Raw genomic sequence first — 130,678 nt, 5'->3', positions numbered from 1 at the left:
AACTGGTTAGGCTCATGCTGCGAAGTCACTACTCGACATCGACCACGCTAAGCAGACACCAGGCAAGCAAAAGGCGTGTCTCACTAGTCGGTGCTTAGGGAACATGGATATGACTATGCGACGCGAACCAAGGTCTATTTCAACCAGAGGTATCTACCTTAATACCTCTTGAGCTTCTCCTTGATCTGCTCGAATTGCTAAACTACTGTTGAGCTTCAAGGGGGGCCTTCTTATGTAAATGATCCATTCATCCTTCACACTTCCCTTTATCAATTCTCCATCCACTCTCATCTCAACAGTCAACTTTAACAATCACAATGTCCTCCACCAAAATCCCAACCATCAGTGCCGACGGCGTAGAAGTCTTCTACCGCCATGCCGGCCCCCGAAGCTCACCTGTCCTCCTCCTCCGCGGCTTCCACTCGTCCTCCCACATGTTCCGCAACCTGATCCACCTTCTCGCCACAGAATACCACGTGATCTCACCCGACCTCCCTGGCTTCGGCTTCACCGTCGTCCCTCCTCCCGTAACTACAAATACACACTCGCCTTCACCACCACAACCATAATCTCTTTCCTCGACGCGCTCTTCATCGAAAAGTTCGCCGTCTACATCTTGGACTACGACTCACCGATCGCTTTCCGCCCTACTCTCGAACGACCAGATGCAATCACGGCTGTCATCACGCGGAATGGGAATGCCTATGTTGAAGGAATGGGAAAGGACTTCCGGGCTCCAATTTAAGCCTACTAGGCTTCCGACGCCAGCTCAGATCGAGAAGCAATCCGCACCGCAGCACTAAATTTAGACACTACGAATGGCAGTACACGTTCGGCGCTCCGCATCCTGACTCCATCCCGCCTGAATCTTACCACTTGGATGCAGCGTTACTGGAGAGCCGGGGAGTCAAGATGTGCAGTTGGATATTCTCTATGATTACCGCAGGAACGTGGAATTGTATCCGCGCTTTCAAGCGTGGCTGTGAGAGAGTGAGGTGAAGGTTTTGGCGGTTTGGGGAAAGAATGATCAGATTTTTGTTAAGGAGGGGGCGGAGGCGTTCAGAAGGGATGTGTCAGAGGAGAGGTTGAGGGGTGGAGTGGTTGGATGCGGGGCATTTTGCGTTGGAGACGAACGAATCTGAAAGTTGCAGGTTTGATTGGGGAGTTTTTGGGGAAGTTTGGAATTTGAGATAGCTCTTGGGTTAATTAATTAAAAAGGGAATGGGAGGATATATTTGGGACCATATTTCTTGTCATATTAATTTTTGGATGAGTTTGTGTCTACGATCCTGAAGTTGTCGGGGTGAACTTCACTAGGCGCCATATGTCCCTCTCATTTCCCATTGCGGATTGATTCAATGTCAAAACTACTTTGGCATATTAGTCTTTGCCTGAACTTCTATTAGGTGAATATTCAAGCAATCTTCAGTTCTGAGAGTGACTGTGAGTTGACACATTTCGTTACACTTCTAAGACCGCTCTTTTCCTTAGAATCCGTAAAGCCATGCTAACGTCTCTTTCACTTCTCATCTGAACTTTGGACTTGTGTTATTGCAGATCTTGCAATTCTATAGGACTTTATAGAGTCGCACTCGTGGCTATTCGTTTTTATCCAAAGTCGAAACGACAACATGAAACCTAAAAATCTCTTGTCCAAACATATAAGCCCAAGACAGGAAGATAAAGAAATGGAGAGATATGCAACAAAACGCGTCATGGGAATTCACTCTCAGACTGCAAATCTAGGCAAGTCACAGAGGCTTTATGAAGTCTAAGGATATTCGGTGCTGCAACTCTTTACTGTAAGTAACAAGTTTGCCTGTACCTAAACGATTACTTGACTTCAATATACATTACAAGACTCTCTATCTTTCTTAACCCTAGTTCAAAGATCATTTCTGGAATTAAGATCCCGGAACTGAGAACCTGGAACTAGGAAACTAGACCCGATCTCCTTTCTTATTTAAGGGTTTGGGCGCTCTGGGGATTGGAATAGAAAGTACTACTAGACTATAGACAATATAAATACAAGGGAAAAGGGTCTATTCAAAACACACAAAACAAAGAAAATACAAAATCGGACTCTCCAGAGAGGTCCAAAATATAAGACAAAGTAACGTGACACGTCTATTTCATTTTCACATGTGGTCGTGTAACCTGAAATAAGGCAGATGACCTCCCCGAGTCAATCTGTTTTTTCCTGTGCCCTCCCCGCCTTCGTGAACTTTTAAGTGCTCAAGCCTCCAGAACAGACAGTGCATTCCCAAGGCGCCAATTGAATTATGGAGAGTTGTAACCAAATTCGCCTTCTAATCCCGATGCCCTCACTATCACCACCATGAGAAAGCACGCAGAACACAAACGGATGTCGCACGAGACCACAGCCGGGCGGCGCCAAGTACGGGGAGCCAAATGAAGTGTCGATCCGTCACGCCAAGAAAAGAATCGGCTTGGGTGGCGTTCAATGAAAATGTTTTCATTGGCTGAAAATCCAGGCCCCTGACTACTACGTCACGTGTGGTGGGTACCAGGATGGAAGGGAAGGAAACGGGACTTAGTTTATTGCAGTGCCGAGCTTGGGAACACAGCAGCTGACCGAGACCGAGAGTATTGAGGCACAAGAGGCACGCTTCTCTTCTCTTCTTCCTTCAATCCACCCAATCTTCACCGAGAACCGTGAGTCTTCTCAATGCCCTGCTTGAGCTCGCAGGCAACATTTCCAAACTGAGGCTGACTTGACCTGCCGCAGCAACTGAACTTCCTTTTTCGGCAGCGGATAATCATGAGATAAGGCAACAACCTCACGACAGCTATATTGCTCGAGCACCGGCCTCTCACCATGTCGACTCCAGGGAAGGGGGAGTCCTCTTCAAGGCCTCTGCCAGTGCCAATGTCTTCCTCACCCGGATCGTTTCGCGGGCGCACAGCTGGCAGTCCTGTACCCAGAGCAGCTTCAATTGCCCGATTAGCTTCTCCAGTCCCCTCGCACAACACAGTTGGCACGCCCCCAGTACGCCAAATACCGACTCCGAATCAAGTGGGAATGAGTGCACATCCAACAGGAAGTCTGACTCCTCTTGCTGGTCCCCCACCCCACTCTTCGATACCCGGGCCAGGAGTCTCTGCACTCGCCGCCGCGTTGTCAAATTCTTTCGGACAACCACCCCCAGCATTTGGCACCCCTCCTCTTCGCCCATTGTCTCCGAGCACCGCAGGTCACCATATACAAACTTCGGGCCCTCAGAGCAACTATGGCTCGTTTGATGCGAGATCTCGGTCAGTTCAAGGTGCTCCGGGTTGGGCGGGTCCAAGTACATTTGAAGACCCAGAGATTGTGAAGCGACATCTGGTGCAACCTTCCGAGACTTCGCAGGTAACTGATGGGGCACTCGATGGTGGTATTTTTGGGCAATCTATGTCATTCCGAGCAGGATCTCTTGTAGGCAAGGCAAAGCAAGCTATCGAGGATGTCGCTCCGGGGCTAGATGATGACGAATTTTCGAGCTTACGACTGCAGGGAGGAGACATAACGAGGCCTATATATAGGTGGACGGAGGAAGCACAACGCTCTCAGGGCCGGGGTCGAGGAAGGAGCCAGAGTTTTCATATTTCTCGACCGCAGCCGGAGAATGAAGTCCTCGATATTGGGTCGATAAAGGTGCCTGGTGGATTCCGACGAAACTTCCTTCGACGGGCTGCAGCGAGTCCGTCTCCAGGAGCTAGAGATACGGAGTTTGGTGCGGAATACAGACAGCCGAAGATGCTTACAAACAACTTTATCGAATTCTTAACGATCTATGGACATTTTGCTGGTGAAGAGCTAGAAGAAGATGACGAGGTGCTGGAGCCTGACGAGTACTTTTCTGAATTTGCAGCTGAGGATGAGGGAAGTGAAGGCGAGAGAGAACCCATGGAGGACAGCGCGTTGCTCACACCTGGCCGGCGGAAACGAAAGCGCAAGGATCGCCATGTTAAGGGCAACAATGGCTCTATAGGAGCTGCCCTTTTGCTGTTGAAGTCTTTTGTCGGTACCGGAGTTTTATTTTTGCCCAAGGCGTACCTCAATGGAGGTATGATGTTCAGCAATCTCGTCTTGCTGTTCGTTGCGGCCTTGAGTTATTATTGTTTCGTATTGCTTGTCAATACCAGACTAAGGGTCGATGGGTCCTTCGGTGATATTGGTGGGATTTTGTACGGGAACTGGATGAGGACAACTATTTTGTTCTCGATCGTCATCAGTCAGATTGGTTTTGTGGCGGCCTACATCGTCTTTACATCCGAGAACTTGCAAGCTTTCATCCTAGCCGTGTCTCACTGCAGCACTAAGATCGAAGTCCCGTATTTGATTTTGATGCAGATGGTAATATTCTTACCGTTCTCGTTGATGCGAGATATCAGCAAACTCGGGTTTACAGCTCTTATTGCTGACGCTTTTATCCTTATCGGATTGGCCTACCTTTACTACTACGACATTCTCACGCTTGTACGGCAGCATGGGGTCGCAGACATCATCAATTTTAATCAGAAAGATTGGACGCTGTTTATTGGGACAGCCATTTTTACATTCGAAGGCATCGGCTTGATTATCCCCATCCAAGAATCTATGAAGAACCCAAAGAAGTTCCCTCGAGTCATGGGCGGAGTTATGATTATCATCACCGTTGTGTTCATCTCCATGGGAGCGTTGTCATATGCAGCTTACGGTTCCAAGACCGAGACAGTTGTCATTCTCAACCTCCCCCAAGACGACAAGCTTGTCAACGGCGTACAATTCCTTTACTCGCTTGCCATCCTCCTCTCAACACCGCTGCAGATCTTCCCAGCGATCAGAATCACGGAGAACGAGCTTTTCACTCGAAGCGGGAAATACAACCCCTATATCAAGTGGCAAAAGAACGTCTTCCGCTTTTTCGTCGTCATGCTTTGCGCTTCGATCGCCTGGTTTGGAGCAAATGATCTAGACAAGTTCGTTGCATTGGTAGGCAGTTTTGCCTGCGTGCCCCTTGTGTATATCTATCCTGTACGTTCCTCTGAATTCCTAATTGAACAAAGCTAACAAGTCACAGCCGATGCTCCATTTCAAAGGTGTTGCAAAGACGCGAGTCCGTAAAACCGCTGATGTTCTCCTCTGTATCTTTGGCCTGACAGTCATGGTTTACACCACAGCCCTGACCGTTATGAGCTGGGCGAAGGGTGGGGGAGAACCGGGGTTGCCGAGTTATTGTGATAAGAAGAAACTGGGGCTTATCCCTTAGGTACCCCGTAGATGAGCAGAATGAAGGACAAGGATACCGTAGATTTGGGGGGTTTTTGTTTTTGTTTTTGTTCAATTTGCCGTTATGCATAGCGATGCGATGCTTTTGCGGGTCACCCCCCCAGGATTTTCTTGGCAAGGATGTAGTTTTTTAGAAGAAAGATTTGTTTTTCCTTCGATTGGAGTGCAAACAAATTGAGATGAGATGAGGAAGATGAGTTAGGATACGGTGGGCTTGGTCCTTGTGCCTTTATATCATTTTGGAGACTGTAGATCAATTATTCTCATGACCTGTTGTTTTTTGCTGTTTCCATTCCGATTGTTTATACCCAAGCCCATGTAAAATAATGTCCAAATGAAGCTGTTTCCCCTACACCCCTCATCTTCCCTTCCCTATCCTCACTCCTTCCTTCCACGCCTTCCCTCCAATACCCGCCCTGTCAGCAAAATTCCCAATCCTTCACATCTCATATCCCGCAAACAAACACCCCCCAAATACCCACCCCGGCAAAAAACAAAATCTGAGTCAGCGGATCGAACGTACTGGAGCCAGCTCCGCTGACTACGTTCGAAGGCGTGGATGAGGATTGGGATGAGGTGGTGGTTGGTTTTGATGGGGTGCTGGGTGGGGTGTCAGCTTGAGATTTATGGGCAGATGGATGGATGAGGCGAGGTGAGTGGTGGGAGGGAGGGAGGAAGGAAGGAAGGAAGGAAGGAGTGGTCTCAGACTCGCAGGTATGGGGAAGTGGGAGAAGTACTATGTAGCATTTTGGGTGACAGTTGCGACGGAGATGGCTGTTCCTGCTGCGAGGGCGGTTGTGGTGAAGAATGTGAGTGAGAGAGCGAGAGCAAGGAGGGTGGTGAGGTTTGTGAGGAGCCGGGATCGCGCCATTGTGGGGTTTGACGGGGAGTTGGTCAGGAAGTGGAAGATGCGAGGCCCCTTGAACAGAGACGTTCAGTGCAGTTTGATTGTGGGAAATTTTTTAAACCGAGTGCAGATCAAGACGAGAAAATGAGGGGTAACGAGCGTTTTAGCTTTCTCGAACCTTTCTTCAAGTAGAAGAAAAGAGGAAGCTGATGAAGATATGGGAGGTCACAGATATAGGAAATTAAGTTGGGTGGCTTGGTGGGACAGGAATGTAGAGAGGGTTGCACGATCATCAAACGATGCGGGTTCCCATGGATTTTGGTGGACGGTTATGTTTGTTGATTGTAGTTGGGCATTCCTAAGTGTGGCTGAGAGGTTGAAAATTGTGCATTCCGGATGGGGGCTGAAATGTATGAGGCTATTCTTAGGGGATAGAAAGTGGAAAAGGGGGAGGGCTCGCTGTCACGGGCATTTTGACAGGGATTCGCAGGCTTCTTCGTGCTATCGAAACAACCTTCATGCTGGTATCGCATATGTATCTCCACTTCCATCATTACCAACACTGAAGACTGCCTAGCCGGTCTCTTCATCGTCATGCCGTCTTATGTTTTACCCTCTGCCAAACGGTATGCGTTTCCAGCCCTCAAGTATTCGGACATCATGACTTATCTCCTTCGAAGTGCTAGCGACGGCCTCATCAATCCCTTCATCTAGCCAACAGCGGGATCTTTTCTCCCTGGCGCGCTCTGACAAGTGTTAGATTGTGCTGTCACAAGAGATTCAAGGGTGTCCTACAGGACCAATGCACTCTCGCGGCGCGTCTAAGGCTTGGTGAGGATCTATGCCGCATACTTCCATACTGAGCAGCAATTGCGCGTGGCCTTGAGGTTGCAGCCTATCACTTATGTTAGTATCTCTCCTTGGTGGCGCAGTTGAGATGTAAAGATTACATTCCGCCCATGAGCTCAAACACCGAGTGAAGTTGTCGCTTCACCTTCTCCGTGGGTAATCATCCCCGGGATAATAGTACGATATGGCCACTTCTCTCCCTCGTAAGTGTTGGGATGGTCTTCTTGCCCAAGATTGAATTCGAACCGCAGTTCTGTACCGTGAAGCCACACCCAGCGGGTATCATGCAGGATCCAAAGTCGGTAAAGTTGGAGTTGATGAAGCTCACTCCATTCGACTCCTTGTCTATCACGGCAAAGTAGACCGTATCACCGTGGGTTTGGGCTGGGCTGGGACTTGGCAGTCCTTTGGCGTGATCGGCTGCCCGAGACGGGTTGAAGAGCGCTACCCGTGAGGCCAGATACGGACGAGAGACGAGTTCAGAGGTTGATATGGGCTGTGGTTAGGGCCCATGACCTACCAATTCGCGTCTGCAAATGAAATTCGGAAAGCTTCGATGATGGCGTTTAAGTATTATACGCTATTCTTATCCTGCGGGCCAAAAGTCGGTATTTCATCCGTCAGTTCAAGTTCTTCGAGTACGCCCAAGGCTATCAAGGCCACAATATCTTGTCCATTCGGTGGATGCTCCCAGAACTCGACGAAATGGTCAACAGAATTACTGCTCGTTCTGAACTTCTGCTCCCGAAATTTCAGTGACATAGCGTCTGAAAACATGTGCGTCTACCTTCTTTCAGTGTTCCAGACTGGAGGTAACGCTCGAGCACTATTTGCCCATCGCCAGCATGGTGCCCGTTTAGCAGGCATCCTGTATATCGTTTGGGGGCATGTGCGATGGTCCTCTTGTAGACCTCCCAGGCGTCATGGTCGATAACGTAGCGGAAATAGAGATCGATCCAAGTGAAGATGTGATTTAGAATTTGGACCACGCCTGGTGTCACCCTGGACATCATGGACTATACTTATAATTTATTGCTATTTTATTGCCTATGCTTCAAAAACAATACGATTTCAAGCGAACATACAATGTGTTGCGTTACGTGCCGAGGATAACTTGTTACATTTCAAATATTTGCCACGCAATTGAAGGCCTAGAAAGCACCCTTCATGTCTGCTTCAGGCTTGGATGCAAGGCAGAATCGGAGCCAAGCTGCAAGTTCTCCCAGGATATTATAATCATTGGTACAATGAAGAGCTCAAAATATCACATCTTGGCTTTCCTCGCAACCAACCGTCTAACCAGCTCGGTTACTTTCCCAGCTGAGATTGAAGAGATCACTGCTCCTGCACTGCGAGCGATGAGCAATTGATACTGTTCGATGAAATCTGGAGATGACCAGCCTCGCTGACCCCGGACTTGACCAAGCTAGACCTCCGGGGTCGCCAGGCAAATTTCTCGCGAGAACGACCGCATCGACAAGCGACTTTGCGGCTCTCAAGCCAATGATGCCATAGCCCAAAACACACACAAGCGTCATTGTACTGAATCTGCTCTGGACTTGTCACTGAACAAGAGGAAGGGAAAGCGGAAGGTGGGATGAAATGAGCTCAAGGCCAATGTGACGGTATTTGCGCTATGTCAGAGACAGAGGATATGCGATATATATCCATGAAAGGCTGCGGTTTAAAAAATGTACCATATCTACCATATCATTCGGTTCCTCGGATGATATCACCTTACTCATGGTTTCGGCCCGGACTCGCCGCCGACGGGAATGGGGAAGGTGGGCCAGACCTTCTGAATGAGTGTTAACATTCTGGTCATTGTGAAGAGCACGCTTGAGATGTAATTCTCAAGAACAATGATTGCGGATTTGAGACGAAAGAGAGGGGTTTTGATGAAAAGAGTCAAAAAGGGGGTGGCTTTCCGGTCACGTGCAGCCAACAAGGGGTTGAGCGTGTAAATTGAACGCGAGAAAACGCGTCCGCCGCACTCCCCACAAACAGCATCAACACCAACTCCACCGCAGAACGTGAAGATGGCTATCCCACAACAGGAGGGCAGTCTGTTACGTGCGCCAACGTAAGCTTCTCACCGTATGCTCTTGTCCTAGAATTAACAACAATAGAGATCAAAAGTACGCCACCCTCGAACGCCAACCCTCGTCGTACAAGCCCCTCGAAACATTCGCGCTGGAGAAGGAAAAACACTACCAGCAGCAATATGGCGATATGTACTTCTTGCGGCTGACGAAGTTGAAGCCTGCCGTCGAGAAGATCGCAGAAGAGGCTTGGGATGGATTCCAAATTGCGGGCGAGACGGTGCGGAAGGTGGACAGAGTGCTGGATGTCAGACAGGGAGAATTATGTTGGGTTGCCGGGACGATTTATATGGAGATGCCGTTGAAACCCAATATTTTGGACGATATTTCTAAGGATCATTGGATCTCTGCTCCGCCGCCAAGACAGAAGTATCTGTCGCCTACTGGCGAGGATCTCACCATGCTTGAGGATGAATCCGGGAGATTGAGGTTGGTGGGCACACCGCTGGCAAACGAGATGCTTGTCACAGGATGCATCATTGCTGTGATGGGTACGGAGAATTCGAATGGCGATTTCGAGGTTGTCGATATTAAGGTCCCCGATTTGCCTCCGCAAACAGAACGATGGCACACTTCGAGTCCGCCCACCAATGGAACGCCTAGGAAGAAGATAAAGTTGGATGATGATGACGATGAAGACATGGATAAACCTGCTCCAGCTGGAAAGAAAATTGCAATTGTCTCAGGGCTTGGGTTCTCAGGCACTTATTCAGAGCATTCGCTAGAGATCAACCTTCTTATGGAGTACCTCCTGGGAGAAGCTCTGGATTCGGCTACTCAAGAGAGCGTGTCACAAATTAGTCGACTGATAATTGCTGGCAATTCCATTGCTCTGAACAACGAAGCGGTGTCTCACGACACCATTGGTAACACGCGGAAAGCCCACAAGAAATATGGTTATGACAGCAGCGCGTACAATCCGGCTCCAACAGCGCACCTGGACAATTTCCTTGCGGCACTACTTCCATCTATGCCAATAACTTTAATACCAGGCTATACAGACCCAGCAAATGTCAGTCTTCCGCAACAACCAATTCATTCAGCAATGTTTCCACAAGCGCGAACATTCGGCCCAATGCCGCCTACGGATGGTCAGCCCAAACAAACTGGCTGGTTTGACACCGTCACGAATCCTTTTGATGGTGAAATTGAAGGCTGGAAAGTGCTTGGGACGGGTGGGCAAAATGTCGACGACGTTTTCAAGTATGTGGAGAGTGAGGATAGGCTTGGAATGCTAGAGGCAATGTGTAGATGGAGGTGCTGTGCCCCCACGGCACCGGACACACTATGTACGTTCTGAAAACGGTCTTCTCTTAAAATACCTGCAGCCCGGCATGTCCACTTGTACAATCCTGCTAATAAATACTAGGGAGCTATCCCTTCCAGGATGATGATCCATTCGTCATCAATTCCTGCCCACACTTGTTTTTCGTCGGCTCGCAACCCAAATTTGATACCGCCTCAATCGAAGGTCCTGATGGGCAAGTGGTTCGATTAATCGCTGTTCCTCGTTTCTCAGAGACGGGTGAAATAGTCCTAGTAGATTCCGAGACATTAGAGGCATCTGTGGTGCGAATCTCCGTATCATGAGGCATAACAAATGAAACGCTTCCATTGGCGGACTCCGCCATGAAAGTGGTGTATTTACGCTTGCAACTTTTTGCCCAAAATATCGATAAGAGGACACTCCATTTGCAGCTTCTTCTTCGTTCTAAGTCTTCTTCCGTGATGTCTTTCGATTGTGTACTGATATAAGACATCAACTCAAGGTTAGTGCTTGAGGGAACGATTGATGGTATGAACAAATTTGCCTGGCCGGCTTGTTTTATAGTGTGCTGTTTAAATGTGCATGAGGAATGTCAAGCTACAGAGCTCTCACGTCAGGAAAGTCAGCAGCATGAGCAAAGCAGCCTAAATTCAAGTGAATTTCTCTGCCTCCGATCTGAAAAATTGGAAGGAGGAACGATTCAACTGTCGATGCATTGCGATTCACGCGATTGAGAACTGGTTGTGAGGAGTATAAGTCTCTGCAGATTCGAACTACTGGTCTGTCAAACAACTGATGTGCCCTCGTATTTTTTTTCTTCAGAAGGACCATATTATATATCTCTGACTCTCAATCCTTATGGTTCATATTTTCAAGGTCATTTGACCAAGTACTGTACCTTCGCTCGAAGCGTCCCGTCCCGTGTGTTGTCATGGTTCGGCCCCATATGCCATGCCAGTCCTGTCATGATTTGGATACAGTTTCCGTCCGAATTTCAATATCTTCCACGGTAACCAATTACAATCTGGACTGCCACCATGAAATTTTCCATTGCGAATACGACTGCTCCCAGAATACTTAATGGAGAGAAATAACTCCTACCTCTTCATTGCAAAACTCACTAGTCACATTTCTAAACTATCTCATTCTTCACAACACACCACCTCACCTTCGAGCGGTCAATCCCCGATCACACCTCGTACATTTGAATATCTTACATTCACTTCCTTGACCGCACCCACGTTCGGCAACTGCCTCGCACCAACCTCAATCATTATGCATAATTACAACGCAAAATACCGAGCGAGTTTGCTCGCAGGTTACCTCCAAGAGTACACGCGATGCAACATAGATGAGGATTTCAACGACCGTATTCGTGGAGGTGTTGAGCAGTTCGATCATTTCCAGGTCGTAAAAGAGCTTCGTCTCAACATACCAGATATAATTGACCAGCGTGTCATTCCACTTTTCGACAAACGTTATGAAGGTTCTATTTTATTAAAGCAACTCCGCCTGCTCTTAACAGAGGTCCTTGATCGGGCTCAGCGACCCGCCTTCACCACTCACATCGACGTTCCTTCCAACACACTCAAAGGCGAAAGATGCTGCATTTGTCTGGAAGACCTCGAAGACAACATTGCGGACAAAGACTGGAACGACCATCATTCTCAAGTCATCACGAGCTGTGGTCACATCTTCGGAGGAAATTGTCTATCGACATGGCTTTCTAATGCCAAGACCCGCTCTTGTCCTTATTGCCGTAAGGATTTCAATCAAATCACCAAAGTTTGCGATCTCATGTGGAAGACTTGGGGAGACATGTGGCGATGGTATGTGGAACGGAAGCATTCCTTGCATTGTAAAAAGGGGTGTGGCATCTCCTCAGGAAGATATCTCTGGGACAATTGTGGCCTTGGCGACGTTCAAGCTCAGTTCTACACTCAGGAAATTATCCCTATTCATCCACAGCATTGGCCATACATCATCCTGGATATAAATATATTCTTGAGGGCCGCCGATTACTTGAGCACGAGGAACCTCAGGAAATATATGAAGCGTACGAGCATGGTTCTGGATGGATTGTGTGGTCATATTCCCGAGAAGGAGGCTCACGCGATGAAGAGTCAGCTTCGAGGACTTTTGCCGATTGGATGTTTGGACAAAAAGGAACTCGGAGAATGGACTGCGGAGAAGAAACACGAGATCTGCGCCGGACTGCTCAACATTCTCCATGGTGCCGTGAACCTCTTTGAGAAGCACACAAAACTCACACAATCTAAAATATTGAAATTCAACGAAACAATGGGCGAAGTCGGCATGATCACTCTTGACTGCATCCAGGCAAATTGTGGGATTCACAACGATTATTACAACTCTGTCACAACTCAGACAATCTGGGAATTTATATGCCGGCTTGACAAGGAGACCGAAACGGGACGAGCGCCGTATGGTCAATGCTTCGGATTTTTACGACGTGAGCAGCGTGCCGTTCTTGAAGCAGTCAGCAAATTCTCGCGGCGAACAAGTAACCACATTGAGGCACGCTCGATGAGAGCTTATTTGATAAGACGAATAGGTGTCATCTGGCACTTCTGCCGAATGTTTTCAGAAGAGATATGTATTGGGATTGGGCGGGCTTGGTCCGAGCTGGTAGAAGGCGATCGGGAGATCTACAAGGCTCTGGAAGAATTGGGGAGCGGGAGAAGAAGGAGAGAGAGTATGCCCAGGTCAGAAGACGGGCGGAGGTGATAGAGAAGAGATTGGCAAGAGCATAGAAACTTATCGAGATCGTTGGTTACTCAAATAGACTTTCTTAATAAAATATTGCACCACCGAATGGACATTTTTTGTACAGAATCTCACATGCACTTCCCTCTTTGAAAATTCCGCCAATTCAGAAGCACAATTCATGATGAATGGAGTCTTGTTGAGTAAGGAGCAAAAGATGTGAAGCGATATGGTGGGATCAGGGGTGGGTCGAACGTCTCTACAAAGGAAGTGTAGAAGAACAACCTTATGACGTTCTACAATGGACACGTATATTTACAGAATAGAGTGAGACTTGTCCTAAGGAAAACTTGTAATCTTACAATTGAGATTTTGCAACGAAGATTGTTCTACCAAGAACTGGTGCATTTTTAGCTAAAAACGATACTCTCGAGAAGTCTATACACGTTATTGTTCACAAAAGCTAGAGTACAATTAAAAGCACGACGGTCAAAATGCACAGCCACTGCAGGGGTCGATAAGAGCGGGCGTCAGTCCCAAGTATTGCACAGAATTTCCACTCACCCTTCCCTTCCGCCCTCTCCAGTTAATACCCTACCACCCAGTGGCTACTATTTCGCATTCTATTCGTCATCTCCTCCCTCTGCCTCGGTCTTTTCTTCTTCCTGATCCGCGGGTTCTTCCTCCTTCCCAGCTTCCTCCTCCTCTAGTCCGTCTTCCTGCTTAGCTTCTTCTTCAGTACCTCCCACACCAGCTGCCTGCTCGCCACCCTCAGCTTGGTCATCACCTGCAGCCTGCTCAGCAGGCAGAGTCGCCAAATCCACCCCTATGTCACTCCAAACAGTATCCTGGTGATTGAACCCATGCGTCCACACCTTCGCCGTACCCGCCCCCGCAATTCCACCAGAACTGTCTGTCTTAATACCTTCATTCAGCTCCCCGCTCCCTTTCATCCCCGCCTCCTTCCCATTAGACTCGAAATCACTAACATTATACGCCTTAACTATATATCTGTACTCCCATTCCCACTGACCCACAATCCTTTCCCGCGTCTTATTCCACAACGTAATCAAAAACTTCTCTTCAACTTCCAAGCTCTCGATTAAACGATCAACTCCTTCAGGATCAGCAGGATGTTTGGCGGTCGCCGGCGCCAACGCTTCTGGACCGTCTGTCAGATAGAAGGTAACCGCGTCCTCCCCAGGTGCCGGGAGGTTTCTCGGCCCACACCGCTCGTCGTACCACGGCACGGTGTTCTCCTTTCCATCAAGGCACGGCAGATCCGCATCTGGAACGACGTACATCTTTCCGCCTCCCTCATAAGTAGCAACCCGCTTACTCGCCACGAGCGTCTGAACGAGACCGATTTCGTCTCCTGCTTTGCCGAGCTCGCCGTCAGAGGATGCAGTATTCTGCGCCTCGGTTGTGACGCTGATTTCGAGAATTTGGTTCTGGTTTGGGTAGACGTGCCAGTCTGGATACTTGTTGGCATCGCAGTTGGAGGTGTTGATTTCGCCCAGGGCGGTGTTTTCTTCGACTTTTATGAGGATGGAGAGGAAGCCGGTGGAGCTGGAGCCGCCGTCGTCGTGGGAGACCGTCCCTGGGACTACCTCCTCCGAGTCGTCGTAGAAACCGTGCTCGTCCCTGCGTACTACCATCTTCGCGAGGGGATAGAGGGAAGTGACTTGGTGATGAGGCTGTGATCTGGTGTGAAAAGGGAAAGGATTGTTTCGCTTCTAGGTAGGATGAGAATATATTTCATACCTCAAAGACGAGTTAAGGAACTGCGCTTGAGATTTGGTTTTCGCTCTGAGAAAAATGGGGTGAGAATGACAACGAGGAAGGGAGAATTGAAAGTACGAATTTTACTACGTATTTATACTTCATACACCTCCGTTGAAGTCATTGCCAAGCTGCCCCCGGGTAAAGTGGTGAGGCTGAGCCGTTTCCTTTGAACCGCCCCTGACAGTTCCTGCAGTTCGCTTGCCACAACAGTATTTCATTTGCCGCATTCGTGAAGTCTCCCGAGGACGGGATCACCCGCTAAGGCTGAGACATTCAGCTTGTCTTGGCTTTCGACAAGAAACTTGCCTGAAGAAATGCGAACGAAAAGGACTCAGCTCTGCACCACCTAGGCGAGCTTTTTAAGAGACACCAAGAGCAGAAAAACTATCCAAGGAAGCAGAGCGGGACCTACAAGATTAATGTAATCGATTGTGACTTTGGTACCAGGTTTGAACAGATACCGAAAAGCGCTGCAAGAGAACCAGAATGGTCCATATGCCGAGAGACTCTTTGCGATCACGAGGGCGTCTGCAAAGCCATCGTCGATTCCCAGATCCCAAATACCCGAGAAGGTGCGGAACACTCTGGTTCCCTCTCCCCCAAATGTCCCACGAGATCCTGAACACTCGAGTACCCAAACCTTTTTGGATCTCGAACCAGGGACCAGGGACCTGTATGCCGACCTTGAATTAGCTGATAACCAAGTCCCGTCACGGCTTGGCCTGAAAACCGGACCGCAAGATCTTCCCCAGCAAGGGCCTGGCCGAAGTACCAATGCCAAGCGGTCATTCTACCAGGAAAGGAGGAACATTCGGTTTCAGACCGGAGGCTAGGTGGAATTTCCTCAATCAAGTTTCACAAGATGGGCGATCCTTTGCAAAAGATCTGTCGAAGTCTTACTACACCCTAAGGAAGTGCTCGAGGAGCCGAGATATGTCCAAGCAGTGAAACTTCGGTGCGGTCACACGACCGGTTTCGACTGTCTTGAAAAATAGCTCCTAACGGTGAGAGTTGGATTTCGTATGTGGACCTGTCCATCCTGTCGAGCTAGACTGAAGGGGTCTGCGCCTCGTGTGTGGAAGGTATCTGAAACAATCAATGGAATTTCATCGGAGTGGTAGAAAATTGTATTTGCTTGCTGTAAATTTAGCGCGGTAATTTGGGAATTTGAGATCTGATTAAGTGCTGGGAATTAGAGAAATTGAATTAGAGAAATCTTCAAAACATCGCAAATATGTCAGATTTGAAGAAAACGAAGAATGTGTGAGGGAAATCAGCCACCACCTTGATCCTGAGGAGCTTGCAGTTCATCGCCGAGGTGGTAAGAGTCGCTAGAACCCAGGGCTAAGTCTCCGACCTCTCTCCGAATACACCAGCGCAACCCCATTCCCATTCGATATAATGAATCTCAGATCATAATTCTGCTGAATTCCCCTGGTAGTGTAATGAGATTAGTTAGACCTCGGCCCCTTTTGCTTCTCCTCGAACTCTCGATGCCCAGTTCCAGGCCAGGAGGAGATCAAAAGATCCGGTTGGGTTCCGCCGTGCTCTCCCTGTCGCTAGAAAGTGTCCTAGATTCGCGGTGAGCACGATGCCCCTCTCCCCGCCCTGAAGTGGACGAGCCACTTCTACCAAATACACTAGCTGTCCCCTCTCCATCCTCAAGTAAAAGACACCTTCCGTCCTGGAGGGCCCCTTCGTGATCTTCAAAGATCTCCTCAAATCTATTCTTCAATCCCAATAGCTCCTCATCAACTATTGTTGCCTTTGCTTGTGCCAGCCGAATTGTCTCAGTATTCGCCAGCGGCGTCTCCTCCAAGCCGGCTTGATAATACGTCATATCAATTGACATTAAAAGCCTCTTACCGCTCTTCTTCACAACCACTTGCAGCTTCTTGGGACCGAGGTGTCGTATCGCAGTCATGAGAGCGCCATCGTACCAGAGGAAATCGGCATAAGCGACAGGATTGAGTTCCATACCGAGAGCCGTAGTAGTTATTCCAACTCGCCGCGGAACCAGAACTAATGTTAACGATTGTATAAACTTGGCTGCGGCCAGCTTTTGCAAACCAGCAGTCACCTTCTCATACCACTCAAGATTCCAACAATGGACTGAGCAATCGATGGTGATGTTTCGGAAGAGGGAGTGATACTTGGGGTGGAGCTCGACAGGGTCTTCGCAGCGTCGGAATATGGTAGTTGGGTTGCGTAGGACTGCCTTAAAGGCGTTGGATTTATAGACAAATGGAGAAGCCTCTTCGGCAAATTGCTTACAGGTTTGGATAATTGCGTGTGATTGAAAGGGGTTGCGTTCAACTGTTATCCAATCTTCTTTGACGATTATACGTCTTTCGTAGACGAGTAAGTAACTGTAGATTTTCTCTCGAATTTCCAAGGGGATTCGGAGGATCGGGCAGCGGTTAGGACAATTCGGAGGTCCACGCTTTGGTCGCATATCCTCCATTATTTGGAGGTATCTCTCCTCCTCAGGAGTCTTCTTTGTGATGCGAGACCTCGTCTTCCTCTTTCGGGAGGCTTGGATGGGTTCGGACTTCGGGATTCCCCAGCTATATACACTTTCACCTTGTAGCTTTTGGGCCAGGTTCGTGATCGACTCGATATTATCGACGTCCTGGTAGATTGAGGCGCGGGACAGTTTGAATCGCTTACGGTTGCGGGCGGCTTGAGTCGTGATATTGCGATCATATTCGGGGATATCGTCGGGTGTGAGATACCGCTTCTTGGAGGGCTTGGCTGGTGTATTGCGTTTCGTGGATTTCCCGGCAGCGGAGCCTTGCTTGGCCTTCTTGGGGGGCATCTTGGACCTGATGGTGGATTAGTATGGTTGCGGAGGTGAGGGGGGGGATTAAGAGAAGCGGTTGGATGATTCTGGAAGAATGCTGGTGCTGACCTGTAGAAAGGAGAGGCGGGGTGTTGATGGAGGAAGGATGAAAGACAGATAGTGAAAGAGGATTGGGCAAGATGATTAGTTATTGGGGAGATGGTTCGGAGACCGAAGAAGGAGTATAATCTGCCGGTGATGGAAGCGAGAGGGGTGATGATAGGATGCGAAGATGTTTGACTGACCAGAGTTTAGAGAAGGATTGGCAGGAAGGCAAAGGTGGGAAATGGAAGCTAAAGTTGAAAGTTTGCGGACTTCGTGGATAATGAGCGCTGATGAGGTGAAGGGAGAGGAGGTTGAAGCGCCGAGGAATGGTGGGTGATGGAGTAACGGCCGACGCCAAAAGAACGAGAATAATGAGGTGAGGGTAGAGCTTAGGAGCTGTGAAATGGAGGCAATGGAGTGGAGTGTTGATCGAATGGTGAGTAGTGAAGTTGAGCAGAAAGGTTTCGTGGATATCTGCCAAGATACCACTGGTGGGACCTGGGGTGGTGGGTTGCATGGACTGCTGAGGTAAGAAGGGGAAGGAGCGTCCGCCGAAGAGATAATTGCTTGGAGAATTTAGGTGATCGTTTCGCACTTCCCCTTGTGCAAGATGCACAGATGGCCAGGTAACGGGCGCGATCTTATGGAGAATGAAACAGACACAGGATGCATTTGCGAGGCCCTCACGACTCGAGGTATCGATGCGACGTGACTGGCGGAAATCATGGAGCACCCAACTGATCTAGCTTTTAGAAAAGCAAATAGGCACAAATTGTAGTCCGATAGGACTCAAGCAACGATACAAGTCAGCTTTAACTCCCCAAAATATTAAACCAAATAGAACAAGGTGTAGAAATCCTCGGCCTTGGTGTGGTCAATACTGCATTGAGGCCACTCACGTGATGGCTAAAAAGCTCTCGTCGGGTCTTATATAGTCTAATATGAGGTTTTGCCGTCGCCAAAAGGCGGTAGTGGTGAACCACATACTCAGGTCAAATTGGCGAGGACATGGATATGGGCGAAACTAACGCCAATCCCGATACGAGCGAGGTACGACAACAAAACTCTCTAATAGCATTTGATGAACTACTAGGTTTGTCATTCTGGTCACTTGGAGCAGTGGGGATCGAGGCGTATACGATTTCGAACGAACCGACGGCCGAAAACCCACCTCAATATACGACTTCGAGGGTGGAGCGACTTCAAAAATCCTGCCCGGGGGGTTTTCTAAGGGACTCCCCGAGGGTCCTAGAGTTTTGCCATTTTTTCCCCTTAAAAGGAGTGTCCAAGCAAGGACCTTTTTCCTTTTTTGTGCAGCTTGATATTGGAATCATTCTTTATCTACTAATAAATTTTGGCAATTTTTTTTGGCACCTTTTTGGAGGAAGTTTCGCTAAGTGGTGCGGAGAACGAAACGAGCAGGCGCAAGGCACATGCATTAAATAGTGGTACTTAACAGAAGCGGCAGGAAGGGACTCTTCTTCCTCTTTTAGATTGGGATGCGACAACGCGAAAATGGCAGAAAGATGCAAAATATGATCAAAATATGGTGGATGCAAGGCCAGCTTGAACAATGATCACGAGAGCTGCACCTAGTACGTCCCGTTTGGATCTGCAAGCGTAGGGTAATGGCCCAGGAATCTCAATAGGATAAGGTATCGCTGTAGGCTTCTGGGCCGAAGCAAGAAAGACGAGGTTGCTCGAGAAGTGGCAAGAATTACGGATTTCATGTCACAAACCCTAGCCTTCCTTTCAAGCTTATCATCCCTCGCACTTCAGTCCAGATCTGAATGTCCGAACAATGAACAATCTTCACCAAGATCAAAGGGAATTGCTTGCCGAGGCAGCGCCTGATGAATTCGTTTCATTGAAGTAATGCATGTCCCTAGATTTCTTGAGCAAAGCCAGTATTCCAAAGTCCGAGGGCAAGGGCAGGTCTTACGAATATGGTCTATATATATTAATATTGTATATGGAATTATAGCTGAGGTTTCCGAGATTAGACGAAGGATGAAGGGGGCCTTTTCGCGATTTGCAAGAGAGGCATGGTGGTGCCAATTCGGGCTGAAAATTGATTGCCAGCGACTCGATTCTCACTTGCGAGTCTAATCCTTCAAGAACCCGGGAAGCTTGTTATCAATTTCCAGAATTTGGGCGCTTGCTGAAAGACTGATGATGTCGTTTTAAGCAGCTGCATGATTATCTAAGGGCCCCACCTTGAACCGTTTCACTTCAGCCCCAATTTTTCTCTTCTCGGCTCCCTTTCTTCCTCCGACATCCAAAACAACGAATGCACGGCCCGCCCAGAACAATGTTGATCAACCAGAAAACAGGTAAATGAACCGCTTCTCATCCTCGATCGGGTTGAAACTTTTTAATCTGACGATATCCTAGCGATCTCCACCTCCTCAATCCTCCTCGTCCCGTATGAACCCCACCACGTGACAACATATCACGAATGGATGAAAGATCCCGTACCTCTCCCCTCTTCCCCCACATCCCTCCAAATATTCCTAACCGAACCCAGGAAATCCAAGAAACAACCGCATCCGAGCCGCTCCCACTAGACGAAGAATACGCCATGCAACGATCCTGGAGGACGGATCACGACAAGCTGACCTTCATCGCCTGCCAGCCCCTCCCCGGGGATCAAGAAGCCATGCAGCGATCCGCGGTGGCGGGTAAAGGCGACGCTCCAGACCGCATGCTCGGCGACGTAAACCTCTTCCTCGCCCCCGCCGACGAAGACGAAGAAGGCTGTGTCGGCGAACTGGAACTCATGATCGCGTCCACCTCCCACCGAAGGCGGGGGTACGGACGAGCCGCAATCCTCGCCTTCCTTTGCTATATCGAGACCCGCCTCCAGGGAATCTTAGAAGAGTATAGAATTGGATGTGGAGGGAAAGATGGGGGGAGGATGAATTTGTTGATGTTGAGAGTCAAGATTGGAGGCAAGAATGAGAAGAGTATTGGGCTTTTTGAGGGAATTGGGTTTGTGAAGACGGGCGAGGGGGAGAATTATTTTGGGGAGGTGGAGATGGTTTTTGAGGGGGCGATTGGTGGGGGGAGAGTTGGGAAGCTGTTGGAGAGGTTTGGGATTGAGGCGTACAGGGAGATGGAGTATGCGGAGGGGGAGCCATGATGAAGGAATGGAGTTGATGCATCATCGATGTGATTTGAATCAACGAAGTTTGGAGAGCCCACTAATGACTGCAGTCAATATCTGGGGCTGGCGAGGGTACCGCATGGGCTGTCACGAGTCGCGGCTAAACACCAGCTGGTTGGATTGCCGTCTCTGAAGGGCTTTTTATACCTCACGGCCAGGAGTGATGGTGGATGGAAGGGGAGAAGGCACTCGAGCCGAGATGCGGGCGTCAACGGGCGTACCATATTCAGAAAACGCCCTTGACTGCCCAAAGACTTGTGCGAAATCACATAAATCATTGAAATCTAAATCTAACTCTTTTAAACGTTCAAACCTCAACCACCTTGCCAAACTCATGAACCTGTTTGTCAACCTCAACTTTTTCCATCATCCCAATAGCTGGCTTCTTCGGAAGCTTCGTCTCATCACAAGGTGGTTCATCCTCCAATTCGACATGCTGAACCCGATCATGCAAAACAAAGGGCACCCCCGAGTGTTTCCTCGCCTTCATCGGCATCTTCTCCCTCGTGCCCAACCTCCTCGAATGAAACTTCGTAACCACCCTCTCATCCCTCCCATACTTCTCCTTATACCCCTCCAAAACCTTAAGCGTAACATTCGAGCCGCCACAAACCACAATAACAACATTAATATCCGCAAACTCCTCATCCGACAGCTCCGGATAGAGGAGTGTGTGCAACGTATCGTTATATGCCGGCGCAATGCTCACCCCACACGCGCTCTCGACAACAATCCTCTCATCATCGGCAAACTTCACACAAGCCATCGCAGCCTCCGCATCACTAAAAACACAACTCTGCACCTCCGGTCTCTGTCCCCACTCATAGGCCTTCCTCGCAACCTGCGCCGCCCCAAGACTCGTCGCAATACTCGTAATAGCGTCCAACCTCCTCAACTCTCCCTCCCTCAAACTAAAATTCAAAGAATCCGCGCCCTCCGTCTCCATAACCAGCACCCTCACCTCCCCCCTCTTCCCACCCCTCAGCCGTCCATGTCTTTCCAGGCCCTGCATAACCCCAGCAAACAGCCCGCCTCCACCAACACTGCACACGATACCATCATACTCCTTCCCCAGCCCACGCATCTGCACCTCGACCTCATCAACCAGACTCGAGTGGCCCTCCCACAAATCCCCATGATCGAACGGCGGCACGTAGACCCCGCCCTCATCTCGCGCCAACAAGTGCTCGCGCAGGAAGGCATCGGCTTCGCTCCAATGCATGCCATGCTGCACCACGTCCGCGCCGAGCGCCTTCAGCTTCTGCACCATGAGCGCCGACGTGCTCATCGGGACCACGATCGTGGCCGGCCGGTGCAACGCCGTGGCGGCCGTGACGCACGCCAGGCCCGCGTTCCCGCCGGAACTGCAGTAGAAGTGGACGGGCTTGGAGGCGGGGTGCGAGAGCAGGGCTTTGGACATCAGGTTGCCGATGCCGCGGGACTTGAAGGAGCCCGATGGTTGTAGGGTTTCGAGCTTGAGGTAGATGTTGCTGGCGTGCTGTTAGTAGGCACTTGTGTGGCGGTGGGGAGGGAATGGAGATACCAGCCTGCTTCGAGAGAGAGCGCTGCGGAGCGGATGAGTGGTGTTTGGACCCATGGTTTCGGGGGTTGTTCGCCGTTGGAACCCATTCTTTCTCTCTTTAATTAATTAATCAATCAATTGACAATCGTTTTCGCAGACAAAGAAAAGAAAGGGAAGGGGATCTTGGGGCTGGCTAGAAAGGAAGACAAGGAAAAGTATTTGTTGAGCTGTGGAAGATGGATCAGGAAGGTCATGTCGAAAAATGACAAAGTACCCCACTAAACGAGACACAGAAGGGCGTCACCACATGCGGGGCTTATCGGCGCCCGATAAGAAATTCTTCGACGATCCCCCCTCCACCAACCTTCCAAATGGGCAGCTAGGCGAGCCGATGGAAGCCGTACTTCCACATTCCATTTAGGGGCCCGCTATTTGGCTGCAGCTGCAGCGATCAGGAGGCGTATTCATTACCCTATAGCTCGAATTCAGCAGCACGTTGTTCACTCCCAAAAGCCCGAAGAAGAGAATCTGTTACCCCATCGCAGAGCACCTTTTCGAGGGGAATCGGCATTCTCTTACCCCATCGCAAGAAACTTCAGGATGTAAAGTCTTAAATAGGAGATTTTTGTTACCCTATAGCATCGTTCTTGAGCGGTGTGGAGACGTCAGCAGATGGCCGATTGATTACCCTAGAAGATACACCTCGTTTAGCGGGTACAAATGATCAGGAGGAGTCAAGGAGCAGCGAGACCGGAGCTTGAGATTGGAACTCGAAGTCGTTCGATATCAAATGGGAATGGGAAATGGTTCGAATTCTCGGATCGCAAAGGAGCAGGTTTGACTCGATAAGCGCTGCACTGCACTGCACCTTTAGCTCACTCACAAGAGGAGGACTCTGTATCTAGAGAAGTGAAGGCAAATATTGCATGGTTTAGGGAGAGAGCGGCGAATGGTTTGGACTCTCGTGAACGCTGGGATTAATGAGGAATGTTTTTACAGAGCAGCCAGCATGCTCTCCTTGAGCTGCTACCGGTCTATCTCCAAGCACACAGGATGAGAAGCTAAAATATCATGTGAGAAGTCACCCCCATGATTATAACTCGGGGTCATGGCGCAACACAGAAATGTAATCACCAAGTCACTCATCAATAAACCAAAAATCTTGGTCATCAAGTATGTGTTCATTCACATCATCTCATAACGATCGTAACGGTCTCCAAAGACCAAAGTGGTTGGCCAGATCAGTTTCCATCAATCCGATCAATATCTATCCCAAAGACCCATGCCCTAAAGCCAGCCAATAATCTACAAAAGAAGTTTTTGATGAATGTGCTCAAAAGCCATGCCATCTTTTTGGTCTTAGAATACAAATGCTCCTCCCAGCATATAAAGGGTTGTCACCAAACCTCGTCCCCGGCAATGTGTGTGAAATGGCTTTTGCGCCAACAGCGTAGCTGTAAGAAGTGAAATGCAAGAAGGTAGGATGGAGGTCTTTGCCTCCCATCTTTTGGTCAAAAGGGGCCCAAGAGGTGCCTCGGGGAGGACTTAGGAAAAGAGGTGGTTGAGGTGGCGGTGCATGTGTCGGAGTGATCTCTTGGCTGTTGTTGAGTTACTGGTGTAAACGCTCAATGCCATTCCTCCACCGCAAGTCTCGGTGGCGTCGCCTTCGCAAGGCATATCGCATTCCGACTCGGCGATCTTGCTGGAACCAACCAGTTCATTACCGCAAAAGCATTGGCCACCATACTCGGTGCCGGTCATGGAGAATCCTTTGGAACCGCAATAAGCCACACACTTGGTGTTGGTGACTTGGTGGTTGCCGATGTTGGCAAGCTTGATGCCGCTGAGGACACGAGCGCGAGTGTCTTGGTAGCAACCATAGTACTTCCAGCCATCGACATCGGGCTTGGCTGCGTCGGTTGGCGCAGTGCCGGGAACGGTCACAGTAGTGTAGACCATGGTGGTCTCGGAGACATATGAGGTGACGAGAGTGTTGCCACCTGCTCCTTTGGTAGTGGCTGGGACAGCAACCTTTCCGGGTTCAGAAGTCAAGGTAGGCCCCGACTTCACACCAGTAACGACACCAGCAGGAGAAGTGGTTGGCTTTCCGTTACCGGGAGCTGCGCTCGAGGCTGGTTGTGTTCCAGCACTGGCGGGGTACGTCGCAACAGGAGCAGAGGCAGCAGGAGCAGAGACAGAGGCAGCAGGAGCGCCACCAACGGGGACACCCCAAGCGCCGATCGGGTTGTTACCCGGGAGCTTGGACATCGTACCACTGATAACCTCATTGACAGGGCTGACGAGATTGCAAGAAGTTGATGGGTCATTGAGTCCACCGATGAGACCGGGGCACTTGTCCATTCCTGCGTCTCCGGCATCGCAGTTGTTGATGATTTGGGTCAAGGTTGCGGTATCCCAGCCAGCGAGGAAATCGCCGTGGATCCCATAGCCGGTGGGGTCACCGTGGGAAAGAACAAATGGCTGCTTGCCTTGGCCTTGAGTCCATCTGCTGGCGAACAAGGGGGTATTCCAGTAGACTTCGTAGAAGAGGTGAGGGAGATGAGTGAAGCCGGGAGGGCAGTTGCCATTGATAGGCCAGGCCATGTTGTTCTTGTAGTCGTCGATGTTTTTCGAGTTGTCGAGGCACGAAGGGAAGTGAATATCGGCACGGAGAGGTGAGGCGTAACCATCGCAGTTCTTGTCAGAGAATCCAACACCTGCACCCTGATTGTTTGGGTCTCCAATACCAACACCGTGAAGGCCATCCGAGTTGGCGGGATACAGCGGGGTGTTGGTGTTTGATCGCGGGCAGACCCATTGCACAGGTTGAATAGGTCCATCCGATTGGTCCGTGATGCTCTCACCACCAGTGGCAGGAGGAGATCGGAGACTGGGGTTGCCCACGACCATGCGAAGTCCGGGTGGGAAAGGCTCAATAACATCAGTGGTAGCCTCAAAGCTGGAAAGAATGTTAGCGTAGATCGAGAGCAGAGAAAGATTTACCCACAAATAGTAGACGTTCATGTAAAACATCTCAACGTCCTCGAGGAGACCGGTCGTTGGGTCTTGGAAGTACAGGGAAGGAGTCCAGTAGTTGCTCTTATCGTTCTTCACGAGGGACGAGGTACAGGTGGAGGTCAGAGCCTGGGTATCGGTCATGGTCATGCCGAACGCGTTTCCTCCTTGAATGGCGTGGACGTGACCTGAGGGACCACCTGGGCTGATGATGGGATCCACACGGCCCATCATCAAAGGACCGTTGCCATAGAAATGGTTGACCGCGAAGGTACGTTGGTTCGCACTATAGGCGGAGGCGGAGGCGGCGAAAGTCGCCAGGAAAACGGTTGACGAACGCATGGTGTCGACCTTGGGATATGTGTGAAGAGTAGATGTTGGTTTGAAGGGTAGAGTATCGCCAGGAGTACTTGAGTTCGCTTTTGCTGATGTGAATGGGGATTGAAGCTGTCGAAGCTGTGTGTTTTTGTAGGGAATGACTGGAAATGCAACGAGTAACTTGACTCAATTGCAGTGTGGGTCGAAAAGGAATGTATGATCTGTATCAACAGATGTGGAAGGAAGTAAGGAATGAATCGCAAAGCGCATACGAAGGAGTGTGAGGGGACTCGCGAAAGAGCAGACGTCAGTGGAGGAGAGGTGAGGGGAGGAAGGAAAAGGTGTGGGAGGGCTGCAAGCGTGACCTTATACCTTTGGCAATAATCGACTGGGCGCGAATTCACTCCTTGCGGTCTGGAAGGCGTCAAAAGCCATCTGCAACTGGATCAGGATTCTGGGCGGGACCATTCACCGACCGCCTTCACGGCTAGCATGCAGGGGCAGCAGCTTTCTCTCAAGCCCCGGTGTTGGTGATAGAAATACTCTCCGTATGGCGTGTCGCTGGGATCTCTGCCCTGCTCGACAAGGGGCGCACAGCGAATTCACAATAAGTAAGTACAGTCAGTACAGTCAGTACTACTCAGCAGCTAACTTTGGACGGGGCGGGGGGGTTGGGTGGGAGTGCGGATCTGGAGGAGTGCGGGGGATGCGGGAAAGGGGACTCGGGGGCAGTTGCAACTTGCAGGTGAAGGGGAGCGGGAGGGAGGGAGGCTGAGAGAGAGCAGCGGCAAGCGAGTCTGTCAAGGGGGAAGGGGAAAACGCAGAGATGGGATGAACAAAGGCGAGAAATACTTCGATCGGCCGGGATGCCCCTGGGCTGCCATCGCACGTGATTGGCTCCCAGACTCACACCAACGCGTACCTGCAGATGTGCAGGGCGGGAGGATCTGTGCAAAGCTCCGATTCAAGGTTCATTGGCCACCACTACTGCAAGCCACACTCGGGGCGATGTTGTGCCACAAGTTAACAACAGGTTGCAACGCCTCGGAAGGGGCTGCCAATGTCCACTCCACTGCAGCAGGTCGAACTGCTTGTTTCGAAACGCAGACGAGCCACTCACAACCAGGTGGAAATGTCTGCGTGGGCAGCCTCGCTCCTGCGGCGTTCTCTGATATTGCCTTCGTTTCGGATCGCGCGTCTACCTCCGTATGATCTATGATCTATCTTATCGCTGCCGCTCGCTTGGCCAGGGCCAGGCTGCCAGAGAAACATTTTTGGCGGGCTGCCGTGACATCCAGCCAGCGAGGCCCACGACGTCCAGGACAGGCCGGCCAGCCAGCCCGCCGTGAAACAATTCTAATCAGACCTCACCTCCCCCTCGCCTCCTCGCCTCGCCTCCTCCCCTCGCCTCCCCTCGCCTCCCCTCGACTGCCGGCTCAAATTGGCAAACAAACTGTATTCAACACCCTGCGAAGAGACCTGTCGCCCGCTGCCAACAGATTTGGACCACGAAGCAGTGCGCACACTTCTTTGAGCTGCACTGAGAGCGGGGTGCAGACGCACAGGGAGACGCACATGTCAGGAGTCAGGTCAGTAATAGTATCTGATTGCGAGGGGATAACCCCTCCATCCGCCGAGTCCCACCTCCCACTGCAACGCTGCAGTGTCCTGCAGGTACCAACGTAACCTGTGTCCAGGCTGATCTGGCTCTCCAATCGCTGCGAGCCAGTCCCGAAAAAGGCCTCGCTGCAAGAAGACCAACTTTCTTGACTGCACTGCAGGCGTTTAAGCGAGAAGGAATAAATCTCGCTGGCAAGTATTCTCGCACTCCCCCCTCTCGCGCAGAAAATGGCGTCGCGGCAGCAATTGATTGGCAGCATCGCAGGAGCAGCATCCCAACTCAATCAATTTCCACAGCCAACGTCACGAGTCACGACTTCTTTTGTTCTGTCGCTTTTCGGGCTTTGGCTGACTTTGGGCCCTGAGCACGAAAAAATTGTATTTCCGATGTCATCGCCGTGCTACGTGAGTGCTCCCTTCTTGAAACGAGCTAAAAGATTAAGCTCACAGAATGGATCTGGACCCCTGGGCAGGCAAATCAGATCTTTTGCGGCGTCGGCCGTTCCTGCAATTACACCGTGCCCTCCGTTCTGGACAAAGAACTCGACAGAAGCGTCCTCGCCTCCGGGGAAGACGTGCGCCCCACACGCGCTCCTGGCCATTTCGAGCTTTTCCCAAAGAGACCCCCTGCATCCTGCTGCTTCTTTCGAGTCTCGACCCCCCAGGATTTCCTGGCCATACAGAGATGCGGATTCAGCCCACCTGCTAACAGCTGGCAACGAGCACAAAAAAGCAGGTTGAGTTGTTTCCTCCGACCTACGGACCGTACATACTACATAGTATGGGCAGAATAACAAAAATGGGCCTGGAAGAAGCGGCACAGAGTCTGCATAGAGCCTGCACAAGTCCCCTCCGTATCTGCATTAAACCATCGTTACACCGTTGAGGCAATTCTCCTAAAGGAGGGTTACATCCTCTCAGCATTGGTCAACCTCCAGAATCGTTCTCTATTTACTGTAGATCTTGCTCGATGAGACTCAACGATTTAGTACGATCTCGTCGTTGTCAATCGGACGCAAGTCGGGTGGTTGAATCTCGTGAGTCATGATGGGATGGAATTTTGCTCCTTGTTGTTGGGGGGGTCCCTGGGCACAGCCAAACTGTTCTGGATCAGGGGATTTGCGCTCAAGCTTATTCTCTCTTCCCCCACTTCCCAACGCCGTCCAAGTTCCAACGCCGAGAGACACGGCGTCTCAACGCGAGACACTAGGACGCGCACATCCGTTCACGGCAGCGCGTCTCCTATCCATCCGTCCCGATCGTACTGCAGTCACAGTCACATGAATCCTCCCAGACTCGACGTCGAGGACAAGCGTAACCTAACACCCGACTGCCGTGCCCGGCCGTTGAAACAGGACGGCTACACGCCTTGATTCGCTGTCACGAATAGATGTTTCCCAGATACCCGCGATCTGACAGCTGATCGGACTGTCCAACGACGTTGCGCGCATCGCAGTGTTCAGCGACACGCTTCGACTTTCAACGGTGGGAGAGAGGAAACGGGGGGTTGGTTGGCTGGGAGGGTTTCCCGAGCGGGAAGCCCCTGAATTTCTTCCCGTGGTTTAACCGCCTATGGTTAGGCGGCGCTTGAGGAGCGCTCCACACTGCGGGAGATCATGTGATGGAGGCGGATTGAAGTGTAATATTGATTTTTGACGCCGAGGAAAGCGTCTCGCTTTTGGAAGCGCGTCCGAGGAGCATGTTGATGTTTCCCATGACGTCGTGAAGGAGGGGTTTGCATGCTGGGAGCTGCACATTGAGCTGATGTGAATGTTCTAGAGCCAGCAGTAGGTGAGTGATGGATCTGAGGATCCCAAAGTTGGTTTGAGCACTTCGAGAAACCCCGAAGTGAAGGTTCCAAACGTGCTTGAGTGCCTTCAAGGAATCTTGAAAGCCAATGTTCCAAAGCTCTCTGAAAATTGAGTCCAAGGAACAAGCCCGATCGGGAAAGCGGGGAAGATCTTTTCGCCGCGCCTTGCTTTTCTTATCGCTCCCCGATAAGGAAAAAACCTCAATTCAACATCAACATCCCCAAACCTCTCCACTCCAACCACAACCCATTGTCCCGCCCCTCTTCTTTTCTCCTCTCCCTTCCCCTACTCCAAAATGCCCCCCATACCCATAACAATCCTAACCGGCTTCCTCGGCTCCGGGAAGACCACCCTCCTCCTTAACCTCCTCCCACAACTCCTCTCCCAAAACCCCACCTACAAGCTCGCCCTCCTCAAAAACGAGTTCGGCGACCTGGCAGTTGATAGCCAGCTTGCGAGCGCGAGTAGTATTGGCGGCGTGAGGGAGCTGCTTAATGGGTGTATTTGCTGCAATCTTGTCGGGCAGCTTGACGAGGCGCTCAAGGAGTTAGCTGCAAGTCCAGTTTTTTTCCTGGCGAACGAAGGGAGACGGCTGATCGATTTGCGCAGGAGACGGTAAACCCAGACCGAATCGTTGTCGAGACGAGCGGGAGCGCATTCCCTGCTACGCTGGCTATGGAAGTAAATCGTCTCTCCCGGTATTTCCCGCATCCACTCTCCTCCCCTCCACCGTCAAGCCCTCTTCTAACAATCGTAAAAGCGAAACAAACGGAGCTTACACCCTCGACGGCGTGATCCACGTAATCGACGTTGAGAACTGGGCCGGCTACTCGGACACCTCCTACACGGCCAAAATCCAAGCGAGATATACAGATTTGATTGTGTTTAATAAGTGGGAGGTGGCGGGCGAGCAGAGGATGGAGGTGTGTTTAGACCGAGTGGGTGATTTGGAGGAGAGTATTGCGTGGGTGAAGAGTGATCGGGGACGGGTGCCGGTGAGCATTATTCTCATATACTTTTGCTGCTTTTTTCTATGAGCGCTCAGAGCGAGGAAAGCTTCACCGAGGCCGACGTTATGCAGTTGTTGTGGGCCAATGCTTGGTTCCTTAACTCTTGGGTTCTCTCTTGGAGTTCTGCGAAGACCCATATTGATTTGATACTAGGTCGATGTGGTGTTTGGTGTTGATGGGGGGTTGGCTAGGACCTTGGGCGAAGAGCCAAGTCCTCAAGTTAATGGCCATGGCCACGACCATTCTCGTGGTGAGAATGGAGCTGGTGGCCATGGACGTGGGCATGAAAATGGGAAAGGCCATCAAAGTGAAGTCGAAGTCCTCTCCATAACTCTCTCCTCGTCATCCCCGACTTCGGTAATCGACGCGTCGAAATTGGAAAAACTCCTCAAATCCGCGCCAAAAGACGAGGTGTACCGCATCAAAGCCGTGCTCGCTGCTTCTTCGCATATCTCGTCCTCCGACTCCGAATCCTCCCCGGCCTCCTCATCCGAAGATAACACAGCAGGAGTCAGATATATCCTCAACTGGGCTTTCGGACGCTGGACTTGCACGCTGGTGGGTAAAGCGGGGGAAGAGCATGAGAGTAGTAGCGGGGTTGTCCTCCGGATGACGATGATCCTGGCGAGGTTCGAGAGTAAGAAGTGGAAGAAGAGGATTGAGACGCAGGGTTTCGTTGAGTTATTTGGCGATGGTGGAGAAAAAGGGACTTTGACGGTTGACAAGATTGCATGAGTTTCTCGAGCGAGAAATAATGATAATGAATTGGCATGGGAGACGGAGTTGGGATTAGATTGGCGGGCGTTTCCGGTCTAGAGAATATGGAGTCATATTCCTGCGCAGGAGGATAGAGAGAATAGAAGAGTTTCCATGTTTGCGATGACGACTCTATCGCAGCGAATTTAACAAAAGTTGAAGAAGAGGCAGGTAGGTACCTCTAATCTCTTTTATATGCAAAAGCCATCGCGAAGAATGTGGAGCCGCAAGCGAAGCCCCCTATTGTCCGACACTGGCTCCATACATTCCGCAGTCATGCTACCTATAGAACGCGATCTAGACTTCCTCCCTTTTCCTAACAGTACTTCTCGGTCTAGACCCTGACTCTCCAGGATCTCATCTCATCTCATCTTCAACTTTTTATTTATTTACCTCGTCCTCCGAATTCGATATACCATTCTCCAATCACTCACTCATTTACCATCTGCTCGCACCCTCGTCATACAAATAGCTCCATCAACGTAAGTTCCCTCTCCTCTCCTCGTGTTCCTCTCCTCGGCTCTCTCATTCTCAAAAATAATAAAAATGAATAGTTCTACATCCTTTACGGCAACACTCACCACCCTCCCTGCCTCGACCCTCACCTCAATCCTGACATCCACCAAAACCCTTACTCTCCCCTCCAACAATACAGTTCCACTTTCACGTTCACTTTCCAACACCACGTCTACGTCTACGTCTACGACTCCACCTACTATTGTCGAGGATACGGTGCAGTCTGACAGCAGGAGTAAGAATCAGCGCACCACACGCACTCGCGACCCTCCCAGCCAAGTTTCAACTTCAGGAGCAGAAGAAGGCGCTCATCATCGTCGGTGAGTTCTAAGTTCCGCTTTCGTTAGGATTTGCATCATAGTTTTAAAATTGTAGATATAAATTCAAAGGCAAGACTCTATATAAAGAAAATCTCAGAAGTACAGAGGATTATAAAATTACTTATTAGCCAGCTCTAGCAGAACGAGTTAGTTGTGTTGTATTATATAGATCTACAGCTTATTCTCGATATAACCTTGAAAAGTAGAATAGAATTCTCATCTCGCCGTAAATTAATTGAGTTTTTTTTTTTGGAATCTGAGTGAGATTGAATGGCTGCGTAGTTGCCTTTCGAACCCGGTGAAGATAAATAATGATGTGTGATGAGTTTTGGATTATGGTGAGCTCGGGATGCGAGAGAAATGTGGGGACTGGGATTACTGCTATCCAATACTTTTTTACCGAGTGAGGAAACAACTCGAAGCTACAGTGTGAATAGTATAGCTGTGAAGATTTTGAGTTAACTTACAGGGCAGCAACTGCGTTTTCATGGGTGGGCTGTGGTAGGTGTTTGAAAGAGGAGGAAGGGGCTGGTCCGGCGGAGAAGTGGGAGAGATATCCAACAACTCAGCTCAGGAAAGCGTTGGAAATAAGTCCTAAGCATGTTAAAACCAAGCGTAATTCAAGCCCCACCACATATCAGAGCACGAGCGATCAGACATACCGGACTTTGGGAGTAAGGTGGGGGGGGGGGGATGGTGATTGGCAGCTTTCATCGGGATGTGTATTGCAGTTTTGGGAATTGGGTTATAGGTTTTTGGAAGGGAAGACGGGGAGGAGATTGCACCAGGCAGCTTCCATCCGTTGAAATTTTATCCTCGACTTTTCTTTCCTAGCTCAAGTCCGCTCGGACACACACTTGGTGCGCTCTTCTTCTTTTCAATGAGAAGCTGAGAAGTTGAGGATACCATTATTTCAAACCCCTTCTCCTTTCCAAAGCCAAGTTTTCCACCGTTCGCCTCTCTCTTCTTCTTCTCACCACAGTTGCAAGATCATGTATGATTTTTTAATCTCTTGATAAAATAGCAGGTTGGAGAAGGTGAATAGGATTATAATAAAAATGGCTGTCTCTATCTCTACTCCCCTTGGTGCCGGCGACAGTGCTGTCAAAAACATGGCGTACGAGCCAGATGGTACCAGTGCTGCTGGGAAGTTCACATTGCTAATGTTGATACTTTGTTAGCCCCTTTCCTGGAAGCGAGAAAGGGTATTGTTTACTGGGAAGGAAAATGGAAAATGAGGAAGTCTTCTTATTATGCTAAGGGTTTGTAAGGGAGGCGTGGCGGTAATTTTGGGACTGGCGCTAGCGTGCGCAAGCTGGCTTCTAACTTTCTATAGGAAATCCATGCTTTTAAGGATAAATTGAAGAACTGGGTTGATTGGAGAATGTGCAAAAACTGTAGAATGGCATGGTCATAATTATGTCGAGTTGAGCTAGCTACCAGTAGTGTGATTAGCTTGTGCCGGAAGCATTTTGTACAGTACTTAGAATTGACACAATTCCCAGGCAGCGAGGTTGTCAGTGGCGGGTCGCTCCCGAATCGTTCTCTTAGCCTTCGAATAAAACTGATCCCTTAGAAGCTGTTGCAGAGGGTTGTTTATAGATATTGTAGGCTTTCTTTGTAGCATATGCCTTTTGCCAGCTTTTTATATCTTATCTCATGTCAAGTCTCCCTCCACACCCTCTTCACCAACTTATGTCTGTCATCCTTACACTTTATGCCAAGATCCCAGCACCCACGACATAGGTCATAATCATCCCCGGCACAAATCTGACAGTGCTCGTACGTCTCTCCATCCTCAAGTACATTCCCGCACGAATCGCAGTAGCGCGTGCCGTACCAAGAATAATCCGTATAACATGGCTGAAGTATCTTCTTCATATGATGCTCACTCGCAGGACAGTGTTTCCCAGATGTATAGCAAGGTTTACATGCAAGATAAAGCCCGTCCTCACAAATTTCACAGTGAAAGGTGTATCGGCCTTGAATTTCATTTTCACAGCAGTTGCAGACGAAGTAGGCTTTCCTTCGGTGAGGAAGGTGCTTGAAGTCGAGGCAAGTGATGCCCGAATCATGACACTTTTCACACACAGCGTACTTTCCATCTTGACAAGCTGTGTCGTAGCAACGGTAAAAGAAGTCAGTGATTGGGATTGGAGTCTCGCATCGGCTGCAGCTCCAACCCTGTGCCGGTGCTGGTGGGGGTTCGGATTCGGGTTCGGGTTCTCCTCGAAGCCTGCGGAGAGTAGCTGATCGATCTTCGTCGGGGCTTTGTGCGGGTGACCGATCAAGATCTGTTGAGGTAGCGTTCCAAGACTTGACCCTTCGAATGTTCGAAGGATGGATCTGGTTCTTGCGGGGGAAGAAGCCTTCGAGCTCCTTGAAGGGATATGGCCAAGCGGAAGCTGGTTTCCACTGCCTCGTCTCGGTGGCGAGTATATCATCTCTTATTAAATTGTCGACCAAGCGTAGCTGTTGGAGCAGGTACTGCACAACAGGTGCGTTTTGTGAGAGCTCGGGTAGTTCTAGGATGCGTTCCGTAGACTCTTTCCTCAACATCTCTAGGGCTACTTCATTTTCATCCAAGCCCCATAGCGCAGTTGCCATGATCACTCTAGCCATAGCCAAGTTAAGACATAGTGCGATGCGATCTGGATTATCGTGAGATTGTCTCGTTTGGATTGGGACGATTCTCTCGAGCATTTCGAGGCCTTCCTTTGCTCGACCCTGCCCTATGACAGCAAACGAAACTCGGGTCTCCACAGCCAAAGTCTCAGGGAACTCCTCTCCGAATCTCTTACGATAAGCTTTATACACCTGTCGATGAAACGACTCAGCCTTGTCCCATTCCTTGACCATCTCGTAATACTTCGCCAATCGAGAGGCGGCTTCAACGGCCGTGTCGTTCTCCTTCCCATACAGCTTCAGTTGCATGTCATATGCCTCAATCATGAGGGACACCCCTTCTTGAGTAAGCTTCTTCGCAGCAGGCGAGGCCAAGCTCCTGTTCTGAGACCAAAGAGTGTATCCGAGCGAGCTTTTCAGCTCAAGGACACCACGATTTTGCAGTCCCCGTTGTTGTTGTAAATTCTGGAGGTGCTTGCGGAGCAGCGCTACCTTTAAACTGTAGTCGGTAGAGCCCCTACTGATATCATACACCAGAATAAGAGCACACTCGGTCTTATAGAGGTCGGGATGATGTTCCCCTAGGAGCTTTAGCTGGCGTTCACCAGCATCCTTGAGTAAGATGAGTGCCTCCTCCGCGTGAAACGAAGAAAGCATAGTCCTCCCCAAAAGAGATTGGGCTCCAAGAGTCCAGGGATTGTCGTTCCCGAGCTCTTTCTTCCGATTCTACATATGGGTGGCATATCAGTCTCCTTGGCTTTACACATGGCTCGGCTCGGGAATGGGAGGACACGAAACTAACCTCGAATAGCTCTCGACAATATGTCTCGGCTTCTTTCTGTTTACTTGCAGAACCTAAGCGAATCTGGCGCCAAACCAAAGCATCCTCATATTGCCGAGTTCTCGTAGCACTCGGGCCCCAAAGCTCCCGCGATTGTTGAACAGCAATGCGCATAAGTCTCTCGCCCTCGTCGTTGTCCGGATGATTGACCGCTACCAGTTTGAGAGCAGTTAAAGTTATTTTCGAATTGTCTCCGTAAAATTGCTGGTATCCTTTCCAAACTCTTTGAAACGCTTCGAAGCCGGCTACTGCGTTGCCCTCGTCGAGATATTGACAGCCGAGGCGAAGGACTGCACTACACAGAGGACGCCTGGTTAGTTTCTATTCGAGAGAGGTCTAGAGACGAAACACAATGATTGTGCTGTCCTATTCTACAACCAGACATTTGTAGCTGTTATCGAATATAATAGCTGTACACTGGATGTAGTGAGAAGTATTGAGGGAATAGAACTGCGTACCGGAGGGTGTAAGGGTGATCAGGCCCGTAGATCTCTTCAGCGAGAGCAATAGCCTTACGGATCAACTCGCCTCCTCTTTCTGTGCGATACCTGAACAGCACGTCAGAAGAATTTTTGTTTGTACTGAGAAATAGGCCTTACAGGCAACGCTCGGCTTCGGCCAAACCCTCCATGCAGCGAATAACACAATCATTATGATCGCCATAACTTGGTAAGAGAACGGCGAGTGCGGCTTGATAAGCCTCAGCACATTCCTTCCATCGCTCTTGCCCTGCATAAGCCACTGCTAAAGACAACAGGACAAAGATAGTTGCAGGATCGCGTTTTCCTCTTGCCCTTTCAAGAGCTTCATGTGCCCCTCGCAACTGGGCCTCCGCTGCTTGATTGTTGCCCTGAGCCATGAGCGACATGGCGATGAGATCTTTGGCTCGAATCAGATCACTGTTATCAGGTGGCAATTCTTTCCGCTCATCAAGAGCCTTCTGGGCTCTATCCAGGGCGACCTTGTCGTTGCCTTCGTTCAGGAACATTCTCGTTATGTGGTCCTCGATAACCGAGATTGAAATGTCAGACTGACCGCGGTCCGAGAATTCTCGAAAAGAACGAGCCAAACTCTCAGCGAGTTCTCGGGAGTGCCGATATTGACCCAGTACACTCAAATATAAAGACACTCGGAATTTGATTTGAGTCGAAGATAAGGAAGATTCGTCTCGAATGCCTAAAGCATCGACAATTGCTTGGGCGTGAGGAAGTAGCTGGCGGCATCTCTGTCGCTGTTCCACAGATACCCTACTGATATCAAGAAGAGGAAAGACTCGGACGATCAGCTTCTCCGCAACCTGCTCAAATTCAAGCGTTTGATCCCAAGACTTAATGGCGATGTGAATAAGTCGATGCATGCTGAAAGTCTTTGAGTCGGATGATTTTTTGACCAGGCTGAAAGCAATTAAGGGGTTCACTGCATCCAGGAAGTCATCTTCGTCTTCCAAATCATCTTGCTGCAAAAGAAATTGCGGGATATCCTGCCAATGAAGAGTAGCCATGAGTTTGAGAAGCCTCGCACCCTCCGGCGAATCTCTTTCTATTTGCTCAAAACTGATTCGCCAGGTGGTGAGAACCGTATTGCTTTGTCCTTCGTCTCTCGCAAGATCCTCGTATGTGTGAGTGAGCAGCTTAGTGCGTTTCTTGTCACTGTCATTGAACATCCAAAGATAACGTGCTGGAGTTATATCCATCTCTCGGATGTAGCTTGCTGCATGGCTGACTGCCAGTGGAAGGTATTCTAGAGCTTTCACCAAGTCGAGGCAATCTTGCGCAGTCGTGGTTGAATCATCGTCTTTCAACCTCACTCGTAGAAGTTCTTGCGCCTCATTTGCGTCCATAGACGGGATCTCAATTACTGACCCATTTCCTGTCAGACGAAGAGCCGCAGTTTTGCTTCGGGTCGTGAAAAGGAGTTTCCCATGGGAGCATTGGGGCAAATACTTAAGGAGGTCGAATCCGGACTCGTCCGCCTCAATGCTGTTGGCTGCTTGGCCTTTCAAGCTTTTGATATCATCGACATTATCAACAATCATTAACCACTTGGAGGAACAGTCTCCTCGGAGCCAAGTTTTCACTAGGTCAAGAGTATCCTTGTTGGGATCATCACTTCCTGGGATCTGTAAAGCCGAGGAAATGTCTCCTGTCATCGAATCAGCAAATACATTAGAAGGAGTTGGACAATCTACTTACTATAACTTTGCATGAAAGTTGTTCGGCTCACGGCTGAAACCCAATAGCATGAAATATCTGGAGAAACGCTTTGCATGCGATAAGCGACTTCTAAAGCCACTTGAGACTTCCTGAACAGCCGTCAGCAAGGGCATGCCGTGACTGCCACAAGTCCGCCAGCGCAATGAGCGTCCATTCTAGAACATAATTTGATAAGCCCGAAAGAGAAGGGGGTTCTTTGCTCACCCAACGCCGCCAAGGCCATATACGGCACAACGATTATTTGAGCCTGGGAGCTCGAGTTGATTCTCGATTTTATCGATAATTACTTTCCTTCCAACAAAGTCCCCATTTCTCACAAAAGGAAGCAAAGTTCGGCCGGCCTCTGGTGACGGTTTAAACGTCGGTCTGTCGCTTGTCGAGTTCTGTTGAACTATATCATGTAAAGTGACTTCAATTGAGCCGACAGCAGCGCCAATATTATCCAAACGCCAATATGCTCCCTCTTGAAAGCCATTCTGGGAAGTTTGCAGCGTTTCAACCCCATGGGTAATCGCATCTAGTTGCTTCTTGATTTTGAAACGAAAAATGCCTTGTGCCCAGATCGAGGCCGCAACTACCGCATTAGTAGCCACACCTAAATCGCTGCAAAAGATTAGCAGAGAGAATGCCTATTCGCTGAAGTTCTCACCTTCTCATCACACCTAACAAGGCGTCAATCTGGTCAACATAACGCATAATATTCGTCGTTAAATCATCCAGACTTGGCTTGTCGACTGCAATGATGATCTTTTTCCAGCTTTTCCCTAATCTAGAGCCATTGCTCTTGGGATTGTGGTGATCAATACGAGAAGTCCATAATTCAAGATCCTTTTGACAGTGGTGAAGAATGAGATTCAGCCTAGATTGTCAGAAACTTACGGTTGAAAACGAGATGAAATCTTACCTGGATCTTGTTAGCATTGTAGTAACCCTGGTGACCGAGGAGTCGCTCAGAAGCCGGGTCGCCTCTCTAAGTAGATCTTGCAATGTTTGCAATGAGGAAGACACTCGCCCAAGGTTGTCGCTGGCGGTGGCGTAGTCTTGACATAATGCACGCAATGTGGCTGTAGTTTGCAGAATAAGAGCTGCCAGGCCAACCAAGCCGGCTGCAGCTGAGGCAAGGTCCATTGAAAGCCTGGCGACAAAGAAGGAGGTAGGATTTGGAGGCCAGAAAGCCGTGCCGCAGAGGGATCACCAGAGGCTCTGCAACCTTATCCCTCGGCTTCTTCCATAACTGTTTCAGAGAGACCCAGAAAGCGGATGGGTGCAGCAGGCTGAGCTACCTCGAGGCAGATGGCGATAGAGTAAACCTGTTCTTGGGTGAGAGATGCAGAGGGGAAGTTCGAGCTCAGTGGCAGAAGCAGGGGTACGTGTTTGCGCTAAGCCTTTTGTGGCCAGCTTCACCCCCCCAGCAACTGGCAGGCTTTATTCTGGACATGCCCTCGTGGGAGAATATAAAACAAGGGAACACAATTTTAAGTCTTCAATATGGAAAGCATTCATAGCTTCCGAGTTTATTTCACCCGTAGCCATATTCGCATTGTTTCCCGAAATGGCAACAATTGGTGGTGCTTCATCCCACAGCGTAGTTGGACGAGGAGTCTAATTTCTCGACGCGAGTAATAAGGGAGGAAGGATTGCGAGATTTGTCAACTGTGTATACGCTTGTCATTTCCGAGACGGTTAGGGTTGAAACTGCTGGTACTTTGGTAAAGAGTTCTTCAGGGTGTGTTGGTTTCTCCTCATTCTCGGCCCCCAATATTGAACACCACTCTTTCCCCCTTTTCTTGCTTCCGCTTCGTAGGATTCGCTCGATCCTTTCGTGATTGTCCGGCTGCAGTGCTTCCAGCGTTCGTATTTTCCAGGTGATATGTCAAGAGTTGTCACATTGCATTTGTGCAACCATACAAGTAGAGAAGAGTTGGTTAGCCTAGCCAATGCTGTTCATAGAGGGACATGCTGAACTTTGCTGAATGCAACGAAAGGAGGAAAGCAGGCTTTCATATTGGCCTTTAGTAAACAGAAGAGTGATTCCACGGTGAAATATATAACATTGATGTCCCCGGAAGACCCAGGATTTAGAACGCCGGCTTGCAAGAGATTCTGACCGAATGATCAGTCAAAATTACTAAGTCTTTCAAAACACAATTCAGCTCCCTTGAAGCTTCAACATCATGCGTCTTATGCTGTACTTGCATGTGCTCTCACCAGCTTTACTGCGTCCACGCTACCTGCTAGCATTCAATGCTGCTTCGTGAGTCCCTGAGTCTCAACAATAGAAATCACATGTGAATAGCTGACACTTGAATTCAATGGGAGGTCGTGCGCAGGTAACACTCAACTTCCTGTGGTTTTGTTATTCATTGCCCCTTTCAGAGCAACAATTCGGCTAATTTGGACTGGAACTAGCCTGCCAATGCTGCGGCGAAGTTCGAAGTTGTGGTAGCATTTATTGCAGCGTTCCCCAAGTAATTTCAACCACCCCTAAGATCAGGAATATTGAGATGGCTGAGGTTGAATCTAGTGCATTATAAGAGAGTTCGCTGCTGATTGTGGTCCTGTGTGTACGGGTATTTCTAGATTATCAGGTCAAATCAGCTACACTTGCCCACACCCCCACTTGGAAGGTTGGAGAAACTTCTTAGGTGCGGGGTTGTCAATATCAAACTTAACGGGAGGATAGGTCCTTTTGCTAGATGTTCCGCTCCGTGTTTATTCTCAATCTTTTGAAAAGTAGGAGAATGGAGGAAAGAGTGGCAATATATCTTCTAAACCCAAATGCTCTCGAAACTTTTCGAATTTGATTCTTCCACAAATACCTCGTACATTAAATATTGTACTATTCACCTATTGTTCATCCAAAAATTGGATGTTTCATGATAGTAGATTGAACTCCAGGGAACACACTAGAGATCCTTGCGGTGGACGTCCTCTCACGTCCCGCTAATGCGAGCGCCCCACCCCGGCTTTTTGCCTGGCAAAGATCGACAACTTTCCTTTTCAACTGCCTTATAGTCATCCACTATTTAGGTGAAGTCATGTTTATATGAACAAGCTCTGCATAGGGTGTCTCACGGTAGACAAAAAATCCTAGCACTCATTTTCAAAGTCCAAGTCAACTTGAAATTTTCAAATACGTCCATGTCTGTCTGAATATTCCCTCAAACTTATGGTGCATCCAAGGAACCCCCCCCCTCTCAAAGGTACCGCAAATTCTAGAACATTAAAGTCTTTACTCTTCGATTCCAGGTAAAGCTGGACATCTATTGGAAAATGATCGATATATTGATGGAAAATCGATATATTGGAGGTTGACAATCTGCAAAATGACTAGATACAGGAGAGTGAGTTCTGGAAACAGAGGAAAAATGTCCAAAGTAAGGGATTTATTCCCATTACCCTTCGGCAATACCGGTAATGCCGAGCCCGCTTTCTCCGATACATTATCAATCAGCTGATAAATCAAAGGTAATCAAAATGACGATATACTAGTAAGCTTCGTAAGCTCGGCGAGTGACGCATGACAAATGAGAGTGGAGAACCCTAAATTAGTGGTTGAACCTGGTGCTGGAAGGACTGGTAAGCTAGCTATGGTAGCGTACCAATTTCAACAACATCGACCTTGACTAAGGACATTGAAAATGAATACGGGCTGTTCTGTCCATCTCGAGGTGGTGAACGAATATGTGTTGATATTGAATTGAAGGGATGAGAGAACCATCTTACTTATATAGTTAATATCCGTCTCATATAATATTCAACTGGCAACCTCGTAGATAGCACTGCATCACACAGAAAAAGTCAAGTATGAAGCTCTCTCGACGCTCTCTGGCATCCCGATAGGAGATCTGATTGCCACTACAAGAAATTTCAGGGGAGAAACTTCCACGCATGATGAGATATCATCCAGATCTGTTCCCCCCACACCTCTTGCAGCCCCTGCACTCCCCCGCCGGAGACACTAGAAAGCTAAGCGAGAAAGGTGGGATTAGGGGCTTTAAAGTAGACAAATGAGGTTATCCCAAACAGCTTTGCCGCAGAGGTAGAGGAGAACAAAAAGTTTCAAGTATTGAGGGAAAGGATAGAGAAGCAGAGATTGGCGAGTATCCGGAGTCGGAGACCACGGAGCAGCAAACCAAGTTAGAAAATTTGGAGGCGCGGAGGGTTTGGCGAGGATGAGCTTGTGCTAGCGGAAATACATTTATGGATTTCGTGGTAGTACCCCTTGGGCTGCCCATCTCAAATCTTCCAAAGACGTACATATTGTCTAATGAGAAGGAAGGCACATGGCGGCAGGAAGGACAAGAAAGTCTTGCGGTTAGCGTAGCACCGGCCCCAGAAATCTGGAGCCGAGCCCGATGAGCCACAGCAGGGGGGAATTGAGGCTGATAAAACAAAATCTTCTTTCAACGTCAAATACTAAGATTTGTACGAAATCATCCCTCTGCAACGTTTCAAGTCCTTGAGATGGTAAGAAACAATGAAGGTGAGCTATCAAAGAAGCTGCAATGTCTGTCGACTACTGCACACCGCGTCCTTAGCACGGAATCGACGTCATGTGGGGATTGCCGCAATCGTGACCGCCTTTGCACATCAGCAGAAAGCTTGCAGCTGCAGCGTGTTCCCTATTCTTTTTATTTCCTCTCTTCCTTCAATTATTTTGTGTTGTTCTCTGTTCGTTGCCTCTCAAATCTACGCAAAGGAAAGGTATGTTCATCCCAAAAATCACCCGTCTTCCAAAAGTCAAATCGCTGATAGCCCCTGGCAGAGCCTCTAGCTCTGAGAATGTCCCATCAATCCTCGACTGTCGATAATATCAAGAGCACTGCGAATTTTGCCTAGGAGACGGTCACGGACACGATAGCTCCTACAACACAAGGCGGATACGATCCAGACAAAGACGAGACGAATTTCGGGAAAGATGCACATAGAAACATGATCAAGAAAGGTGATTTGAAGGACAAATTGAATGAGGCTGCACTAGCGGCCCACGGGAGGTGGAAGAGAGCTACGTTGGGAAAGGTGCGTTGACCTTCGGAGTTGGGGCATAAACCAGAATATGCGAGCATGGATGAAAGGAATACGTGGATGAACAAGCCGGACCGAAACACCAACGACGAAAGTGTGCTCGTACATTCCAGTCGTCAGCGAAATAAAAATAAAAAAACTTTTGATCAAGGAGGAGCCGAGAAGGTAGCAAAGCACGAGGGCCCACCGAATAGACCCGATCAAGATGTTCAAGTGGAGCAGTTCCTCAGGAAGCAATATCATAGCAAGAGTGGAGATAGAATGCCAAGTTTGGATTCAAAGGACTGAGGGATGAGATTAGCCTGGCTCATTCATATAGGATTGCGGTAGAAGAGGTGCAAAACATGAATTTTTGATGGCCGCTTTGGAAGACACGAAGTCAGCCTCGCAATTCTCGCGTCTCCAAAACTTCAACGTCTTTACATCACCTCTTTCATCTCGGCTTCTACAATCAGATCAACAAAAGCCCCTCAAATCTGACGAAACAACTCAAGTCAAAGAATATAAAGGAATCATGCAGCTGGTAAGTAGCCCTATCCTGCCCTGCTCTTCCATCGGGTTGTCCCTCTAGCATGCGAACATTGCACCGTTCCCTACCCCATTGTCCGCCCACCATCAAGAACATTGGCACAACGCGAGTCTTCATTGTTCTGACAGCCAACAGTTCAAGATGCTTCTTCATCTCGCCTTCGCTTTCCTCCCCCTCCTCACGGGTGCACTCTCTCTCCCTGGTATACTCGATCATGTCCTCCAATTGGTCAACGGCTCCATTGTCCCCAGTATCGATGGTACATGCGGCAGCAAGGCCAACTACACCTGCGCTGGAAGCACCTACGGGCCATGTTGCTCATCTTACGGCTACTGCGGCAACACCACAGCGCACTGTCTCTCTACCCATGGTTGTCAAGCTGCCTATGGTCAATGTTCCAACGAGACCGGGGACATTGTGACACCAACTATCGATGGACAATGTGGTGGCTATGTTACGTGTGCAGGAAGCGCTTGGGACGGGGCTTGCTGTGACAGGTTCGGATACTGCAATTTCGATGCCACCTACTGTCTCGTTGAGAATGGTTGTCAGAAGGGTCTGGGACGATGCACTCAAAAGTCTCCAGATGGAACATGTGGCGGCATACATCACGAGGCCGTCTATATCTGCACTGGATCTCCATTCGGTGTTTGCTGCTCGGAAACTGGTTTCTGTGGCTCTGACTCTCTGCATTGTGGTTTGTCTTGTCTTGGCAAGTTTGGGGAATGCTTGGCACCAAGCCCGGATGGAACTTGTTCTTGGGACAGAGGATATACTTGTCTGGGTAGTGAGTTTGGGGAGTGCTGCTCAGGACATTCGTGGTGTGGAAACTCCACTGGGTATTGCAGTGTCGCTGCTGGCTGCACGACTGGTGGTATCAACAATCCATACCTGGGCGTCTGCAATATACCATGAATTTCCTCGGGGAGGGACATTGTTCCGCAGGCGGTAGGAACATTACCGAACTCTGAATTGTGTTGAGGGAGGCTGTGGATTTTTTTGATTCGTAGCTTTCTTGCTCTCCTTAAATACAATTGCAACTAGGTTCTCTTCCAACCAACTGTTTCCACTTAGCAAGAAGTGACGCAACCATCTTGATTTTAGCCAGGAACTTTCTTCCAGTGAAGAACCCATTCAATTTCTAAAGAGCTGAAAGGTTTAAATATGGCAACCTTAAATAATACTATGGGAAAGGAGGTTGCTATGGAGCAAAATGGATGTTGGTCACGTGCACCGAGCGGACTTGGAGGCTCAAATTTTGAACGGTTGTATTGACTATTCGTCGTGGTAATCTGAGGTAGAGAATTTTTGAAACCTGTCCTTCTCCAAGTAGAAATCGATAAGAGACTATAATCTCTCACTGCGAGTTGTCAAGTCACGCAATGGAAATTTCGCTTATGAGACGACCTCAATTTCAACCTCTATGAGTACACACTCTCCATCAACACCACATCGTCCTCCCCAACCGCTCTCCTTAGCCCAAAACCGATTTGCCCAGAGCTGCGAGGAAATGTACCAACGTGTTCCAGATTGAGACGTAGTCTTTCATCCATTCATCCCTAATATTGTCTCTGACGAAGAGCTGAGCCGCCTCCTCACATCCGCGCCCTCTCGCACATGGGTGTACCCCATAGCTGAGTATGCAGTACCAATTCACAGCAATCTACAAAGACCAATCTATGCTTTCGAAGCGTCCGCATTTGTGGGCTACTCACAACATCTTTCCATCCATAGCAGCAGCTTGGTTTGGCGAACCTGAGAGTGGAAGTTGGCGATGATTGATCAAAGCGTCTGTCGTTGAGGGCATGACGCTGCAGAGCAAAACCCATGTGCTGGCAAAAGAAAGTCGAGTGGCTTGCATGTTTTGATGTTTCGGGCGAGGGTCAGGTGCCTGCAGCCATTCTCAGCTCCCAAGCCACCACCAACTCACCAAAATGTATCAGTACGCCAATGCCTCGGGCACAATTGATGCAAAGCCAAAGGCTCCTTGGTGTTCCGCTTGTGATTGGGAGCGTTCTCTGTAGCAAAGTAACTGAGCACGCTCATTCTTTAGGGATGTTTACCTTCAAGGGCCCAGAAAGGGAAGGGGTAGCGAGAAATCATGTGATACCAACAGGGTTTGGCTCGCTTGGCTGCTAGCGTCAATTTTAGCTCGCGAACCACGAAAGCTCGAAAATCTTCGCGACTTCCAAATCTTTTCTCTTCATCAAAAAGTAACAGAGCCAGCCACGACCTCCACCTCGAATTCGCAACAGTGGTGTGTTGCCAGCACTCTTAGCCGAGTGTGTGGCTCTGGAGATGGATAATTTTGCTTTGCAAGCTCCTTGATAGGAAGTTTGTCTCCCGTGGGTCTTCTTCATTGAGGGCGAGGGGAGGTGAATGTCGATGATGGGAGACAGATCGCTGTCACGAACAAGGATTGATACCGGATATAGGGACATACTAGGTATCGGAGTAGGGGCAGATCGAGTTCTAGCTGGAGAGAAAGCACACAATGGGTTGGAGACTTCATTGAGTCCGCTCGGATATGTGAGCTTTCCCAATGACTCTCAGCGAGAAAATATCGAACCACATTCAAGCTGGTCATACCCCCAGACCTCTCCAACTGTGCTACAACCGAATTGTCGACCCTGAAAGCTTGTGCGAATGAACACTGCGCCTCGTGCTTCGTCCCTCGCTCGCCCTCGCCATACCTCCCACGATTACAAAAGAATACACACGAAGAGTAGTATCGAGTGATAGTCAAGCTGTGACTGTTCAATCTGCAACGGCATATGGGACTTTCTAATTCATAGCCGGGCGCGGAGATCCTGATGGTGTCTTGAGTACCGCTGATGATGACGATGGACCTTGTTGCCGCTGCTAACAAACGACTAAATTGCACTATCCCTAACCTAAAATTCCAAATCCAATCCTCGGTATGCTCTTCTCACAAATCGCATCGGAGTTAAGAGCAATGATCAGCACTTCATAGGACGTGGTCCGTTCCGGTCTTCCGAGCATGTGCTCTTGTTGTCCTAGATCAGGCACCGATGTGCTCGACGTGCGGGGACAAGCTGTTCCCACACCGGCTTCAACAATTACCGCATAGCCTCTGCTGATACTTGAATTACGTCGATGACAAGTACAGAGCTCCGTGATGGGCGCCGACTTCCATATAAGCTGAAATGGCCTCCTCATTCCCTGATGTTTCCTTTTGTAAGTGGATTTCGTCTCATTGAACTTTTCACAATGTATATCTCCACGATCACGGCCCTAGCAGTGCTTGCCGCTTCTGCCTCTGCAAAGCAATGTATCAACACCACTGTCCCAGTCAACTTGATAGCTCGACAGGCAGTCTTCAACCTCGCTGTCCCTCAGACAAACCTCGAAGTCACCGATTTCATTTTGAATATGACCCAACAAGGCCGGAACTTTACTGACGTTGTTCTTACCGGATACAATACGACGACGGGAACATACAACATCAGCACTCAGTTCTGTATGCCATCCAATGACAACAGCACCAGTCCTACTGTTCAAGTCTTGACCCACGGAATCGGTTTCGACAAGACGTGAGTATCTAAAATCGGGATTTTGACTTCGCGGAAGCTAACTCACAACAGATACTGGGACCTGTCATTCAACAACTACAATTATAGCTACGTCAATATTGCCACAGATCAATACAAATACTGTACTCTCAGCTTCGACCGTCTCGGAATCGGGAATTCCTCCCACGGTGAGCCCTTGAACGAGATCCAAAGCTTCATCGAAATTGCGGCAACAGTTCAGCTCACTCAAATGCTCCGCAACGGCACGTTCCCTGGTGTCAACCACACATTCAGTAAAGTCGTGCATGTGGGACACTCCTTTGGGTCAGCTCAAACATACGCCTTGGCCAACATGTACCCGAATATAACAGATGGTATCGTTTTGACCGGATTCTCGATGAACGGATCCTTCGTTAGTTCCTTCGCAGCTGGAGGAAACTTCCAGCAAGCCAACCAGAATCAGCCCCTTCGATTCAGCAATATCACTGGACTTCAGGCTCAGAATGTCCTCTCAATGTACGCGGAACCGTTGGTTTCATACATCTCGCCCATTGACCTTTCCGCCCTTCCTGCGCCGCGAGCACTACCAAATGGCTACCTGATCACTTCCGATATCGAAGGGAATAAGCTGCAATTCTTCAAGCCACATTACTACGATCCGGCCATCTTGGAGTTGGCTGAGAGAACAAAGCAGCCCGTCACGGAGGGTGAGCTGCTAACTCTCGCATCGCTGCCGATGATGAACAACTTTGCTGGTCCAGTCATGTTGATTGCCGGAGGCCAGTAGCCATTCTTCCTCTTGATACAAAGTAAATTAGTGCTGACAGGAACGCAGATGCCGATCTCCCATACTGCGGAAGCAACTGCCTCGCCACTGGTGGCGTTGCAGAGTCGATTCCCGCGATGGTCAAGATGAATTTCCCGAACGTTGCTACCAGCAACTTCTCGGCGGTCGTTCAACCGAACAGTGGACATGGCATCAACCTTCACTATAACGCTACCGGTGCATACGATGTTATTAACACTTTCTTGAACTCCAGGGGACTGATGAGCTCTTGAGTGGTGGAGAAGCAGAGGGGTGAAAACAGATATGAACCGTATGCTTATGCTTGAAAGCAACAATTAGAACCATTAGAACCATTAGAACCAGATATATAATCCATAATATGTAAACACTCTCTTGAAGAATGTTTCAAGCTTTCTTCACCTGCAGTGCTGTTTGTTTGGTCCTTCTAAGCCTCGAACACCTTGGGGTGCCAGGAACATCCCTGCATCGACCTCCGCTTCGGGCGAAATCAACAGCCTTTCATCTCACATGAACAAGATTTCTCTTGGCAGTCCAGATCGCAATCTCTACGATCTGCAACGAAACCCACAAAATCTCCGAGTTCTGCCATTCAAATCTATCTCCAACCGCATCACCATTCCCTCTCCCTATCACGTGACAAAATACATTTTCCATTCTATTCTGGTGGCGTGCCTTTCAGACAGGCAGAACGGATGACTTTTTTTTTATGAGGCATCACTGCCTTCCTTATCAAGATGAAAAGGAACGCCTCTGATGCGGCAGAGTCATCTCCTCAAGCTTTAGACTTTCCGCTTTTCATCCTTGCCCAAGCTTCAGCCACTTGGCCGAAACTCCCGAATACAAGGACGGGTGAATGTTTGAGAGATTTGGTGTCTCGATTCTTTGACGTCAAGTGCGGCGGAAAGAGTGCAAGCAAGGCCACTGGAAAAGCACCGGAGATGTCCCCCTGAGCAGTCTATCAACCTCACACTTCACCGGCGCTTCTCCCTCAACAGGCCGTTCCATTCTGATCTTTTCTCGGTCTGATTACAAGTTCTCACCAAATATGGCATAGAAGTATGAATGGAGGATCATGTCAGTTGGGTTGCGAAAAATTTAATCCATTAAACTTTAATTAATGGTCAAGCTATTATTAGATGCATTATTTTATGCTTATTTTCGATTTTTAATGAAAATAACAGTCACGTGGCGCAATATTAAGATTGAAGTTATACTTTTCTTCCTCACTTCCACTTATATTAATATTGCCTGACGCTAGTATTTGATTAATAAAAGCACTAATATCTGACCAATTCTCCTCCCGCTCGCCGTCACCAATGGCTTCAGTTATTACTAAATCAGTATGCGTCACGTGAACTAGATCCCAGCACTCTGATTGGCGGCCAGATTCAATATCTCCTCTGGACCCACTTAATTTAACGTTTAATCGTCAAACGAGCCTTAAATCAAATTATTTCTTAATAGAGTGGCAATTAAATTTAATTGTCCACCCCTAATCGTCGAACGAGGATTCTCCATGCCGATAATCATTTGCTATGTTTCACGAACGAGTCGAATAAATAGCTCGACCAGCTGAGCCTCCTCCAAAATTCGGGCCAGAAGCCGAGAACCTACCCGAGCTGATCCGATCCCGAATGGAGACTTTATTCGCTGGCCGTTCACACTTCACAGCCAAAAGCATGTGCTTGTACGTCTGCCAAGGAAAGATGCAGAATAAGCGTGAACACTGCAGGCACGCGGGTTTGTTCACAGTGTCACAATAATGCACAGTCTGACTGACATTCCCAAAGCGTCGGCGCCGCAATGAGCACGGCCGCAGAAAAATACGGAGTGGCACCGATATCAAGCCCCCTATTTCCTGCACGCGAGGGCTGCCTTCCATTCCTGGATACTGGCAGCCCCTCTCGCCACCTTCTGATCTTATCGTCACCAATTGATACGCCACCCTCCACTTTCTCTCCCGGTCCAAGGACTGTGAGAGCGTGGCAGCCAGGGCCGTCGCCTTCAGCTCATGTGCTCCGTATTCTCTGGCTTCCAGATGGCTGGCCAGAATTCTCCCATCGTATCGCAGGAACGAACTGGTTAGCGGACGACGCGGCGGCAAACTTTAAGTGCTTGCTTGCTTGCCTCTGTGTCGGCGCGCACCTCGGATTGGGCAATGGTGCAGATGCAAGTCGTGACGAGCGGGACCCTTCCTTTTCTGGAGCCTGAGGCGATGGTCCTAGCCGCTCTGGGGTTATGGTCTATCGAATACTTCTGGAGTATTTCCGCTGAAGAGAGGGAAGCGTGTCTGGTCATTTTTCTGGGATAGATATTCAAACGCCCCCCTCGTGGGGCATCAATTTGTCCTGAACAGCGCGCGTGGATCATGCTGCCAGTGAGATGTGCGCGATTGTATGCTAGGACAAGCAAGCATGCATCGATCGAGATCCATGCTTTTGGAGGCCACGGAGCAAGCCGCACCTTGGCCTGTCGTGTCGCTGGGAAAGATTGCGGCCAAGGCGTAGGCAGGCTCGCCCCAGAATCTCAGAAAACTTGAGCGTATGGGTGATGGCTGGGACTTTGAGAGCTTGGTGTGCCGGGCGTGGGTGTGTAACCAATAAATGCCATCCGGGATGCACAGCGGGAGTGTGTCTTGGCTTCGTAGCCAGGTACACCAGGCAAAGTTCAGAGCCCATGTCCCAAATCATAACGCATCTTCGTGAAAGAAAACTTCAATTGTTCTTCAGAATCTCCCTAGAATTGCAATCACCGTTGAACAGGGCCATTTCAGCACGCCTGTCAGGGTTTGCGTGCCGATAGGAGGCCGAGCGCAGAGGCGAGATACTGCGAAACTAGGAACTGGACGGGATCTGTGCCCTGACACTTCACGAGATTGGACCAAGGTGCGTTGAGGAGACTCCAGCCTGCGTGCTTCTTTCAACCTTCCCCAACTGCCCGTCCTCATTCTTCCTTCCACGACAGCCCGAGGACGCCCAGCACTTTCAATTCTTGGGGCTACTGTAATTCAGAACTTTGTTGTTTCTGAATTCGGGTTGACTGTTGTTCATCGACGGGGTTCTGGAGGTCTAACTGGGCAATTTGCAGTCACACACCTCAACCATCCACAAAGACATCACGCCAATTCGATTGCTCATAAACGATAGACTTCTTGAGGAAACCGCATCTGCCGAGCAGACCCGTGCTCAATTTGTCGTCAATTTGTCCCACTGTTCTCAATTTCTACTTGTTTCGCTCCTGCTTCATTCGACACTGCGTACGCAGGCTTTCTCCTCCCCGACACAGCTTCACGACCACGCATACAGGAACTTTTTTATTCCCAACTCACACCTCTAGACACGTCCGCAGACAACCGCAATCATGTCTGAAGTCACCAACGAGAAGGCGGAAGCCGACAACAACAACGTCCTCACAATTACTCGGCCCTCGCCAACTCGTCAAGTCTCGAACCAATCCATCAACGTCATGTCCACGATCGAAGATATCGATTCCACGCACAGCATGACTCCTCCTCCCACAGCCCACAACGAGAAGTTCCCTAATGCCACGTCCTCGCCCTACTACAACCCTCGAACGCCGGCCTCCGAATCGAAGCAAAACATCAACGCCGTCCACCCCTTCGACCAAGATCTCGAGGCACAAACCCTGACCCAACAAAAGACCGAGGCGAGCCAGAGCAAGACGGGCCTGTTGAAGAAGAAATGCACAACGACTGTTGACCCAGCGTGGCCTGGACGGGATCAATTGAAGATGCGAAAGAAGCAGTTGAAGCGGGAGAAGGCGTGCTGTGGGTGGTGGGTCGCCATGAGCAGCAGAAAGAAGACCATGGTTAAGGTGCTCGTCTTCCTGGTGGTCGTTGCGTTGGCGACTGGCCTCGGAATTGGCATCAGCAGGGCTTTGAACACGGGAGTGTGGACAAAATCGGGATCGAATACACCAATTCAATAAAGGATCGTGGCTGATGTATGTCTTCCTCTGCCAGCTCCGTACACTCTATCGCAGTATGCTAATGGTTCCCAGGCTCCGGCATCGTCCTTCGCATTTCTTCGATCTCTCGACCACGGTCCTTGATCCTGAGCACGGTTCGGTATAGCTGCGAACGCCTCAACCTTTCTTCTCGCCGACCTTCCCGGCTGTTCTTGTAAATATTTCTGCGCTTCGCTTCAGTCTCATACCCACGTCTGGCGTTCCGGCGTTCAGCATCCAGTAACGACTCTCGACACGACAGGTTCCCTCTCGAATCCTCGAATGTATCTTGCAGCTCGGTGTGCATATGGCGGATTTTCGATATGGCCCTATAGTCTGCTTTTCCTTTTCCTGTGATAGGAGATCGTGGTCTTTCTTGACGGCCGAGTTCGACGATGGTATACCGTTGGGAACTGAGGTTGAATGGCTAGAGTGGATACAGTGGTAGTGCATTCAAAAATAGGGATAGATAGGCTTGCCGGCCATTGAATGAACAGAGACTTCTGCCGTCACATACACTGCTCTCAGTGTTCCATACTTCCCCCACTCCAATGGATTTCACCTACCTCTGCCACATCATATCAAAGCTTTAGACCAGGCCAGAGACTGTCAACCAGGTTTCTGACATCTAGCGCAAAGGTGACAACACTCCGCAACATTTTCAACGACGGCTCAAGCTCCTTATACCAAAGACGGTGAAGAAAACAAGGGAAACCAGCAGCTTATAAACAGAAACCTCAGCTTCCATAAGCAAACTCTCCAAGTGGGGATTCCGCTCTTAAGTCCGCCGCATCCGGGATTTGTTCAGAGCCGAGTCTGTTATTTTATGCATATTGTGCAATATTGTGCAATGGCATAATTTAGCGAGCTTCAACCGCTTCAATATTCATCCTCTACCTCAGCAGTTGCGGTCGAGTTGCTCGCAAAATACCAAGACGAGGTGAACAGAGTTAGGAGAGAATTCCTCTGAGTCTCAAATTAAATCTGCACACTTCCTTGTCTGGGTCTGTTGAATATTCTCATCTTTCCTGGTATCTGGAAGTGCAGTAAGGTGCGAATCAATCTTCCTTGATAAACCCAGTTCTTTAGCAACCATGCCAGTCACTCATCAGCATTAGAACGTTTTTCTGATTGAACGATCCTGTGCATTTCTCTATGATGACAAGGGGCAACCGAGGAAGCATCTCGGTAGTTGATCACGTGATCAATGTCTTCTTGAATTTGTCGCTGGAGAGTTCTCCAAAAATTTAATCTCAAGTCTTCATTGGTCAGATGTCATAGTTACGCATTTTCGGCCAGCAATCTCATGAAATTGTTATGTTTGGGAGCTGCGGCATCGCGGACTCTAGCTACCTATCCACTCTTCGGAGTGCCGAACCTCACATCTTATCCAACTCTATCTCGACATCATTATCAGGTGTATCTATATGGGGCAAACGCTCGATAAGAAACACCCAAGGAAATAATCGCAATTGTAAGCGTACTTTTTTGTGGCCATCAACTGTCGAGAATCGGGATTGTGAAAAGCGGGTCGCGTCAACACCATCGGGAGTTGGCAGCCGACGACCTATCAGCGCGCTCCCTAATTTGTTCCCACAGGGCAGGTCCCTCTTTGAGAGCATCAATCCCCAGCGCGATCCAGATCGCGGCGCAAGCTCGTCCCGACTAGCTGGAGTCTGGACAGGAGTGGATCAATATGTCAGATATGTCTGTGATCCGGAGCACAGGAGGCTATCCCGATATCTTGGACGATAAGAAGATATCCCAGGCAAGCATGCGCTTGCATGCTTGGCTGTACCGGTAACCTGGATTTATATAGATGTGTCGGTTCCGCAGATCTGTTTCTCTCCTTTCCCTAGCTTGTTCATCTCTCCCGAGGGTTGTATATTTCAATTCCAAAGATGGATCGTGTTCGCCAACGTGTCGTGGGCCTTCCAGGTACCATCAAGGGCGTGCCTGCTGCTATTGTTGAGGCGGTTCGTATGAAGGAGACTGACGAGGAGCTCGTCAACCGATTTGGACAGCACAAGTGGTCAAATGAGGATCTTGATCCTGTCAAGTGAGTCCGGATTGGTCTATTCCTAAGCCCTGTTCTCTTTACTAATTTCTTCCCAGACCAGAGCGACGAAACTGGTCGTGAGTTTCGTCCATTGTGCAACGATTCTTCGCAGTTTTAACATATTTCTAGAACATGGACTTTCTTCTCATACTGGATTGGTGAAAGTTGGGGTACGTTCACGTCATCTTGCCCCGCGCCCCAAATACAATTCTGACTATCTCCATTCAGGTGCTTCAACATGGAGTGTTGGGTCATCTATGGTTGCAGGCGGCCTCGTCTGGTATGATGCAATGATTGCAATTATCATTGGACATCTGATTGGTAGTGTGTTGACCGTATGGAACGGCCGAGGAGGAAGTATTTACCACATTGGCGTACACGACCCGGCATTCCATGTAGCGTCCTAGAGCTGACATATAATTCAGTTCCCCGTTTGGATTCGAGCGACATTCGGTCCCTGGGGTGGTCTTGTCCCCGTTGGTATCCGTTGCGTGCTCGATATGGTGTGGTTTGGAATCCAGACATACTTCGGTGCTTTGTTCCTCGACATCGTGTTTCAATGCGTCTTCGGGTAAGATCCCCATTTCCAAAGAGGACTGCAATGCCTCATCCCAGCTTCATCCCTTCGAGTTGTAAATGTGCTGACAATCCACTAGGCACTCCTGGACCAACATTCACAACTCACTTCCTGAATCTTCTGGGACCACAACGAGATTTGTAAGTGTATTCATCCCCTGTGGTGGCCCTGCTTGCTGACGTTTGTGCAGATGGTTGCATATTTCCTCTACTGGTGCTTCCAATTCGGCTCCTGCTTCTTCAGACCCGATCAACTGAAATGGCTCCTCACATTGAAGGCTTTCACCATTCCATTTGCCTGCCTTGGTCTCTTCATCTGGTCCCTCGCCAGATCTGGTGGACCCGGTTCTTTCAAATCTCTTGCCGTAACAACGAAATCCACTGCAAGCCATCAAGAAGTCGTCGCATGGGGCATTGTAGCTGCTATCAACAATGCCATCAACGGAGAGTTTGGCCCTCTGATTGCCTCTGAACGTGAGTTTCCCATCACAGCACGCCACGTTACAGTACTGACTTCATGACCAGCGGATATCACTCGCTATTCCAGAAGACCCAGAGACCAAATAGTTGGTCAACTTCTCGCAGCTCCCTGGTCTGCCAGTTTCACAGCAACGATGGGTATAATTGCCGCCTCCTGCACTGGCAGGATCTGGGGCACAGCCATCTGGAACCCGGCTGGTATCCTAGATGCAATCTTGGCCGAGAACAATGACCCTAAAACCAAGTTTGCTGTCTTCCTCGGTACATCCATGTCTCCCTCTTTTATAATTTAATATAGACTAACAAGTCAGTGGCCTTCATCTTCATGGTCGGCCAAGTCGGCACTAATTTTATCGCAAATTTGATCCCCTTCGGCGTCGATTCCACCGCAATGGCACCCCGCTACATCAATATCGTCCGCGGGCAAATCATCTGCTGCTTCATCGGCGGCTGGTGCATGGTGCCGTGGAAGGTTCTCGTTTCTGGCGCCGTCTTCCTCTCCTGCATCACCGGAATGGGTATTTTCATGGGATGTCTCGTCGGCATCATGCTCTCAGACTACTTCTTCATCCGAAAGGGGAACTACTTCGTCGAAGATCTCTACACCTCCGATCCCAACGGACGGTACTGGTACCTCCACGGCTGGCATTGGAGAGCATATGTTGCTTATATTTGCGGTATCTTCTTGCCGTTCCCGGGATTCCTTGGGACGCTCGGGGTGAAGAGTCTTGCTGCTCCTTTGGGGCCGGCGATGAAACTTTACAATATCGGGTATCTGACAAGCACGTTTACCGGTATGGCTGTGTATACTGTGCTGTGCAAGATTAGCCCGCCGGATAACGTTGCTGAGGCGAGGACGATGCCGTTTGAGACGATGGGACAGAAGGAGGTCCTTCATGGGTTGCATGGAAGACGTAGTGATAGCGAGGAGGTTGAGGAGGTTGTGGTCGATGAGGAGAAGAAGGTTTAGATTGGTGGGTTAGACTTATAAATTGATAGACTTTGTGCGTGCTTTGCTGGTTGAAGTCCGGCCAGGAGATGTATTCGTTGATAATAGACAATAATAGTATTGCAATAGTCCAAGACTCAAGAAACTTGATCAAAAATACTCACTCATTTATCGAAAGGCTTTTCCAAGCTCTGTTGCTTTAAATTGAAATGCAATTTTTACTCATACAAGATTGACTTTTTCTATACACACCTCTTTCTCTAGCTTAAATTACAACACGTTACAACTCCTTCCTCGTTGTCGCACCTTTCGCGCTTTGTGGTGATACTTGGGGATGGCATGTCGAAGTGGGAAGTAGAAGGCGGGGTAGAAGGAGAGAGTAATTGAGGGATGGAAAGGGAATTCAGCTTGCTCTTATATAAGCAGGCGGCCTTGGAAGGTTATAGTAACAAGGTAAGTTGCCGATATCATGCTCCATATCAAGAAAGAATCTTTTGAAGAGTTTCGGGCTTCGGGTGCAACAAGCTCTGTTGACCGGGGTGATAATGTAATGCCCGTGCGGAGCCCATGCTTATTCGGCCGAGTACGGAGATATCTTTAATGGCTTGCTCTATGCATGCGTAGAGCATTCGGACAGTCGGGTAGGAGAAGAATATCACGTGATCTACCTCGTGTACAGGAGGGCTAGAAAGGAAGACCGTTTGATAGAGGGCAATTTGTAAGACTACTTATTGATGTGACCCAACAGACCGCAATACGCTTCTCCCCACCCTGATGAGAAAGGAAATTTTTCTTGTGACTTTTCGTCAACCTGTCACTTGCAGATACTCTCCCCCTTTCCCGCTCGTTATGAAACATTCAATTTATTCAAGGAGTACTGACTCACGATTATTCCGGGAAGCCAATCTCTTCTTATTCCGACTCAGCAGTATCAGACTCAACGCCAAACTCATCCGAATTAATATCATCCCACTTGACCATGTCTACTGGCTGTGTGGTGGGCTCTCGTTGCCGTGTTGATCGTCGAATCCAACTATCATCAATTCCCATTCCTTCTTCCCCAATACTAGTCACAGTGGAAGGAGTGGAGAACATTCGAGCTCTCTTCGGGGACGGTGGAAGATCATCGTAGATATCATAGTCATCGTAGACGGGAGACGGCTTTCGTGGTGGGAGAGGAGTCTTCGCTTTGGGAACATATGCTTTCCGTGGAACCAGTGCTTGTGGATCCGCGATAGGTGGATTCTGGCTTCCAGAATAATTCTGAGCTGGGGCACTCTGAGTTGCCTGCTAGACAGAATCTCAGTAATGCGGCGAGAATTGGGGACTGCATTCGACTCACTGGTCTCAAACCCGTCTTTGGATTGCTCGCAATTCTGGGCAAACCCACCTGGCGTGTCCGGTCCAGCGATTGTCTGCCCAACGCCAATAATGCTTTATGCTCCTTGATCAAGTGTTTGTTGGTTTCCTTTTGGACTTGCTTAAGATCATCATCATACCACCAAGTTGGGCGTCCGTATTCACAAATAAGACCTAGACTGGCGCACTCATTGCATTTAGGCGTTAGGATATCACACTTCACATTTCTGAACTTGCAAGTCCAGCACCCTTCAAGGAAGTTCAGCGAAGGTTTAGCTGATTTGAAGGAGCTAGCTTACCTCCATTATTTCTGGGGGCACCGATGCTGTATTCGGCGTTGCCTTCGATGCTTTGTCTCTGGCTGGGTCGCACAGTCCTCAATGGACTGTGAGATTGCTGTCGATATTGGGAGAAATCCCATTGAGCAGACAATAGGTCGTGTCTGAAAGATGACGAAGGGGCGGAAGTGTGGTTACCATGAGGAGCCTGGTCTACTACAATCGTTGAGGCAATTCGCGAGGAAGACTCCACGTGAAGTGCCTGGTTAGCCAGAGAGTGTGCCGTTGAGGGATCCTTCGCCCCCTTGTCGTGTTGATGTGCCCTACGAGATTCTCCGTCTTCGTTGCCAGCCTAAGAAAGGTCGGAGTTAGCGTGGAATAAAGAGAAATTAGTGACTCGAGACACCTGCAATGGAATACTAAGTGTGAAATTATACGAGAAGTAATCGGGGGCAGGGGTGAATTGAAAGGTGCATCAACTTCCAGAATAGTGAAACGAAAGGCGTCTATTGTGCCAAAGGGAAGAGAGAGGGGAAGAGCGTGGATATACCACGATACATGACATATTCAAAATAGGGATAGTAAGCTCCAGAATTTTCATACCTCTTTCCTCATACCCGGTCCAAGATCGTAGCTCGCAGCAAGATTTCGGGAGATCTCTTGAGGAGTAAAGAGGGCTTGGCACTCATCAGCTTCAGACAGGAGAATTTGCTGTACTCTTCCTTTGGTCTTGGCTGGTTTCGTCCACGACCAGGTCTTGACCCAGTACTTTGTCCCGACTTCCCGCATCTGCATTTGAATTGCGTAACGAAGGACTCTGAATGGTTTGTTTTTTGAACGATCACACGAGATTTCCAAAGTGTTGAGGTTAATACCGATCTTTTCGGGATCCCATGTGAGTTTCTCGGAGTTTTCTGGTTGTGGGACTGCATTTCGAAATTAGCTGATGTCAGTTCAAGCTTGATTAGAAAGACTTGCTGGGATTTCCATCCATAGTAACCCATGTTTCGTCCTTTAATTGAAATAAGAGCTCCTGGTTAACAGGAGGAATATGGTTGAACGTGAGCATGGTCTCACTGAATGTAAGATCTTCTTCGCTGAGGTCGAAGAAGCGTTTCCTTGCGTCCTTAAAGGAAGCCTCAGATGCAACCTCATACATATCATTGGCATGTTTGATCTTGGCTTCGGTTCCCTAAGTGGTCGTTAGCCTCATACAGCACGTAAATGTATGGTCTTGAAGACACCTGTTTGGCAAGCCACTGCGCGGCGAAGCACCACTGCTCTCCCAGGAATTTATCCTTTTTGATATACAAATCTTCAAAGATTGGAGACCTTTTAATCGCATCAGTGACTTCAACGAAGGTGGTGACGGCTTTGCTTCGCAGGATAGGTCTTCTGATAATAAATGGTGCACAGGTTCTGACGAGAACGGCGCCTTGGGCTACATGGCCTTTACTATAGCAAGTCAGTACCTCACACTCTACAGCACTGACGCAAACTGACTCTTTGGAAAGTTGGCATATTTTGAATGTGTTGAAATGCTTATCCACAGCCTTTTGCACATAGGGACTCGCGAAGAGTCCACCTCCTAGAACGAGAAACTAATCAATGTCAGCAAAAGAGGCGGGTTGGGCAGGGTGAATGACTTACGTGGACAGGAAGCCCCCGCTTTAAGTGGCGGTCCATTGCCTTGAACAACTTTGCAATGCACGTATCGAAACATTCTGCTATTTCTTGGCTTGAAGTAATAAATGTCAGAATGAGCCAATTGCAAATTGGCTGGGAGCCTACCGCGAGAGCTCGCACACGAGGTTTGACACTTCAAAGTTGTATGTTTGTTCGTCATCTGCTCCGAATCTGCGTTTAAAATAGTCATCAAATTGCCGCCGAAACTGATCGAGAACCCAAACTCGATTTGGAACGTCAAGCGCGATTTTTCTCCCAATCTTTTCTTCTACGAGATTGGAAATCGATTCAGCGCCGCAAACAAAGCCTGTTCAGCCATCTGAGTTTAGGCTTGCAATGTGATCAATGTGGGCTTACTTTCGCTCTCGTATTCTTGTTCAAATCCAAGTGATGGTTCGAGCCTTTCAAGTCGGAATCGGACGATACACTTCCCGAGTTAGACGAGCATATTTCGAACAAGGTATACGTACACAAGTTCCACCGCCTCCGTCCACAACCATGTATCTCCCTCCAACCTTCTTCATATGTTCTTAGTGTCATGGACCATCATAGTTCCTAGAGAAGAGGCGCCCACCTTGAAATCTTGAGGATCGGCCCCACTCTGTATCCAAGATCGAAACATTGCCTCTGGTTCCGAGACCAGGAAGACTTGGCCTTTCCCGATAGGCTCCTGTATGAAGGCCTCATGGACTTGATCATGAGCGAGCACCTGAACGGTTTTGAGTTAGTATTTTGCCGATCCTCAATTGGGAAATCTGGATGTTTTGGAATTTGCGTAACTTTTGGAAAGAACAGGACCTGAATGTTCAACAGCTTGCGAGACATTCAAACGGGGAAATATAAACTCGAAAACATGCATACTGAGCGTCCGGGGGGGACCGTAACAACTATTTCAACGTCCTTCTTATCAAAGCAACCGATGGACTCTTTCAAAGAATAACGGCCGTCGTCTTGGACAATAAACATGTCTTCGTAGATCAGTTTAACCCAGTCCTGAAGAAGGTCCAAACGGGTTTTGCCTAAGAGATCCAATTTCCAGGATAAATCGTCTTGAATTTCCCTGATTGTCGCGTCGTTCTGGTCATCGTGAAAGAGGAGTTTCCACTGTCGAAAGTGCTTATTCATATCAAAACGCCTGGATGTTGGAGTACTCTTGAAAGCCATTTCGAGTTTATTACCGGTCTTTGGTAATCCTTCGGAGTTGTAGAGAATGGCAGTGATCGGCCACTTGGAGCCGGCTTCGTAAGAATCAGTCCAGCAAGTATAGAGTTTGACCCCGGCTGGCGGGTGGTTGTGATCCTCGACGAGTAGTCGCTGACCGGTAGCCAGACAGCACCTAGTAGTTGCTAGGTCAATAGAAATGATGATTTTGCTCGGGCTGTTCGAAAATCGTTGGACTGTTTGAAGATAAATAAGCAAAACAATCGGACGGAACGAGGCGAAAAGCAAACGGACCCTGAGCAACATCAAAAGAAGACCCTCGGAATATTGGAAGAGACATGTTTGAGATAAAGCTGGCAATGGGGAACAATAGCAAGGTTTAAGAGCTCGAACAGTTCGGTGATGTGGTAGAGAGTACGCAGTGGGAAGAGAAGCTGCTTGAGGACTGTCAGAGTGCAACTGTCAAGAGGCGGCTTGGGCTCGTTGCAAGATTCGGAGCACTGACAAAGAGCAATCGGATCGGCTCTGCTTCTTCCAAACAAGAAATAGCTCTAGTTGCCTAACGCGACCGTGGCCACCAATCAACCCTTCTTGCCCCATAGTTATAGCGGCAGGATGTGTTGGAAACGACTGTGGCTGGCTTCAGGGCCTTTCCGATTGGATCTCGCTGTGGCATCTGTGTAACCCTCCAAAAACTGACCATACTGATCGATTGCCTTACAGCCTCCGGAAAGGGCATATTCTGCGAGACGAACTGGTTCGCAAAAGAAAGGAAGAGGCTGGGCCGTGTCGGGGTCAGAGCCATGCCCCTCCAAATCTGACCACTTTGAGCGATTTGTCCATTTTATGCTACATATAAGTATTTGTCCCACGATGAAGACTCCGCCTAATACCACAACACGATCGCAGAAGCTCAATTTGGCACCCGAGCCTTTGTTTGATGGTCCCCTCTCCTTCCCCAGAAACAAAATGGCGAAGCTCAGTTCCAAGGAGTTAACAAAGAGCGCTCACGCGAGCGAGGACATCACTCAACCTCTCGACAAGCAGGTTGAGGGCAAGCAAATTCACGACTCCGACGATTCAAGCCTGAGTAGTATCATGTCGACGCAATTCACCTCCGAGAAAGAAAGGCTTTCGCACCAGCCTCAGCAAGCAAATCAAGACAACACTGAATCGCAGTTGCTTCCCAACGATCCATCTGATGAAGAGTTATTCCGTACATTCTGCCAGAAATGGAATGATCGTCATATTTTTCTACCGAAGGTCTTCGATAAGCAAGGTCGTTTGCTTGTAGCATGTACTCATTTACAACCCAAGATTGACGCTGCCAAAAAACAGCGGAAACGCCAGGCCGCGGCGAACAAGCAGCTGGCTCGCTCACTGTTGGAAGCTCCGATCGGGGTCCCAGCCAGTTTTAATGTCCAAGCAGCATCGCAGGCAAACATCGAGCCCATGATACAGATGAGTACTGAAGAGCCTCGAATGTTATCTCAACCTGGTGTCCACCCGGCCGAGACCCTGGCTCTTCACGGCTCTCCATTTCAAGCCAGCAAAGGCTTGCCACCAATTGGGACATTGTCAACTCCGAGCACGAAGAAGATTTCCGATTTGAAGGCCTATGGCCGAGGTCGTAAACAGACCTCCGAAACACACCCAAAGAAAGCACAAGACGGCGCAGGATATAACCGCACCGGACGGAGCCTACGATCTGGTCTGCCTTCAAGACCATCCGAATATCAGGAAGCCTTCCAATCTTTACCGACAAGCAACCTCACAGCAGACCGGCGCAATGGCCAGCAACTTCTACCCCCCGTTTCAAAGGAGCTATCTTTTCTACCAGGCACTTCGTCTTCAACCTCGCCCGAGGAAAATAACGGAGCACAAATCCAGATATCTACCCCACCACAACCATCCCAAACAGAATGCCTGCTCCCATCTCCATCTGTTCGCGAACAAGCGGCGGCTGCGCGAGGTGTCCAAGACAAGATCCAGCAGCAACGGTCCCAGAGTTCCCAGTTGTGCAGCACCTGTCGCAAGAACAGTTGTTCCTGCACACCAACCCAACAACCGCCCGAGGAGATATTGTGTAGCGACAATGACTGCTTCAGGAGGAGGTGGGGAGCCGGTGACCTCTTGAGATTCTGCGGGATCAGGCTCTGCGATGCGCAAGAGACCAAGGGAAGATTCAATTGCTGGTTTTGCCCTGAGTGCGCGAACAAAGCTCGAGTTCTCCTCGAAGTTGGACCGACAAGTTCTTCGTCCTTCTCATCCTCCCATAATGCAACGATCATTGTCCCAGGAGGACCTGGAAATTCGGTTTCCGACCATGGTGCATGGCCTGAGGATGCAGAAATTCGGGAGCCATTGCAGGCCCTCACCGGAATTATGCAACAGTACACAGGGACCACTACCATGGCCCGCAACCAGTTGTCTCTGATAAATCCACAAACACCCATTCTTGATATTCCGTGCATCCGTGACGAGACTTTGCACTCAAATGGGACGGCCAACAATGCGATAAACATCCTACGCCAGCTACTGGATGTCTCGGAGGGAGTTCTGATCAAGCAGAAGGTAACAGAAGCAAATCTACAAGATACGACTTCCTCGGTTTGGATCCGCAGCATTCTTTCATTCCTCGTCACCAAGTTCGTTTTCTACTCTGGTTCGCCATTCGAGGATGCCACGCTCTGGAACAAGATCCTGACTACTTGTAAGCACTTCAATGTTCTGAATCATGTCGGAGCAACCATGATTCCATGCCTCGCTAACGCCTGCGAAGTCGGCCACACTTCCGAACATGCAGAAAACATCATACATGAGTACCGAATCCGACTTATGAAAGCATTCGAGGCATCCCCCGAGGATCCTGATATACCGCCAGAATTCCGAGATCGCTTGTCCGAGCGACGCCGAGCTTTCGTCGCGTTGCTCAACGTCACCATGCTGCCGCTTGTAGGTGGCAACACTGACGTCCAAGCACGCCATAGGAAGATGGCGAGCGTTGCCTCGGAGCTGAATTTGAAAGTTTTCGCGTACAAAGGCACATTCGAAGAAATCAGACCGCAGATGAACGAACAGTTCGATCCCCAGCGCCACGCAGAGGATACTCTAGAGCCCGGGTTTCTAGACTTGGCGGGACAGGCCATTCTCATGACCACGATGATGGGTGTCAGATTCAGGCATCCGGAGAAGGGTTGGAGGACGTGTTCTCCTGCGAAAGTAAAGGTATGGTCGGTCAACGATGCTTTGCGAGATCCCTACGCGAGAGTTAGATTGCCTGATATGGCTTGCGGAAATTCTCCGAAGCAGAAGACTCGAATCATACCACAGAAGCGCCGTGTCGGGGAGGTGAGCTGAGCTTGAACAATAACATAGGATGTCCACCGGTAGTACTCAATTATGAGCAGATCAAGCATTTCCTTCAATCTCAGAAATCGGTCAGTGTTTCATTCGCACCCAGCGGTCTGCGTTTTCATCGGCCACCCGTGCCAACCCCATTCATACAACAAAATACCATAGCTCCATCCCCGGATAAAATTCAACATTCTCCAGCTCCAGGTGGGGGGCCTCTCACATGTGACATTTGAACGAACTCGCTTCCCCACTGGATACATTCGGGCCGACTTCTCTGTCGATCCTGATTGATCTAAAATAAAGAGACTTTCCACCATCTTCATCTCCAGCTCCACGTCTCACAAATGACATGTGAACAAACTTGGATGTCCCCCAATCCCACCTTTTCAGCACCTCTCCGTTTCCACAATTCAACACCCTCGATCCACCCCGCGAACGACATCTCCTTCGCAACGTGAGACCACGCTGCAAATAGAAAACAAACACGAAAGCTTCAAGCAAACAAAGCACCATCCAGGAGAGTATAATCAAAAGAAAAAAGTAAAACCCTTAACGCAAAACAGCAAAAGAAACGGAAATGGTCTCGTCAAGAAAGGGAGGTCTTCAAAGTTTAAACAGCTGTATACACAACTAGTGACACAACACTGGAATCAAACGGCTTGCAGCCATGCATTGGTCGTTCATCTCATCTCTGCCATGCAATGTATGCAAGCAACTACTCAATAGATACACCATCCAATCTCCCTCTTCTGCCTCTATCTGCTCATCCTATCCACGTCCCCGTTCCTCTCAATCAATATCCATCCATGACCATCCGCCGACTATCCAGTGAGGATGTAATCTCTCCCCTCAAACCAAGCACGCAAGCAAGCAGGAAACGGGGGTATATACAAACGCATGCATGCCATCACAAACCCGGCGCCTATCCTGACTCCCTCCTGATTGATAATTCAATCCAGGGTAAAAGCCGAGCCAGGCCAAATCCTATATCACAAGACCGCGCCGATCCAATGAAACCAACCGGTGATCGAGCCAATGCCATGCCATGCCATTCCCCATATCACATCAATTCGCTCATCCCCAACCCAATCCTGTAACGCCGAAAGCAGACCGAACCCTCCCAAATGTAGTAAATCAACAAGCAGAAAGGAAGAGAAAGGAAAAAACATTGTGGATCTAGACAAGAATGTGAAGTTTGGTCAAATTTGTAGAGGAAAGCATGCAAGCAGACGAAACGCCGATGAATATGCTTCGCAATCATGCATTGCCGTTACCGCTGGCTGGAATCCGGCCCAGCTTCCCTGGGCAGTATCTCAAGGCCAAGCTTGCTGTCTGAAGCCGTCAGTCGTTAATTCCAATGAAGGAGGTTTTATCTAATGGGGTGGCGTATTCGCCACAGTGGGAGTTGTGCCACCGCTGTATGTGATGCTTGCGGGACGAGGAGACGAAGGCGGGAGAGACTGGTGTTTTGCGATAATGGCCATCTTCTTTCTGAGGGTCGAGAGGCGGGTACGGATCATTGAGACAACTGGAATGCATTAGATGTGGATTTTGAGAAAAGCCGATCCATATGACAACGAGATTGGAGTAAATGATTTGAAGAAAAAAATGGCAATATACCTTTCAATACCGCCTGCCGATCATCAAGATTGATGCCATTAACCATTCCCTCTTCGGGTCTCTGTTCCTTCTCATCTCTGAGACTTGACGATCGATTTCGCCTAGTTGGCGTTTCGTCGTCGTTCTCTAGAACTGCTTCCAACATGCGGATGGCTGTGATATATGAGATCTCACAACCTGGGAGATCCTCGTTGGCAATCTCATTGATCGCAGCAGAACGGCTCATCTCCAAAGCCCGGTCGTACATCAACTTCTCGGCTGTGATGCCTGAGCTCAAGACCACGCCGTCTGTCGATGAAGCGCCTGCTACTCTGGAGGCACTCGTGTGGTTGCTAGGATGTCCCGGGTGATCTTCAGGCAACTTCTTTTGGGCATCAATGAGCTTCAGTCTCACGAGCTCAGCCTTTTCCAAGACTTCGTTGAAGCGGTTTCGGACCCATTGTACCGCACTGTTGATCCGATTTCCCGCAGCGACGCTGGTAGTCGATTCTAGTCTTGGTGCATGTCCGCTGGTGATCTCGCCGCGGCTTCGACGGCTCCACCAGGCTCCAGCAATATCCATAGATTTAGCCAAGAGCGACAGTGCTTTCACGTATAAAACGAGAGCCTCTTCGGAAAGAGCTACTATAGCTTCCACGGTGAGTCCTTCGTCTTCGTGAATCGAATCCCCCGGTTTGTCGGGAGTTGGACCTCCGAGACCATGATCCATAGAAGGTGCTAAAGGAATGAGTTGTTTGTACTTCACTTCTGCAAATCCGTATACAACATCGCTCCGAGTGGCTGATTCTTCAATCACGTTGACAGCTCTTTGATCTTCATCGATTGGGCCGCTAGGCCGTCCGTCTCCAAGAAGTCCAGCTGTTCCGTGAGGAGTAGGGTAAGCGGGGAATGGAGCATACAAAGGCGGTGAGCTGCCATTGCCCTTGCCAATCAACTGCGGTGACCAATTGACACCAAACATCCTGACGCTTGCACCCTGAAGCGCCTTTGCAATTGCCGAAGTTGTCGAAGGACTTCCATAGGATCTGCCAAATGAGTTCTGTCGATGCGGTACCACATCAATTCGGGGTCTGCCCTGTGCAATCTGGACGGCTCTTGAGGGTGATGCTGGAACGGCTCCTGTTCCGGAAGTTGGCGTTCCTTGAGTTGTCGCTCTTCTCGCCATAGTTCCTGATCGAGCAGCGGGTTGCTTCGGAGAGTGTAGCCTAGGGTTTGCTGCCATTTCATCCGCGAAAGCATTCACTTCAACGGCTCGTTTCTCAACCAAAACGTATTCACGTGCATCTCGCACTGCCTGTTCGGCCTCTGCAATAGCTTCCCGAGTTTGTGAATCATCAACTGGCTTTTCTTCCGGTTTTGGAACATCATCCACAGAAGATTGACGTGATGGCGTTCGTCTCGCATCTCTCGACACTGGATTGAAAGTTCGGGTCGGGGTTCTGCCTGCTTGGATCATCTCAGCATTTGGAGCTGTGGCTGACGGCACTATTGACGGCCGTCTTTGCTGTTGTCGAGACTCCGGCCGGGGCTGGGGAGCCGCACGAGGCGGGGTTCCTGCAAGCTGTCTGACCGGGTCAACACCTTGCGGTCTGGGTGATGGGGGCAAAGGTCGCTCTCGCGGAGATGACGAGAAAGCTTGTGACTCAGTCTTCCCTCCCTCTCTGCGTTGACTCCTGCTTGAAGATGTCCGAACCATTGGCGTATCTTCTGATTTCGAAGACTGTCGAAGTTCCTTCGGTCTGTCTTCTCCTACTAAGCCGGGGATCGCGTCGACAATAACTGGATGCTTGAAAAAATCTTTAAAGGGTAACCTTTCGACAGGTGTTCGTTTCAACAAAGACTTTATAATATCCCTCATATCTGGACTGATGATTGCATCCTTGGGAAATTTGATGTGATCCTCCGCTTGCTCAATCTTGCGTAGCAATTCTACGTGATTGGTAGCACGGAACGGTGGCCTCCCAGTCATCATCTCAAACAGCACTGTCCCAACAGACCACAGATCCGCTTTGGCATCGTACTTTTCGTATCGTAGTATTTCCGGGGCCATGTAAAGCGGGGAACCGCACAATGTCTCGGCCAACGACGTCGATGGTAGCGATCGAGCAAAGCCAAAATCCGCGATCTTGAGCATTGGTAATGAGGTCAAGCCCACCATCGGAACCATTGCCTCATCACTCGCACTCATGACGAGCGGTCTGTCTCTAGACTTTGCCAAGAATTGTGGCGACGGGAGCAAAAGTAAGTTTTGAGGCTTGACGTCTCGATGGATGAAATTTCGCTCCCTCAAGAATTCCATAGCGCTCGCGAGTTGCTTCAGGAAATGTCGAACGATGACCTCGTTTAGGCCCCCAGCTACCGGCATGGGATATTTCCTGACCATATCTCTGAGTGCTGGATTATCTTGCAGCTTGTCCCGCTTCTTGATGAAATATGAAAGATCCCCAAGCTCGCAGTATTCCATCACCAAATGTATATGAGTCACCGATTCTCGACAGTCGATGAGGGCAACGATGTGTGGGTGATGGAGGCCTTTGAGGATCTCGATTTCAGAGTAGAGGTTCTCCTTCAGTTTCTTGTTGAGCTTCGAGAGATTGACAGATTTGATTGCTACGAGAGCTCCGGTAGCCTGAAAATGTAGCAATTAGAACTGATCATTCACGAGAATCTGCCATGATAACAGAAGATCATCGGAGATAGAATCGAAGGGGGAAAGCAGGGGTTGGCCGTCACGCAACCAGGCCGCTAGCTATCGTACCTTGTGCTGTCCTCTGTAGACAGTTGCAAAGCTTCCCTTGCCGATCTCATCTTCGATGCTGAAGGAACCGACCACTTTGTCACCCGTCCTCGATCGCCTGGAAGCAGACGATGAGGACGGGGGCGGTTGAGCCGCCATGGCAGCGGGTTCGGGCCCTTGACGAGTCCTGGGCTTGCCTCGAAGAGTTGAGCTCGAGTGCTACCGTGTAAAATGGGGATATAAGCTCGAAGTAAGTTCGTTCGTCATGTACACTCGTCGATGAAGAGAGATCGAAGCTTGGAGTTGTTGTGTTGTAAGAGGGTGTTGGTAGGCAGCGGTAGCGAGAGGATGAATGGTCAGGTCAGGTCACCTTGGAAAAAGAAAGACTCGCGATCGTGAATGGCCGAAGGTTGGAAAATAAAAGTGCCTGAACTCGTGGCTGCTAGGCAGAGCTCCGGGGGTGGCGGCTCACGTTGGTCAAGCAGGTCGACAAGGTGCCAGTTGCATGGCGAGGCTGCACCTGGTTGCAGCTTAACGAATGGGTGGGACTAAGGTACCGACCGAGTGTGCAAGTTAATGAAACTCGATGGGTCCGCGAAGCACGATGCAAATGGCGTGCAGAGGTGTTTGGGGATTGAGTCGGGAGTGAAAGGGAGAGGAAATGATGTTGGATGGGAGATGAGAGATGGGAGGCGGTAGATGGGAGTTGGGGACGTAGACTCACACCTGACTCCAACTCACTCCGAAGCTGGTCCTACGGCAGGCGCCAGCCACCTTTAGAGCAGAAGGACCGATGAGCGCTACGATAACAAAACGCTTACAGACGTAGAGTAGATAACCCGGCAGCCGTCTCGCGTGCTGGAGCGCGCTTGTTGGCCGTCAGGACTCAGGAGGTGTGACGAGGAGCAGCACCGTGAGCCGTGGAGAGTGGAGAGTGGAGTGTGGAGAGTTCTTGCACCACCGCTGGGCCTTTCCACGCTCCTGCGTTGATGGTCCTACGATACAGTACTGCCTGAGATACCTTGCAAGCTGCTACACGACGCTCCGTCTTGCATCTTTCTCAAGTCGTGTGAGGTGATACCAGCTGATCGCCCAGAGGCTGCCAGAGGCTGCCAAAGCCCCTCATGTCATCATCCAGTCTCCGGATTGCACAGTAATCCGCAACCCTCTGCCTTGAATGGCTTCGACAATACATTCGCCTCCTGCCCTCTTCCGAGTTCGGTAGTCCGTGCCGGCTCTCTCACTGAGCTCATCCACCTTCTTGTAACTCGGTGTGCTGCCTCGCCAGGGCCATTTCGTCAAAGGCGGACATGCAACACGCTTGCGGGTGATAGGAGGGAGACCTGGAGCTTGTGACTGACCCCGTAGTTCGACGTGACCTCTCTCAGTCAATTAACCAGTACCGGCCTCCTCATGCACGGCACCAAAAGCACTCCCCATCCATCTCCCGATTCCCCGATTCGATCCCACAAGCTGCCTCTTGCTCCTCGTTTCAGGGATTGAGATGTACGTACGTGGCAGATCCCCATCCCCAACTTGGCCTGCGGGCAACCTCTCGAGATGCCTCGATTGTGCATTGAGCTGCATTTCCGTGGTCCCTCACTTCAGGGTCCTGGCCTGCAGGTCATACGGCCTTGGACGAAACGATGCCAGCACGTGATCTAGTTCGGTGCACGGTTGTACTTGGTCTAGACCTGAGATAGACTGCAGGGCCGTTGAAGGTGTTACGAGATCTTCAAAGAGAGAGGCCCCGACCCTATGTGTTTCTTTGTTCTCTTCTTCAAGATTGCCGGTGTCGGTATCTACTCCAGACCACGTGATTAGTTGTTTTTATCCGTCGATCTGAAGAGCACAGATATGAAAGCGGGTCTGTGCTGACAACATGCGTGCTGAGGTGTTCGATTGGGTTTGAGAGAAGCCTTCGATGCAAGCTAGAGTGTGAAGAGTGGACGTTCCATTTTCTCGGTAAATTGGGTATTCCGGGGACTTTCGTTCATGCTCCACAAGGTTTCGTTTGGTTGGGAAGTTGAGATCTAGGCACGAGAGTATGCCTCTCAAGAGTCTGCTTCGTCTGAGATACAGTTCTATTAACCTGATGTCGTGCACACTCATCACACGTGATTTTGTAGCTGTCACGTGATATAAATTACAAACCCGATCGCTCTCTACGGTGAGCATACTCCGACGTTAATTTGCATTGGGTTGTAGTCAGACTCGCCGTACCCCATATTTTGGATGCCCAATAGTTCTTCGAAGCCCCTTGGAGCTGGAACTTAGGTGCGTTAATCTTCGAACGAGAAGCTGGACATCGAAGGTTATGTGTTTGGAATGTCCAAGAGTAGGTTGGGACATTTACAATCAGGACTTATAAATGTTCAAATTGATCTCAAGAGGGACCAAACTTTTTATAACTAAACATTTATGAGTGGGACCACTTATGTCTAGGTCTGTGGTCTAAGCATCCAAAATATCACCAGACCAGATTCTCTTGGAACCAATCTGTACTGCACATTCTTGGCCCATGTATCCCAAAACCTACGCCAAAACGGTTCAATCTGGAAAACAGATCCTGCCGCCTAAGCCGGGGTATCGTCTTTTAAATATCCAATCCGATATGAACGCCTTTTTCACTCTGGGGGATAATGTCATCTTGCTTCTCGCCCTTCAGATCTGGTAACTCGATAATTGCCTCTCCAATGATTCTCAAACATTGCCTGATTTGCTCCTCGCTGATAACCAAAGGAGGTGCCAATCTGATAATGTTTTCGTGAGTGGGTTTAGCCTATTTAGTGTTAGCGGTATCCTTCTCGATGTTGAAGACAAACATACCAGTAAACCCTTGCTCTTCAACAGCATACACAAATCCCAAGCAGAATGACCGCCAGTCTTGGTCTCATCAATGACAATAGCATTAAGCAAGCCCTTTCCTCGGACCAACTTGATCATGGGGGATTTCAGGTCCTCTAGACCTTGGCGCAAGACCTGGCCCAAGGTCTCAGCGCGGGCTGTCAGATCCTCCTCCTCCATGATTTCCAATGCACGGATAGAGACTGCGCAGCCCAAAGGATTGCCACCATATGTCGAGCCATGAGTTCCAGGCTCAATGGTGAGCATGATCTCCTTGGATCCCAAAACACAAGAGACGGGGTACATGCCACCAGAAATGGCCTTGCCCAGTGTAACCATATCTGGTTTAATACTTGCCCATTGCGAGCACAACATTTTCCCGGTGCGACCAATTCCTGTTTGGATCTCGTCGCAGATAAGAAGGACATTGTGCTTCTTGCAGAGTTCGTGGACTTTCGTCAAATAGTCGTCTGCTGGAACGACGACACCTGCCTCGCCTTGAATTGGTTCCACGATGAACGCTGCAGCCTCCTTGCCATGTGCCACCAATGCAGCCTCCAGGTCGGGAATATTGTTAAAACGGATCTTTCGGTTTGTAGAAGGGCAGATCGCACCAACGCCTGGGACGTATGGGCCATAGTTGTCGCGGGATTCGGGGTCTGTGGACATGGAGATCGCGGTCATCTGGAATGTCAAGGTCAGCAAAATTTTGTTACAGTACCAGAAGGGAGCATACTGTTCGGCCGTGGAAGTTCTCAGTAACAGCAAACACTAATGCCTTTCCCTGAGGGACACCCTTCACTTTGTATGCCCACTTTCTCGCAATTTTGATCGCCGTCTCGACTGCTTCCGCGCCAGTGTTCATGGGCAGAACCATATCATATCCAAACACGTTCTTGACCTTCTCCGCCCACTTCGGGAAAACATCGTTGTGGAAGGCGCGCGAGGAGAGTGTGAGCCGTTGTGCCTGTTCGCAGAGCGCCTTTACCAGCTCGGGATGGCAATGGCCTTGGTTGACTGCACTGTACGCTGACAAGCAGTCGATGTAGTGCTTTCCCTCTGGGTCCCAGACGCTGCAGCCTTGGGCGCGAGCAAAGACAATCGGGAGAGGATGGTAGTTGTGCGCCGCGTACTTGTGCTCGGCTTCGATTGCGGCACCGGTTGAGGTCGAGTGGTACCTGGATTCTGCAAGGGCGGCAACAGGCTGAAATGATGGAGCGGTGGGTTTGAGTGCGCTGCCATTGGTCTCAACGATTCCGTCTGCGTGGGGTGCCATGGTTGAAGGGAATATTCCTCTAAAATTAAGTTGGTCTCTGGGGGTCGTTTTGGTCTTTTGAAGTCTTTGTGGGTGGTTGGAAGGGAGTGTGAAATATGTGTGAGCGAGGGGTGGAGAGGGAGGCGTCATCCCAGACTTAAGTAGAAAGTGGCCATGAAAACCTTTGGTAGGAACTAGGCCTTTAAGTGCAAGTCCTCGCGATTCTCACTGTATCTATACGCATGACCAAAGTGTTTAGTCAAAGAAAAGGCGGGCAGGGCAAACCTGCCATTAGGGATCAAACTATCATGAGTTTCTCGACGACGACCGCTATGCGCAGGTGCAGGCGAGTGGTGGGGTCCAACGAAAGCCGGCGATATGCACAGCCCTATCAGCCCATCCGATTAGCAGAGCAGAAATGACAGGCGCAGTGATTGGATGAAAAAGTGCACGGAAGCGGGATGAAAACTGGTTGCCTTGTGGCCTTAAACTTGCGGCGGTATTCAAAGTTCGTTTAAGAATCTCAAAACACGTGGGGAGGATCTCATCTTTCCTTCAATGTGTTTATTTTTGCTGCCATAAATTTTCAAAACACGTACTCGCTTCTTCATTTCGCAAAATTGAGCGGCTTGTTAATGGAGTCATATTCAGAATGAGTTCAACTTCAGCATCGCCAGGTGCGAAAAAGATGGCATCAAAGGAGAAAGGGGTTCTGGCACCCCCGAAAGATGAAGCTACCAATCCTCTTGTTCAACGGCAAGCCTCCAGCGACACATGGATGATGCTCCTTGCCTTTCGTTTCACCAACGTTCTCTGTGTAGCAACATTCTTTCAGCCAGATGAATATTTCCAGTCCTTGGAGCCAGCATGGCAAATGGCGTTCGGGTCCCAAAGTGGAGCGTGGATTACATGGGTACGTAGTCGCTCCTTTTGGATGAGGATAGGTTCTGACAATTTCACAGGAATGGCAACATCAACTCCGTTCCTCTTTGCATCCTGTATCTTTTGCAGCTGTGTATTATCTCGCAGACAATTTTATGAGGCTCGTGAGCTGTTTCCCTCAGTTCCGGGCCATGATCTTGTCTATTCTTCCAAATGTGGTTCAGGGAATCTTCGCTGCTACAGGAGATTATTATACGTGGCAATTAGCAGAGAGAATGTATGGGATAGGGAGCAAGTCTACTTTGGCAGTCGTGAGTGGGAGAATGCTCGATGAGGGGAATTTTTGACTGACCTTCACCAGCTCTTGATGACCATGTTCAGTCCGTGGCAATGGTTCTGTTCTACAAGAACCTTTTCCAACTCTGTAGAGATGACATTGACGATCATGGCGCTGTATTATTGGCCTTGGAACATTTCCTCGGACACCATCTTAGGAGCAGGAAGTGACCCTTCTCTCAGAGACTCTGAGGGTCGCCCACTTCACGCCAAGCCATCTGAGTCGGGGGCTTTCGCTACGCCTGGATCTATCAAGCGGTATGTCTTTTCCACAACTGCGAATAGCTTTCTTTACTAATGCCCATAGTCTTCGCATCTCACTCATGCTTGCAGCGACTGCTTGTATCCTTCGCCCTAGTAATGGACTCATCTGGTTCTCCATTCTCATGCCAACTTTGACCCGCTACTTCTCAAAAGATGGTGCAGCTGCTTCAGACTACATCATTCTCCTCAGAGAAGCTATCATCTGCGGTTCTACCGTCATCGCTGTCTCTGCGGCGTCCGATTTCTACTACTATGGCGAATTGACCTTCCCGCCTTACCAATGGCTAAACTTCAACATCAGCCAAGACCTCGCTGTCTTCTACGGCCGCAATGACTGGCATTACTACATTTCCCAAGGACTACCGCTTCTCCTCACCACTTATCTACCCTTCACCTTCGTCGCTCTCTCTCACTCGACTTCATCCTCGACCTCCTCTATTCCCTTCATCCTCACCACCACAGTCCTGATCACCATAACCACACTGTCTCTAATCTCCCACAAAGAAGTCCGCTTCATCTACCCACTCCTCCCCCTCCTCCACATCCTCACCGGACCCACTATCTCCACCTTCTTCACCACCACAAGGACCATCACAACACGCCCACCACCCTTCCCCTCCACCTCAAAAACTTCAGTGATCTCCACCACAGGCCGCAAACCCCTCCTCTACACCCTCCTTTTCCTAAACACCCTCATCGCCTTCTACACAACGCAAATCCACCAACGAGGCCCCCTCTCCGTCACCAAATTCCTGCGCCACGAATACGAAGCGCTCGCTCTCGACAACCACGGCAATCTTCTCTCCTCACCAGAAGCGAACATGTACACCGAGGTCAACAAAACAACCGACTACTCTGACAGCGAAACTTTTGTCGGATTCTTAATGCCGTGTCACAGCACACCCTGGCGCTCACAGCTGGTGTACCCTGGGTTGAAAGCTTGGGCGCTGGGCTGTGAACCGCCACTACATCTTGCTGCACATTCTGTTGAGCGGGAGCAGTATAAGGATGAGGCGGATAGGTTCTATGATGACCCAGTTAAGTTCTTGAAGGGGGAGGTAGGGAAGAGGGAGAGGCCGTGGCCGAGATATATTGTGGGATTTGAGGGGATTGAGGGCGTGTTGAAAGAGTATTATGAAGGGGAGATGAAGGGGCATGTTGTGAAGGAGAGGTGGAGGGGGTTCAGTAGTCAGTGGCATGATGATGAGAGGCGGAAAGGGGACATCGTGGTCTGGGGCTTCGGGGACGGAAGTCAGGAGTGATTGTAGGGTTTGGGTGTGGTTAGCTGGTTGGAGTTGAGGTTTAAGTGTATACTACATAGACAAATTTGTAGATTCATATGCTGTAGATCCTAGCGCTTTCTCACGATCCGGCACCATGCGTTCAAGATTTCTCCAATATTTCCATAACAGATCTGCTCTTATATTAGCGGGAAATGTTGTCGAAAAGCTCCTAGAAGAGAGAAGCTACGGGGTGTTGCTGCACGTCGACCTGAGCTGGGTTGAGTCGAGGTGGGTCAGGTTAATCTTGGGATTATGTTCATCTCTGGACAACAGGGCAAATTCAAAGTCGAAGTCTTTACATTTACCTCATCCTTACAACCTACTTCTCCGGCCGTCTCTATATTTCCCCTTTCATTGTTTTTTTCTACTTCATTTCACTCGCACGGCTGTCGGATTAAAGCAGATATCGGTAATCTGGACTCATATCCTATCCACATGTCAGCACCTAATCTCATCTCCATTCCCAACGAAAAAGTTTGAAACAGAGTAGAACTTACCCCCAACTCCGTCTTCTCATACTCACTCAACCCGATATCCACAGGTGATCTATCCCTCTTCCGATTCGCACTTAGTATTTGTCAATGTATAAGTGGACTTGCCATACCTCAAAAAACCACAAGAAGAATCGAGTAGCTAAAAGACCAGAGTAGTTATGCACCAAACCCTGGCAGACAGTAACGAGTCCAAACATAAACATGCATCCTGAAAGCCAAACGTGGGGCTTGAGTTTCTTCATGAGCACGTTTGACGGGATCTCAAAAGCCACATAAGGGACGAAGAAGATCGTCAACGCGGTATTGTATTCAGTATTGATCAACCCGAGATCTTTGATCAGTCCAAAGGAGCGGGCATTCGCGATATTGACTCGATCGAGGAAGGCAAGGAGGTATAGGATACACAAGAAGGGGATCACGCGCAAATCGATCTTTGCCATGAGCTTTTTCTCCGTGGTATGGGGTGGGCACGCGACATGGAGTTCGTCATATTCGCCTCCGGTGCCATTTGCGCTGTTCGAAATGATATTCGGATCATAGAAGTTATTCGCCTCGTTTTTGACTCCCGGCTCAGCATCGTGGTCTGAAGTGGTAGGAGAGGCCCCAGCGTCGTCTGCGAGTCAATCATTAGGGAAAGGTGGGGTAATTTCGAGTTTTCGACACTCACTCTTTTTGCCAAACCCAAACATCTCGACGTCCCTATCCAATGCGATCTGGATGAGCGCCAGGTGAGTGTTTTGACCTTATATCTCAACTCCCCTCGCTCTGTGGCACGCGCTGACAGCTGGTTCTGCAAGATTATTCACGTAAATAGAAGAAGCTGCAGGAGGAGCTCTTTATTAAGTTACAGGTATATGGGCACTAAACCCCGTAGAATGTGAAGTGCCGATTGGACAGCTGTACGCATGTCCAATTGGAGAAAGAGAGGATGCTGGAGGTAAGACTGAAGACTGTAAGACGACCAACACAACCACACAACCACACAGCCCACACAACAGCACTGGCATGTTTCTTTATGTTGCTAGCCATCCAGTGACGATTATTAAGGCGGTCCAGCTCGGCCATTCGGCTTCGATAACCGAGTGAAAACTTACTAGACAAAGAAGATGGGTTGGCTAACTTGGGCCAAAAGCGTGAAAGTGGGAGAGTTGGAAAACTTTCGGCCCGCATCTCGGGGTGCAAGCTTTAAAGGAGGCAAGTCTCACGAAGATCTTGAGGATCTCGTAACTTCTCTTGGGGCTGACCCGCGCCACGCAGGCTCGTGATTGGAAGCTTGAGCTCACTGTTTTCCGATGGAGATGCGGGGGTAGACCTGGCAAAGCCCGCTTCGGCCGCGGCAGATGCAGCGGAAGAGCGGACACCGAGCCTGGCTTGTGGCATGCCTGGCGGGCCGCGTGAACAATAGGCCGTGTCCCGATAAACGAGTATCGTTTCGCTAGCACTGGATCCACTAACTGAGCGAAGAACTAATGGTTCCAAATGTTACTTTCCGCAAAATTATAAACCGACGATCAAAATCACAGCTACACACCACACCCCCTGTCCAAACATGGCACACCGCCTGCCAAGTGCGCAGCATTCTGCCATGAATCCCCCTCCAGTGACGGGCATTCGGATATTTGCAGGAAGCTGGGAAAATCCGTCGTTTTACAGAGACCACGATACGTTCTTGGGGTGTGGAAATAGAGAAATTTGGCGTTTCCTGGCCAAAGTTGGCACAGTGAATCCTGTCTATGGAGTCCTGCCACCTTCTCATCAATTCTTCCTCAATAATCATCTTGGAATCATCTTACAGTATGAGGAGGGTCAGAATTTCGCAACTGGCTCTAAAACTTCTTGTTGGGTGATAGCCTCAAGGTCGATCAAAATTGAATGCTGTAAGTAGAGAAGGAATCCCACCCGGATGGGCGTCAGGTGACGCAACGTCATGTGGTTTGCTATGTTTCGGAAACTTGAGATACATCGTGCTACCCTCAATCAAGGTTTCACCTTATATTGCCTTTTGAAAAACGGCTAGTAGCGGGCTTTTCTTTCAGTCAAGACTCCAGAAAAGACGCACACTAAAAACATCACGTGACCGTATCCTGAGTTGGAGAAATAATTGTAGTGGAAAGAGCGACAGAGGCCTTGTTGATAAGGGCCGGAAAGGCGCTCTCCTCTCCCAATTTAATTCAGGAGGACAGGTTATTGACCCGCCTGTCCCATCTCCGTTAATTTACCTAGGAATTCTCCAGCTGAGACCGGATGGAGAGCCGCCGAATAACTTCATAAGAGGGTTCAGGTAAATTTTTCTCATTACCAATTATTTGATCACCTTCAAAGGATGCGGCCAAACGGGTTCTTTCCATTCTGTCAGCTAGCTGGTATTCTGCCAATATTCTGCCAACGTTTGTGTCGCAAGAATCCAGGTCGAGATTCAGAAGGTTAGTGGCCAATTCCTGCTACTCTGAGTTCCAGTATACACTTCTCCCAATCTCTATATATCCGCTCTTTCAATCCCATTATTGACGATCTCTTCTCTTGAAGAAAGTCATTTATATTGCGCTCCTTCCTCAGTTGAACATTTCCAGTGCATTCCCATTCCCGAACAGGAAGCTGTGCCCTCATGATGATCTCCTTCTCGTTATCACCTGCAGGACCCCTCTTCCCTGGCCTTGCCTCCACCCCTTTCAATCTTCCACAAGGTAAGCTGTCGCAGAGACATGTTCCCACAGAGCAGACTTAACGTTGCAGAGCTGTCAAAATGCAGAGTGCACAGGCCCCGTCATGGAGGCAACGCTAAATCCGAAGTATTTTTAGACCACACAACCCTTGCAAATTTCCGCAGTCCAGATTCGAATGGATCCGGCTGTCGTTCGACAGAGTGCAGCGGCACAGAATTGCTGCGACTGCCAACCTCCAGACCAGCCTCATCGCCGGAACTACCACAGCACCTCATCGCACGACTCTGCTGCCCTTGACGGCCACGAGCAGCACTTCCACTACACGAACCACTCTCAACACCCCTCCGAAGGCCGTTGAATGCGAGACGCCAGCCCTTTAAGTCAGGTCTCCTTTGGCGGGGTGACCTTTCACCACACGACCACTCCTCGAGATCCTCCCTCGCTGCTACGAGGATGACCTCCCAGGCCCCTTCGAGAAGCCTTTTCATCGATCGCGATACTCCGTTGGATCTGACGACGGTGTTCCGGGATAGTGCCGGCCTGCGGATAGCCAGGTTCATCGTTAGAGAATATCTGAAGGAAGCCGAGAAGCCGAGATTTGCTGGGGACACAACCCCGTCTTTCGCCCAAGACACATTCTGTTCGGTATCCCCTTTACGATTTGACTCCAGCCCAGAAGTTAGGAGGATGTTGGAGGAGAGGCTGGTGTTCCGCGAGTCGGAACCTGTGACATCAGCGCAAGGACACTTTGGAAGAAGCGGGTTCTCTCGAATAAGCGGCGAAGGCTTCGATATGTCCAGAGAATGTGAGGCTCCCGTGGCTGGTGGTGTTGTTGGGCGACGTTGTGTTAGCAAAGGGCCGTACACTGACATCCCTTTCCTAGCAAATTTCGCCAGGGCAGAGCAAAATCACCAGCAAGCGAATTCGTTTGCCGATATTCAGACTACATCCCACATCTCCTACCCACAAAGACCCGCGTACTCCTCCTTCAGAACATCTCAGATCCAATCCGGTCCCTTATCACATCCACAATTTCGACCCACGAAGAGCCAAGCCGAACTCGATATTGATGCTCTCTTCGAGGAGCCAACTCCGCAGAACCAAGGGACCGAATCTCCATACAGGGTTGAGTCTCCGTCTGGGCGTGCTTCTGGCTTATCGTCTTTACAGCGTTCGCCTCAGCGTTGGAACGAGAACGAATCACTGGCTTCAAACCTTCCAAGCCTGGACAAGGACCATTTCCAACTCGACCGAACTTTATTCTCGAACTCGTCACCTCTTAATCATTCTACGCAACCTTCAGCACACCGTCAGAGCTATTTGTCGGACAGTGGGTATTTTAGTGAGGCACAAGCGCTGCCGCCGGCTTCACAATCACGGCGACATAACGACACTGCCTCCCACCACACCGGATCATCCACAATTCAACCTTCGCCCTCAATCAAGAGCTTCTTGCCTGTCAATAAAGCGACGGACAACGCTACCTCTTCTCATGCTGTAAAGAGTTCGGGGTTGTCATATTCACTCGGGTCTGATGAAGCCATTGTATCCCAAAACAGTCTAGCTTCAAATCTTTCAACTGGTCCCAACCACGACAATACCAGGCCAAATCACACTACCTTGCATCACAATACCTCGCAACGGCACAATACCACACAGTCCTCTTATTCCACTCAAACTCGCCCTCTTCGCCAACACTTTCCTTCCTCTTCAACGAACCATTTCGCAAACCACCAACAGTTCGATTTCGAGCAATTTCCTCACCCTAGTGAGAACCACGGAATCGAAATGGAGCACTCCACCTCAGCCTCTGCTTCCAAGAAGCGCAAAGCTAAGATGGACGACGCACCACGTGCGAAGAAAATAAAGACAGACAAGGCCGGCAAGCCCAAGCGAGTTCCGAAGGTGAAGGAAAAGAAGCCAGAACCAGTAAGTACCTCTTTCCCCTTGTGGCAACCGTTCTCACAGCATTGCAGGCAAAGTATCGCATTGGCCAAGACCTCTGGATGCGAATTCTTGAGTTCACCCCACCATCCTTCCTCAAGAAAGCTCGAGTCTTGAATAAGGAGTTCAAGGGCTGGGTCGACAACTTCAACTCCATCTACGTCAACCAACGCAAAGAAAATTATGGCCAAGATATGCCCCCTGCCCCAAATGGACTTACAGACCGTCAATACAACGACCTACTTGGTGGAAAGGGCTGTTTGGAACCCGGCTGCACCGATAAGCTGGCGTCACGAACCCATTGGTCGTGGGCACAACGCTGGTGCTGGGACTGCTGGAAGGCGAAAATTGAGAGAGAGGATCGCGTTCTGAAGCTTAACCACACCCCGCATGGTCGCAACCTCGTCGCAAAACTTCTCGAGTGTATTCCAGTGGGCATGCACGACTCTTTCCTGAAGCCACATGACTTCATCGAGGATCTCGAGTCCCGTCCTCGTGGAGCTCCAAGGCTATACCGATACTACTTGAAAGAAGATGTACAGAACATCATCGACAAATACGATGCTCTCACGCCAGCCCCGTTTGTGGAAGATCCAACGCAAACCCCTGAGGAACGCAACCGAGCTCGAGCAGAATGGCAGGAAGAAATGGATAAGTTAGATGATAAGAAGACGAAGTTTCTGGAAGATGGAAAGAAGGCGAATGATAAGCACATGGAGACAGTTCAGAAGATTGAATCGTTGGTGAAAAAGCGGAGAGATCTTGTCGCGCAGCCCTACAACAACAACCGACAGGCTCGCCGAGAGCTATTCACGAGACGTGCACGAGCGGACCTCCCACATATTCCAACATCCTTTGTCGAGAGTACCAAAGCTTACAAGGCTGCTACTCGCATCTTCCGAGATGGTGGTACCGAGCGTGGCTGGCAGACATTAAAGCCGAAGATCGAAAAGGAATTCGAGAAATCCCAGGCCACAAGCACCAATTCTGCAATCGCTGATCTTGATGAGGAGGAGACCACCGAGCAAGAAGGCGATGGCAATGGTACTCATTCTACGACACAGCCGGACCTCACCCGAACTACTATACAGACCAACCGTGCTACCTTGCAGGAGCTTCGTGAGCAGCAGGTGATGCAACGACGATACAATGCTGAGCAATTGCGTGCCCAACGAGACCTGATGTTCGGCCCAGGCTTTTCAAATGCGGCGTCAGGCTTGTCATTGTCCATGCAGTCTGGATTCTCCACAATACAGCGGCAAGCTCATCCACATCATCAACAATCTTTTGCTGGTGGTCTGGGCAAAGCTCCATCCCTGTATGACAACTTCGGCCCTACCCTGTTCCAGAGACAGCAGCAACTCATGAACCGATCTGGACCCCCAAGCAACTTCGACTCATACTCTTCATTCCAATCAATGGCCCAATCAATGTCGCAACCATCTTCGACACAGAACAATTCCAACGGTTTCCAGTCTTCCTCATCAGGCCAACTCCCCAGGATCTCGATTTCCTCCCTCCTTGGCGATGGTCCGTCAGCTCCACCTAAACCTAATCTGTACAATCGGTTCGAGTGATCGTCTAGATGTGGATCACCTTACATCGAATCCTACGGCTTCCTTCATCTCTCACATAAAGACTTCTGTTTCGACCTCCACTTCCGATCACCCTTGGAGAACACAGGCTACGATGGCAGTTGCGAAGTCGATATTAGCAACAGCACATAGCTCTGCGCTAGCGTTGCCTGAAACACCTCATATTTGTTTTTAGCGTTTCATTTCCTTTTCCTCTTCGAATGCATGCATCATCGCAACCGAACGAATATCCTATGGCTGGGCGGCGTTGGGATTGCAACAGTGAGGGACTCGGAGCATTACATTGGCGCAAGATACTGGAGTCACATTGGCATATTTCCTTTCTCACTTTACGATGGGCTGGCTGCTCTGTTTTTCTTGCACTAAATAGCGGGAAGCGGGAATACGTCCATGGTTTACAGGGCAAGTCACGGTTGGATTTATGCGCCATGAATGGCGAATGGCGAATTGTTTGCACATACCTAGGTTGAGCAAATACGCTGCATATGACATATCTCCTGTTCCGTCTCGCGTGAAGTTGAATCATCGTTCTCAGTAATAAACTAACAGTTTGTTGATCGTGAATCCACAAACGGAAGAGGAAAGGGGAAGGGTGTGCCGAAGGTCAAAATTTAAGGCAATCTAACTGGATAAGCATTGCCCATAAACGGCACACGGAGAAAGAGACCCGTGGTGCAGATTCCCATGACTGTTCGACATGCAACAGAGTCCGTTTGTGGTGATGGCTGAAATGTGACAGGTCAGGCTCAAGGATTGCGCCACCTTTTGGCGAGGTTCTTGACTCAGGTTTTGAAATTAGGAATTGGCAGTCAAAAGCACAGAGTAGTTGAGGATGTATTTATCACAATTATCACAGGCAATAAGAACGGAGATGTGGGGAGATTAGAACAAGTGGGCTTTGGGTTGGGTAGATATGTTTTTGCATTTTTTAGTTGGTTGATCTAGTGAGAATTCGAGGAAATCGTGACTTGCTACCATTGTTTAGGCTTTTGTGGATCAGCTGGATTCGCTCTGCTCAAAAGATTGGATCTAACGATACGCAGGACCGTACTTAGATAGAAGAAAGGAAATAGTTGTTGAATCGATGCTCTCGTTTCCGCTCCTCTCTCCGAGTCAGTGCTCAGCAGGGGGCAACCTCAATACCCATGGTATGGGCAGGGTGGAAATAAGGGGAACAGAGTAACAGTTCGGATCGGGAGTGGGGGACCGAGTTTTCGGTCACACTCGTCGAGCAATTCCCGCACCGATGCGTCCTTCAGGGTCTTCGGGGCGGGCTCCTCGTCGACCCTGTCCGTTCTCCAATCACCTTCGTCTCTTCTCGCGACTTCTCGTCCGCTGGACGAGCCGTGGCGAGAGTCGGCGTAGCTTCTTGAACCCGAAGAGGAGTAGGAGCGATGAGAAGAGCTGCGCGATACCTGCGAGGGGGCACGGCTGGAGCTACTGTTGCCTGTATAGGGGACCATCTGCATGTTGTTGCTCGCCTCACTATGTGCTCGTCCGCTCGAGGATCGTGGGTGAGCCGTTGGATCGTCGCTCCTGTGTGAGGAACGAGACACCGTGCTGCCTGGACCTCCATAATTGTTCATCTGCATGAACTCCTTTGCTCTAGAATCGCTGGTGGCAGCTGATCCAGATGACATTCTGCAGCTTGATGAGTGGCGAGACGAGGAGGATCGGTGGGATGATGCGTGCGATGGTGCTTGAGAGTGTCCCGAGGAGTGATGGCGTCGGCTGCTCCGAGAGCTGACGCTTGATCCGGGGTGGATTGTGGAGGAAGGCATCATGAGCGCTAGTTGCTTGCCTGCGTAAGTGAAGCCGTCGATCTGTATTTATCAAAATTTTAAGAGAGTTGTATGAGTTAGAACTATAAATATGCGTCGAGTGATGAGAGAAGGAAATTGGATTTAATCCGAAGATACGAAGGCATTTGTAGAAGATTGTACTTGCTGTTCATGTTTCCGCAAGGGCTCTTTGCATCGGAGAAGATGTTTTGAAGACATGAGACTGGTCACTTGTTGCGGCTATCTCTAAATTCTTGTTGATGGGGCAGTGTTAACAAAGGTGGAAAAGAATGCACATTGTATCCTTTATGTCAAAGGCACTTCGCTGCTTTGTTGAAGGTCGAAGTCCATTCTTCGGAGCTTTGTATTGGCTTGCCGAGTACTGTCAGGCCGGTAATAATGAAAGTCTAACGTGGATAGATTCATTGAAGGGCAAGAGCTGCACAAATTCTGCGAGAACAAAGAGGCGAGAGACAGAAGGCAGAGGGCATATAGCTCGGGCGCAGCCAGACTTATGGACCCTTTCTCGAGCACAGCTAACCTAGACAGAAAATTAGATGAAAAAGCACAGTTGTCGTGAGCATAATGGATCAGAGAGGCTCCACGAACTGAGAAGTTAAAGTGAAGGTGAAAGTGAAGGAAGTCATGATTACATTAGAAGAATAAAGGAGGTTGGATTTGTTCAGCCAACCACAGTGCTCGACTCAAAACAAAGAGGTTGGATTTTTTTTCGACCAATCAACACTCATTTTGTCTCCTTTCTTTCGGAGATTTTCCAGGATAAATTACATTTGAACACCAGGAACGCCATGAAGTTGTTTGGTGCTTACGTAATCCACAAGCTCTTTGCCAAAGATAAGCTGGCCGGTGACGGCAAACCATGGATACAACTGCCCCACCTGGATAGAGGGGTCGATGTCGAGATGTGCATAGTGAGCAAGATGATTGGTCGCCCTCTGGCAGTCGCGCAGAACGATGTCAGCACTCTATTTGACCTCGAGCGAGGTTTGGGGCATTGAAAGGGTTCGGAGTGGGATATCGAATATTCTGACATCCTCTCCTGAGAGGTCCTTGTAAGTTGATATTTCCTACGCTTCAGGTGCTTTGCTGTATCCTTCCCTGAAGAGCATCGTCATTTAGAGAGGCTCTTGGAAGCTGTACGGTCAAAGGTCCTTCACAGCTGGGACAATGTTTGGCCAAGAGTCTTTACTGCCTGGCATCAGCAACCAGCTTGCGCTTGGTGGCATTGTAATTGCAATTGCTCTGTATACTCTCTATCATGTACGTATATTCCCTTCTGCTTACTCCATTGATGCTAATAGTATTCAGATTTCCACGGCAACAGATATCCCATACATCAAAGGCATACCTGAGATCCCGGGCGCTCTACCAGTCACTGGCCACTTGCTCCAGCTCGGCGATGACCACGCGACCATCTGTGAGTCCTGGTGGCGCAAATACCGAACAAGCGTCTTCCAGATCCGTCTTGGGAATACCAGAGCTGTGGTTGTGAACTCATTCGACGATGCAAAGCGCATGCTGATCGGTCACCAATCCGCCGTTATCGACCGGCCAACCCTCTATACATTCCATGGGATCATAAGCAGTACGAAGGGGTTCACTATTGGTAGCAGTCCTTGGGATGAAAGCTGCAAGAATAAACGCAAGGCTGCTGGCCAAGCATTGGGAAGGCCGAAGCTCAAGGATTATTTCGATATGTTTGACTTGGAGTCATACTGCATTGTCCGAGACCTTGTGCGGGACTCAAACAATGGAGCAACTGAAATCTCTGTCCGGCCGTATATTCAGCGTTATGCCTTGAACACGACATTGACCCTTTGTTACGGCATTCGAATGGATCATGTTTATGACAGCATGTTGAGGGAAATTCTTGAGGTGGGCTCCGCCATCAGCTTGCTGAGGAGTGCGAGCGAGAATTACCAGGACTACATACCAATCCTGAGATATCTGCCGAATAACGAGAAAAATAGGAGAAGTAGAGAATTAAGAGATCGGAGGGACAAATACCTAAATGCCTTGCTGGATCAAGTCAGGGAAATGATCAAGAATGGGACGAACAAGCCTTGTATCTCAGCTGCGATTCTGAAAGACCAGGAGACAAAACTCACAGGAGTTGAAGTTTCCAGCATCTGTCTCTCGCTGGTATCTGGAGGGTTTGAAACGATACCTGGGACATTGACATCTTGCATCGGCTCACTTTCGACTCCAGAGGGCCAAATCTTTCAGGAGAAGGCGTACAAAGACATCAAACGCTTTTATCCTGACGTCAGAGATGCCTGGAGGAACAGCTTCCAAGACGAGAAAATCCCCTATGTCAATGCTATTATTAAGGAAGCTGCACGGTATTACACTGTCTCTGCCATGTCTCTTCCGAGGAAAACTGTCAGTGAGGTCATCTGGGATGGAGCAAAGATCCCTGCCAAAACAATGATTTTGATAAACGCCCAGGCGGCGAACCATGGTATGCACCGCTCCCTTGCTTCAGTAACGACTCTTGCTGATTCTTATTAGACGTTGATCACTTTGGTCTTGACGCTGCTACCTTTAATCCTGAGCAATGGCTCACTTCTGACGGTACAATCGACCCTGCTTCTGAGAAAGTCAGCTCAGGAATTCAGCACTTTTCGTTCGGTGCGGGATCTCGGGCTTGCTCAGGTCAACTCATTGCCTCACGCCTTCTGTACACAGCACTGGTTCGCCTTATTTGCAGCTACAGGATCGTGGCGAGTGAAGAGCAACCCCCAAATACAGACTACGTGGATTACAACCAATTTAAGTCAGCTCTCGTAGCTATTCCAAGAGATTTCAAGGTCAAGCTGATTCCACGGGATGGTATGGACAATGCATCTGAAATCGGCACATTGGAGAGATGTTTAGAGGAGGCAAGGATGCGAACTGAGGACTACTACAAGGAAGAACAGGGGGTCAGTATCTAGGGACAAGGCTGAGTTGAAGCATGTGGCAGCAGCATCACCCAACCTAGCCGCCCATGTCCCATATCAAAATCAGAAGAAAATGGAAAACTATTCCTGGCCAGCAAGTTTGCTGTAGCACTTTGCCAAACATCTGTAATTAATACTGCATTTTCTCTTACGGCAGGAATCATTCGCTCGCTTGACAAGTTCACGATCGGATCGATCGATGGGTCACGCCCTCCTAATTCTTCGACTAAGGCAAGCGGCACAGCTGAGCCCTCTGCGACAGCAGCCCAGATTAGCGTCTATAGCGCGATCTAAATGGACGCTAAATTCGCGAAATGCAACAGAAACTGAGTTCTGGTTCAAGGAACAAAGAAGTCGGAAGTATCCATGCACGATCGTGTTGGGGACAGCGAAGCGAGTTTATGTGTGTCGTGGTGGGTGACGTTTGCCCAAAATAGGGGTTTCCGCCCCCTTTTGCTCTTTTGCCGAAAGTCTGAACACGTGGAATTTGCAACCTTGGCAACTTGTTGAGTAATAAGGAACCGCGAAGGACTTCGAAAGTATTGCCCGAAATTTGAGCTTGATACTTGCATGGTTTTTGGCGGTTCTGGCCAAGTTTGCGTCCTCGAAAGCTCTCGGTCGTGCTTGCCATCTCTCAGCCTTGTCTCAAACAAAGACTTGGAAGAGATTAAAATAGAATCATGACTCTGATTTCATGCTCGAGTCTTTGTCTCACGTCGAGTAATGGACAAAAGAAACAATCCCCATCTTTCTTGGTTCAAGGGCATCAAGTGGCCCACCCTATTCAAACAAAGATACATTGCGGGATTGTTCTTTGACATTCCATTACTAACTCTCAACGAATACCAAAGGATACACCGAGCAGTCATCAACAATCAATCTATTGTTTTCAATTGCAGAGTCATATAAGTGCGTTGTTCCCATCCCTGCTTTTCGTCGGAGCCGGACTCTACTGACACAACACAAACACAACTCGCATCACAACTTGTACAACACAACTTACTTTTCTAAAACTCATTCTTATATTCACGCAGCTATGTCGATATTCAATTACCATCAACGAAGCGGAATGAAAATTGAACACATAACTTACGATGAGATGCACACTCGCAGGTCGATGGCGCGCCGTGCATCGGATGCATCTGTCAAAATAAAAAACTACTTCAGACGACTTTCTAGACACTCAGATGCGAGCCTACCATTTGAGAATTCTAAAGAAAGACCTTTTACAGTCTCGCCCCAGTATGGAAATGAGACCTTGGTTCCCGACGAACATTCTGAGATGACTGCCTACCTGACCCAGCATCACCGAGTCGAGAAAGCCGTACGAAGGGACGAGAAACTCGCTATCAGCGCAAACAGCAGTGGTAACTATTTGCCTCTTAAAGACAAATGTCGAGGTGTTGAAACGAAATATCCACCTTCGCCGACACTACGACGTAAAGCCAAGTTCATCAAACAAAACGGGAAGATAAAGTCAACGGCTTCGCACCCCCCGCGCCCTCGGACGGCAGATGACATGATCCAAATGGAGAGGTTTCAAAGGGTCCGGCAAGCCATGAAAGAAGGTAAATTGGAGCAAGTCGTTCCTCCAGGACAGCTATTGCGACCTGAAGGCCGACATGCTCCTCCGCCAACTCGCTTTGCTGACCCTCCACCCAGAGTCTCAGGTGAGTCTTCTCGAGGCCGTCCGTCCATTCGACACGACACTGCTTCTCACACTCGTCTCTCTTCTCGAAGTCGCAGGACGGAATCCTCCAGCAGGGTCAGAGAATACCTCCGCACCAGTGTGGGTTTCTTAGACGAAAAAAGAAAGGAAGTCCAGGGTAAATTCAAAGCTCCATTCGAGCACCTCAATTACCCTTCCTTCTCGTTTTCTCGACGAGATTCCGTCAGCTCCGAAGACTCCTTCTTCTGTGTAGGTGAGAACCAGGAGGAGCAGAGGTCAAACGCTCAAGCTATCCATACTCTCAGGTCCGGGCACTACGAGGCTGCAAATGAGAGCAGATTGAGCGGCGTCGGTGTATCTCCATGGGCGCAACATGCTCCCGATACTTGTAAGCTCTGCAATGCACTTACCATGACTGGTTTCCAGGGACTGTGCCAGCAATGCAGCGCCGATTTCTACCTCCGCAAGGCCGAGAATAAGGATCCGGATTCGGATTATGAGGACGATATAAGATTCACCCCACCGCTGAATGATGAGGACGATATAAGACCTACCCCGCCTTTGAAGGACGCGGGGATTCTCTCGATGAGAAAGCAGCGAGATACTCAGCGTTACTTCCAAGTCGAGACTGACAGCCTCGAAGACGTGAGAGCGACTGTCGCTCTCACGGATATGGGATCTCGGCCAATCTTCAACCCTGTTCCTGTGAGGCGGTTCTCTCACGAGGCCGTGTTTGTGGACGCGGATAATGAGTGGGAGGGAACTCAGATTCAGAGTACGGTTGAGCGGTGGTCTGCGAGGTATGAGAATGATGCTGCTTACGTTGAAAACAAGGACTCTACCCCTTTGCTGAGGAGAAAAGCCAAAGGATTGCAGCAGAGGGACACGGAATTCTATGGCTTTTATGATGATGTGTTGGACGGTCGTTGAGAGCGTCGATGGGAGCCCAAACATAATTGCATATCTATCTGCGTAAGGCGCTTTAATTTGACACCACAAATTACTTAATGATATCTCCATTGTGAAAGATTGATGATTTCTGCTTCGCAAGTGATTGAGATTTACTCTTCCATATAATTCCAGGTACAAAAGCAACACCACGTGACGATTCACTCAGGGTCTCCAACTCAGACTCGCTGCATGGAAATCTTGTCGCTTTGAACAGAGGCACCACGAATTACCTCGACTTTTCAGATCAAGAGTTGAAGAAGCTGTTCTTCGAGAAACGCAACCCGTTGAGGCCTCACTTCTTGCCAATCTGGAGAGCCTGGTTCGTGAATGTCAATGCCAGTTATCATCTGGGTATCGAGAGACGCAGTTAGATTTACAGCAATCAGAGGTGACACCAATGCTATCGCAGGATATGTAGAGAATCCTGCGATTCCAACAAATATCGCCAAGCACCTGAGCATCGTTCCAATCGAGAAGGACCAGCAACCATCTCCGGACTTCTTTGACGCTGTGCTACAACCTCTCCCTGATCAGGAAGAAGATTACGTCCCCGACTTCTCGGCCTCCGAAAAGCTATTCGGTGCCCGTCAACATACGCTATCCAGTGACCTTTCGGGTTCTGGATATGTAAGCGTTTCTCGTTGTACTTGCAAAGAACTCTGCGCGTGCTTCACATCGACGGTTGGTTTTGAGAATCAAGATATGTATATCAGTGACCCATCATCTGCTGGTCCTACTCCGGATTTGGAGGCATAAAACAAAGGCGTTCAGTGGCAGAATTGGCTTGAAAATCAAGACCGAAGGTGCGTTAATTCTTGAAATGATTGAAGCCAAGGTGCTGCAATAGTTGGTGCCAAAGGTTCATAAATCTACCCCTCTCGCGGTGAACATAAAAGGCGACACTGGTTTTCATTGTCCTTAGTCAAAGTTAGACAATGATCTAGACTTCAAGGACGTAGGACTTGAATTAGAGCTGCCGAGATTTTCAAAACTCTTTTAATGTCCAAGAGCTTAACGGAACATCAGGTGGGGGGGTAGTTGAAATGTCCCCTTAAAATTGGTGCAATTAGTCCGGCCTTTTATGCCCCTTTTGGTATCACAATCACAATAGTGGGCTCGCGCTTGGAGTGGTAGAAAAGGGGCTAGATATCGCCCAACCCTGATTTTATAGAGGCACCTCGGCTTGGCTATCCCGCTCCCCTGCCGCGTCTTCCTTGTTTCCCCGTCCCGCCAGACCTCGACTTCAGCTGAAAGTAAAACAGGATCTGCTAAGATCAGATAAGTGGCGAACCCATCATTATCAGATTGATTTGAGTGGAATCGCGGCTTTTGATGTACTTGTTGTTTCAGTTGCCGAAGCACCGCATACATAAAAGCTTGGCACTCCCCCCTTGGACTCTTCCCTCTTCAACCACTGTCCAAAGGCCCTATCAAGCCATCAATGGGGGCCCTGACTTCCACGATTTGACAAATATTCTTGCCTTTGCTGGCAATTAACAAGTTATCGTATCATTCGTTCATCTTGAGGTCCTGTTGCTCTTGAGTACGTCATTCCCTCGAGGCTTCCACGACTTCATTTCACGTGACTCTATGTGACATTTCATGGTTACTCGGTTCGCTGACCAGAACTTAGGCGACTTCAGCTTTGATCTATCATCTCAGCCATAGATGAGGGCTTGAACTTCATACCATCTCCTCACCGTTTTGACTATTGCATCACTACTGGCACGATGGCTTGGATAGCACGAGGCCAGGATGACAATGGATATGTCCAAGAGACTCCAAATGGGCAAACCCCTTCAGTACCAGCTTTGGCTACCCATAGAGGTGAACTATGGTGTCTTTGGAGCGACCCATCTGGTGGACTTTACTATGCCATTGGAGATAACAACACCTTCGGAACCCGACTCCCTTTTCCCGACAAAGGAATCCCAGTAATGGCTGGACTTCTAGGTATGCTCCATGCAATCATCATCAGAGAGACCGGAGATATGGTTCATTATGTCTTCGACAATGTCAACCAGACCTGGATTAGTCCCTCTGTCTTGGATCGGGAAAGTGGCTTTTCTTCTGGCACCACCCCAGCACTCGTCGCTTTCCACAACAAGCTATTCTTTGTTTATATCCAGGAATCCAAGCTTTTCTATTCCAGCTGGACTTTGAACCCACGGGACGAGACTGCAGAATGGAAACCCCCCCAAGAAGTTTCTGGCATCTCTCAGGTCGGAGGCATCCCGGCATTATTTGTTCTCAACGGGACTTTGCACGTCATCTGCGAGTCTGCCAATGAAAGTCGAGATATCCTAGGCTTTGCATATGCTTCCCTTGAAGATGTGTGGAACTCTTGCGAGGATGTCAGTGAGGGGAAAGCAGCATCTGGTGTCTCTGCGACCTCGTATGGTGACAGTGCTTTCCTCGCCTTCCAGGAGAATGGACCCAATGATACGTCTCATGTGATATACATCAGCGAGTACAAGGACGGGAAATGGCTGCCTCAAGAAGCTGTAGCAGGACAAGCATCTGCGAATCCTCCTCAACTGTCAATTTTGAACGGGAGGATCAACTGCATATTCAACTCCAACGATGAGACGAAGGATCTGAAATGGTATTCCCGATCACTTCTCGACTTCTCACTCAGTACTTGGATGTCAGATATCCCGGATGATACTTTGTTATCTAATATCACGCTTCCAGGGACTCACGATAGCTGTGCAGAATCCAACATCCCATTCGTCAGGACGCAATACCTTTCGATCACGAAGCAGTTGGAAGCCGGACTGCGGTTCTTGGATTTGCGCGTTCGAGTCCATTCGGATGGTCAGCTTTACATGTACCATGGAGGTGAGTCCCAACTTCCCGGAGTACAATCCCTCGGGGCAATATCCAACAACTACTGGAACATTCTGCTCCGGAGAATACCTCAAAGCAGTATGCTGACTCCGGTTTCTTGGAAAGGAATCCCGATCAATTACCCGATGTATCTCAAGTTCGACAAAGTGATGAACGAGGTTAGCAACTCTCATCTTATCTCCTCCGCTAGAGCCATCACCAAGAATCGTTCAAGGCTGACATCTCCAGGTCTTCACCTTCTTCCAAAAGAACTCAAAGACACCCACAGAAACAGTCCTCATCTCAATCAATAATGACGATACATCCGGAAAAGAGCCACCCGATATCTTCTACAACGCGATAAAAACTCACATCGAAGCCACGCCCCTTTACGAAGATGGCAGTCCCCGCTGGATCACTGCGAGAGAAACAGTCACCCTGGGAGAAGCTCGCGGTAAAGGGGTTCTCCTGCGACGCTACCAGCCCGACCAAGCTCTCCCTCCTAGTAGAAGAATGGGCATCGATCTCAGTGGCTGGTTGAACAACAACCCTGACTTTATCCTCGAGACCCCGGACGGCGTTACCGTGAATCTGCAAGACAAATGGCAGTACTCTGAAGTCATTCCCCTTGCCGAACTTGTGAAGTCAAAATTCGGGTTCGTGAGTAACCTGCTTGAGAAGGCTGCAGCCGGCCAGCCGGATCATTGGTTCCTCAACTTCATGAGTGCTGTAGGGGATCCGGTTGAGAAGGGAGAGATTGCGGAGAGCCGTTGGATTGCGGTTGGAGCCCATAGCAATATTATTGGGAAGTTCGTGCAGGGCATGAATCCGACGGTAAGGAAGGAGTTTAAGTGGGGGGTTAAGAAGAGGTATGGGGTAGTTGCGATGGATTATCCAGAACTACCGAAGGATAGCGATCTGATTTCTTGGTTGATTGGTACGAATATGTAGATGTAATATTGCTGTTGGGATCAGTATGAAGCACTTCAGTATGAAAAAAAAAAGTTTAGAGGCAAAGCGGGTGTCACCTGATGGTCGATGGTTCCAGCCCCCCAAATTTTGTGATATTCTCCTTTATTGTCTCCATCTCTCAATCTACCTTCTGTTTATTGGTGGAGTGGAGAAGCTGAAATATCTACTTACAAACAAGTGCGCAGATAAGTAAGAGGGAGAGATACTCAAACAGACACGTACCTCAATCTTCGAGAGACACGTAGAATATGGGTATGCCAATCACCAAAGTGGGATCTGGCTTCGGGGAAACATGAGAGGGAAAAACAGGAAATTATGGCCACCTTGGCCATCGACGCAAATCCGGGTATCGTGAGAAAATGAGAAACAAAAGCAAAACTGAACCATAACCACCGTCACGCTCAACTTGAGACCACTCAACTCTCCTTAGAAGTGGGCAAGCCACTTTCAGAAGAAGCGGGAGAGCTCTCACCTAGTCTCCATCCCGCAAATTTTCCATCCGGTTGCCCATCATACTCGCAGTCTCAAACGAAGTTCTCGAAGAAACACTCTCACCCTCAGTCATATCCATCATACTCTCAGTCTCGGACGAAGTGGAAGTCGAAGAAGCACTCTCACCCTCGGTTGTATCCATGATATTCGGAGTGTCGGGCGAAGAGGTAGAAGCAGCACTCTCGCCCTCGGTCAATAGGGGAGTGGTATCCAGAATACTCGCATTCTCGGACGAAGAAGTCGCCACACTCTCACCAGGAGTCGTATCCATCGGGCTCGCAGCTCCAGCAGGGGAAGTATCCGAAGCACCAACCGTCTCGTTCACCATTGTGTCTCCTTCCTCCATCTCTTCGACCCGTACTGGTTCCACCAAACTCTCCAAATATGGTCGCTTCCAATCCGAGATTGCACAACACATTCTCCACTCCCACTTCGGCGGCATCCACTCGTTCCCAAACATGAATGAATAGGTCTTTCCCTCCACCAAGTCTTGCTTCAGCTCACCAACAACCATCTTGGCATCATCCACAAGCAGATGGTCGTTCAACGGCATCTCGCTATTTTGACACTGCGCACAGCCCCACGTATGACGGAAGGTGAAGACAATTACGACTTTCTGCAGACTGCTGAAGTGCAAGAAGGTTGGGAGGGGCAGTGGTCGATATCTACGGGTGGTATCCAGCTCTCTCATCAGGGCTATGTGTGCGAATGCCATGTACTTGACGTTTCTGATGTCGGCTTCGACGGCTCGGTGGCTGAGCCATCGGGTACGTTGTCCATGCGTGGCCACAATACCATCAAGCGGACAATCCATTGCCCAGGATTGGAAGTCCAGAATATCTTGTTCGAAGTTGAAGAAACAACCATTGACGCTTTTCGGATGCTTGAATGCGTTACGTTTATAGCGTAGGAGGACGACTTCGCGGGCTTCGTGGCAGGTCCAAAGGAGTCTGGGAGCTACGAGGGTGGAGGAGAACTTGTAGGATTCCTTTCGGCCGTCCCTGCTGACATAGACTGTGACAATATTTGGGCCAGGGAGAAGGTACTTCCATATCATGTGTCGTAGTTCGGCGGGCAACCTCCTAAAAAGACCGAATTTGGCAAGTGGTCCACCTGGTCGGTTGGTGACCGTTGCCAAATTGGCGAGATGTGGTACCTTAAGACGAAATGGAATTGGCACGGAAGGAAGTTCCAAGGGGTTTGTGGGTGAGCGCGAGGTAGGAATTCCAGGGGTAAAGCGTTCGATGGGGCGTGTTTCTCTTGCTGGCCGACGGCCTCCTGCAGTAAGAGGGACTGCTTTGGCTTTTTGGTGAGGCGCCCCTTTTTCGCGAGGACCCGCCATTGTCTGGGGTCGTTGCTGGGTGGCCGACGCGATATCCCGATCTAGTTGATGTCAACAGATGTTCAGATGAGAGATACGCGATCTATCATGACTTACCAATTCACTTTTTTCTTCCGGCCGACCTCGAAAGCGAACGTCGAGCGCGTCGATTTTCTCGATCTCGAGATCTATGCACTCAATTCGTCAGCAGAGGCCAGAAACAAGAGAGCAAGTAACTTGTTTCGATGCTGTGCAGGCTCTGATGAAGGATGCAACTTCAACCAAGGGTGTTGAGTCGGAGTCGAAGTCGAAGTCGAAATCTTGATCGAAATTGTTGTTGACGAAAGAAGGAATTTCGTGACGCGATCTCGCATGGCAAGTAAATATACTCCCTCGCGTCCTGTTAGGGCAAGGCTGGGGAATCGCAGTTGGGAATTAAGCTCAAAGATCGAGCTCTTCGCTTTTCTTAAATTTGCCAGCCTCGTGAGCCGACGTAGTCAATAATTAATCGGCGTTTGTCGGGAAGACCTTGTCAACCTGAGTTGTAGGCACACAGCTTGGTGTAGGTAGAGGTTAAGGCGATTTATTCTGCATCACGCATCCAACTATGAGGCTGTGATTACAAGCTCTCCTATTATTCTCAAGAGATGGCGGGCGGGTAAAAGAGTGGCAATTCTTGGAATGGTTACTGATGTCACCTAGAGTGCTCTTTGAGTAAATCAGCGCTTTCTACTTATAGGAGGCCGTAACTGCCCATATTTTCTCTGTTAAGAACAAACGTAATAAGTCTTAATTATGTTTAAAAAGTTCTTCGTAACCTGGAAGTTCTTTAAGGGGTGATGAGGAAATGGGTCACGTGGCTTGAGCAACAGGGAGCTTCGGACTTGCAGGGCCAGTGTATCGAAAATATATCGCTCGAACCAATACACGCTGCTCATTGCTGAGACTCGGATCAATGGCCAGATGTTGAGCTCATTGATAATTGTTTTTGGATGTTGTTGTATTCTTAGTCGATAGATATTGTTATTTTGCTCTTGTCAACAAGAGTCGTCCTAAAATTCAAAGGAAGGACTGTTGAACCGGGGCCTTGCCCATTAAGAAGGGACAAGAATACAACCAAATAGCACAAAAACAAGGCAAAATTTCTATCAGTAATGCCGAATACTAGAAAGACTCAAGTGCTCTGTTAACAAGACAATTGCTCATGACCGAGGCTTTCGCAATGGGCATTTACAACATAGCCGCCGGAGAGGCATATGAATCTCCAACCTTACTGAGCACCGAACTGCGTCAAAATAAATTAAATCAGATGCAAGAAGGGTGCATGCATGAAATTCCAGCCTGCAAGCAAATACAATAGCAGAGCAGAGCAGAGCAAAGCTGACCCCACAATAGCAACCGACAAAAAGCAACGCCTAATTCCCCTCAACGAACATCGATTTACACAAGAACACCAGAAAACCAACGAGAATTCCTAGCCCAATGATGATACTCGGGCTACCCATAAGTATGAGTTCTCCACTTGCACAGACCAACCCATTGGCCAGAAATCAAGCACTTTCGATGTATTGCGAGAAGAAGACAAAGGGTTGAGACTGGCTTATTGGCAGCACGAGGCCCAAAGTGACACTAATGATCTTCGAAGCCAATACCCACAATGGCAGTGTTAAAGCTGTCAAGCTGCAGATCTTGGGCCGTGCCACAAATCAAAAACACTCCAGGTGACAGCTGCCAATTGATGTCAAACAAAATTCACCCGACGTTCTCAATCCAAGGGGGCTTTCTTGCATCAGCAATGACGCGGTCTAAGGGGGATTTCAAGGACATCAGGCTCTACTCCTAACCCCCAAGAACTCGAACAACATCAGAACCACCGCCGCTGTGCACTGCACCCTATTTGCAAATATTCTTATTCTCATCTCATCTATTATTCATTACAAAGAGTTTTAATGCGCCATGCTATTCCATATGCCAGTCCGTTACGCCTCTCTTCATCTATTAACTAACCTCAACCTTGGGAAGCTTCACGTCCGGTCTCAGTAAACCAGGGCAAATCATCTCGTCCGCATACGCCTTATACCTGTCTAGTGCATCCGTCCATCTAACGCCTTTCCCACCAAACGCCGTATACTGATTATTAAACGCAAAATGGACAGCCAGTGCTGTACCATCGATGATCACACGCCGTCGCAGCTGTTGTGGCCGTGTGCACACCAGGTAATCCTCATCGTCTTTTTGAGGGAAGGGGAACACGTCCATGACGTCTTTGCCGCGGATGGCGAGGAAGTTAATGGAGAGGCGCAAGTAGTTGAAATCCCAGGTGTCAAATTTGTACCGCCAGGTATCGCCTTGCTGGAGATGGTGGAGGAATGAATAGTGGGTTTGAGCTGCGGCGGTCCAGCTGCTGAGACCGGGTCCGAAGGGGTCATATGTTAGGAGACTTGCAGGTGAGAGGGACATATCGTAGGTTTTGTCTTGGGCGAGGCGGACGGGCAGCCAGCGGTGGCCTTGGAATGGGGCTGCGGTGGAGCCATTAATGGCGAAGCCTTCAGGCCCTTCAAGTGGCCCTTCGTAGGAGGGGAGCTGGGATGCTCGCCACGAATTTTTGGGGGGTGAGTGAGAGGGCTTGGTCATTTCCTAAATTGAGTAGCTGTTAGAGAGAAGCTTTGGCGACGCTGAGGTAATATACGTACAGGATAGTAGCCTTCATAAACGCCCATGTTGCGGTGTACCCATGAGAGAGCTGGATTGTTTACGATGTTTGCAGATATGGTGAAATATTGCGGATTCTCGAGCAACCGTTTGACGATGGCGGGGATCGCGTTGTCCTCGAAATATACCTGGTGGTATCAGCTTCGGCTTCATTGTATCACACTGTAATAATCTGACTGACCACATCGTCGTCGATTTTGAGGTAGATGGCATGAGGATCATCCACTGCCTCCCAAGAACCAATATACCAATCGTATTTCTTCGTGGCTTTGTGTTTCCTGTAATGCGGGCTTGACGCCACCAATTCCTCGAGGTACGCCAGATCATCTTCCATTTTAGTATTGACTGACCATATGACTTCATCCAGGAGACCTCCGTATGCTTTAAGATTCCTCTTCGAAGTTATTAGCGGGCCCGCATCAAAGCGAGGAAGGTCGTACCTTCAGATAGCAGTCCAGAACCTGGACCAGCTCTCTTCGTCCAAAGAACACCAGCCCAATGACCTTAACGCCCGCCGGAATGGTCACATCGGCCGCATGCGTGTAGGGGAAACCAAGGGGTTTTCCAGTTGCTTGACCTGGAGGCGATGGATGATGTGCGAAAGACGATTCCCCCAGCTGGCGGAAACCAAGCCGATCACGGTCTGTGCCTAGAAAGTAGCCAGTCCAAAGAACGCCGCACAGAACAATGACGAAAAGGAGTGTGTATGTCGAGCGCTGTTGCGGCCCCGAGAAATGCATTGCGAGGAAGATGGTGGGGTACATACACCACGCGCAGAAGGCTGAGATTCACGACCTAGTATGGTCGCGGTATTTTTGCTTGTCACCGCATGAGGCGGACTCGAAATCGGAGTGAATGTGAGAGAGAAAAAACTAAGATGCAGAAGAACACGGAGGAGAAGAGCAGGGAAGGGAAGAGACGTCTGGGAAAGATTGCTGCCCACGCTGGGCTTGGCTATTTGCAGAAAGCACACGGGGACCCGCCGCATCATGAGTACTTCCCAAGTTTACCTGCAGCGCACCCCCTAGCACCCTTGCAGGAGGCCGGTCCCGTGATTGGCTGAGGATGGCTCGGTTACCGTTAAGCGAGTGCCCCAACGGTTCTTTGGATTCTTCCACAGATTTGGCTTGTTACCTTTGGTCTTTTGGGCTCGTTGCTGATTGGCCCTTTGATTTTCCCTTCGACGCTTGGCTTCAAGACAACCTTTCGATGAGTGACCCTGGGTTGGCTGGCTGTAGTGCACGCCCGGCCAACGCGAGCTATACACCAACCTTAACGGTCTGACACCCCCCCCCCCCCCCCCCCCCCCCCTTTTTTTTTTTCGCCTCATCCAATCGCTTCGTTGGAGCCGGAGCATTTATTTTACATAGTCATCATATGTCTTGGAAAGTGCGTCCCTAATAAGAGGTAGGCACCCAAGTAAAGCGGCGCGCAACCCCTTTCCTTTTCTGTCGTGTGGTGACTGCATCTTTGCTGCCCACGACATAAGACTGCAACTAGCCGTCGAGGAGTCCAAATTCCGAGGTTTGTAGGGGAGGTGGCTGCTTTTATTGGGAATTCGCGAACCAACATGCGAAAGTAGTATTCGCGGGAGGGTTCGTTTCGGCTTCGTGCTCCCGGGTCAATGCATATTGTCGAAAGCATTCTAGGAAAAGACCGTAGTTAGCCAAGGGAAGTGGTTTCAAGATCGCTGACTTTGTACGGGCACTTTGAGTTGGGGCTCATAGTAAAAGTGGGCGCGCGCGACTTTGTCGTAAGCGCTAGGAAGGCGGCCCAAAGAAAGGAGTAAAAGAGCACCGGGGCTGGAGGTTTACCAAAAAATCAACAATCAAAATCAAAAATTGGTTTGTTGTAGTTTATAGTGCACTTAACAGGACACGAGGCTTTTTCGGGAAAGCGCCACATGTTGGAGTTACAGGAAGTCGAGATGAGGTCGTTTCGGGTAAGGCGTTTTAGTACGACGTCAGAGCCAGCCCCAACAAATGGTTTCCGGCTCACGCGAATGAGATATCGCAGTTTACTTCGTGCTATACTGCGTCATCTCTTGAAATTGGTATGAAGACAAGACTTCATCGAATTGCTCATTCTACGAGCGGGGAAGACATGGTGCTCTGCTGCAACTTAGTTGCCGGCTCAAGCGAATTGAGGATAGCACGATGGTACATTGCTCAAAGGTCTTCTCCTTGTAGCTATGTTATTTGGTCACACTGGTGCTATGGCAGTAGCTGCAAGGCGTGATAACGGATTTCCCACCGCCAAATGCTGGGGATCTGAAAGCTGGAGCGGGGATTATGAGAGCGCTGACGCTCTGAATGAGTGTCATATAATGGCGATGATGCGATGCTCTTGTCCAAACTTGTCCTTTCGAATTCGATAGTACTCTTCCTTTTTGGCATGGCATTTTGTGTTTTTCGCACATTCTTCGAAGTTTCGGAGGCATTGATCTCCTGTCAGGCGGAAGATGCCCACCCTTCGAAACTCCCCATCTTTACCCGTTGGCTCCAGGAACAATCCTATGACCCGCGAACCAGAATTGTAACCTCGGACAGGGAGGGCGTAGAAATTGTATAGTCGAGTTATTGGTTGGTTGGATTGGTCAAACGTCGTATGCATATCCTCGTAATCGAGTCCCATCTTCGTCTCAATGTCTGTTGCGTTGATAACCATGTAAAAGCCGTCCGCGGCGATCTTAACAGTCACGTGTATCAGTACCTCACAGCTAAGCCTAAGAATTCCGCTCTTGATTTCACCGAGAGGGTCGAGTCTAGACGGTTTGACATGAACTTGGATAATCTTGATATTCCAGCATCCTGGACCGTACTTCTCGATGTTGCGAAACTTGATCTGGGAATCAACCGACGCCCACGACCAACTCGGCGTTCTATACGGCGGAGTTGTTGCATTGAAGCGGTCAAAAGAGACCTCCCAGCAGAGTTGAAGCTCTAAGTCTTCCCGCCAGAGACCCGCCACGTACTGTTCTTTGGTTTGGAGCTGAAGGCTCCGAGCAAGTCCGGAGATGGCGACAAGCTTATCGCTGCTTTTCGTCAAGTGACATTCGGAGTACATCTCAACGAGGGACATCCACATCGACTTTGAAATAAAGCCTTTGCGAAATGAGTTGCGGCCGTACGGACGGTACAAGATCGCTGCTGGTAGTCCATCAGGGAAGGTTTCGCAGGCTGTTTTTTGAAGACATTCCCAGAAGACTTCCGTTGAAGTGAAGTGCAGAGTCCGCCGAGGCAGCACTCTCTCTTGTAACGCCCAACCACGCTTAGATAGCGGCATTCTGGCCAGACTGCGTTCATACATCAGTCTTGGTACAACGTCGTAAAGTACCTTCTCGCCGCAAACCGTCATCTCGACTTGGCACTTAAGGCTCCCTCCTCGCTGGAAAAAGCAACCAATGCGTCCATCTGATGCACCGGAAGCCGCTATATTGAGGGTTGAACTGCCATATACGCCAGCCATCGACGAAGCTTCTCTATCCCAGTCATCTGCGTCATCTTGCACAATGCAAAGCGAGTCGATCCAGAGATAGTCAATTCCAAATTCTTGAGTGATGCGAATAGCGTCAAGAAATGTTTTCAGCAATGCTTCTAGCGGAATTCTTTGTTTGAAGTTCTCTATGGTGGCCTTTGTCAACGTAAGATATTTGATTTGTCCCCCTAGGACGGTCATCAGTTCAAAGTTCTCGTATCATGTCAGGTCTCATAAAAGTAAAGACTAAAATTTTAGGATGCAAAGTAGAAGAAGCTGTACAGCTACCATAAAGTGTGTGGGAAGGAAATAAATGAGCCCAAGGTACTTACAGCAATGACTTAGGGTGGCATATTTCGGTTTGATCTTGAGTTGGCTGGTGAGGATTAGATAGGGGTGAGTGCCATTGACAGAGATGAGACGGGTAGGTAAGAAGTCATCAATGGGAGCATTGCAAAGTCTGTGAGTATTGCAGCAACGCCTCATCCACTGCTCAGCAAGTGGTAGAGCATCGCGCGAAGTCAAAAAGCATTCTTTAGATGGGGCGCGGAAGGCTGCTACATAATCAGCAATTTTGGAAAGGCAATAACTTGAGTTGGTTAAACTTACTAGGGCCGAGAGCTGGGACGATATCTACAAAAAAGTTTTGTACCCCATGGCCGAAGGACAAATGCAATATCCAGCAATGTTTTCGGTGAATGGGATTGACATCTTTTCTGTCGAACACAGCATTTTGAACTTTAATACGACCGCCAAGATCACCAATCCCATCGCCCTGTTTCTCCTGACGGCTTTGCCTACTATCTTCTAGCCGTTCCTGATCAACGCTCGCCAAGAACTGGGCACAGAGGGAACACCCTCGTTTTGCCGAAGACTCAAGAACAAAGCTACTGCCGCAGTGAGGAAAATCAATGTGATCATCTTCGAGCATTCGGGAGAGAATTGAAGACCAATTGTCACATATAAATTGGCACTTCACACACAAAACAGAAGGGGGCAGCCTCGATTGCCCAGAATCAAAGTCGAACAAGGACCCATCATCTCCATCAGACTCTCCACCACTGGTCTCTTCAAACACATTCTCTTTTGCACCTGCCACTTCGAGGGCATTACACTTCTTCCTCTTCCGCGGTGGGCCTGCTGAGCAAGAATCACTACCGTCTTCTCCCGGATCCATTTCTACGATCAAAATTTTGGGTTGGAAGTCTCGTAAGGATACGGTGGGGCGGTACCAGGAAGCAGCCTACCTGCCAAGCAAGCTCCGGGGCAGATCGATAGTTCGACGAAATGAGCACCAGATGAAGGATGCGTGCTCGGTTTCTCGTTTTCGAGGATCTGTTGCAGCCTCACGAAGCGTCAAAATGGATCAGCTAAAATGCAAGCTCGGCAAGCCACCCGGCTATAGCCGCAACTCCGATCGTGAAGTGGCTGGGTGACTTGCGTAAGGACAGATATCTAGAAAAATTCATGAGCACTCAAAGTAAAGAAATATGTATAATTGACCGAAATGGAAGGAGTGTGTCTTCCAAGAATGCCTTCAACCTTTAAGCTTGCTTAAAGTTAAAGGGTTTTTCGCACTTGGAACGATGCTGGAGCTTCCTGCTGCTTGTTAAATCACATGACTTTTGATTCGCTACCTCGCTAGTGTGGCTTTTTCTTGCTATTCTGATTGGCCGGCACTTTTGGTAGAGAACAACAACAAAAAAACATTTTTGGGGGACTAGTAGGGCCTAGAAGGTATAATTAGACTATCTTTATTTTAATAATTTAAAGCTAAAGAAGAGAAGAGGATCTCGAAGGGGCTTTAGAGTAAGGGGGAAAATTTACTTAAGCCTCAGGTATATATTTCGCTTAATTATTAGCCTGAGCTAGCTAAGCTAGGCTCCCTTACTAGTATAAACTATATCTCGCTGGATAAAGGAATACTAAGGAGTATTTAGCCTTACTCCTAAGCTTTTATAACCTTTATATTTCTTTTCTAGCAAATTCCGGAATTCTAGAAATCTCCTTTATATATCTAGCTAGTTCTAGTCTTAACCCTTGAGGCTGGAGTGGCTTAAGCACATAGAGATGGCGTATTTCTCCTAGTCTACAGTCGTATGTGACGGCAATTCTAGTATTTCAATCCATATATCCCAAAAAAATCAAAAGTCGGCTCCGTATAGAGTCTGCTGGTGGCAGAACCAGATCTGAGCTATTATAATTGGTTCTTTAAATCTCGGAACCGGATTTTCTTGTTACTGCTCTTTAGCAAACGATCACCAATCGAGAACGCGGAATCGAGGACGTGGATCTCAACAAACTGAACCAGCTGCTGCCTAAGTCTTTCCCACCTAGTATCCGACATAGCTACTGACAAAGCGGCTAGAACCCAGCACTAGTATGAGATAATCAATTAATCAACCAGATCAGAAAGAGCTACCTTTCAGCGGAACACCCGGTTGATCAAATTTTGGGACCCAAACTCTGCGATGTCCATTCGACCTTCCCATCTCCATTCCACGATCTCGATTCTCCGAAATCATTTCTGTTATTCAACGGAGCTTCTCCACCTCCTGCCTTTTCCCCACCGCGAGGCCGAATGCCTTTGTACACATCCCGCGGATGCAGAAGGCCTGACGTTCGTTCACCTTTTCCCTTCCTTCTCTATTGGCCCAGACCTCCATACTGAGATCCTCTCCAACCCATACTTGGTTGATCCCGCCCACTAGAACCCTAGTGCATACTGAAAAATCTTGAAAAGGCAGAGCTTGCCAGTTGGACATCATGTGCTTTGTCAGGCCTTCCTGATCAGGTTTAGTGCCGGGTTCTAGGTCTATATAATCTCCCTCGTCTTCCACACTTTATTCACTCTAGACTTCTACAAAATTCCATAATCTTTACCCTCAATTCTTAACCTATTCGCTCCATACGGACCTTCCCAGAGTGAAGCTGACAGAGCTTCCTTCTGACGAGTACTTCCCCACCTGTCCGCTCCGGCAACTCGCCAACCCGTCCGCCAATGCGAAAATTATCTCTTCCATCATCCAAGTCTCCCATACGCATGCGTAAGCGGCGTGCTTCTTGTCTAATCGCAGAATGTCATCGCCACCGCAAATCCTCGCCCACTCTTCAGAAGTCTCCACGACGACCTTCGTGAATCCTGCACCGGCTGCTGTGGAACTGGTACAGACGACTGTAGAGGTCTGGAGAGTCAACACTATTTGCTCTAGTTTGGACTCCTTGGTCTGAGAAGTGAAGAGCTTGTCTGACTTACCTTGGTGGTGGTCGCCGTAATCTTGCTGTTCTTTGCGTTGAATTTATATGGCATCGCTCCTAGTCGCAGATGATCATGGAGCGGACGTTTTTGTGTATTTGAATGTTGTCCAGGCTACAGCAGAATGCTGAAGAATGCCAAGTGATATAGATGTTCGAGTGAACTCGAACGTTCTTGAGTGTGCTTGTCAACGTTAACGGATGCTGACTGGATGTATGCTTTCGATTATGTCGGATGTGCTTAGACTTTTGAACCTGCTTCTGAAATTGCTTTGGAGAGCGCTTGTCTTGAGGTCTTATGAGTCGATAATGGGTTCTTGGACCGTGGAAGCTTCCAAAGAGCTGTGATGATATACTGAGCTCTGAGGGGGTGGGTTGTGGCTTGAGAATTCCTAGAAAACTGCGTCAACCTAAGCTGACGTCTTATACCTGTTGATTTGTACCCCAGCATGCCGGCGTCAAGGTCTGCTTCGGCACTTGCTTCAACAGTGCTCGGAATAGTCGTGGGGATTTGATTTTGGACTTTTTGGGACCGCAAAGGGATGGATCTTGCCCAGTGCGTATATGTCGTGTACCTCCGCAGAGGCGAAGTCCGTTTGGAAAGGGGTTTGTACAGTACCTTAATGCGCAATGATGAATGAGACTTCCATTGAAGTCGTGATGTCTGAGCCATGGGGAACAACGACTCGGATAAAGTCGTAAATCCTTGGGTCATATGGAGTAGGGCTGTGTCTTTGTCTGGGGGAGCAAGAACCGTTAATGGAGAAAGAAGACGTCGGCTTCGGTTTATTTCGGGTGTTCTTGCAAGCTCTGGGAGAATGGAGGCCGATGGTGTTGTTATATTGCTGTGATGTGAAGGAAGAGAGAGGGAGAGAAGGGAAGTTGGATGAGGCAGCTGCTCTGTTGTAACTGCCGTTCTGAGTGATGTAATGGGCAATGTGATGGGCAATGTGAAAATTCTAGGGCAGGTAAGTCCCAAAAGTTTCCGGACGTCGAGCTTGTCAAAAGAGGAAGTCGCGATGCACCACTTGTTTACGTGTGGTACTCAACCCTCAAGTCCTTTATTCATTTTTTCCGTCAGCCCACCTAGTATTTCCTGGCTATAGTTGTCTGACCAGAGAATGATGACTCCAGTTCTGCAGTTTGAAGTAGGCACGATAGGCATTAGAACTCCCCGGCCCAGTAAATATACGGCTTTAGGGGGTTGACAGAATACTATATCGCAACCAAAGTGACCGATCAAGACGCATTAGAACGGGGAGTCTTTTAGATCCTGGCGTTTATGTCATTACAGAGGGGGTTTGTTGTAGGTAGAAGAATTGTTTCTGGTTTTAGGAAAGCTCTTGAATCAGCGGCAAAAGATTATTCTTGTTCTTCGCTACGTATTCTTGAGCACATTATAGGAGTGTCCAGCGCTATATTGCTTTAATTTGAACTTTATACCTTAACAGTTGGTTTGCTTTGTTGGTTTGTAATTAGTGCGGCATATGCCCACCGTAATTGAAGTCGTTGCCCTTGTAGGAGCGATTAAACACTGAAACCCTCTCTCCTAGCCTCTCCAATCTAAGCACGTTCACACCCTAGCCCAAATAAATTGAAGCTTAACGCGGGGTATGGAAGCTCTAATACAGCAGTTGAGGCCCAGCTCGTCGCCAGAAAATTTTGATCGAACCTCTATCCCAGCATCAGCTCGCCAAGGGGTCTCAACCTATACTATTGGCAGCATTACTAAGGATGGCATACCCAGCCTCAGCATCTCTTACACTCGAAACGGAGGCAAAAAGAATGCTTTCTTTTCCTCCAGCCCAAGCGGTTTACGCAAAGCTCACATATTCTCTCTATACTGAAAGCCACGTCGGATACTCGGTGAAAAATAGACAATATGGCTCTCTATAAAGGCCAGGAGTCATTTTGATAATCGATAAGGGCGAATTCTCATTCCTTAAGGGATTGCCTTAGGCTATATTGGAGTCTGTAAAACACGTAATAGCAGGGTAATGCATAAGTAGTCAAAATAAGTAAGCCATATAGTAATGCTTGCAAGTGTAACTGATTTTCAAGAAGAAATTCAATAAAAGACTAATTAATGCCCCTTTTCAAAGCAACAAGTGTCTCCCTATATATTTCCTAGTGCTTAGCCAAGCATACGAAACCCTTTACTTGATTAGAAATATAATCCCGTATAATTCATATAATTCCGATATAAGCATTACTTAAAATAAGAAATTAGATTTATAATATCTAACATTTGCCCATATATTATTATATGTGCCTATTATATTAACTTCCCTTCTAGGCCCTTATTTTCAAGAGGCCTTAAAAAACTGCAAATAGCTTTATATATACTTCTCGAAACTTTTCCGGTTCTTGATTTCTCCTAAAAACTCTTTATATATACCTCATTATTATACTAGCTAATGAATTTAAGAATACGATTTACTAAACTTACTTATTTAACTTGCAAATTGCTTTTAGTAATTTCCTTTTATAAAGGTAATATAAATATAATATATATTATTAGCTATAAAGTTTATTTGATTTTCTAGTTAGTTTATAAATTCTATTTTAGTCTTTATTCGCAAATTAGTTATTTCCTTTTTAATTAAAAAGCTTAGAAAAATTAATTCGATTTTTTAGTGTATTTATAAATTCATTCTTTTAAATTTTCTGGGTTCTGGCCATCCCACGTGACAAGGGTGAGCAAACTTGACAAACAGCTATCATTTTCTCCAGATTTAACACCACAACCCCCAACTGAACGCACAAAAATCATGCCGGTAAGATTGCACCATTTGGCACACGTTTGAGATCATACTGACCCTTTCCCCACAGCTCATAATCCTCACCGGCTACCCCACATCCGGGAAAACCCATCGCGCAAAACAACTCCAAACCTACCTCCAGTCCCGAATCTCCTCTCTCCCCACCACCTCTCCCTCCTCCAGTCTGCGCGTGCACCTAATATCTGACCACACGCTGTCCATCCCGCGGAGCGTCTACAACCTCGAAACGAAATCCCAACACGAGCGCTCCAACAATGCCTCGGAGAAAGACGCAAGGGCCACGATCTATGCGGCTGTGAAGAGAGTGTTGAGTACCAAGGATGTGGTGATCCTGGATGGCGCAAATTATATCAAGGGGTGGAGATACCAGTTGTATTGTGAGTCAAAGGCGGTGAGGACGCCGCACTGTGTGGTTCATGTAGGCACGCCGGTGGAGAAGGCGAGGGAGGTGAATGATGAGCGGTTGACTGGGAGAACTGCCCTGGCTGGCGAAAATAGCGGAGAGGGAGAAAGTAGAGAGGAGGAACAGCCGTATGAGAGTGAATGTTGGGAGAACTTGGTTTATAGGTATGAAGAGCCGAATGCGATGGCGAGGTGGGATGCACCGTTGTTCACGGTACTGTGGGAGGATGAGATGCCGCCTTGTGAAGCGATTTGGGAAGCGTTGGTGGGGCCTGATGCTGAGGGCGGGAAGAAAGCCGTCAGACCGAATCAGGCTACCGTGTTGAAGGCGCCGAGTAGTGAGGATTACCTTTACGAACTGGATAAGAGCACACAGGCGATTCTGAATAAGATATTGGAGTGGGCGAAGGATCATCCTGGGGAAGGAGGTGGAGAGGTCGCCGTTGGAGATGGTGCTGATGAAGAGTTGGTGGTGGAGTTACCAGCAAACTCCGTTGGCCTACCAGCTTTGCAGAGATTGAGAAGGCAGTTTATAAGTCTGAATCGGCAGAATGCCGTGCCAGTCAAGAGGATACGAGAGAGTTTCGTCGGATACTTGAATGACTCCTTTGAGGCTGCATAGACACTGGATATGGATGGGCATTATAGGATACATTGTAGGATACATTGGAAAGATACCCCTCGGCGTTTAGGTAGGCAACATAGCTGATGTCTCTAGTCTAGGTTTCCTAGAGTTTTCCACTACTTGATCCCTGAATCCACTTCACAACATCCTGTCCCCATTTCTCCCCTTTCATATCGTTACTCAGAAGAGCCAGGGGGGGACTAATATGATTATGGCCCTCCATCTTCATGAAATCAAGCCCACATCCCCATGTTTTCTTCCATAAAGCAACAAAATCTTCTGTCGGCTGTCCGATCTCATTCTCGGGATCAAAATCTCCCAATAGGACCAACATCTTCGGCACACCTACCTCTTCTCTCGACTTTCCAGACTTAGCAATTGCTTCAAGTAACCCATAAGCGCAACGGTGGCTAACTTCCTCCATCGATCCATAATACAACTTCAACGTCACAAATCGATACTCATCTACATTTTTAAAATGCAGAGGCACAGACTGCTCAATAGCTCCTTTCAGCGTAATCGCCGAATTGCCAGAAATATAAGATCTCCTTTGCTCCAGAAATCTTGGCTCAAATAGAAACGTCGAGATATGCACACCACCGGCTGAATTCCCACAGATATAGACATCTCTCTTGCCGTCCCCAGCGTACGTCTCCAGCCACTTCAGCACGAGAGAGACATCTTCGCCACCAGAAGGGAAAACAGCATCCTCGCCTCCAGTCTCCGAGTTCACCCGTCGGTAGTCTGCAATCACTGTTGTAATTCCACGTGATGCGAAAAAAGCGCCAAGGTTCGCATAAACCAGACCCTCAGGAACCTCAGGGATAATCTTATCGCCTCGGATGAGACCACCGCCGTAGAAGAAAGCCAGAATTGGAGAGCTTTTAGAATCTTCTTTTGGGTGGTAGAGATCGAGTTTTTGCCGGGGATGAGAGCCGTACGGTTCAGTTTGGGGTGGGATGGCGTGGACTGCGGCTTTGTTCTTCATCAGGAGTGGGACGAATGTTTTAATGGTTGCTGGGAGGACGGCTGGGATTGCTTGGCCGACGGAGTCGTTGAGAGCTTTGATTTCGTCCATTTCGGATGGTCTTTGGTTGGTTGTTGATGGTGGACGTCTGGGACAGGGGTCTCTACAGCGCGTGGTGGGGCACGTGGTGGGGCACTCTCGCTTCTGGAAAGGGGCACGTTAGGGATTTCCCAACTTCAGCGGTGACAACCTCCCACCTTTATATATCCTAGAAAGTTGGTGAAATGTGCCGGCTCGTGGATACCAAAACTAAGTTTTCCTCGCGTTTTCGGCCGTTCAATCTCGGAACCCGCTCGGCCTTTCGCTCTTTCTTGTTCCGTCCACTTAATCCACCCCCGCATTGCGAGTTTCCGGCCACACTCCACCTTTTGGTTTCCAATCCAGACTCGGGCGACCACATCGGCAGTCAACCCGTTCAATATGTCCACTTCCATGGAGTCAAGACAATGGTATAAGACGACCAAGGAGATGGCAGGCTCCTTTTATTCAAGATTAAGCTGTGCGGATCGTGCCTCAAGAGCTCCAATATTTCCTGCCACCATAAAACCCCTCTAAAATGGCCCCAATCGAGCATCTCACGGCCCCGCCAGGGAAGTCGGATCTGGCTTACGTTCTTCCCTGCTACACCGGCGAGCTATGGACGATTCCCACCTCGAACTCGACGATGCGCCTGCTGGTTACGGGCAAAGAGACAGACAACGCCTTTGCTGTTGTAGGAACAGGAGGAACATTCGACAAACCGATCGGCTTCCACTACCACAAAGAAGCACATGACGTCTTCCTCTGTCTAAAAGGTAAGATTAACGTCTGGGCCAACGATAAAGCTCGCTCCTTGGGCCCAGGAGATTTTGCCAGTGTCCCTCCAGTACGTTCTCCCAACCCAAAGCAGAACTGCGAAAACTGACGTATAAACTCACAGGGCACAATCCACCAATATCAAATCGATTCAGCGCACACCGAATTCATCGGCCTGATCATCCCCGGCGGCTGGGAAGAATTCTTTCGCTTCATCGGCGAGCCCTACGTCGGACCCCTCTTCCCTACCAACGACCGCCGAAATCCCTTCGAAGTGCTGATCCCAAAGCTCATGGCTGCAACCGAGAAATTCGACATGATACCCGTGCGTGAGAAAGCGCAGTTTGATCCTCAGCCTTGGGACGGGACGGAGAATAAGCTGCCTGGTGTTTGTGAGGATGGCGGGTATTATTTGAAAGAGGGAATGGGCGAAAAGTGGGCAGTTGGTGGAACGGTGGTTAGACCGTTGGCTACGAGGAAGGAGACGAATGGGCGGTTTAGTATTTATAGTTTGGAGGGGAGCTCGTTGCAGGCTGGGAAGGGTTTGAGCAAACCTGTGGAGTTTAAGGAGACGCACCATGCGATATATACCGTGGATGGAGTTGTGAGGCTGCTTATTGATGGGAGTGAGGTCAAGACGACGGTTGGGGAGACGACTTTTGTCCCAGCTGGAGCCAAGTGGAGCTTTGAGGCTGAGAGTGTGTATGCGAGAGCTTACGTTTTTGCGAATGGCGGTGGCATTGGTGAGATCCTGCAGAGTTTGGGTTCGAAGTACGAATTCCTGTCGGTGCCGACCGATGCTGTGGCGTGGGATGAGAGCAAGTTGAAGGCGTTAGAGAGTGAGTTAAGGTTTGCTGTTATATAAGCTTGTATAAAGTATGACTTACGGATGATTCGCCCCTGATAAACTTTGCTTGTGGCTTCCAGCTCTGTCTTCCTCTCAATGCAAGTGCCTTGGATGCAGAATCTATGCAAAGCCTGACATTTCAGTAATCTTGCGACTTACTCTTTCATAATGTATGGAGAGTTCATTTGACTAATGCCCGTTTGTACAATACATCTCCCTTTTAAAGTGGAATGGTCATGGGTGAAGGAAGTCATGTGACTCAGCAGCTCGCAAATGACCCATTTTTTCACCCCTTCCCTTCACCCACTTCTCACTTCATCTTTCTCATGTGTCCGGATAACTCCCAATCCTTGCATTTGAAACGGCGACACTTGGGGAAGTGATTCAAGCTGAGAGGCAAGGCTCGCAGCCCTACGCCAGAAACGCTGCAATTGGCCGCCTATTTTTCTCGCCCCAGTGCCTCGATGAGGCTGAGCGGCTTAACATCACCTCTCCAATCAATATGGGCAAGAGATCGCCATTGGGCGATTCGAACCTTTGTCAGACTTTCATCCGCAATGGGCCTATTAAACATAACGACTGTTGTTGCCAACATCGTGGTCATACTCGTCAAGACCGGACAACAGTTCCACAAGATCTTTGAGCGCTTCCAAGAGGAACAGCACAGCCTTTCATGCTCCAGCCCGAATGCACTGTCCTTGCGGCTGCTTCATCTCAGGTTCAAGCCCTATTCCTGGGCGGGAGCTCTTAGAGGACAAGAAAAGTGCCGGAGGCTGTGGTCAATGCTTTGGAGCTATCTCTCACTGGCTGTACAACGACTCTCTCTGTATTGACTAAAGAGGTCGGGAAGGCAGTGAGGCATATTGAAATTGCATAGACTTTGAAAAGGAAGCAGAAGGCGAAAGAAGTTTGGAAGCAGGATACGGTGCCAAGCCTGGTTCAGCAGCTGAGAGGTCAGAGTGTGGCGTTATCCTTGATGAAGGCGACGGATAGATGAGCCTCCAAACTAAGACTCATAAGCTGAACTTTCCGACAGCACCTCGATGGAACGGATCTCGGCTATCCTGGAATCAGGAAGTCTGTGCTTCGACCATATCGTAGAAAACGCCGAACGTATACGACAGTCAAGAGCAAATAAGGCTTTTCCCGCCTCGATCGCGGAACTTTCACTTATTGATGGGACAAGTCTGTACGATTTGCTGGGGAACAAAGCATCGGACCGGAATTTCCCGGTTATGTCAAATGACGAGATGGGCTTGGAACAGTCGAACAGATACGAGCTCGCTTCAGGAACATCCACTACAGCTTCATCGACTTCGTACTCAAATTTTCTTCTTCTTAGAAGAATGATGTAGTCCTCACGTCAGCCACAGACAGTAGATTATCCGTCAAAATTCGGTCTCTATAACGGGTACTCTGGAAACATAGACCCTACTTACGCCGAGATCGACCCCAAAAGGATCGAAGACGATGCCGATGACGGCTTGGACAGACATCCCAATAGCGGTCCCTGTTAAACTTGAGCGACCATCCTGATAGGCAAAAGGATAGCTATGGTGTGGATTTTGGCCCCTCGAGGAATCCGTATGCAAATCTTTTTCCCATGCGGAAATAGAAGTTCGACTATTCCACCCCCGGCGACAGCAGTGAGTATGAGTTATTCTGTGGTTGAAATTGGAAGCAGATTCACATAGATCCTTTTAGATAGCGTGGATATCTCCGTTGTCTAGCTTCCCAGCCAGACACTTGCCTGGTTCTTTGGCGCTATACCATCATTGGAGGTTGCTTTACTCGAAACATACGATGGACCTGAACTCAGGGCTCGGAGGATTTGTTTACGTTTTATGGGGCTTCAACTCGCACGCTTTGAATATTATCCCGGAATTGACAATACAATTGAGATCAAGGATCTTCTAGTTCTGCAACGTATCCCTTATCCCTGGTTCAGCCTTTGGCTGTTCTCATCTCCACATTTGACCCCCTGTCTACTTTCTCGTTCACTGGCAACGGTACCTTACTCTCATGCTCCGTAGCCCGAGCAACCCCTTCGATCAATTGCTCTTGTACCGCAACGCCATCCAGAATCGCTGCGGTCTCCTCCAGAGAAGCACCTCTCGTTTCAACAAATAGAAAATATACCACAGCGAGTTCGACAAAAAGCCACACGTCGTATACAATGTAGTCTGGCAAGTGTTAGTACCTGCATGGGATTACGGGTGTGCAGCTTACATTTCCATTTGATATTCGTCATTGCGATTGGATTGGCATATTGGTTGAAGATAAGCGCAAGTGCGACGAAAAAATTGTATAATACCAGCCCCTGGTATCCAATTAGCAGATACACTTTTAGAAGAAATGTTTCGGGAGGACCTACTCTGGCACGGAGCTGATAAGGCAGGATCTCGACAACATAGGTGACTTGAAGCGGTCCCCATCCGACGGCGAAAAACGTATTGTACAAAACGATCATTGCGAGGACTGCTCTGCCAACGGTAGGGGAGCCACTCCCGGTCAGATCTGTCGCCTTTTCGTATGTGGCTTCAAGTGCAGTCCAGACTAAATTTGTCAGCTTCCATTCGAGGACGAGTGTCAGAGGTACTGACTGATAAATGTGACCAACATCCCAATCGTTGATGTCAAGAACATTGTTCTGCGTCCAAATTTGTTGACGAGAAGGGAGAAAAACACCGTGGTTACCAAGCCCCAGATTGTCAAGAGACCATTGATGAGATTTTGAGAAGCCTCTGTCTTATATCCGATGGAATCGAGTACGAGGGTGAGGTAATATGAAATCAACCCATTACCACTCCACTGAGAGAAGAAACCCACAGCCAAGATAATAAAAAATCGTCTCCGATTCCCTTTGGTGTGGAAAAATGTCAGATAAGACGTCGACGCGAGAGCTTCTTTCTCCAGTCTCAAGGCTTCTTTAATTTCTTCGAGTTCAATGAGGACCATGTAATCCTCGGGATTGCCGTTCGTGTGGTACTTGATGATGATTTCCTTAGCCTTTTCTTCTTGGCCTCGGTCAACGAGCCACCGAGGCGACTCAACAATGAAGAAGCAGGAAAGCAGTTGAACGGCGCTGGAGAGTCCTTGGAGGTATGAAGGGATTCTCCAGCCATTGTCGTTCGTGAGCCTAAATGTGCCATAAGTGATCCACGCAGCGGCGATGGCTCCTAAGGACCAGAGGGCGTTGTAAAGGCTGACCAGCGGAGCTCTCTGGGTCGGAAACGCAAGCTCTAGGATTAGGAGAGGTGCAGCGGTGATATTGAAGGCCAAGCCAAAACCGAGCAGACCACGAGCAGCGATGAACATCCCGTCTTGTACAGTCAGTCAATCACTTTCACTTGAAGGGAGATCCTGCTTACTATTCTGTGCTGACCCTTGTAGAATAGTACCAACGAGCATGATGAAAGCTCCAAAGAGAAGCGTAGCTCGACGACCAAATTTGTCACAGGCCAGGGCACAAAAGGGCAGTGCTACAAGCTGTCCCACATTTTGGATCGCATTCAGCCTGGAGCTGTCAGCCAGAGATTTTTGCTCGAATGAGCGGGGAAGGCTACATACAGTGCAAGAGTAGATGCGCTGGGAGTGTGAAAAAATGCATTCCAAGTGTCAAGTGTCTGAAGACCATCTATTCAAGTTAGAATCCGCTTGCTGGGTTTTCCCTTCATGGATTGGAGGACTTGCTCATCATCGAACCGTCGTAGCCAGTGGCATAACTCGAAATCAATGAAATGGCTAAGTTCAAGTTAAGCAAAATCATTCCACGATTGGCCAAGTACCCATTGCTGCGTCCAGCGAGGACCGCTTCCATCATCACAGGAGCTGTATTCGCCATCTCGTCCCAGCGTTTGAAGTTTTGAACACAAATAAAGACGTATATTTACGGGCCATTTGCCCGGTGCTTGGTTCCTTTAACAATTTCCTGTGTCTCCTCGATCCACGCTTGGCACTTATCAGCTCCCCGTCGTTGAAGATCATTGTTCATAGGTGTTGTGACGTCAGCGTCACATGACCTGGCCCTAGCGTGGCACCCTGTACTTAGCTCGAGCTCCCCGCTCCTCTCTTCTTTTCTCTCTTTAGACGTTACATATACACCCAAAAAGAGCTGTTTACCAGACCAGGTCTTTAGCCCAGGGACGTGATATGGTAGCAATACCCCAAGATTCTTGATTTGACCTCCTTTTTTCAAGAAGAAAGCTCAATTTCCGTATATGCAACCAGAATTCACGATTCCAATAAAACACCCCTCAATCCGCCTCCGCCATTAATTCGAATCCAGTCGCTAATCAAAGAATTACATAGTCTTTAGTAGCCATTATACGTACTAAGCTATAACGTCTCCTATAGATTAGCTAGATATCAATTAGAAAGCAGAAGAATCGAAAATACTCCAGATCTCGAGTATCTACCGGCCAATTTTAGAAGAAGTTACTAGAACCCTCTCTATTAGAAGCAGAACTCTCTTTAGCTTCCCCTACTTCGAACCCTCTTCCTATTCTCCCTATTACTCCAAATACCTTAACTATTCCTATTTCTCTTCCAAGAGCTTCTTAACCTATAAAAATGAGACCTTAAACTACTATACTACTTTCTTAAATTACTATACCTTCTTCTCAAGCTACTTCTTATCTAGCTATATCTTAACTTATTATATCTTATCCGGCTACTTGAAACTACCGAGAGCTTATATAAGACAAATCTCCTATTTCTAAAGACCTATTACTTAGATAGTATTTTTTATCTTATTAAAATCCTATATATTTATTACCTATTTACTTCTAATAATTATTACTAGTCTATCTAAATCTAAATCTTAAAAGCCTTTTTAAGTCTATTTTCTTCTTTAAAATCTTTTAAAAATACTAAAAAGAAAATCTATTAAAAATATTTATTTTAGAAATATTAGATAATATAATTATTTTAATAAAAAATAAAAAATATATTATAAAATAATAAACTAAGAATATAGCTTTTATTAAAATAGCTTAGAAATAAATTTATATAAATTATTTAAATCTTAAAATAGTAAAAGTCTTTAATAATACTAATAAGATAATAATTATAGCTATTATTTATATTATTAAACTAGAGATTTATATTCTAAACTATATTAGAGCTATATAGGATTTTATAAGTATAAATAATTACTTTAATAATATTAGCTAGTTTATAGCCTTTATAAAATAATTCCGAAATAATTCTATATATTTTAATTTACCTAGCTAAGAAAAATATTAGTAATAATAATAGTTATAATAGTAATAATACTAAAATATTTCTATAAAATAATTTAGAACTTATTATACTAATAAGCTTAAGGCTAATAACCTCTAGTATAATAATATTACTTAAATTATATTATATATTAATTATTTAAAATATATAGCTAAGCTATATAGTATAATATATATAGGATTATATATAACTTAAGAATATATAATAAACCTCGGATATTATAGGTATTAATTAGGGAGTTTAGTAGCCCTTTAATATCCTAACTAACTACTATTTATATTATATATATTAGGCTTATAAATTACTAATTATATATATACTATTAGGGCCTCTTATTTAGAGGGGGCTTCCCTGGACCTTATAAGAGAAATAGAGATTAGTTCTATACTAAATTTAATATTATAGTTTTATAATATACTAATTCATTCTATTATCTTATTATTTACTAATAAATACCTTATATATAATAAGAAAATAATTCTTAGTTTATTTCCTAGAGCTATAAAGAAAGTAATTTAATTATAGTTTAATAGTTTTTTTATTATTATTTAACTAGCTATAAATAACTTTCTAGAAATATAAATAATTAAGCTTATTATATAGTTCTAAATAAATATATTAACTATATTATAAGAAGCTAATTATATATAGTATTCTTTTAATAAGAAATCCAAATTCCTTATATAAGACTATTTATATAAGAAGCAGGCTTTATATATTAAAGCTAAAGAGATTAATAAGAACCTAATTATCTAATATCTCTATAAAGAACTTAATTTTATTTTTAGATTAGTAATTAAGCTTAATAATACTAATACTATTAAGTAATTTATAGCTAGTATTTATATATAGGAAATATTAGCTAGAAACTAATATATTTCTATTTATAAGATAATTAAGGAATTAAATATTAAGAGCTTTATTAATAATTCTAACTAGTATAGCTAGTATAACTAATATAATTTATATTAGAATTATTAAAATAATAGAAACTAGGGCTATTAAAACTAGAAAACTCTTATTTTATTAATTCTTTTTATTATATTTTATAAGAAGCTATAACTTAAATCCTTAGTAGCTTATACTAGTAATTGTTATGGGTACGGCATTCAGGGCTTGGAAAGCAAGGTAGAAGGTCCCTTACGAAGACGATTCAAAGCTAAAGAAGGGAAAACTAGAATACAGGAGGCTGCAAGGGAGTATATATACCCTATAGTATACTAGTCCCGAAGGGGCTAGCTTTCTAAATATCTCCAGTATATTCCAAGCATATTTCCCTAGCGAGGCGGCCGTATTACGTATGCCTAGGAGGCATCTGGGAATTATAACATTATCCCTCCCTTTATAATAAGCTCGTCCCCGAGCTTCGTATAAGCCATTAATCTATCCAATTTCGTACTATACTCCTTTCCAAAGTAAAACTAGCATCTCGGATATAGATATTATATACGAAAGGCCAGTGCCTTTACTATATAACCTAGGAGGGTTTATTATTATTTCCGTATAATTCTGGACAAGTATCATTTTTTGTATAGTCTAGCCAGTATTACAGGTTTTGTAGAGGTCCTGATATATCGATATTATTATTATGGAAACTCTGTAAAACCAGGGGGCTATTACTTAGTACCGAAGCTGGATACCATACTAGATCTTTATCCTAGCTAATCTACTAAATTCTATACTTTAGCCTATTTCTTACTAGCTTAACTATAATAACCCGTTTAATGCCGTACTCTTGTTCGCTATCCTCTAGTATTAATAGGGACGGTTCCGGGTTCGCTTAACCTGGCAAAGGATTCTGGGGATCTTTTTATAGCTTCTCTATATAGAAAACTAGGTATATCTTTATGGTTTCCGGCAGTTTCAGAAGAAACGAGTAGCTATACTATTCTAGAATCTCAAATAGGCCCTCTATTTAGTTCCCTAGCTTCCGGCTCGGATGATTGGACTTCTAGTACTTTATAGTAACCCATACTTTATCTCCTACTTTAAAATCGATTAGATAGTAGTATTTATTGGCTTATACTATATATTATTCCTATACTTGCTCTATATGGCCTTGGGCAAGTTACTATAATTCATATAATCGATTTACTAATACTTTAGCTTCATCCCTATTTAGCTTCTCTTTAGGTAAGTTAGCTTTAATAGGGAAGTTCTAGTCCAGAGAGATACAAGGCTCATAGCCCTTTTCAGTTATAAATAGGGACTAGCTAATAGTTTCATACCAAAGGGAGGCTTATTAATAATCGATTATAATAACCTATTTGTCTCAGTTATCCTGGTAATAGTTAATATACGGGTATAATCTCTAATTAAAGTACTAATTAATAATCTCCGTTTATCTGTCCGTTTAGAGGTAATTAGCTATAGAGAGCTTAAGCTTTATACCGATTCTCGTATAGAATTCGCTCCAAAAATCGGATATAAATTAGGGTCCCTAATCTAATATAATTATTTCTGGAATACCTACTTAGTATACTATATAAAGTAAAAACAGAGATACTAGCTACTTAGCTATAATTATATCTTATACAGGAATTGTAATTAGGCGCTTAGACAAGCGATCTACGAATATAATAACTATATTATAGCCCGATTTACTTTCTGGACAGCTCTTAAAGTCTATAGTAATATATTACCAGGGATAATTAGGAACTAGAAAGAAATAAAGCAAACCAGGCTTCTTATCTCTAGATATATATAATCTTCTATAGGTATAGTAATTACTATAGTATTAATTAATATCTTTGTCTATAGATAGCTAGTAATATTACTCCTTTAATAGCTATTAGAGCTTTATATATCCAGGATATCCAGAAAGAGGTTTATTATATGCTTTACGGATTAGGGCAGTCCGTAAAAGTAGTCCGGGAGTTATTTCGTTCTCTGTAATATAGAGTCTTCTATAGTATAAAAGGAGGCTATCTTATAGTATCCAGATATTATTTTCGGCTTAGGCTATTATATATAGCTCCTCTAGATCCGGTAATATATAATTATCCTATAGGATCTTATTTACAAGTTATAAACTACTATACTCGGCGGGAGCCTCTAATAGTGCTTTTATAGGGGCCACTATAGCAGAGTCTATTAGTAAAGCTTCTAAGAGAATACCTTTTTCTAGGGAGATTATACCTCTAATAGGGATATTTTCCTCCGGAAAATCTTTAGTATATACTTGGTTTTCAGGGCCAAATTCCGGGTCAAGTAAGCCGACCTTATAGAGTATTACTACGAGCTATAAATCATAGATAATCTCCGGATTAATCTTATTTTTAGAGAGAAGTACTTGAGTTTATAGCTTCTCCTTAATCTGGCCCTAAGTATTTACTTTATCTTATCTTTATAATAAAGTATCTGCTTACTCGTTTGATTTTCCAGAATAATATATAAGCTTAAAGTAATAATAAAATAAGAGCTTAGTCTATCTAGCTTATTAAGAAGAGAACTTCTAGTAATTATAAAGTATTCCAAGATACGGTAATTAGAATAGACCTTAAAGGAAGTATCCTAAAGGCCCTCTAGCTTAGCTCTCTATTCCTCTAGTACTCGAATTATAGTAAGTATCTCCTTGTTATATATATTATAATTAAGCTTTACCGGGAGTATGGTTTTGGAAAAATAAGCTATAGGATACCAAAGGCCTGTTTCTGAGTCTTATTAAGAGAGTAGGCTAGTAATTACTTCTTTAGATATATCTGTTTCTACTATTATAGGCAGATCTGGATTATAGTATTATAAAACTAGGGTAGAAATTATAGCTTTCTTTAGGCAGGTAAAAGCCTTTCGGTATTACTCGGATTACTTAAAGAAAATATCCTTTTTTATAAATAAGGTAAGAGATCTAGTAATCTATTCATACTCTCTAATAAAGTATCTATAAAAGTTACAGAAGCCGAAAAAGAACTAAATACCCTTGACTATCTTTAGGGATTACTAGTTATATATTACTTTAATTTTATTGGGATTTACTTTAATATTAGATATAGAGATAATAAAGCCCAAGTACTTTATATATATAACTTTAAATTCCGATTTCTTAATATTTACTTAGAAGCCGGTAAGATATAAGCGGTCTAGTACTTTTCATATATACTATTTATACTCTACTAGATCCTCTAAGTAAATGAGAATATTATTAAGGTATATTATATAAAAGTTATCTAGATACTCAAAGAGTATATTATTTATATAGTATTAATATATAGCCGGGCTATTTATAAGGCCTTCCCAGAAGATATTATATTTATATACTCTATAGCAGATACGGAATATTATTAGCTTCTGAAAGTCCGGATCTATAGCTATATAATAGAAAGCTTAGCAGATATCTAATTTAGTATAGATCTTAGCCTTAGATAATTAACTTAAAATCTTATTAATAAGGGAAAGGGGATATTAATTCTTCCGGATAATATTATTCAGGTAGCAGAAATTAATATAGAAGTATAAATCTCTGTTTGCTTTCTTTATAAAAAGAACTAGTAAAATAAAGAGAGCCTAACTAGCTTTAATAAAGCCCTTAGCCAGATTATCTTTTAAGAAATACTTGATTTCTAGAAGCTCTTAAATAGACTACTACTAGAGGGATTAATATCTAATACTCTCGGTTCTCTTTAGGCCTTTAATCTGAATCTTATAATTATATGATCTATAGGAAGGAAAAATATTAGATTTCTTCTTAGAGAAAATAGAGGCATATTCTTTAAGTTCCGGGAATAATATCCTCTATAGCTACTAAAGCTCTATTTCTCCCGGTTATTAATTCTCTAGGCCAGGAATAGCTTCTTTTTTTCGAGCTTTAAGCTCCTTATTAATCTTATAGATAGAGATTTGACTAATAATATTATTTTCTCTCTTGGCTATATAGTTAAATATTATAGAGATAAGAATAGCTAGATCTAATATTTGCTCTTTATTAAGGACCTCTTCCTGCTTCTTTAGCTTTTGCTTAGGTATTATATCTTAATTAGGCTATAAAAGCTCCTTTTCTATAGTCTTATATAATTCTCTCTAATTAGTCCGAAAGAAGGAAGACCGCTTTAGAATAGAAGATTTCCAGGAATAGCTTATAATAGAATCTTATTAATTAGTATTCTTTTAATACTTCTTATTAGGTTATTTCTTTAGCTATTACTATAAAGTACTAATAATATAACCGAATTATATAGATTTAGGCTTATTCTTTAGCCATATAAGCCTATATTTTCTATAGTTAACCAGAATATTAATATATACTATCTATTTCCTACTAAGGATAATATTATAATCTCTAAGATTTAGGATAATTATAGATATATTAATACTTTATCTATTAATTAGAAATAAGACTTCTATATATTTCTTAATAGACTCAGCTAGCTTTCCGTTAAAACCATATATGATATAGGATAAGGGAAGGGGTTATGGTTCTATCCCCAAGAATCGCTCTATAAGTTGAGTAAGTTTCGTATTAATAAAAGTATAACTATTAGCTCTAGTATTAATAAGAAAAGAAGACTTAATTCCTAATTCATTTATACTAATAGTATAGGATATTATAAGAGTATTTCCTTCTATTAGATAAGTCAAGTCAATCTCTACCAAATCTATACTATAAGCCCCTAAAATAGAGACTTTTTTTAGAAGTATTCGTTTCCCGGTTTTATACTAGAATTAGAGCTCGAATTCTTCGAATACTTTACTAGAATAATATACTCCGGTAGAATAGGAACTAAGCCCGGCTCGATTCTAGAAAAAGCTATTTTGGTTTCCTTACTATATAGAACCGGATAGTATCTGATATAGTAGCCGAACTCATTATAGTTATAGTACTTAATAGTCAAGAGATCCTCGGTTTTTATAGGATATTACTTATATTTATAAGGAGATATATACTTGATAAGAATAGTTAATATAGGCTTCTTAGGCTCCTTTTTAGAAGTATATAAGAGTATAGTACTAGAAGTAAACTTGGCTAGGATAGCTCCTGCTTTCTTATACTTCTTAGTCTTCTTGTATATAGCCTTAATCTACTAATTATTAGTAGTATAGTACTAAGCAAAGCAAGTAGTATTAATAAAAGAATTATTATAGTATATATATACTAATTCCTGAAGCTTTGGTAAGAGCTTCTTATTTAGTTTATACTTAATATCTTAAAGACTAATACTGCCTTTTATAGATAGTTATAAGAAGAGAGTATAGAACTCCTGAAATACTTGACCAGAATATATTTAAAGCTTACTAAAGTCGCAATAAGTATTCTATATCTTATTAGGATTAGAGTATAGCTTCTTTAGATAGAAGTAGAGCTCTGAGAGCTAATAGTACTAATTCGGACTATCTTCGTCTATATAAGAATTAGTTAGGGCGAAAGTATTACCGGTAAGTTTACTAGAAATATAGATAATCTTGAGATCCTCTAAGAAATATAAATTAGTATTTCCTTATAGCTTATTTTTAATCTGAACTAGCCAGTTATTAAAGGCAGTATAATCTCTAGTAAAGAGAGTTAGATCTGGGAGCTTAGTAACTCTAGTACCTCTAAAAAGAGTATAAGATATAGGAGATCCTGGACGGAAATAAGCAGGAGATAGTTCAGAATTCTTTTAAGAGGGGTTTAGAGTAGCCAGAGCGGGCAAAGCAGAAGTAGTTAGAGCTACCATAAGCTAATCTACTATAGCCATATAGCACTTAATATTATCCTCGAGCTTAATATTATAGAGCTTAGTATTCTCGAGAATAGCTTTATTATAGCTATAGGCGTTCTTATACGAAATAGCTCTTTAAATATTCTCCCGGTAGCTCTTTATAATAATATTAATATCTGAGAGCAAGATATCGGATTCCTTGGCCTATTTATATAATTCTCCGGTAGTAATATAGTCTTTGGTCTCCAGAAACTTTATAATAAAAGCAGAGGGTTCTATTTCTATAGACTCGTCTATAAATTCTCCAGGAATACTAACGGGATATTCGGTTCGGGAAGAGCCGCTAACGGGACGACCTGAACTAGTAGGAGCTTTACCGGAAGCCTTGGCGGAAGTCGATATGGTTTCTGGTTATGTAGTATCCTAGGAAATTAACCTATTATACTTTTCCTCTACTATATCCTCCCTGGCAATCTCGTTACCGGCATATATATGGGGCCTATAAGGTTATAGGATAGGGCTTGAGGGTAGTAGTCAGGTTACTGGCCTATAGGTACCTATTACTCTAGGACTTGGTTAAAGAGTAGCCTTTATTCAAGGTTCTTCGATTTTCGGGTTTTCAGGGGGATTTCTAATATACTACTAGTATATATTTATAAAGGTATAAATACCTGATTTCTCTAAAGGTTCTAAAGCTTTTTGCTTTTATTATTCTAGAGTTTATTACTCGTATTTCTGAGGTTCCGTTGTCTTAGCAGCGCCTATATTACTAATAGTTCTGAATTAGTTTATTTAAAATCCTCTACAGGATTAAAGAAAGTGAGCTTTGAATACTATTACAGGTACGGCATTCAGGGCTTGGAAAGCAAGATAGAAGGTCCCTTACAAAGACGATTTAAAGCTAAAGAAGGGAAAACTAGAATACAGGAGGCTGTAAGGGAGTATATACACCCCATAGTACGCTAGTCCCGAAGGGGCTAGCTTTCTAAATATTTCCAGTGCATTCCAAGCATATTTCCCTAGCGAGGCGGCCGTATTACATGCGCCTAGGAGGCATCTGGGAATCGTAATAGTAATAGCTAAATGCTCTAGTTATTATATAGCCTAATTTATAATATCTAAATTAAAAGAAAAATAGTAAAAGCTATAACTAGAGAATATATAATAATTATAGAAATAACTAAGACTTATATAATAATTAAAATTAGTTTAATTACTATAGAAAATATAAGAATTATAATTATAGAAACGGATTTTACTAAAAAGGCTATAATAATTATAATAATAATTTTAATTTCTATAATAATAATCTATAAATACTAGCTTATTATTTATATAATAACTATAATAATAAATTTTTAGACTTAATTCAAGTTCCCGAATTAGTTTACTAGACTTTCTATAATATATATATTATATATTAAGGCCCATTTAATAATAATATATCTAGTAATTATCTTTTACTAATATTTACGAATTCTAATATCTTATAAGAAAACGAGAATAATAGCTATATAAAACTAGTAAACTATTATTTTTAAATTAAATAAAAGGGCTTCTTATTCTTAATTCTAATCTTATAATTATGAATTTAGTATTACTTATTATATAAAAGTTACTAGCTATTTCTTATTCTATTTTTTATTTAGAAGTATTTTTTAATCTTATATTTCTTTTATTATAGAATAGTAATTCCGTATAATTATCTTATATTCTTAATACTTCTAATAATAATATCTTAATTACTAAACTATTAGATAATTTTAGTCCTGCTTTATAGGAATTAAGATTTACTTCTTTACTAGTAAAGCTATAAGTAATATTATTATAAGAACCCGAGCTATTACTTATAGAAAGCAAGCTATAGCTTATAAAACCTATTCCTTAATTATATAATTAGAAGAACCTAAGAAAAGTAGTAATAACCGGAAAAATATATTTTATTAATAATAAAGCCTATAAGTTTTATATAAATATATAAGCTATAACTTATAATTTGGAAAGAAATCTAGTATCTTATTATTCTAATACTAGTACTAGTATTTGCCTTATTAATTACTATATTATAAATACTTATTTTCCTAATATTTTATAATAAATAAGTAAAGATATTATTAATTTATCTAATATTAGTAATAGCCTAGCTATAATACTATTTATATATATTCTTATATAATTCCTTATAATAAAAGGAGAAATAATTAAGTTTATAGCTAAGATATATATTATTAGTAAGCTCTAATATAATATTCTTTTTAGAATATCTTTTCTTAAATCTAGTAAGATAAATATTATTTAATTACCTTATATATAATAGAAAAAAGATCTGGATTTTATATTTACTAAATACTAAAGCTAAGAAATAATATATTATATAAATTAATTAGTATTATTAAATCTAGATTTATATAATAGAAATAGTTATTATATTTCTAGATTATAGCCAGAATATTATAATATAATACTATATTCTATTATATTTAGGTTACGAATATTTTATAAATCCTTAGCTATAATATAATATTATCCTAAATATATTTAGTATATTTATTAATAGTATTATAAACGGAATTATAAGGCTATTATCTTATATAAATTTCGGAAAGATCCTAATTAAATTTCTAATAAGTAAGATTATTAGTTTATTAGATTACCTAGAAACCGCTCTATAAAATATAGATAAGAAGGCTAAAGTATATCTTGGATTAGCTAAAGTTTTCTAAGATTTATTACTAATATAATAAAATATAAAAAGGAAATACCTAAATAGCTATTTATATTTAATTTAGCCTTTACTAGACCCTAGTATTAACCTATCTCAAGCTAATATCTCTAATACTTAGGGAAAAGATAATTATTAATATATTTTATAAGTTATTAAGAAAAATACTTGTCTTTTTTATAAAGAGTTAGGTTATTTTAATAATAAAATTAAAATACTAATTTCTTTTTATAAAGATACTAATATCTCAGATCTCAAATAAATATTATATGGCTTTTCTAAATATAACCGGAATACTATAAATATAATTCTTAACCTATTATAAAAAGCTAGTATTATTAAACTAGTATTATTAGAATAGCCTTTATTTTATATATTACCAGAATTTATTATATATTAGAATAGAAAGCCTCGATTTATAATAAACTTATATAAGATAAATATTAAATTATATTAAGATATATATTCTTTACTAAAATAAGATAATATTCTAGAAGCTATAAATAAAGAATTAGTATTCTTATATCTTAATATAATTAAGAGCTTTTTCTAGTAATTAATTCATATATTAAACTAGTAGAAAATAGCCTTTATAACTTCTTATAAAAAATATAAATAGCTAATAATTAGTATAATAGGTCTATTTATATCTCCTGCTTTCTTCTAGTACTAGATAAAAAAACTATTTAGTAGTTACTTTTAGAAGTTTATCCTAGTTTATATTAATAATATAATTATTTTCTTAAAAAATATTAAAACCTATATTAATTATTTCTCTTTTATTTTTAGAATTCTATTATATTCTAAAGTTATTCTAAATTTATTAAAGTACTATTTTATATAACCCGGGCTAAAAGCTTTAGGCTATTAGATTAATTATCTCGAACTAAGTATATTAGATAAAAAAGTTAAAGTAATTAGAGAAATATAATTTCTAGATATCTTAGTTTAGCTAGAGAATACCTTAGAGTTCTTTAATTATTATAGAAAGTTTATTAATTATTATACCGGGATTTTATAACTAATATAAGTATTAAAAACTTTAGAATTTAAAGGAGCTCTTATATAAGGTCCTAGATAAGATTACTAGACTAAGAAATAACTAAATAAGATAATAAAGAAATAAAAGAAAAATCTTATATTTAATAATATAAAAAAGGCTTTTATAATTCTTTAAAAATACTTTTATATTATTCCTTAGCTAGACTATTCTAATTTTAATAAAAACTAAATTATATATATAAATAATAATAAGAAATAGGGATTTAATAGTATTATTTATTAAATTAAACTAGACGAATTAGAATACCCGATTCTATATTTATCTAGAGACCTAATTCTAGTAAAATATAATTACTAGCTAACTAAATTAGAGACTATAGCTCTTATATAAATATTCTAAAAGATTTCTTATTTTCTAGATAATAGTAAAATTATAATTTATACTAATTATAAGGTAATTATAAATACTTTTAAAAATATAGGCCTAGCTAATAAGTATTTTATAAGATTAGTAAACTAGTAATTATTTCTTTTTAAATATTAGAATTATATAAAAATTAAGTATTACCCTAGAAAGACTTATATAAATATAAATAGCTTATTTTATATTCTAGGAAAACCTATTTAAATAATAAATTATATCCTATATTTTATAAAAGAACTAATATAATTCCAGAAATATATATTTCTAATATATATTTTCCTAATATAAATATAAGTAATAACTAAGAATAATACTAAAATATATTTAACTAAATCCGAAAATCTTATATAATTTAATAAAGTAATTTTATAGCCTTAAGGCTCTTTATAAGCTTAAGAAATAATATAAGTTAAAGAGATTCTATATCTATAATTATTAGAATATATAGTCTTTATTTTATATATTTAATCTAGATTCTTAAAGTAAGTAATAAAAGCTTTATCTAAAAATATTAGCTTCTAGAAAATATATTTATAAATATATAGAACCTATAATAATATAATCTATAATAAAAATAGTCTAGTTATAATCTTATATAACTTTTACTAGAATATAAAATCCAAACTTCTTCTTTTCTAAAATAATAATAGGAAATACTTATATATATTATATAAATACTTTAAGATCTTATTTAAAATAATATATAATTCTATTATATATATTAGAATAAAGTATATATTTTAGGTTTTTAGATAATATATATTTTTCCTAAGAATAAAAAAAGAAATTCTTAAATATATCTCGAATTATCTAATATATTTCCAAATAAAACTCTTTTAAATTTAATTATAGAAATCCCTATAGCCTATTAAATATCTAAAAATATTACTATTAGTATTATATCTCGATTTTATAAATAGTTTCCCTATATCTAAAAACGGGAATAATAAAGCCCTATTTATTATAAATAAATACTTTAAATTTATATATTATTTTATTAGAAAGAAAACTAATATAATAAAAGCCTAGATAAAAAAGTATTTTAAATATATTTTCTATAATTAGAAATTACTAGATATTATTATTTCTAATTAAGATTTCAAGTTTATATTAGTATTCTAGACTAGGCTTTTCTAGTTATATTATATAAATCTAGTATTTATAACTATATATTATTCTTTTATAAATAAATAAGCTAAATATATAATCTAAATCTTTATTTATATTATATAATATATTCTTAATAATTAGTATAATTAATCCGATTAGGAAAATATTATATTATAGATATAGCTTTCTATAAATAGTATTATTAATATTTTAACTAGTATTATACTATTTTCTATTCTCTATAATAGGAAAGCTAAGATAGCTTTTAGTAAGACTACTATAAATATAAATAATTTCTTATAAAACTAAAAGAATATTTAGAATAAAGTAGTAAATATAATTATTATTATTTAGGCTAAGATAAAGATTTATTATAATATAAATTATATATTACTAAAATTCGGAGAGCTTATATATTTTAGGATTAGTAAGAAATATAAAAAGAATTATTACCTATAGAATTAAATCAAGCTTTCTTTTAATAAGATAGGCTTCTTTTAGATCCTAAAGTATTATAAAAGAGATCTCTTATTTAAAATCGAGTTTCCTAAATAGCTTATGGAAATATACCTAATTATATTAGTTAAATTCCTCGAACTAGCCCTACCTAATCCGTATAAGTATTTATAGCCAAAGCCTAGATATATTACTATTAAAAGAAAAAAATATTATATAATTAAGAAAATTATAAATAAGGAAATAAAAAAGATTTCAGGTATTAGAAAATAAGTAATATTCTATAATATTAAATAACTAGACTATTAAGATATAATATAGGAGCTAGAAACCTCTTTATAATAAGAAGTCTTATAATTATTTAATATATTTAAATCCGAGTAAAAATATTAAACTAATTTTTATTTATAATAATATTAAACTATAATAATAATACCTAGTATAAGAAAGTAATATCTATATATTAACTAATCTCGAAATACTAAAAAAGTACTATTAGATTTCTTATATTACTTTTTTAATATCTTTTTTAGAAGTTTTCGTAATTATAAATTACTTTTATTATATTATAAAAATAAATTACTATTAATTTACTTTATTTTATTTCCCGATTTATTTTAAAAAGTACTTATATAAATATCTTATTACTAAAAAAATTTCTTAATATTATATATTTATAATTATAATCTTATTAATTTACTAATTATTTAAATAAATCATTTCTCCTTATTTAGTTATTTAAGCTCTTTTATTTATTTAATTTTACTATAAATTCTTTATTTCCTACTAATATTACTAATATATTTATAGAAGCTTAGGATAACTATATCTTTAAAGATATTATTAAAGTTATTAAAGCTTCTATTACTAAAGTTATTAAAGCTCCTATTACTAAAGTTATTAAAGCTTCTAATACTAAAGTTATTAAAGCTTCTATTACTAAAGTTATTAAAGCTCTTATTACTAATATTATTAAAGCTCTAGTTAAAGGTATTATTACTTCTACTATTATAATTACTTTAGCTAAAAGTATTACTATTCCTATTATTTCAATTACTATAACTAAATCTAAACTACTAATATATATTATACTAGTTTATAAGATTATTCCTAAGGTCTCTATATATATTATATTTAATAAAAAGACCTTTAACTAACTATACTAGGCTAATTTAAGTAATAATAATAATAGACTTTTACTAGTTATATTTATTATACTAATATTTAAATAGAAGTATTTCTATAATTAGCTTTTTATAAGCTAGAATAGTACTTATACTATTAATTCGCCAAATATAAAGCCTTCTAAAAAGATTAATTCTTATAATATCTATAGTTATATTCTTAAGATTAATATTAGCTCTCTTAATATTAAGGCTTTTATAATTATTTATATTACTAAATATGGCTTCTAACTAGAAGCTTTTAGTTATTAAACTACTAATTCGAAAGCTAATAATTATTTTAATATTATAGATAAGACATATATTATATTTTATATAAAGAAGCTAAATATTACTAGTACTAATATCTTATATATAAATATATATAATTACTTAAAATATCTTAAATCCCTTTTTAAAAAAATCTTTTTTACTAAATAATAAAAAGAACTTATATTTATATTTTTCCTAGTTATTAATAATACTACTTATAAAATAAAGATATTCAGAAAGCTTAAGAATAGAATTCTTATAAATAAGGCTCTTAATTTTCTTAAGGCTTAAGTAAAGAACTCTCCGAATAAGTAATTATTAATAATTAGAAATATTCTTTATTCTTATAAATTTTTACTTATTTCTAAAGAAGGCTAGATTATTATAAATAAGACTATTTAGTAAAATTAACTAGAGGCTTATATATATTAAATCTATATTATTATTTATAAGTATAATTTTTCTAAAGGCTATTATACTAAGTAAAAGGCTATATTATTTAATATTTCTTTTATAGCCTTATCTAGAACTTTTTTTAAGAATAATAACTTTAATAATAATTTTCCTAAGATATATTTACTATATATTAATTAGAAAGACTTAAAGCTTAATTATTCTAAGATAAGTAATATAGTTTATATTTATATTTTATTTAATATCTCTAATTATCTAAAATATATAAGCAAAAATACTAAGTATTTATATATATTTTTTTAAGATTTTAATAATAATAGTATCTTTTATAAGAATTTTAATAATAATATATAAGAAATAGCCGAGGTCTATTAAGAGATCTTTATAAAAGCTATAGCTAAAAAAAAGCTATACTAGCTATAAATATAAATAGGAATTATTTAATAAATAAATAAGTATACTCTAGTAAATAGTTTATTTATTATTATTTTTTATAGATCCGATTTCTGCTTCCGAGGCCCTAAAGGCTATAAATATTAAATAAATACTAAAATTCCAAGCCATAAAACTAATTTTTATAATCTTAAGTATTTATATATTAAATTTAGTAAAATATTAAAATTTGGTATTTCTATTAAGCCTAGCTATTCTAATAGGATATATTAGGATCTTATTTATAATTTAAATAAATTCTTCTAACTTAAATTAGATCTAAATATAGCCCTAGTAAATATATATCTTACTAAGTATTTCTTTACTTTTAATAATACTTTAGAATATCTAATTATTAATTTCTTTAATAATTATATTCTAAAGAACTAGAAAAAGATATATAATAAGCTCTTAGATTAGTAAAAGAACTCTTTTATTAATAGTATATCTAAGATTTATTATACTTACTTATATATTTAAAAAGTAGTAATATTAGTAAAGTTAAGAATAAGTATATTACTAGTAATTATAATAATTATAAAAAATATTTAGAAGAAGTATATTAAGAAATTTAATACCTTAATTATCTAGGAAATAAATATTAGAATTAATTATCTTATTTTAGAACTAACTAAGAAACTAAAGTATTATAATATTAAAAATATTATTATTTATTTTAGTTCTTTACTAACTAAGAATATAAAGTTTAATATAAAAATATTAAAGCTATATTTTATTAAT

At 45.9% G+C, this 130,678-nt stretch overlaps 34 protein-coding genes across 34 annotated transcripts; 18 read left to right on the top strand and 16 right to left on the bottom strand.

Annotated features, from left to right (window-relative positions):
- Window positions 1-2,839: 2,839 nt before the first annotated feature.
- K444DRAFT_541122 (vacuolar amino acid transporter 3) lies at window positions 2,840-5,255 on the top strand (the record flags this gene model as incomplete). Its single annotated transcript, XM_024875767.1, has 2 exons — window positions 2,840-5,020; window positions 5,067-5,255. 2 exons carry the CDS (start codon window positions 2,840-2,842, stop codon window positions 5,253-5,255), a joined length of 2,370 nt encoding a protein of 789 aa, XP_024730670.1.
- A 3,724-nt stretch (window positions 5,256-8,979) lies between these two features.
- K444DRAFT_599186 (DNA polymeras-like protein subunit delta-2) lies at window positions 8,980-10,801 on the top strand. The gene is made up of 3 exons (XM_024878559.1): window positions 8,980-9,054; window positions 9,101-10,362; window positions 10,443-10,801. Exons 1-3 carry the CDS (start codon window positions 9,011-9,013, stop codon window positions 10,661-10,663), a joined length of 1,527 nt encoding a protein of 508 aa, XP_024730669.1. The 5' UTR covers window positions 8,980-9,010; the 3' UTR covers window positions 10,664-10,801.
- Window positions 10,802-12,325: 1,524 nt separating this feature from the next.
- K444DRAFT_618955 (uncharacterized protein) lies at window positions 12,326-13,162 on the top strand. Its single transcript, XM_024881425.1, has one exon. It carries the CDS (start codon window positions 12,405-12,407, stop codon window positions 13,086-13,088), a length of 684 nt encoding a protein of 227 aa, XP_024730668.1. The 5' UTR covers window positions 12,326-12,404; the 3' UTR covers window positions 13,089-13,162.
- Window positions 13,163-13,566: 404 nt separating this feature from the next.
- Window positions 13,567-14,116, bottom strand: K444DRAFT_618954 (uncharacterized protein). The gene has a single exon (XM_024881424.1). It carries the CDS (start codon window positions 14,018-14,020, stop codon window positions 13,691-13,693), a length of 330 nt encoding a protein of 109 aa, XP_024730667.1. The 5' UTR covers window positions 14,021-14,116; the 3' UTR covers window positions 13,567-13,690.
- Window positions 14,117-16,029: 1,913 nt separating this feature from the next.
- K444DRAFT_668028 (uncharacterized protein) lies at window positions 16,030-17,892 on the bottom strand. Its single transcript, XM_024887362.1, has 2 exons — window positions 17,764-17,892; window positions 16,030-17,677 (listed from the first exon to the last, which is right to left on the bottom strand). Exon 2 carries the CDS (start codon window positions 17,668-17,670, stop codon window positions 16,372-16,374), a length of 1,299 nt encoding a protein of 432 aa, XP_024730666.1. The 5' UTR covers window positions 17,671-17,677; window positions 17,764-17,892; the 3' UTR covers window positions 16,030-16,371.
- A 2,240-nt stretch (window positions 17,893-20,132) lies between these two features.
- Window positions 20,133-20,881, top strand: K444DRAFT_541165 (N-acetyltransferas-like protein 9; the record flags this gene model as incomplete). The annotated part of the gene is made up of 2 exons (XM_024875773.1): window positions 20,133-20,213; window positions 20,267-20,881. Coding segments are annotated over 2 exons (696 nt in total), but the record flags the coding sequence as incomplete, so codon positions are not given.
- A 331-nt stretch (window positions 20,882-21,212) lies between these two features.
- On the bottom strand, window positions 21,213-22,534 carry K444DRAFT_655915 (tryptophan synthase beta subunit-like PLP-dependent enzyme; the record flags this gene model as incomplete). Its single annotated transcript, XM_024886046.1, has 3 exons — window positions 21,213-21,341; window positions 21,372-22,395; window positions 22,449-22,534. 3 exons carry the CDS (start codon window positions 22,532-22,534, stop codon window positions 21,213-21,215), a joined length of 1,239 nt encoding a protein of 412 aa, XP_024730664.1.
- A 1,438-nt stretch (window positions 22,535-23,972) lies between these two features.
- K444DRAFT_541137 (WSC-domain-containing protein) lies at window positions 23,973-25,784 on the bottom strand (the record flags this gene model as incomplete). Its single annotated transcript, XM_024875769.1, has 2 exons — window positions 23,973-25,386; window positions 25,435-25,784. The coding sequence occupies 2 exons, from the start codon at window positions 25,782-25,784 to the stop codon at window positions 23,973-23,975; spliced, it is 1,764 nt and encodes a 587-aa protein (XP_024730663.1).
- A 1,743-nt stretch (window positions 25,785-27,527) lies between these two features.
- On the top strand, window positions 27,528-28,277 carry K444DRAFT_146362 (uncharacterized protein). The gene has a single exon (XM_024870566.1). It carries the CDS (start codon window positions 27,609-27,611, stop codon window positions 28,119-28,121), a length of 513 nt encoding a protein of 170 aa, XP_024730662.1. The 5' UTR covers window positions 27,528-27,608; the 3' UTR covers window positions 28,122-28,277.
- Window positions 28,278-29,334: 1,057 nt separating this feature from the next.
- Window positions 29,335-31,124, top strand: K444DRAFT_618948 (cobW-domain-containing protein). The gene is made up of 4 exons (XM_024881423.1): window positions 29,335-29,744; window positions 29,801-29,889; window positions 29,952-30,186; window positions 30,355-31,124. Exons 1-4 carry the CDS (start codon window positions 29,487-29,489, stop codon window positions 30,934-30,936), a joined length of 1,164 nt encoding a protein of 387 aa, XP_024730661.1. The 5' UTR covers window positions 29,335-29,486; the 3' UTR covers window positions 30,937-31,124.
- A 2,185-nt stretch (window positions 31,125-33,309) lies between these two features.
- Window positions 33,310-38,773, bottom strand: K444DRAFT_571331 (uncharacterized protein). The gene is made up of 8 exons (XM_024877311.1): window positions 38,377-38,773; window positions 38,122-38,331; window positions 37,677-38,075; window positions 37,452-37,561; window positions 35,859-37,401; window positions 35,716-35,807; window positions 35,221-35,555; window positions 33,310-35,144 (listed from the first exon to the last, which is right to left on the bottom strand). Exons 1-8 carry the CDS (start codon window positions 38,598-38,600, stop codon window positions 33,456-33,458), a joined length of 4,602 nt encoding a protein of 1,533 aa, XP_024730660.1. The 5' UTR covers window positions 38,601-38,773; the 3' UTR covers window positions 33,310-33,455.
- Window positions 38,774-42,571: 3,798 nt separating this feature from the next.
- On the top strand, window positions 42,572-44,086 carry K444DRAFT_146332 (uncharacterized protein). Its single transcript, XM_024870565.1, has 2 exons — window positions 42,572-43,023; window positions 43,165-44,086. The coding sequence occupies exons 1-2, from the start codon at window positions 42,856-42,858 to the stop codon at window positions 43,942-43,944; spliced, it is 948 nt and encodes a 315-aa protein (XP_024730659.1). The 5' UTR covers window positions 42,572-42,855; the 3' UTR covers window positions 43,945-44,086.
- A 2,174-nt stretch (window positions 44,087-46,260) lies between these two features.
- On the top strand, window positions 46,261-47,621 carry K444DRAFT_646654 (uncharacterized protein; the record flags this gene model as incomplete). Its single annotated transcript, XM_024885227.1, has 3 exons — window positions 46,261-46,583; window positions 46,635-47,345; window positions 47,390-47,621. 3 exons carry the CDS (start codon window positions 46,261-46,263, stop codon window positions 47,619-47,621), a joined length of 1,266 nt encoding a protein of 421 aa, XP_024730658.1.
- Window positions 47,622-50,496: 2,875 nt separating this feature from the next.
- On the top strand, window positions 50,497-51,425 carry K444DRAFT_146261 (uncharacterized protein). Its single transcript, XM_024870564.1, has 2 exons — window positions 50,497-51,333; window positions 51,391-51,425. The coding sequence occupies exon 1, from the start codon at window positions 50,731-50,733 to the stop codon at window positions 51,316-51,318; it is 588 nt and encodes a 195-aa protein (XP_024730657.1). The 5' UTR covers window positions 50,497-50,730; the 3' UTR covers window positions 51,319-51,333; window positions 51,391-51,425.
- A 1,519-nt stretch (window positions 51,426-52,944) lies between these two features.
- K444DRAFT_599166 (uncharacterized protein) lies at window positions 52,945-55,558 on the top strand. Its single transcript, XM_024878558.1, has 9 exons — window positions 52,945-53,395; window positions 53,452-53,472; window positions 53,525-53,565; window positions 53,624-53,769; window positions 53,821-53,966; window positions 54,052-54,112; window positions 54,163-54,445; window positions 54,497-54,712; window positions 54,763-55,558. Exons 1-9 carry the CDS (start codon window positions 53,238-53,240, stop codon window positions 55,419-55,421), a joined length of 1,731 nt encoding a protein of 576 aa, XP_024730656.1. The 5' UTR covers window positions 52,945-53,237; the 3' UTR covers window positions 55,422-55,558.
- A 520-nt stretch (window positions 55,559-56,078) lies between these two features.
- On the bottom strand, window positions 56,079-60,408 carry K444DRAFT_668017 (uncharacterized protein). Its single transcript, XM_024887361.1, has 14 exons — window positions 60,179-60,408; window positions 59,585-60,120; window positions 59,298-59,432; window positions 59,194-59,241; window positions 59,081-59,150; window positions 58,829-59,030; window positions 58,688-58,775; window positions 58,541-58,638; window positions 58,282-58,492; window positions 58,016-58,229; window positions 57,641-57,963; window positions 57,059-57,389; window positions 56,743-57,008; window positions 56,079-56,690 (listed from the first exon to the last, which is right to left on the bottom strand). The coding sequence occupies exons 1-14, from the start codon at window positions 60,222-60,224 to the stop codon at window positions 56,313-56,315; spliced, it is 2,946 nt and encodes a 981-aa protein (XP_024730655.1). The 5' UTR covers window positions 60,225-60,408; the 3' UTR covers window positions 56,079-56,312.
- A 52-nt stretch (window positions 60,409-60,460) lies between these two features.
- K444DRAFT_146014 (uncharacterized protein) lies at window positions 60,461-63,350 on the top strand. Its single transcript, XM_024870563.1, has one exon. The coding sequence runs from the start codon at window positions 60,731-60,733 to the stop codon at window positions 63,242-63,244; it is 2,514 nt and encodes an 837-aa protein (XP_024730654.1). The 5' UTR covers window positions 60,461-60,730; the 3' UTR covers window positions 63,245-63,350.
- Window positions 63,351-64,614: 1,264 nt separating this feature from the next.
- K444DRAFT_541118 (Pkinase-domain-containing protein) lies at window positions 64,615-67,757 on the bottom strand (the record flags this gene model as incomplete). Its single annotated transcript, XM_024875765.1, has 3 exons — window positions 64,615-64,769; window positions 64,862-67,490; window positions 67,620-67,757. The coding sequence occupies 3 exons, from the start codon at window positions 67,755-67,757 to the stop codon at window positions 64,615-64,617; spliced, it is 2,922 nt and encodes a 973-aa protein (XP_024730653.1).
- A 2,437-nt stretch (window positions 67,758-70,194) lies between these two features.
- K444DRAFT_541084 (putative ornithine aminotransferase) lies at window positions 70,195-71,721 on the bottom strand (the record flags this gene model as incomplete). The annotated part of the gene is made up of 3 exons (XM_024875761.1): window positions 70,195-70,380; window positions 70,428-71,129; window positions 71,182-71,721. The coding sequence occupies 3 exons, from the start codon at window positions 71,719-71,721 to the stop codon at window positions 70,195-70,197; spliced, it is 1,428 nt and encodes a 475-aa protein (XP_024730652.1).
- A 667-nt stretch (window positions 71,722-72,388) lies between these two features.
- On the top strand, window positions 72,389-74,444 carry K444DRAFT_541097 (glycosyltransferase family 22 protein; the record flags this gene model as incomplete). The annotated part of the gene is made up of 4 exons (XM_024875763.1): window positions 72,389-72,613; window positions 72,663-72,893; window positions 72,944-73,176; window positions 73,226-74,444. The coding sequence occupies 4 exons, from the start codon at window positions 72,389-72,391 to the stop codon at window positions 74,442-74,444; spliced, it is 1,908 nt and encodes a 635-aa protein (XP_024730651.1).
- Window positions 74,445-74,651: 207 nt separating this feature from the next.
- On the bottom strand, window positions 74,652-75,734 carry K444DRAFT_145973 (MFS general substrate transporter). Its single transcript, XM_024870562.1, has 4 exons — window positions 75,627-75,734; window positions 75,070-75,572; window positions 74,963-75,019; window positions 74,652-74,892 (listed from the first exon to the last, which is right to left on the bottom strand). The coding sequence occupies exons 1-4, from the start codon at window positions 75,646-75,648 to the stop codon at window positions 74,860-74,862; spliced, it is 615 nt and encodes a 204-aa protein (XP_024730650.1). The 5' UTR covers window positions 75,649-75,734; the 3' UTR covers window positions 74,652-74,859.
- A 2,037-nt stretch (window positions 75,735-77,771) lies between these two features.
- On the top strand, window positions 77,772-81,222 carry K444DRAFT_145957 (uncharacterized protein). Its single transcript, XM_024870561.1, has 3 exons — window positions 77,772-78,427; window positions 78,506-79,551; window positions 79,599-81,222. The coding sequence occupies exons 1-3, from the start codon at window positions 78,076-78,078 to the stop codon at window positions 81,141-81,143; spliced, it is 2,943 nt and encodes a 980-aa protein (XP_024730649.1). The 5' UTR covers window positions 77,772-78,075; the 3' UTR covers window positions 81,144-81,222.
- Window positions 81,223-82,041: 819 nt separating this feature from the next.
- Window positions 82,042-83,096, bottom strand: K444DRAFT_145947 (uncharacterized protein). The gene has a single exon (XM_024870560.1). It carries the CDS (start codon window positions 82,943-82,945, stop codon window positions 82,298-82,300), a length of 648 nt encoding a protein of 215 aa, XP_024730648.1. The 5' UTR covers window positions 82,946-83,096; the 3' UTR covers window positions 82,042-82,297.
- An 811-nt stretch (window positions 83,097-83,907) lies between these two features.
- K444DRAFT_599154 (cytochrome P450) lies at window positions 83,908-86,077 on the top strand. The gene is made up of 3 exons (XM_024878557.1): window positions 83,908-84,223; window positions 84,272-85,424; window positions 85,475-86,077. Exons 1-3 carry the CDS (start codon window positions 84,131-84,133, stop codon window positions 85,897-85,899), a joined length of 1,671 nt encoding a protein of 556 aa, XP_024730647.1. The 5' UTR covers window positions 83,908-84,130; the 3' UTR covers window positions 85,900-86,077.
- Window positions 86,078-86,941: 864 nt separating this feature from the next.
- Window positions 86,942-89,281, top strand: K444DRAFT_668008 (uncharacterized protein; the record flags this gene model as incomplete). The annotated part of the gene is made up of 3 exons (XM_024887360.1): window positions 86,942-88,374; window positions 88,692-88,891; window positions 88,935-89,281. 3 exons carry the CDS (start codon window positions 86,942-86,944, stop codon window positions 89,279-89,281), a joined length of 1,980 nt encoding a protein of 659 aa, XP_024730646.1.
- A 502-nt stretch (window positions 89,282-89,783) lies between these two features.
- On the top strand, window positions 89,784-92,377 carry K444DRAFT_571306 (phosphatidylinositol-specific phospholipase). Its single transcript, XM_024877310.1, has 4 exons — window positions 89,784-90,068; window positions 90,159-91,366; window positions 91,481-91,533; window positions 91,604-92,377. Exons 2-4 carry the CDS (start codon window positions 90,256-90,258, stop codon window positions 92,303-92,305), a joined length of 1,866 nt encoding a protein of 621 aa, XP_024730645.1. The 5' UTR covers window positions 89,784-90,068; window positions 90,159-90,255; the 3' UTR covers window positions 92,306-92,377.
- A 396-nt stretch (window positions 92,378-92,773) lies between these two features.
- Window positions 92,774-94,160, bottom strand: K444DRAFT_700449 (uncharacterized protein; the record flags this gene model as incomplete). The annotated part of the gene is made up of 1 exon (XM_024888010.1): window positions 92,774-94,160. One exon carries the CDS (start codon window positions 94,158-94,160, stop codon window positions 92,799-92,801), a length of 1,362 nt encoding a protein of 453 aa, XP_024730644.1. The 3' UTR covers window positions 92,774-92,798.
- Window positions 94,161-96,137: 1,977 nt separating this feature from the next.
- On the bottom strand, window positions 96,138-97,591 carry K444DRAFT_635187 (uncharacterized protein; the record flags this gene model as incomplete). The annotated part of the gene is made up of 4 exons (XM_024883833.1): window positions 96,138-96,776; window positions 96,833-96,979; window positions 97,033-97,245; window positions 97,292-97,591. The coding sequence occupies 4 exons, from the start codon at window positions 97,589-97,591 to the stop codon at window positions 96,138-96,140; spliced, it is 1,299 nt and encodes a 432-aa protein (XP_024730643.1).
- Window positions 97,592-99,170: 1,579 nt separating this feature from the next.
- Window positions 99,171-101,505, bottom strand: K444DRAFT_635186 (HET-domain-containing protein; the record flags this gene model as incomplete). The annotated part of the gene is made up of 3 exons (XM_024883832.1): window positions 99,171-100,516; window positions 100,661-100,882; window positions 100,938-101,505. 3 exons carry the CDS (start codon window positions 101,503-101,505, stop codon window positions 99,171-99,173), a joined length of 2,136 nt encoding a protein of 711 aa, XP_024730642.1.
- A 2,087-nt stretch (window positions 101,506-103,592) lies between these two features.
- On the bottom strand, window positions 103,593-105,116 carry K444DRAFT_618925 (uncharacterized protein). The gene is made up of 2 exons (XM_024881422.1): window positions 104,726-105,116; window positions 103,593-104,551 (listed from the first exon to the last, which is right to left on the bottom strand). The coding sequence occupies exons 1-2, from the start codon at window positions 104,746-104,748 to the stop codon at window positions 103,825-103,827; spliced, it is 750 nt and encodes a 249-aa protein (XP_024730641.1). The 5' UTR covers window positions 104,749-105,116; the 3' UTR covers window positions 103,593-103,824.
- Window positions 105,117-106,226: 1,110 nt separating this feature from the next.
- K444DRAFT_145816 (RNA polymerase II Elongator complex associated protein-like protein Kti12) lies at window positions 106,227-107,443 on the top strand. The gene is made up of 2 exons (XM_024870559.1): window positions 106,227-106,360; window positions 106,416-107,443. The coding sequence occupies exons 1-2, from the start codon at window positions 106,355-106,357 to the stop codon at window positions 107,388-107,390; spliced, it is 981 nt and encodes a 326-aa protein (XP_024730640.1). The 5' UTR covers window positions 106,227-106,354; the 3' UTR covers window positions 107,391-107,443.
- Window positions 107,444-107,496: 53 nt separating this feature from the next.
- Window positions 107,497-108,471, bottom strand: K444DRAFT_646647 (alpha/beta-hydrolase; the record flags this gene model as incomplete). Its single annotated transcript, XM_024885226.1, has 1 exon — window positions 107,497-108,471. One exon carries the CDS (start codon window positions 108,469-108,471, stop codon window positions 107,497-107,499), a length of 975 nt encoding a protein of 324 aa, XP_024730639.1.
- A 505-nt stretch (window positions 108,472-108,976) lies between these two features.
- K444DRAFT_541119 (RmlC-like cupin) lies at window positions 108,977-110,080 on the top strand (the record flags this gene model as incomplete). Its single annotated transcript, XM_024875766.1, has 2 exons — window positions 108,977-109,285; window positions 109,340-110,080. The coding sequence occupies 2 exons, from the start codon at window positions 108,977-108,979 to the stop codon at window positions 110,078-110,080; spliced, it is 1,050 nt and encodes a 349-aa protein (XP_024730638.1).
- A 1,828-nt stretch (window positions 110,081-111,908) lies between these two features.
- On the bottom strand, window positions 111,909-114,003 carry K444DRAFT_655902 (general substrate transporter). Its single transcript, XM_024886045.1, has 7 exons — window positions 113,756-114,003; window positions 113,633-113,699; window positions 113,434-113,579; window positions 112,666-113,385; window positions 112,437-112,618; window positions 112,292-112,382; window positions 111,909-112,245 (listed from the first exon to the last, which is right to left on the bottom strand). The coding sequence occupies exons 1-7, from the start codon at window positions 113,904-113,906 to the stop codon at window positions 112,007-112,009; spliced, it is 1,596 nt and encodes a 531-aa protein (XP_024730637.1). The 5' UTR covers window positions 113,907-114,003; the 3' UTR covers window positions 111,909-112,006.
- Window positions 114,004-130,678: the final 16,675 nt, after the last annotated feature.

Source organism: Hyaloscypha bicolor (assembly GCF_002865645.1).
Source record: "Hyaloscypha bicolor E unplaced genomic scaffold K444scaffold_141, whole genome shotgun sequence".
Lineage (NCBI taxonomy): Eukaryota > Fungi > Ascomycota > Leotiomycetes > Helotiales > Hyaloscyphaceae > Hyaloscypha > Hyaloscypha bicolor.
Note: the sequence above shows the minus strand (reverse complement) of the source record. Positions and strands in the feature narration are given on the sequence as shown.

Excerpts from the sequence above, each read along its gene's own strand:
- K444DRAFT_655902 (XM_024886045.1), bottom strand. The coding sequence starts at position 113,906 with ATGGCGAATACAGCTCCTGTGATGATGGAAGCGGTCCTCGCTGGACGC. Across the intron at positions 113,580-113,632 it reads AGCGCATCTACTCTTGCACT|GCTGAATGCGATCCAAAATG; the intron begins GTATGTAGCCTT and ends TGACAGCTCCAG. Across the intron at positions 112,246-112,291 it reads GACGAATATCAAATGGAAAT|ACTACATTGTATACGACGTG; the intron begins GTAAGCTGCACA and ends AACACTTGCCAG.
- K444DRAFT_571331 (XM_024877311.1), bottom strand. The coding sequence starts at position 38,600 with ATGGACCTTGCCTCAGCTGCAGCCGGCTTGGTTGGCCTGGCAGCTCTT. Across the intron at positions 37,562-37,676 it reads TATGGCCTTGGCGGCGTTGG|GAAGTCTCAAGTGGCTTTAG; the intron begins GTGAGCAAAGAA and ends ACGGCTGTTCAG. Across the intron at positions 37,402-37,451 it reads AACTTTCATGCAAAGTTATA|GAGACATTTCCTCGGCTTTA; the intron begins GTAAGTAGATTG and ends ATTCGATGACAG.
- K444DRAFT_618948 (XM_024881423.1), top strand. The coding sequence starts at position 29,487 with ATGCCCCCCATACCCATAACAATCCTAACCGGCTTCCTCGGCTCCGGG. Across the intron at positions 29,890-29,951 it reads GAAGTAAATCGTCTCTCCCG|CGAAACAAACGGAGCTTACA; the intron begins GTATTTCCCGCA and ends CAATCGTAAAAG. Across the intron at positions 30,187-30,354 it reads GTGATCGGGGACGGGTGCCG|GTCGATGTGGTGTTTGGTGT; the intron begins GTGAGCATTATT and ends ATTTGATACTAG.
- K444DRAFT_146362 (XM_024870566.1), top strand. The coding sequence starts at position 27,609 with ATGGCGTCGCGGCAGCAATTGATTGGCAGCATCGCAGGAGCAGCATCC.
- K444DRAFT_599166 (XM_024878558.1), top strand. The coding sequence starts at position 53,238 with ATGGATCGTGTTCGCCAACGTGTCGTGGGCCTTCCAGGTACCATCAAG. Across the intron at positions 53,967-54,051 it reads GTGTTTCAATGCGTCTTCGG|GCACTCCTGGACCAACATTC; the intron begins GTAAGATCCCCA and ends ACAATCCACTAG. Across the intron at positions 54,113-54,162 it reads CTGGGACCACAACGAGATTT|ATGGTTGCATATTTCCTCTA; the intron begins GTAAGTGTATTC and ends ACGTTTGTGCAG.
- K444DRAFT_146261 (XM_024870564.1), top strand. The coding sequence starts at position 50,731 with ATGTCTGAAGTCACCAACGAGAAGGCGGAAGCCGACAACAACAACGTC.
- K444DRAFT_571306 (XM_024877310.1), top strand. The coding sequence starts at position 90,256 with ATGGCTTGGATAGCACGAGGCCAGGATGACAATGGATATGTCCAAGAG. Across the intron at positions 91,367-91,480 it reads GCTTTACATGTACCATGGAG|GAATCCCGATCAATTACCCG; the intron begins GTGAGTCCCAAC and ends TTTCTTGGAAAG. Across the intron at positions 91,534-91,603 it reads TCGACAAAGTGATGAACGAG|GTCTTCACCTTCTTCCAAAA; the intron begins GTTAGCAACTCT and ends TGACATCTCCAG.
- K444DRAFT_599154 (XM_024878557.1), top strand. The coding sequence starts at position 84,131 with ATGTTTGGCCAAGAGTCTTTACTGCCTGGCATCAGCAACCAGCTTGCG. Across the intron at positions 84,224-84,271 it reads CTCTGTATACTCTCTATCAT|ATTTCCACGGCAACAGATAT; the intron begins GTACGTATATTC and ends AATAGTATTCAG. Across the intron at positions 85,425-85,474 it reads CGCCCAGGCGGCGAACCATG|ACGTTGATCACTTTGGTCTT; the intron begins GTATGCACCGCT and ends GATTCTTATTAG.
- K444DRAFT_668017 (XM_024887361.1), bottom strand. The coding sequence starts at position 60,224 with ATGTCTCTTCCAATATTCCGAGGGTCTTCTTTTGATGTTGCTCAGG. Across the intron at positions 59,242-59,297 it reads CCGATCCTCAAGATTTCAAG|AAGGTTGGAGGGAGATACAT; the intron begins GTGGGCGCCTCT and ends GAACATATGAAG. Across the intron at positions 59,031-59,080 it reads ACAAGAATACGAGAGCGAAA|GCTTTGTTTGCGGCGCTGAA; the intron begins GTAAGCCCACAT and ends ATGGCTGAACAG.
- K444DRAFT_618925 (XM_024881422.1), bottom strand. The coding sequence starts at position 104,748 with ATGCCTATCGTGCCTACTTCAAA. Across the intron at positions 104,552-104,725 it reads CCTATCGTGCCTACTTCAAA|CTGCCCTAGAATTTTCACAT; the intron begins CTGCAGAACTGG and ends TTTGGGACTTAC.
- K444DRAFT_146014 (XM_024870563.1), top strand. The coding sequence starts at position 60,731 with ATGCTACATATAAGTATTTGTCCCACGATGAAGACTCCGCCTAATACC.
- K444DRAFT_145947 (XM_024870560.1), bottom strand. The coding sequence starts at position 82,945 with ATGATGCCTTCCTCCACAATCCACCCCGGATCAAGCGTCAGCTCTCGG.
- K444DRAFT_145957 (XM_024870561.1), top strand. The coding sequence starts at position 78,076 with ATGACCTCCCAGGCCCCTTCGAGAAGCCTTTTCATCGATCGCGATACT. Across the intron at positions 78,428-78,505 it reads CTTCGATATGTCCAGAGAAT|CAAATTTCGCCAGGGCAGAG; the intron begins GTGAGGCTCCCG and ends TCCCTTTCCTAG. Across the intron at positions 79,552-79,598 it reads AGGAAAAGAAGCCAGAACCA|GCAAAGTATCGCATTGGCCA; the intron begins GTAAGTACCTCT and ends ACAGCATTGCAG.
- K444DRAFT_618954 (XM_024881424.1), bottom strand. The coding sequence starts at position 14,020 with ATGAAAGGGAGCGGGGAGCTGAATGAAGGTATTAAGACAGACAGTTCT.
- K444DRAFT_618955 (XM_024881425.1), top strand. The coding sequence starts at position 12,405 with ATGGTTCTGGATGGATTGTGTGGTCATATTCCCGAGAAGGAGGCTCAC.
- K444DRAFT_145973 (XM_024870562.1), bottom strand. The coding sequence starts at position 75,648 with ATGTTTGGGTTTGGCAAAAAGA. Across the intron at positions 75,573-75,626 it reads GTTTGGGTTTGGCAAAAAGA|ACGACGCTGGGGCCTCTCCT; the intron begins GTGAGTGTCGAA and ends ATTGACTCGCAG. Across the intron at positions 74,893-74,962 it reads ATGAGAAGACGGAGTTGGGG|GATATGAGTCCAGATTACCG; the intron begins GTAAGTTCTACT and ends ACATGTGGATAG.
- K444DRAFT_146332 (XM_024870565.1), top strand. The coding sequence starts at position 42,856 with ATGGCCGCTTTGGAAGACACGAAGTCAGCCTCGCAATTCTCGCGTCTC. Across the intron at positions 43,024-43,164 it reads ATAAAGGAATCATGCAGCTG|TTCAAGATGCTTCTTCATCT; the intron begins GTAAGTAGCCCT and ends GACAGCCAACAG.
- K444DRAFT_668028 (XM_024887362.1), bottom strand. The coding sequence starts at position 17,670 with ATGCCCCCCAAGAAGGCCAAGCAAGGCTCCGCTGCCGGGAAATCCACG.
- K444DRAFT_599186 (XM_024878559.1), top strand. The coding sequence starts at position 9,011 with ATGGCTATCCCACAACAGGAGGGCAGTCTGTTACGTGCGCCAAC. Across the intron at positions 9,055-9,100 it reads AGTCTGTTACGTGCGCCAAC|AGATCAAAAGTACGCCACCC; the intron begins GTAAGCTTCTCA and ends TAACAACAATAG. Across the intron at positions 10,363-10,442 it reads CACGGCACCGGACACACTAT|GGAGCTATCCCTTCCAGGAT; the intron begins GTACGTTCTGAA and ends AATAAATACTAG.